The sequence below is a fragment of the Equus caballus genome, chromosome 8 (genome assembly GCF_041296265.1).
Source record: "Equus caballus isolate H_3958 breed thoroughbred chromosome 8, TB-T2T, whole genome shotgun sequence".
Classification (NCBI taxonomy): Eukaryota; Metazoa; Chordata; class Mammalia; order Perissodactyla; family Equidae; genus Equus; species Equus caballus.
The window spans coordinates 27546218-27690396 of NC_091691.1; the positions used below are offsets into that span (position 1 = coordinate 27546218).

The following is a 144179-nucleotide window of genomic DNA, read 5'->3' on the forward strand; positions in this document are numbered from 1 at the left end:
TTTGTTTAGACTCTCAGCACACTTCATCTTTGTAAGATGAGTGCGAGCCATGGGGGTCTCCACAGTGAGACTCCTGACTCATGTCACTTATTCTGCACGATAAATACAGCATTCCAGTACCCTGCAGCAAAACATAGGCAGGTCCTCTGAAGGCTTTTGTATGAAAACATTAGCTTGCTTTTTTTGAGGGGAGCGGCTGGGAGGAGATGGCATTGATATAGAAGACTGATCAGCATTAGAATACAATATTTATCTAATAGTCTGAGGTTTCTCTTTAGAAGAGACATTTCCATTAGCAAAATTGCATCCATATCAGATTGTCTTAGATTCATACACCGCTGTTAGAATCAACTTCTGCTAAGAGTGAACCATACAGTGAATAGCAAATATGATATATGCAAATAATTTCCCATTATAAGTAAAGATTATTTTCTGTTTCCATGAGCTATGTCAAGCACAATAAAAATGATTAACTCTGGTGGGAAGAAAAAGGTGGCAACTGGGAAGCTGAAGGAGGACGTTTGTGTTTGGTGTTTGGCTTCATCAAATTATGCGCCTTTTTATCTTCCATGGTAATGGTATTGTACTTAGAAGCTTTGCATATTCTAATTTATTTCCCCAGAGAGCAAAGGATTTTCCTTGTGCTGAACCAGCTTCCTAAGGCCTGTGGATAGTCCTGAGTCTGGGTTTTGAATGTTTGCTGCAGATGGGGTGTCGGTCTGTAATGAAATCCTGCTTGTCCTCGCCTGCAGCCCGCGCGCCTCTCCGTCCGTCCCACAGCGGGCACTCACACTCGCCAGCCAGGCCACGCCACTTGGCTTCGCTCGTGCAGAATGAACAGTGCGGTGTCCTTGCAGCTCCAGCCTCTCTTGTTCAAGAGCCCGAGATCAAGCAAAGCTGCAGTGAAACCCACGTGTTGTGTCCTCTAGAACGTTTACACTCCACCAACACAGTCATGAGCACCAACACTGATGTGGACCCTGGAATGGGGGTGAATTACTCGGTTTTAAAGTGTTACATAGATATGGTTCAGATGATGGTCTCAAAAATGATCAAAGGCAAACCAAGTGGTGTAGTAGTTAAGTTTGCGCACTCTGCTTTGTGGCCCGGGGCTCTCAAGTTTGGATCCCTGGGTGCGGACCTACATGCCACTCCTCAAGCCAGGCTGTGGCAGCATCCCACATACAAAATAGAGGAAGATTGACAACAGATGTTAGCTCAGGGCCACTCTTCCTCACCAAAAAAAAAAGATTAAGCCTGTACTCTTGCTAGGGAAGCTACTGGACAAAGTTCTCTACCAAAATGAGGGAGTAAACCAAGAAAGAGAAAGACAGAAAGTGGGGGATCCAGCAGGAGATCCCCAGGGTGATGGTGAAGGAAGACCCCAGGGCTCCTGTGCCGAGGCACAGAGAGGGCACCCAGGCCAGACGGGGGCAGATCAGCAGATGCAGGAGGCTCTTTCCAGAACATATGGTTACACCTGCTGTGGTCAGTTTCCTGCTCTATGAAATGGGCGTGACTTAATCTGGCAAGGAGTTGTGAGGAGTGAATACATTACTATTGCCCCCTCCCCACTTTCTCTAAGAAAGAATTCCATTTTACCTGGGTTAAACAACAAAACTTCAACTGAGCAATCTAAAAGATCAAATTGGCTTACTGGAAGGATTCATGAACTGGACAGCATCCCACGGGCAGATAGAGGGAGCTCCGTGGAGCCGCAGAAAGGAAATGTTAATAAAGGCAGAGAGGAAGAAGAAAAAAGGAAATGGTTAGCCAAGAATGCACCGTTTTAGGCAAAGTTGCCTCCTGAGGGGGTTGGGGAGGGGAAGGGAAGGAGTGTATGGTGGATCGCCTCCCAGTGCTGACCAGGGAACTCCAGGTTGGCTGGTCAAAGGTCACATTCCTCGGGAAGGCTGAGACTATATTCAGGTCAGGTCATAAGTTTTGGTGGAGCTTAGCATAAGTGACTCCATTTTGCTCTTGTTGTCTTCTTTGTAGCACAAGGAAAATTCCAATAACAAACTCTCTTCTCAAAGCAGAAAAGTAGGAATTACTTTTCAAGCAGCACTGTGAGTTAATGGATAAGACACACTTTTTTTTTTTTGAAAGATTTTAGTTTTTCCTTTTTCTCCCCAAAGCCCCCCAGTACATAGTTGTGCATTCTTCGTTGTGGGTTCTTCTAGTTGTGGCATGTGGGACGCTGCCTCAGCGTGGTCTGATGAGCAGTGCCATGTCCGCGTCCAGGATTCGAACTAACGAAACACTGGGCCGCCTGCAGCGGAACGCGCAAACTTAACCACTCGGCCACGGGGCCAGCCCCAAGACACACTTTTTAAATTGCTTTATTTTAGTGAACTCATCATATACGTAAGAATAACTCTAACTCATATCCATGTTCTTAAATAAAACAATTTCACTTGCTTGTAATTGGTTCAAAGGTTAACATTCGTGTAAAGTGGGATATCCAGCAGGGGGTATTACAAAGGAAGGTGCCCTCTATTTCTCTTTATTAAAAGGCCATGGCAGAAACAAATTATCCCATTTCAAAAGGACCTCAGAAAACGTCTTTCCTGTAGCTTCAGATGATTTAAATTGATCTCCTGTAGTTTGTCCTACTTTTATATTCTTAGCCACAGACAAAAGCGTGCCTCTTGATCGTCAGGCAAACCGCTTTGAGGACCCAGGGTTCCGTCATGTTGCTCTTCTTGGGGTTTACCCCAGGCATTATTTTATCTTTCCTTTGTAATCCCATTATGGAGAAAAGAAATGTCCCATGTCTGTGATCTAAGCTCCAGCGCCAGGCTGCAAGCCTTGTCTGCTCAAGCCATCAGACATACCATGTCTGTAAGGAGACACACCTGCCGTGGCAGATATGAAAGCACACACACATGCAATTCTGTGTATGTGTTTAATTATATTATGCAAAAGACATCATTGCTTTGAGGAAGTCACATTTGGAAGCGAGGAGGGAAGGAAGACTGTGCAAATTGCCCTATGGTTCTCATCTGATAAGCGTGATTTTTATTTTTAGCAAAATTTCCCAGAACATCTTCAGATAAGTCCTTATCAGGTAAAGGGGATCAGAGATGAATTAAGACACAGCCAGGAATTTCTCTTGTTCTAGGAGAAGGACGCGGCGTGCATAGAAACAGCCCTGTCTAAAGCAGACACAGGCAACGTGGACGATGACCCTTTGGCAGGGGTGGGAGCCTTGGGTTTCCCACAGGTTGTGAAGAGGTCCTGGGTGTTTGGGGGAGGTGAATTTTGAATTGGGCCGTGAAGGACGTTTGTGTCAAGCGGGAAGGAAAGTCATTCTTGGTAACAGACACACAGTGAGCAAAAACACTGCCTCGGAGAGATGACATACGTTTCACCTGGAGTATTTAAAATCAGGCATCGAGGCATCCTTCAGAACTGGGGAGAAGAGAGAGTTTTTCTGAGCTGCCCTTAGAGGCCAAAGAGAACTGAATTCAGAATGGATGCAAGTGAGGGATCAGTCCTAGTCTAGACTGGTGTTTCAACCATAACTCATTCATTCAGAACTCAGGAAATAACTTGTGAGGACGATCTTACAGACACTTACCAGTGTGTGTTCAGGTCGAGGTGAGCAGCTTGAAAGCATTCACAGAAAATTATAAACGGCATGGACAGGTCAAAAACAGTGTTGAGAGGATGATGTTAGAAGCAGAACGAGATGAGGGCATAGTGACATATATTTAGAAAAAAATACGTATTCATAAAATATCATAACGAATTTTACAAGGAAATATAGATGTTTCTGGACAAATATCAAAACATGTTAGGGTGGTACCTACGAGTAGAAAATGAATAAGAGTGGAATTGAAGACTGAATATTAAAAAGAAATAATTAAAAAAGAAATGGACCTTTCATAAGCCAGTGATTACAACATAATACAATTCCAGTAGTGTGGTCAACTCAACTCCGTACTCTGAGGACAAGGACATTTTTCATGTAATGAAAAGTACATTTATTTTTAAATAAAATTTCGCATACCAACGAGTGGAAACACATTTCGGAGTCTCCAGTTGTGCGTCCTGCTTATAGGGTCAAGGTTCTAAACCGGGCCCAGAAACTCACAGGTCCTGAAGAACTTAGTAGAGAGTATGAGTGAACTGTTTCTTTGTTTTTGTTTTTGTTTAATAAATTAATTTATTTAAACTAAAGAAAAAAAGAATAGAGAACGTGATGAGACCTGAAGTCACAAACCCAACTGTCCACAAGAGCCAGGGGCAGGTAATCCAAATGAGGGAAGCTGACTCCCATAAGGCAATAGCCGATTGCTACTATGTGGGAATGTGGACTCAGTTATCACATCTTCAGTTATTTTATTGAGAGCTAATTATCCTGTATTTAATGTAAAATTTAATGTAAATTTAATGTAATTTAATGTAAAATTTTAAGACACTGAAAAGAACGAAAAAATAATTTTTGAGAGCTAAATCCAGTCTCTGGGTCACACTTGCAGCCTTATTCAAACCATGTTCACCAGCCTCGCTTGTCTCCTGCATTTGACATTCCACACATCACTCAAATATTTGACACATTTCCAATGGGCACACACAACTTTTAACAAAATCCCCATTCTAACGTAACCCCAAACCTAAGGTGACCAGCCACAGTTTTCCATTGAAAATATTTTTTTAAAAAGTTCTTATTGTCAACTTAAATATATACACTTTTTGAGATATAGATAAAGTCAAATATATATTTTGATAATTTACTTGGGTCTACATATGTATTTAAAGCCACATACGTAAAATAACACATTCGTTTATATGCTTGCACTCACATTCCACGAATTCAATTAACATTCCTCATAAGCATCTTTGACATCAATGTCTTCATCATCACCTTGGGACTCGTCGAGCTCAGTGTCTCTAAGGGCATCACTTTCATGTCTGAGTCATCTGAGAATGGCTGAGACATGCGTTGGTGAGAATGTGGTCGAGGTCACGGGGCCCACTGACAGTCCGTTAGGGCCGTCGTCATTGCTTCTTTGTGCCTGTAGCTGCATATCCGTGATGCAGCTAATCCCTGGACAGCATTTTCATGGGATTTTGAAATTCCATGTTCATAGCAAATCTGCGCAGCTTGAAATTGTGAGGTTGAACCCTCAGAGAATCTGTAATGACAAAGTCTGTATTGAATGACTTTGTCTCTCTCCTTTTTATCATTTGGTTCAGTTGACCTCATAAATTTCCAAATCCAGTAACAACCAAGCTGGATTTAGGATGAAGCGTCTTCCCCAGACTGCTTCCTTGCTCAAAACAATGTCATTGTGACAATACCTCATAGCGCTGGGGGCTTTTCTCAGGGAGGATTCCTGGGGAGCACACACCCTCTCACTGGACACCACACACTTATATGTGTTCACATCACAACTGAGAAATCTGGGCTGAGCAACCTCTCTTTTCCCTTTCGATACAGGCATGGTGGGGTTGACTCCCATGATTCCCTGGGTCTTTGAATGTCACTCAAACAAGACTTAGAGGTAGAAAATCCGGATTGTTGGCAGATTCATCTCCAGGGTGAGGAAAAGGCCACTCGCTCATGGGTGCCATATGGCCTGGGATGGAATTCACTAAGACACTTTTACGAGCACATGCCTGATCTACTGTGACAAGTGCTGTGCTGCCAGAAGGCACATTGGTGCTTCCCATTAAAGAACAGGTCTGGGGGAAGCTGAGTTTCCTGGGGACCTCTGAAGGTCACTTAGCCATTTAATTTTCCCCCGAATGCAGGCGTGCCCAAATCATTTCTAACTTTCTGGTGTCCACAAGGGGAAGATTGTGTCTCCTCTGAATTCTGTTTGTTGGTTTCTTTCTTTCTTCCCTCACCACCCAGTGACTGGGAATCTGTCACACCTAAGATGTTAATGGTGTGCGTGTTGTTTGGTGGCTAGAGATAAAATAGCAGGTGCAGAAATACCTTTCGATAAACTTTGATGTAAGGTTTATACTTAAATTATTAAGTGAATTGACGCAAAAGCCCCTGTGTATTCATTCTCTTCTTTTCCTATATCCCAAATCACCTACCACGTTAAATTGAATTCTGGAAGTTTCTACAACAGATTCCTGGTTCCTGTATGACTTTTGTGTTGACTATGTATACTTCTGCCTATATTCCTCGGTATTGTGGAGATCTTAAGTCCTCACTTCCTGCCAAAGCCCCTCTTGGAATCTATCCATCCAGATGGTTCTCCTGTGTTAATGCAGCGGGGGACCTTTAAATAATGAAATCCAGCAAAGACACTATGGGAAAGGGTCCCAAGGTTCAAGGATAATGAGGGAGCTGATTTTCCTCATGCAAAGACAAAAGTGACATCTTTTTAAAACTGTTAATTCAATCTGAAGGGAGAAATAATTACCCCCTCTGCTCATCAAGTTGAAATATCCACAGAGAGGAAAACGGACTTCACCCACATTAACTCTGTGGGTCAGAGCCAAAAGCTGCCTCAGCCAACAAAGCCTCCTTCAAGGGCACAGCTCGCTAGATCAAAGCATGTTCTTGAGAGAATAGAGCGTGAAGTTTCATGGGTGACTCCAGTTAGAATCAGATCGGGACTTTCTATTTTTAATGAGTCTCTCATGTTTTGTCGTATAAGCAGGCCCACAGCTGGAAGCTAGGTGAAGCAGGAATGTGGCATCTGCAATGCTTTTCCAAGTTCTCATTGATTCAAACCTGTGTCTGTGGTTGGCCGCAGTTCTCCTGGGGTTGATCTTGGTGGCCATTCAAACTGTCAGATCCTACAACACAGCACAAGTTCATCTTTCCTCTCTGCCCTGGGCATTCAGATACTGACACCTTCTTTTCATTTGTGCCCATAGATAATGCCTAACGCTTAAAAACACAAAGCCTAATTGATCAAATGCAAAGTTAAAAAGTGCCTCCCTACACAATGGGAAACAGCCCTGCCTGGGAATGGTTTTCTCACACGCATTGGCCACTGCAGCGACATCGCTTTATACTATTGTGTACACACATGCAAAGGCTCCTTTAGAAGGTTTCTGCTTCCTGTAACTGGAATATAATTCAAGTCAGGAGCATAAGAGGGGGTCAATATTATTTTATTTTTCCAAATGCTAGAAATCAAGCTTCCTTTTTTGATGATAGAAGTTTTAGCGTGATTGACAGTCATTTGGCTCATGGGAAAAGCAGGATAAACAAGAAATGTAAAGAGACTGCACATTGGTTTTAAGGAAGCTTTCTGGCAGCATCTGGTGCGCCCTATTTTGTATGTATCAAGTCTGAAAATAATGAACAAGTTGCTGGAAATAAATGCTTAAAGTGATGCTCAAATGGCGGCCGGGTCCCTGAAGACAGCAGTAGGAACTGAGCCTCACTCACCTGGGTGTCCCTCATTCCCAGACTTCATACTCCCTCAATGGTGGCTGAATGAATGATGCACAGACACCAAGATGTATACAGAACCAGATGAAATGATAGAAACATTAGGGTGCATGTGAGAAAGCATCTGGGGGGGCCCTGGGGCCAGGGGTTCCAACCCTGCCTCTCTAACTGACTCCTGGTCTCAGAAACATCATGGAACCCATCTGAGTTTTAGTTAACATTTTACCAAATGAGGGGCTTAACTCTGTGGCTGGGAGGCCCTGGCCTCTTGTAACAGTCATGAGGCCACAGGACAGAGAGAGGCACGTGGGTCTATGTATCTATGTTTAGGGTCTGGAGCTGATGTTGGGGTTCAGACAATCTAGTTCCATTCACGCTCTTTTGCCAAAAATCTGGGCTCACTGGGATGTAGGTGGTTTCGTCTTCTTATTGATCAATTAGCAGCATTCATTAAGCACTGATGGTATACAATTGGCCAGTGGAAGTTGGCCATTCCAGGGGATGATGACAGAAGATTCTCAATGGGGGGCACCCGAATGAGGACAGCAGATCCAGGTTTCATGGAGATCATAGACGAGTGAAGAGAGACACGACTACCCACCCATCCATCCATCCATCCATTCGTTCACACAACAGGCATTAATTGCACATCCGCTCTGTACGCTGGAACAGTGGAAAAGTGTTCCCAGTTCACAGATAGCGATGGCCACAGATTGTCCTCACCTGGGGACACTCCAGTGAGGTGTAGTGAGTTCGAGAGATTTGGGGACTGATCTAGGACAAATATCTGACCACAAGGTGGCAGCAGCAGACAATGGACTTATTTGGCGACATTGACAGCTTCGCAGAAGTCCCTCACCGCCTGAAACCCTCCAGAGGCGGTGCTGCGGGGCCATTACCCAGAAGGCGGGCAGAACAAGGGCATTCTGTGCAGGGGCTTGTGTGTGCAGGCGATGGCTCTCAGCAGCATGGTGGGGGGTTCTGGGTCAGAGAGCTCCCAAGGCCAGCAGCCGCTTGGGGTCTTCATGGCTACAGAGTTTGTCTCATCTATGGATAGCAGATGTCTGGTCCAGCTTTGTGGAATATGCAAAGCAGGCAGGCTCTAAATGGCTAAAAATATGCTATTTAGGCTTTGTTTAAAACAATAGATCATATAAAAATTTGAGTCTGGTGCCAGTGGGTTTTTGAGCTAATGGGTTCCAGGCTGCTGTGAAGAAATAGGCAATCTAGGAGCCAATCTACAGGGACTATCTTTGGCTCATTTATATAACATGAGGGCAACAGATCCTGACTTCATGGAGATCATAAACTGGTGGGGGTGTGGAGACATCCCCTCACCCATCCATTCACATGATCAGCATTGACTGAGCGCCTGCTTCGTCTCTAGCATCGTGCTGGGCAGAGCAGAAACACACGAAGGTGATGTCCTGTGGGAAATTATACTCCATCATGTGGGACAAGCACAGATTTGGGTCTGGTATGGACGCAAGAGTTGAACAATGTGTGACGTAGGTCCCATGTCACTGGCAAAGTGGAGCGAGTGGGAAGAGTGTCATGAAACTTTTTTACAAGGACAGGGAACCAAGTTGATTCCTGAACGAGGAATCAGAGATAGCCTGGTGAACAAGCTGGGAAAAGATTTTGCAAGCTGAGGGATCAGCATTGTCAAGGCTCAGAGGTGGGGCACACTATGTGCTTAGAGGACTGCATGGGAGTTTGGTGCTGAGCTGGATGGAAGGACAGGAGGGGGGAGGCATCACACTGTGCAAGTAGGCAAGGGTCAGCTAGAGCAGGACCCATGGACCACGCTAAGAAATGGAAGCAATGAAGTTGCAAAGCATAAGTGGTAGATGGTTCTCCCTGACCGTGGGGAAGAGAAGGGTGGATGCTAGACACCAGAGAGAGGCAGGTCCCGGAATCCAGGTGACAGATGGTGAGGGCCAGAGGGAAAGTGGCACAGAGACCACGCAGAGAAGAGCTCAGACTGGGAGCTGAGGAGGAGGAGGGACTTAGAGTCTTGCAGAGGAAGTACAAGTCCATTGACGGCCGCTGGGGCACTGAGGATGCGCGCCCGGGGCCAGACATCCCCATGCCCGGCACAGTGCCCCACTCACAGCTGGCACTCAGTGAACACTGCTGCAAGAGTAGGTCACTGAACACAACTCAGAACAAATCCAATATGAGTAGATGGGAGAGAAACTCATTTTAAATTGGTGAATCTGGGCAAGTTTTATGTTACACAAGACATGTGATCTTAAAGGACAGGCAGGGTTAGAACTGACTAAGATGGAGGACAGCTGGGGGAGAAAGGCATTCCAGGAGGAGAAAACAATATAAACCGAAGGAATGGAGGTGCAACGTAATGAACAAGAAATGGTCTGCTGTAGATAGATGGTCCGCGATGCACGGTGTTTTGAAGGTGGGGCTGGAATATTGGACGACAGTGTAGACAGATAACGTGGAAAGAGGGAGAGAATTTAACAGGCTTTGATTGCCTGGTGAAAAACAAGCTAGACCTTCATTCAGCAGGCAATGGGGAGCCATTGAAGGTTTTCGAGCAGGGGAAGCACATGCTCAGAGCTGAGTTTTAGAAATTCTGGTGGCAAGAATAGATTGATGAGACGGTGAGGGGAAGCAACTCAATAATAATCGGAAGCAATCTAAGAGAACGACCAGCCAGCGGCTCATTTGTACCGTGGAGACCAGGGCTGCAGGCAAATGGAATAAAGGAGACTTCTCAGTTCCAACCTGAAAACTTTTCCCAAACATATCGTGGTGAAGAAAAGCAACTGGGAAATATATATATCTCGTAGAAGATGAATTAAATTATAAAAGTATATTTATATATGCATTTGTAGAGAGACAGTTGTGAGGTTTTGCATTTTATAGAATTTTTAGATTTTTCGTGGTTTTAAAAATATATTTTATAGTAGTTTAATATCTTTCTATAGGTGTATTTCTATGTATATTTTTCTCAGGTGACTGCTAAAGGTTGAATATTTGTGTCCCCCAAATTCGTATGTTGAAACCTAACCCTGAGGTGATGGCAGGAGGACCTGGGGCCTTGGGGAGGTGATCAGATCGTGAGGTGGATCCTCAGGATGGGGCTAGTGCCCTTACAGAGAGACCCCAGGGAGCTCCCTCACCCCTTCTGCCCTGTGAGGATGCAGCAAGAAGATGGCTGTGCATGACCCGGAGGGGGCCCCTCAGACTCTGAATCTGCCAGCACCTTGATCTTAGACTTCCAGTCTCCAGAGCTGTGAGAAGTAAATGTTCGTGGTTTAAGACACTCAGTCTGCGGTATTTTTGTTTTAGCAGCTGGAGCTGACTAATACAGTGACCTATGTGCACGTGTGAATACATATGGCTTTGAAAGAAAGTACTCCAGCTGGTGGCATTGGTCCTAAGGGCTCTGTGTGAATGGTGCCCCTGGAGGTGGTCAGTGTCCAATCTTTGCATTGCATGTGGTGGCCCTAATGGGATTATTTCTGGGCAATTAGGGGAGCGGCAGGGGTTGGTGGAAAGGTCAAGGAAAGCTTTAGCATTATCTATAATATTTCAGGGTTTCTTGTGTGTGTCTAACTTACTTTAAAAAGGAGGCGAGAGACAAGTATTACAGAATTTCTCCGAGTCTGTTGACTCTTGTGAAGTGTTTTTACAAACTTATTTAATGGGAGGGCTGCCCGGACCAAGCAGAATGACAGAAGCACAGTTCCTGGATTGTGTTCAGGGCCCTTCCCTTCCACATCTGTCTGTCTGTGCGTCTGCGTGTGTCTGTCCGGATGCCTCTCAGGCCCCAGCTGAGCCTCAGAGGGTCTCCGTCACGGGCGGCGATGCGGGGAGCAGAACGTGTTGTGTAGCTCTTGTCACTTGCTCTTGAACAGCATCTTCCCCTCGCACGTCCCCCCAACCTCCACCCGTGACCATGGATCGAGGTGGGGGCGCCTCCCTGGGGACGCGGGAACTAGGAAGCCCACACGGGGCAGGCTGGGGGACCGGGGTGGCTCTCTCCTCCCCTCGAGGTCAGCCAGGGGCCCGTGCTTGTGGTTCCCCGACCCCACACCTAAACCTGTGTAACTAGCTTCTTTGTAAATAAGCCCTCTTTGATGGAGTCTTATTTGAGTGTGCCATCTGTGGTTTGTTGAAACCCCAACTCACACCTCATATATCAAATTATGCCAGCTCCTACTTTAACTACATAAATGTTTTTTTAAATAAGTCTATGGAAGTTTTCTTTCTGTGATTGTATATAAATATGTAAATAAATTAAACAATAATACAGGCATGTCAGGCAGGTATCAACCAGAAAACAGAACTAAAGGGATATAAATATGAAGAGATTATTGCCAAGAATAGGCGGTGGCTTAGCAAGTGTGAACTCTGCAGGGCAGGCCGTCAGGAAGGGCAGACGACTCTGGGGCTTCGGCTGAAGCTCCTGTCCCACGGGCAGAATTCCTTCTTTTCCCTGGGAAGCTTCGGCTCTGCTTTCTAAGGTTTCAGCTGATTGGATGGGTCCGCCCAGATTACCTAAAGCAATCTCCACGACTTAAAGTCACCTGATTGCAGACTTCTATCGCATCCACCAAAGACCTTCAGAGCCTCATCTAGATTAGCATTTGATTGACTAGCCGGGGAGTGCAGCCTGACCAAGTGCACATCAAAATCCATCACGCCGTGGGATTCAGAGCCATCCCGAATCCCGTGACGGCGGTTTGTGAGTGACAGATCTGGAAACCGTGACCAGCGCAATCAGTTAAGGGAGGTGAAGAAGGAAGAGGACACACCCAAGGTCCCCTAGACTTAGTGTTTGTTTGACATAGTCGGAAATGAAACCAAATCCTAACGATTCTTGGCCCACTGTTCTTTTAAAATGCTGTGTGTTGTTAACGTGGCAACAAGGAGGTGGGCTGGGCGGAAGTCAACGTCACCAACCCAGCAGTGGAAATTCTGCCAAGAGATTACTGAACATGTCCGTAGCATCTTTTTAAATGTGCTTTTCCAAGTTGAGTGGAATCTCAGTTGTTTCGGTCGCTTAAAAACTCCTGCCTAGGAGGAATATTTGTCTTGTTTTCCAAGGACACTTGGAGAAGACTCAGATAATCCAGAAAACCAGCTCAAAGTCATATTACAAGGAAAATGGAGGCAGGTTAAAACTCAGGGCAGCTTCAGGGCACAAGGAAGGCAGCTAAGTCCCTTGGTCTGGCTGGGAAGAGAATCCACGCTCAAAACCTACGGCAGCCGCTGCAAGACCACTGGATCACAGCAGAACTTTCTAGAAGAAGGAGAATTATGATGCCTCCATCCCCACCTACTACTGACACTGCAAGCACAGCCTCTCCTGAGTCTTATGTAAAAAATACCTTCTACCACGAGCTATGTAAAGATAACAAATTAATGGTCTATAGTCTGGACCCACTTGCAGCCTTATTTTCTTGTTCCACACTGTGTTTTTTAACTTTAGTTGCATTAGTATCTAAGATTAAAAAATTGGACATTTTCACATAGAAATCTAGATTTTTAGAGTCTCTTGAAACCGGAAGAACTATTCCCACATGGGGGCCACCGGCTTAGGCTGAGAGGGTCTGTGCCTTCCAATGTGGCACGCTGTATCCACTTCCATAGTCTTCACCTGGAGCCCTCCTTTAAATTTCTGGTCTGAACTTTCTCCATGCGAATCTGAGAACCCAGGAGAAGGAGCAGATATGAAACGGCCTGTTGCTCATCCTTTGATCCCTGACCTGCTCAGCCCTGGCCCATGATCCCAGTATGTTTAGACTCAGAGCCTGGCGGGGGCGCCCCCAGGGCGTGCAAGTTCATGAGTGTGCTCTGCTGGCTTCCTTGTTGGTCACACCCTAGCAGATCCCTGCTTCTTTTAGATCACTTCTGCCTCCAATTTTATCCTTTTCCTTAATAACTCCCTCCCTTCCTTTCTGCTTGGGTGAGCCTAACACAGTTTCTCTGAACGTCTGTAAAGTGAACTCGTCTCTGTCACCTTGTATTTCAAACCAAACCAAAAAACTACACTAATCTTTAATTTATAACAAACCAGTGGTGCATGAATTCCATTAAATCATATGAGACTAAAAGACTTTGTTTTTCTCCCAAGATGTATTTGGTGAAGCCCATTTAATATCACATTTGTTCGGTGAGTTGAGTTAAACCAGCTGGGGGTGTTCAATACACAGCCCTCTCATCCTGCTGCTTCTTCCTAATTCTTAGCTGAGAAAAAGTCTCCTCCACCAAAAAGAAATATTAAGATCAGGTCATTTCTACCCTGAAAAACAGATGGATTTAAAACTTCTCTTCTGTTATTAAGCAACTGCATGCAATCTCCATAATCAGATAGTTCTGTCCACACAACCAGGTGAAGGCAGAGTGATGGGAATTATTATGAAATGTTAGGTATCTTATCAAGAAAAATTCACTTCCCTAAAGGTGCTTCATTTCATGAACACGTTGTCCTGTTTATAAAGAAATAATGTTGTCTGATGAACCACAGCAGGTTGAGGTTGAAGCATTTGAATTAGAATATTTTACTCCGGCTGCTCAGGAAAGAGGAATCTCGGGGGGGTGAATTTCCAGCCAATCAATTCTCTGTGATCACAAACGAGTGTCTCCCCTGCTCCTGAGTGCACCCACTTTCCCTGGGGGCCTGGGGTCCCTATAGATTAATTCCCTGTAATTGTCAGAACAGGATGTAGCATAAAGTTGACCAACAGAGGAAGCCAGAGGTTGCAAAGCCCGAACGCCGTGCTCAGGAGACCCCTGTGTTTACCAAACTCCATTTCTGGCACAAATGCAAGAAGTGAGTGGCAGCTGTCACCTAGCTCTGTGAGATTTCAGGCCCCATGCCCCGTGTTCTGGGCGGCCCGATAAAGTACAGGACATACCACGCAATTTGGGATATTCTTATACTAAAAATAGAGTTGCTAGATAAGATCCAGGAATGACTGCAATTTGGGATAAACTTAGACTAAAAAGTTTGTTGTTTATCTGAAATTCAAATTTAACTAGGTGTCCTGTGTTATTATTTTCTGTGTCTGACAATCCTACTGATGACGTCATAGCTCCTCTGTCCCTGTGCCTCAGCCTGTCCACAGAGGACTTTATTTTAACACAAAAAAAGAAAGAGCAAACCCACATTCCACAAATGCAGCACGTCAAGGCTTTCACTACTGCTGGCGGAGGTTTCCCTCCGTGCGAGGGGTAATAAAAAGCGGCTCCAGAAGCATTTTAAAGCCCCTAAATCTGACATGTGTGGTTTGAAGAGTGCAGGCCCTCAACTTTTCTGCTTGGAGGAATTCATGATTTAATTTTTAACACTTAGAATCATGGTGGCGTGGTTAAGAATATAGTTGAATATGATATTTTGTGTGATTACATGTGCACGCGTGTTGAATATGTGTATGAATGTGTTGCTATATGCATGTTGAATATATGTATATTTGTTCCTGTGTGCACATGTAGAAGTACATACATGTGCATGCATGTATATTTATGTGTATGTACAAATGGACCTGCGTGTATATGTACGTTAATTGCGCTTGTGTATATGAGTGTGTACATGCTTTTGTGTAGTGCGTGTATAATGGTGTGTGTGCATGTTTTTTTGTGTGTGTGTGTGCAAGTTTGTGCGTGTGTGCATGTGTGTGTGGCAGAGAGGTCATGAGTGAGGGTCTAGGGTCAGCCTGCCTTGGGGGGAAATGCCAGCTCTGCCCCTCACCACCCGAGTGACCTACGGCAGCCACTTGGAATGTGTGTGCTTGGGTGGCCTCTCACGCTGAAGTGAAGAATCAGTCTCACAGAGTAACTGAAAAGATTTCCTAAGTTCATATGTCTCATCTAGACAAAGCGGTTAGAGCAGTGCTTGTTCCGTAAATGTTGGTTATTATTATTGCCATCGTTGTTATAAATGGCAACATTAAGTTCAGATGAAATTTTTCCTCCTCGAAACTAGTTAACTTCTTCCTGCTCCAGTTTCTTCATCTACGCATTGGGGAGTGATAGTACCCACTTTATAGGGTTGCTGGGAGGATTAAATGATTAATTCACATAATGTGCTTTGGGGGACAGGGGAAGATATTGCTTAAGAATGGGGACGCTGGAGCCAGATGGCCTAAGTGTGACTTCCACTTTCATCGCCTATTGACAGTGTGACCTTGGCTGATCCACTCAACCTCTCTGAGCCTCAGACTTGCCATATTTGATGTGACGGTATTCAGAGTGCCCATTTCCTGGGGTCGTTGTGAGGGAGATACCTCACCATGTTAAGTACTGGCACAGCGCGTGGTAAGCACCACATGGATGCCTGGATCTCGGATCTCGGGGAAGGGCCTCCAAAGCACTCTGCGTCTCTTCCTTCCCCGGGTCCCGGCCCCTCCTGTTCCTTCTGCTAAGCCATGTACGCAGCCAGAAGATCTTCCTATGGAGTGAAGAGCATACTGTGGGAGGTCTTATCCAACATCTCCCATCTCCTCCTTCAGCACTTCATCCTGAGTCTTCGACGAGCGTTAATCAGCTCCTCCATCCTCATGTGAAGACAGGAAACTGCTCTTCTGTTTATAGGAAAGGAGATCTGCAGCTTTGCCTTGCTCAGTGTTCTGCCTGAGACAGGCTTAAATATTTGACACTGGAGCACGAGATTTGTTGTTTAGAAAGATCACCATTGGGTATTGCCTTGGAAATAAGTTTCTAATCGCGGTCAATACACTCCACCTGGGCCGGGAGGGCAGCACCAGACGCAGATGGTCTGAGTTCAAGCCCTGCTTCCATCACTCACAAGCTGTGCTCTTTGTGCATATTTCTTTACCCCCTTAATCCCATTTCTTTGTGTGCAAAATGCAAATATTAAAATAACTGTATACACCTCAAACAACTTTCGAGATTTAAATGCATTAATAAATACCGAGCGCTTAGTTTGGTGCCTGGGGTACAGGAAACACTCACGAGAACAAAGCAGAACGCCTGGCAGAATGGCTGAGCGTTCAGTGAACATGAGGGACATGCAGACTTGGTTTAGTAAGTGACCAAAACTGGACACGGAAATTTCAATTAAAGTTCCAATATGCTGTAACAAGAATGGATTTACCCTCCCACCAGAAACGACCAAAAACAAAATACATGAGACAACTGTTTTCAAGACACTGGATATCAAGCAAGGAAGGACGCTGACCCCTGAGAGATGAGAAACAGACATTGCGAGTCCTCTGGTTACTCCACTTACCCCCCTAGAGAGTTTCTGGGACACCACACAATGCGGGGAGAGGGGGCATAGCCAGACTCCCTGAGTTGAGGAGACAGAACGGAGGGTCTCAGGAGACTGAGGCAGCTAGGGTTTGCAAGACAGAGTATGAGAGAGGACAAGGCTGCCCACAGAGGGAAGTCTGGAGATCTGAGGCAGGCACCTTCTGGGTATCCAGTCCTGATCAGTACCTGCTTGGAAGGAAATGACTTAAGGCTGGAAAGAACCAGATGAAAAGACAAGAAATAACAGAGCCCAGCAGTCACAGAGTACGGGGAACAGTGCTGTTCCCACCAGCCAGACTGGAAACCCTCATCGTTAAGGAGGCATTGGGTGGAGTACCCAGAGGGTCTTGCCTCATTAACAGGAATTAATCAGCCATAGACTGAGCATCTCTCCAGTCTTGCCATACCAATCTTAAAAGCAAGAGCTAAGAGGATCAAATTGCTTCCAAGTAACTTCAGTGCATCCCAGAACAAAGCTCAAGCATATTTACAGGAATATAAAAATGTCCAGTATCAAGAAGGAAAGTCATAATATCTGCCATCCAACCAGAAATTATCAGGCATACAAAGAATCAGGCAAGTATAACCCATAGGAAGAGAAAAATTCAGGCAATTGAAACTGTCCTAGAACTGACACAAATATTAGAATTGGCAGAAAAGCATAGAATAAAGCAGTTAATGTAAATGTGATCCAAAAATTAAGTAGAGACACAGAAGACATAATTTAAAAAAGACCCAAATCAATCCTTAAGAAATGAATACGTGTGAGAGGAAAAATACACTGGATAGGAACAACTGCAGATTGGACACTGAAGAAGAAAAAATAGTAAACTTGAAGAAACAGCAATTGAAACTATCCAAAATGAAACACACAGAAGGAAAGAAATTTAAAAAAATAAACAGATCATCAGTGAGCCGTGGGACAACATCAAGCAGCCTGATATACATATATTCAGAGTCCCCAAAGGAAAGGAGGAAGAGGGGGCAGAAAAGTAGTTTAAGAAATGATGGTCAAAATAATCCCAGAGATCGTAGAAACTCAACGAACCTGACAGCAATAAGGAAGAATATGGAGGAGAGGGAGGAGGAAGAGGAGGATGAAGAAAAAGAAGGAAAGATATACACTGAAGAAAAGTAACCAAGACACGTCATAATCATAATCAAATTGGTCAAACCAGTGGTAAAGTCTTAAAAGAGCCAGAGGAAAAAAAAAGACTCTTCAGATAAAAACATCAAGTTCCAAGGAACAGAGTTAAGTATGCTAGAAGATGTCCCGTGGGAATTAGTGCAACAAGAAAACAGTGAAGCGACAGCTCTGAGTACTGAAAGGGAAGACAGCCAGCCTAAAATTATATACCCAGCAAAAATGTCTTTCAAAAAACAAAGGTGAAATAAAGACATTTTCAGATATACAAAAGCTGAAATAGTTCCTGAGGATGTCCCTCACACAGAAAGCAAACAATAACAAATAGAAACATGGATTTACACAAAGAGTGAAGAGCACTGGAAATGGATTTAGTTAATTACGTGGGTTGAGAAGAGGAAGTTAACTTCTTGGAAATGGGACTTTGGAAGGAATTTAGAAGTAGCGGTTTTATAAGAGCAGAAATGAGAGCTTGCTCTCTGCTAAGTTGTTGGGAGAGGGGAATCACCTGATTGGCGCCTTCTCACCTGGTCTCCTAGCAACCAGCTCTTCAGCATCCTTGGTAAGGGGAGACGGGCCTGGAGGGAATACTGAGATCCAGGTCTGTGGGGAGACCTTGATGAGAACAGGAAAATGGGGACCATTCTGCTGCCACTGAGTCTTAGCGGCTCCCGTCCAGGCCCATGGGATGTCGATTCTGCCCAGCAGCAGTCACCGAGGTCCCGGGAATGAAACCAGCCTCTCTCCCTGGGAAGTTTTTCTCTTACTTCCGCTCTTCTTCAGGTTTGCCAGCTTTTGAGCACCTTCTCCGTGCCAGGCACTGATGTAAGGACTTTACAATTATTTTTTTTTCCATTTAATTCTCACAATGGACCTATGAAGTCGGTTCTCTCTTTAGCTGCGTTTTCCAGATGCAGAACTGAAAGTTAGTCCCTTGACCAGAGTCACCTGGTTGGTGGGGATGGAGCCTGAGCAGAGCCCGCGCGGTCCACCCACATCCTGGGCTCCGCCTCACTAGGCTCTTGGGTCATGCGAAAGACTCTAGGAGTTGCCACAGCATTTCAGTGATTTGAGACAGAGTAGGGGGTTGTAGGACTGCCGTCACCTGGGTCCCTGGCCCCTGGACGCCTGCCCTAGCTTCCCTGTTTCTTCATGAGAACGCTGGTGACTTCTGGGAGCCTCGGGGCTGTGCTGGAGATAAGGGCCTGCTTCTTCCCTTTGGTCCTGGCCAACTCAGCGGAAGAGAGGCCCCTTCCCATCGGAATCCCTCCGCGGCACCCGCTGCACCTAATCAGATGGCTCTCCCTCCAAGGAGAGGGAAACCTGGGAGGGCTGTGGTGCCAGTTGCGGTTACAATGAATGGGTCTGTCTGTCTTCTCCCCTCTCACTAGGCCTCCGGAGTGGTCTCTGTCCACTTGCCCAGTACCATCTCGGTCCACTCTGCTGGTATGAGTTGTTTCTTTTATGATTGTTTCCATGCAGAGAAAAGACTATCTGCGGCTACTTGATTTTAAATTAATAATCAAAATAGTAAAGTAAAATTCCAAATCCCAAGATTTTCCTTAAACCTTTAAATTTAGCTTACAAATCCCAATATCCTATTTACAAAACTAATACATTTTAACATTTATTTTAAGGAAGCTCTTTAAAAGCCCAGTGAATTAAATTTCTTTTTATAGTTTAAACTGTACTCGCAAATTTAATATATCTACTTTCTTCTTAAGCATTCAAAGGTCCTTTGACAAACAAAACTGTCTTGTATATTTAAATAAGCTAATATAACTAATAAATGGACAAGTTTTCTTTAACATTCCAATTTAATTTCAGTATTTAGATAGATTTCTTATCCTTTTCAACTTAAAATTGAAAGTCAAAAATTGATTTCAAATTGTATTTTGGCTAGGAAAAATGGTGAATCTGTAATATGATGTGGTGAATTAGCTTAACAATTATAAACACTTTAAATAAAAAAATTCTTCAAATACTCTTTAACAGAAAAATAAAATATGCAGGTTTGATACAATTCACCATCTCTGGTATTGATTCTAAGCTTTCTTGGGTTTAAAGATCTACTAAGTATATTATTTTAATATTTCCAAAACTTGAGGATTAGAATCCCAAGCAGATTGGAATTTATTCTCCCAAAATTGTTGAAGTTCCCTCCTCAGTGGGACACGGTTATTTATAGATTAGAGACTTCTGGCTGTGGTGGGGCATCTGGCATAGCAGGTGCACGGTCTAGTTTTCCTCACCACCTGGATGGCCTCGTCATGCCTTGTTAAGTGTCCTCATGTCGGTTAATAGAGAGGACCCTGCTTCTAAGAGGAGGGATCGCCCAGCCCGAGGCTCTGGACACCAGTCCTGTAGCGGCCGGTTCTGACCACGGGTTCAGGCCTCCCGCTCAGGGCACTTCAGCCCTTGATCAGATTAATCCGTTTGCTACTCAGTTTGGTTCTGCATCACTCCTGGGTGCTTACTTCCTGGCAGGGCCACTGCTCTCCCAGATGTTTCGATGAGCACACACCGGGACTCTGCACACTTCTCACGTCTCTGCCTGCCCCTTTAGTCTTGGCTGCTCAGGTCATCCCAATGACGCTCACCTTCCGGGCTTCCATCCTCAACACTCAGTTGACTAAATCTGCTCTGCCACTGTCCCCCCGGCCATCAGGTGAACATTTTCAGTCCTGTTTGGCCACTGTTGATAGCTTCCTGCATGAAATTGGGCTTCTGTTAATCCAGACTCTCTAGGTAATACATAAAGATATAAATATAAATGTATGTATATATATATGCCATATATGACTTAAAATAGTTAAGGCCTTGAACATGTAGTATCAGATTCATTAAATTTCTTTAGAGAAATTAAATGGCATTTTGAAATAGCCATTCTTTTCTAATTAGTTAATAGACCCTAATAACAGACAGAAGACATAAAGATTACAATCGCTATAAACCTTATTACTGTACTTATATTTCAGCATATTCTAAAACACCAGACAATTGGTGTAATTACTTTAGTCACACACACACAGCCATATGATTAATAGAATAAATGAAATTCATACACGGATGCGCATGTACAAATACTGTCTACTTATTCAAATAAAAATATCCTATTATATTTTTCCTTTTGAATCAAATTTTTCCTTTGAATGTAATTAACTCATTGCCTTTCACAAAGTCAATTTCTTTCAATTAACCATAAGCCATTACTATGAGAGTGTTTTGTTTTTTAATTCTCAAGATTTTCACCACTGGACCAGTGAGAGCCTTTAATTAAAGTTCTCTTTTCCTTTAGAATTCCTTTTATGTTGAAAAAATATTCTTGCTTTCTGACAACATCAGCGAGTTGCAGGCCCCTCCTGACGTTATTTTTGCCCCAGGGCTCAGAATCAGCCAGTCTGCAATGAGTGCTGGAGTCCTTTATCCACGTTAGTGTTGGAGGCGAGAATCTACAATCCAGTGGGCATTGTGGTTGGCAAATGGGCTGCTGTCATTCTTGGGCTACTTTTATGCGTTGATTTAGGCTAAACGTAGACCCTGATAATTCAAATTTAACGTACTTATTTTTATACACAATTCTTCTTTGTTTCCTGAGGTTTTCTTAACCACTAGGACTTTCTAGGACTTCCTGGACCCTCCTCTTGCTCCTGTGTGGTTCCACCACCTCCACTTCCCATTTACATGAGTCTGCTCCCTAAGGTTTTGCTGAATTGTGGGTTGGCTGGTTGGTTGGTTATTTTTTGTCTTGGCTGACTGGTCTTCTCAATGCATACACTCTCTCTCTCGGCAGCTCGCCTATTCTTATGATTTTTTCATCTACTGTCTCTATGCTGATGGCTGCCAATTATGGACCCCCGCCAAAACTTTCCTCTGAGAGTCAGGCGATTATCACCAAGTATATTGTAGACCTGGAATTTTAAAATAAGACTTTCAACAGGTAGCAATGTTTTGCTTCGTGTAGGCAAAATATCAACCTAAAATACGCTTGTTTATTCAAGCTGTTGTATTTCCAAAGAAGAAATGGGACAGGAAGGAAGACCCATTGAAGACCTAAGTTCAGCCTGGTTTTGAAGAGTCACCTACTTCATGCATGCTTAAGTAGAGAGAAGAAGAAATAAAGAAAAAGAGAAACAGTAGGAAGAAGGAAGAATGGAATGAAGGAAGAAAGAAGGAAGGGAGGAAAAATTGGTGAAGGGAAGAGGGAGGAAAGAAGGAAAACCCTAGTGAATGATTTGCCAAGACTCCATTTTAATGCCGTTTGCAATGAGCAAAGTGGACACTGAAGTTATAGGTGTTTGGTGGCAAAGGAAGCTGCAAATCAAGATTCAGACTTTATGATGGAAGTGTTCTTGGGCTAATTACTTAAACCATATAATTGTCAGCTTTCTCTTCTGAAAATGATGATGCTAACCTATGCAAACTTATAAAACAAATATGAATAAACCTAGCAAAATGCTTGATACTTAGCCCTAAATCCACCTTTGTCAAAATATTGAAAGAACGAATGCATCAATGACATACACCTGCGAAGTGAATGTTAGTGCGCTGGATCTGCTTTACAGCTGGGTGTTCTCTGCCTCATTCCATGGCTCACACGGCTGTTAAGAAAGATTGGTGATGAGATGTAATTAAATGTGAATTGCATTTTTGATAGTTCATATTATTTATGATTAGCTCAAAATAGTCTATTTAACCTGAGTGTACTTTATCCCCATAGATATTATGAACGTAAAATTTTTCTTTTATGCATGCTGACAAGGCTAAATATTGTTAAATAGTTTTAAAAAATCAGTGTTTATCCACAAAGTTAAATCATTTTCATTTTTCCTTCACAGCCACATAAATAATAGTTTGGGTACTAATAGCTGATTGAAATTAGAATTAGAAATATTCCCATGATTAGACCCTTTGATCTTTCTTTGCACCCTCCAGCTCGCTCAAGTGTCTAATTGAAGGACAAGTAATAGGTAGAACTGCTTTGCCCAGTGGGCAGTGAATACATGGAACTCGTTGTCTTTAAGGTCTGTGCTGCTAACGTTTGAAATTGCCCAAGGAGGGGCTTAGACACATGAATGAGGGCATGCAAGGTTGCTTTACGTGCATTTCGGAAAGACTTGTTTAAAAAGGTTTGTTTCTACCATGTTCCACTGGAGAGCCCTTAGCATCATCTTGTGAGTAAAGTCTGAGGCTGTCTTGCACATGGCCAGTTCATAGAGGTCCGTGATGCGTGTGGCATTTCTAGAATGACAGAAGTGAATGCCATATTTAAGTTTCAATTAGTAACCAGTGTCAATCATCTTGGACACCTCTGGGCAGAGAAAGTTTCTACCTTCTTTCTGAGGGTAGTGAAACGTCACCTCTTTGTGAAGGAGAAAAAAATGAGTCCCCAGTGGGGTCTTTGTATTTTCAGCAGAGGGACTTTTTACATAGTCCTTCTTCTTGCTCTTGACATTGGCCACATGGAAGAGAGATGAGTGCAGAGCTTCTGAGACTCCATTCTGCCTTTGCATTTCCTGGTGGTTCCTCCCTCATCAGTGGACGTGTAGCAATTCAATGTGAAGCGTGTGACAGGTGTCCTCTCTCCTTCAGTGGCTCAGACAGGGACAGATGGTAGAGACACCTGTGGCTCTGAGAGGGAATGTAGGGCAGGGGAATATGGGCACAGTATGGGTAGTACACACCTGGGAGGGGGCAATGTCAAAACTGGTAGATAAAAGAAAAGGTCAAAAAAATATGTTTTCTCTCTTCGAAACCATAATAGAAAATAAAGTAAGAATTAGTGAGAAAGTACCAATCTAGACAAAATTTTATTTTTATTACCTTCTCCTTTTTGGAAAGCTTTCTCTCAATATAATATTAAAGTTAAGACTTAGAAATATTTACGTTTATTTATTTAAATAAGAATCCTATTACCTAAAATGTTGAAAAGTGGAAAAAACCTGAAAAAATCTATATATAAAAGGCACGTGATTTGGAGTCTATTTCCAGTGTTGACTTAAGATTTTTTTTGAGGAAGTTAGTTGAACTCTCTGAATCTCTTTTTCCTCAGGTATTTAATAAAGATAATTCCTCAACAGAGTCTTAGGTAGATCAGATAAGTCATATATGCGAAGTATCTGTGAAATAAACACTTCATAATACATTTCAGCCAATATTGCTATTATCAATGTTAAAAATATTGAAGGCATATGGTTGGTGACTCAGGGGCTGGGGCCGCTAGTTTTGACTTTGCAGTGTATCAATTGCCATCTGGTGGCAGCACATCGTAGTGTCGCTTCCTGTTCTCCCAGGATGACACAGTTCCTTGAGAGGTTAAATTCCAAGACTACACACATAAAAGAGAAATTGATCTATTTTTATATAACTCCAAAGTTAAATTCATTAAAAGGAAGCTCTGGGTATTGAAGTGACACGTCTAAACTTACCTTGTCCTTCCCCAAGCCTCTGTGCATTCTCCTGGCATCTCAAAACCTGGGCTAGATTAACTTTAGTCTAAACACATGTGCCTTCTCTCTTGACTGGTGGACACGGGGCCTTGTATATAGGTGATGCTCAGTGCAGAGTTGTCGAGTGAATAAAGGAATGACTGTCATACCATTAATAATAGCACTAGCTGTTTTTTATCGAACACTTTGTGTATGTTCTGATATTGAGTGAAGACTGTCTCAAGAATTTTGGAGAGTTTAACAAAACAGACCCTGCTCAGGCGATAATAGAGTAGCTACTGAGATTAAGGAACTGGTAAGTAATGACAAGTTAAAAGGAGATTACGAAGCATTATCATATATAGCATGTCTTTTAGAGGTTCTTAATTGAATTAAAAGGAAGAATGGCTATTAAACAGTTGATAAAAGTGACAAGTGATTTAACGCAGCGCTTTAGGAGCAAAGACGCAACCTATGCGGCATATTTGTGTAATCTGATATAAGGAAAAACAAATGGTTCCAAATACATCCTGCATCTGTGTAAGTTGCTGGGTTCAGATATAACTGCATTATGGAGCCCCTGGAGAGCAGCCTCCTGGGGCTGGTGGAGGGAGGGCGTCGCTGTTGATTTGCTGTTGTTTCGTGCGTTGAGGTGGATTCACAAGCATGTAGTGTGAAGCGGGAACTGACGCACCTAAACAAAATGAGAAGGAGCAAATTCACAGCCTTATACAAACGGGACTCGCCAGACCCAAGAAGCAACACCGCCCTCCTAGTGTTTTACGGCTGTTGAATAAGACCATAGCCCAAGTCGACAGGGAACCCGCTGCGGGCACTGTCTTCGTTCAGGGTGGAAAGTGAGAGAAGATGCCTAATCAGGGTGCTCTAGTATGCCGCACTGTGTGAAGTGTCAAAAGCTGAGCCAATAGAATCAGGATCAAAATATGTCATGCCATGTTCCTTATGGATATTCGATATGGATACGGATATTGACCCACCATAGAAGAGCCCCAAATGCTAATCAGGAGACCGAGTTATCTTTAGGGCTGTCAATGTGGTGGATGATGAAGGCAGGGGTTGACATTCCTACCTGTCCGCTCATCCGTGAATCCCCCATTTTCCTTGCCTTGAATTTGGTTGAAGTACAACACGTCCATCCACAGCATGTGGATTCTGATTGGCCACAGATAATCATGGCCACCTACATCCCCTTTATCAGAATCTTGTTTCCTTGGCCTCTCTTGCAGCCAGGGGAGGAATATCTACTGGGGAAACTCTAAGATGAAAGCCACTTTGTCACCTACTTCCTTCCTGCTTGGGACACAGGGAAATGCTTGGAGCTTCTTGAGCAAGTTTATCAGCATGAAGTGACGGCCAAGATGATGAAAAGTCAACACACAGAGGATACAAAGAGAGAAGATGGACAGTGGCTGAGTCCCATGAGACATCACAGAGAGTGTCACAGAACCACAAAACTCCAGATCTTCTGTGGAGGAACAATTCATGTCTTTTTGACTGAAGCCACTATTGGCTGGGTATTTATCTGACGAGAGCTGATGCATTATAAATAACACAGGCAATATTTTCACTCTCATTTGATTTTAATCATGCCAGTAATGTTTAACAATTGGCAAAAATGAAAAAGGAGAAAAAGAAAACCACAATTAACTGTAATCTCATCATGTGTAAGTATTTCTTCCTTTCAATCCTCTTTATTTACAATTCATGTTTCACTAATCCCCCTCCCACGAAGAAGCAGAAATATACTTAGTCTTTGGTCTGTCTCCCGACTTTCCCAAGTCTCCAACGCCAAACTCAGAAAAAGAAAATCCACTTAACTCAACAGCCTAACTTCTAAAATCCTCTTCTAATGGATGTCCTCCTGCATGGGGCTAATGTTCCGGCAGTTTCTAGCATGGAGGGGGCCCCCCGTAGCTGTTTGCAGATTCCATAATTGGTGTATGGGAAAGTCAGTCTTTCTCAGGAGCCAGGCTGGAGTCTGGTATTTATACTCACAGAAAGTCACTTGTTGGCTTATCTCTTGAGCTTCTGGCACAATCTCTTCAGAGGGTTGGCATACTAAAGGGACCACGGTTTAACAGCCAGATAATCCAGTCACAATGACAGGCAGACCTTCGGAAAGACGAAAATCTCCCAGAACTAGGACTTAGTTCTGAAAAGCTTTTCAGAGACCTACTGGCTACACAAAGAAGGCAGCCTCGTGCCGATAAGAGCGAGCTTTCCAGGCAGCGCCCCTGGTAATTAAGTGGCCTTGTCAGAAAGCTGAGATATACACTGATGCAATTGGGAATATTTGATTTTAAAAAAGATATAAACACATAAAGGAGAAGAAAAAAGGATTTCAAAGAATTGCCTTTAAAACTCTTTCAGAGTCAATCAAACTTAAAATAGGGTGCTACCAGAAGACACCCAGTCCTTTATTTTGAGGCGCCGTTATGAAAATGTGGCTGGGCTTGACAAATCTTAAAATATGCTTTTGTACACTTTTTAACATTTATATATGTGCATTTTTGAATCTTTACTATGTGAGTCTGCATTTGGTAAGGTTGGAGGCTGCTTATTTAGCAAACGTAACAATGGACATTTAAGGCAATTGGAATAGAAAGACTATTTGGTCAAGATGGGTCCATGTGGATGGTAGAAACGGTTTTGTCGCTAGACTAGACTTGGGCAGCCACATGGAAGGTTACTATAAATGCACCATCTTCTAAAAACAAATCATCCTTGTAAAGTCAGCCATTAGCTGATTAATTTATTGCAAGTAAGAGGGACCTTATCCACAGCCTTTATTGTTACCCGTCCTGATTAATAAACAGAAAACAATAATTCCACATTATTCTGGAGGATTTCTTGCATCTAGAGAGCTATCATGGTCATTTATGTTGACTTACTTAGGTTTTGGGAAAAAGCACTCTGGCGTAGCGAGGCATCGCAGCCTGCAGAACCCTGCAGTGAGGGTGCGCGGAGTGACAAAGGAGCTACACTACCTGCGTTCAAATCCTAGCTCTGCCACTTCACAGGCGAGCACACCTGCGCGACGTCATTGACCTCTGTGTGCCTCATTTTCCTGTTCTGTAACATGCGGATGGTGTTAGAGCCACTGCACATGATAAATAAGTTAGTGAATATGAAAAATTTGGAAGAGTGGTCAGCACATCGTAGAAGTGCTGCTTTTGTGTGAGCTCTCAGTACCCCCCGAGGACCAAGCTTGTATAAGTCAAGGGCCAAAGAAAGGGTAAAGCGCTTCTCTTTTCCACTTGCCTCCTACCTTCCATGAGGCAATGAACAGAGGGCTGACTCTGTGGGACAGGAAAGGGGAGAAAAAAGAGAAACTACAAGGAGATCAATAAAAAATAGTAACATCTCAGAATGATATTTTAGCCACAAAATAATGTGAAAAAATTCCAAGGGAATTTTCATTCTCTCTGCTTACATTACTGTACCTTAAATGAACTTTGATGTGATAAGTTACTCACATGGCTTGTTTTTCCATATATGAAAAGAAGCAAACAAATTTGCCCCTCGACTACCTAGGGTGTCCGGAGGCTATGGGCAACTCCTGCCCTCCTGCTTCCCTCCCTCTGTCCCTCCCTCCTTCCTTCCTTTCTCTTTCTTTCTCTCTTTTTGTCTTCCTCCCCGCCTCCTGCCTTCCTCCTTTCCATCTTTCTACTATTATTATTCGATATTCATCAAGAACCAGCAGTGCTGTTTTGAATGAACAAAAATAGATTCCTCCAAATGGCTTTTCTCCCCTGAGAGATGATGGATTGCTTTTCTCCCCTCAACGCAAACCAGAAATGGAAACAGATGAAGCAAGTCTTCAGCGGTGTCAGGCGAAGGAGCCTGGCTTGTGGGGAGTCTGTGTCTGGTGGTATTTGGAGAACGAGGAGAGGCAGGAGAGGCTGTGGTCCACTTCTGGTCCCCACCTGGATGAGCGGATGGGGGTCTGCTCTCTCCAGGCCTGAGGGAGAAAGGGCTTTCTCCTCTACTAGCATCCTGACTGCCCTATCTGCCTTTTCACTGGTTTTGCACATTCTTCCCAAAATATCCACAGTTTGACTTTCAGGGGCACACCACAAGCCAAGTCAGTGGATGCAGGAAATGTCTTATCAAAAATCGTGGCACTTTCGCAGTCCTTTGTGGATCTGTGCAGAGCAACAATGTGCACGTTCCCAGCTGAGGTCCAACAAGGCGATGCTCCGCCTTCTTGTTTCAGCTCATGCTGTAAACAAATGTCCTTTTAGCAGTCTATTTTGTGCCACATTTTTTGCATTTTTGTGCTTTCTGTTTGTGACTACCCGTTTAAAATGGACTCCAAGCCCAGTGCAGAAGGGCTGCCTAGGGTTCCTGAGCGCAGGAAGGCTGTGATGAGCCTTACCGAGAAATTCGCTGAAGAAGCTTCTTCAAGCGAGACTGCTGGGCCAGTTCTGGTTGTAACGTTGGCTGTGAGATCAACGTTCATGAATTAACAATATGTATGTTAAATAAAGTGTCAAACAAAAATGGTTATGTAGTGATTGGTTGGTGAAAATATGACAAGAGGCTCCCAGGAACCTATATCTATATTTCCTCTATATTGTGAAAGCAATTCAATATTTGCCGTGACTGTATGTTCACAGTGACTACCTCTGATAACGAGTATTGACTTCCGCTTGGGAAATGGTGGGCTAGACTATTCCTCTTTCTCCATCTTTGCTGATTTTTTCATTCAAAGAAATAGAAAGTCATTTCTGGGTTAACATTTGTCTCCAGCTTCTCTGGTGGATCCGCTCTTTTCAATACGTTGACTTTTATTTCAGAGCTGGCTTAATTAACACCATAACAAGGAAGTTACAGAAGGGAATGGTATTTCCAGGTTTGTGCATATGGTACCCGGCCTTGTTCTTGGCCGCTTGTGATATTTATTGTTCTTGGTCTGTTGGCATTTTTATGATGCTGAGATTCAAATTTTATAGCTGTTTTACCAGGCTAATTTTCCATGCCACATTTTGCCAGCCCATCCTAGACACCCAACAAGTCACCTCTGAGTCACTTGCTGCTGTAAATTGCGTACTCCCATCATCCAGAAAGCCTCTGGCACTCTGTGCTCTCCCTCAGTCTGGAAACAGGTCAGAGAGGAGAAAAGTGCAGCATAAGAAGTCCCCTCAAACTTTTTCTCATATGATTACTAGGAGACGGGGAGATCCTCCTTTCCTTTAATATTTCTGACTATTGCCACAGATGTAAAGAGTACCTAGAAAATGAATAAATGTTGAATTATGAATTATGCACCAGGTCCCCACCGTAATAAGTCACCATGGCCAAATTAATATTCTCTCCTCTCCTGATAAAGATCCTTTGTGAAATCTCATTGCCGTGTGGCTCAGATTGGGTAGGAAATTTTCAGTTACAGAAGCAGCAGACGGACTGTGACATTTAGTTCTAGAATATGTCTCTTGATTTGAAGACTTGGAACCGCGTCTTCTTCCATGACCCCAACCACAGTGAGCTCATATATTTTTAAACCACACTCCAGTTTGAAGCTTGACTGTCACTGTGCAGAAGAAGCGGGTTGGGCTCCTCCCTTTGAACGTCTCTAATTCCATTCTCTTGGTCTGTGAATCCTTAAAGTGGAGAATTGCAAGCAGTGAGCATTCTCTTTCTGTGTCTGGATAGGTGAACGCTGAACCTCAAATATTCTAAAGCTGGGGGACCAAGCATCAGGTGTACTTGAGACTGGGATTTTCCCCAGGACGTGTGGCTTAAAGCTAGGAAAGTCCCAGACAAATTGGCAGGAGTTGAACCCTTAATGCAGTGAGATTATTTGCAGATTGCTTGTGCTCTGCCTTCTTTTGGATGTTTTCCTAATAGAAGCTGTAAAAGAATTCTAGAACATGGAGAGAAGGCCACAGAAGATCACTGAAATATGAGCCCTTTCGTCTTGGAATGCACTCAGGCTGATGCATCAAAGAAGACTTTGGTGTCCCCATTGTCCATCTCTCTCCCTGGACACAGTGGCTGAGGAACACAACACCATCATCCCCTCATCCAACACTAAAGGTCCCTCTACTTCTGAGGCTTCAAATAGACTTAATAAGAAATACAAAAGTGGGGTTAAAATTCTCATCTATGTTCTTTTTTTTTCTTAAGATTGGCACCTAAGCTCACATCTGTTGCCAATATTCTTTTCTTCTTCTTCTTCTTCTCCCCAAAGCCCCCCAGTACATAGTTGTATATTCTAGTTGTAGGTCCTTCTGGTTGTGCTATGTGGGACGCCACCTCAGCATGGCCTGATGAGTGGTGCCATGTCCACACCCAGGATCTGAACTGGCAAAACCCTGGGCCACTGAAGTAGAGTGCACGAACTTGACCACTCGGCCATGGGCCGGCCCCTTATCTATGTTCTAGTTTTTTGTTTGTTTTTGTTTTTTGAATTGTGTTTATTTAGTGTTTGTATACAAAAAAGAAGCCAAGGAGGACATCAGGGCTCACAGCTGGGGCCTGTCCTCACTGGTCTGATGTCCCGTTCAGGCTCCAGCCACGCTCTCCGAGAAGAGAAAGGTCTGGTCAAGAGTTTCTATCTGAGGAGTTATTGCTTCAAGACCCAACACCTTCGAAGCCTGTTCTCTTTAGTGGCCACATTTGAACAGACCCACATTGACACAATCTTATTAATATTCTTTTATATATATATATATTTTTTTTTTTTTTGAGGAAGATTAGCCCTGAGCTAACTGCTGCCAATCCTCCTCTTTTTGCTAAGGAAGACTGGCCCTGATCTAACATCCATGCCCATCTTCCTCTACTTTATGTGTGGGATGCCTACCCCAGCATGGCATGCCAAGCGGTGCCATGTCCGCACCCGGGATCCGAACTGGTGAACCCCGGGCCACCGAAGTGGAACGTGTGCACTTAACTGCTGGGCCACCGGGCTGGCCTCTAATATTCTTATTCACATACATTGTTTTTATGTAGTAGATGGTCTTGAACGTATTCCAGGTAGTTTTGTTATGTATCATATATTTTATCCAAACTTCTTTGAATTATTTAGTTAGAATAAAAAAGGCAGTAATCATGCCATTTACCTCTCCTCATTCTCCCATGCAGTAGGATCTTAAATTATTCCAATATTTTGCATCAACAACAGAAATAAATAGTTGTATGTGAAATTTAGGTCATGTTGAGATTTTCTGACCCAATAAAAAAGTGTTGGTTGTCTAAGGAAATCTTCTAGAGAATTATAATATGTCAAAATACAGTAAAAGCATGGCATTTGAGATTGAATCCAGAGCAAGCATCTGAAAGCGGTTGTAAATTATTATATTTATGACTAAATATATGCTTAAATATACACACTCCTATGTGCTCTTAAGAGCTGACATACTCCAAATCCAATTTTGAGAAACTCTTTAGAGAACAAAGTCATAGTTTAGCAAGGAAGGTTTGGAAGGAGATCAAGAAATTAAAAACAATAATAATAATGTTAATAATATGAGTTCAATTGGGTCACAGGAGAAGATGGGGGAGGGGGAACTTCCTCCTGCGCCCCAATCTTGACATGATAGGATTCATCAGCCCAGTTATGACACACCTGGATTTTATGCTTAGTGTTTATCGAGGTCAGGAGAATTGGAGCATCTAAAGTGAGATGAGTAAAGAAATGTTCACTGTCAGTGAATGTCAGCATGTAGGACGACCTTCCGTTTTCCACGAGTTATATTGCCTTGACCTTCATGGCTCAGGAGTCAAGACCTGAAGGGTCATAGTTTTCTACTTGTGTCTATTTATTGAACTTCTTACACATGTAGCTGAAATAAAACAAAACCTTCTCTCCACCACCCCCTGACAAATGGAAGCTTTAGGCCTATTTATGCTCAGGTCACATCTCACAAATCCTTCTTGAATTGACTGGGAGTGGGGTCCAGGCATGGGGGAATTTTTCAGCTAGATAAATAACTCTATTCCAGATAATTCTAACATATACCCAGGGCTGAACACCACTTCCAAAGGGAAACCCCTGAGTGTTGACATGACTTGATTGAGAAAATAATAGTGGCTTCTTTTCTTGGCAGAAGGTTGATCCTGCGAGAATGGAAGATGTGTTTTTATTCCCCTCTCAAGGAAAATGCTCACACGGTAGGTCTCTCCTCTAGAAGTCTACACTTTCCTTGCCTCAGAGAATAGATAAGAAGGTTTGGCTTTCAGAAGTCTGAGTTCTTGGTGATAGGTAACCGGATTTTCCCAGAGAGGTTCTTGGTGTGCAATTGAGGGCGGTGGCCCATTTTGAGGGCTTCCAAGGCAAATGACCCAATTTGGAGGAGGATGGAGAAGTTGTGGTTTGGGTGAACAACTGTCCCAGTTTACCCAGAGCTGAGGTGTTCCTGGAAAATGGAACTTTCCAACTTTCTGTGCTAAAAACGAGTCCTGGGCAAACTGGGTGGTCACCCTATCTTGTAACTCAAGGACAGTATCCTGATGGGCTAGAATATCAAGAGGAGGCAGTTTGGAACCTTTCCACGTGGGGTGGGCATCCATCTCCAGCTCTACCTTGGCTCAAAGGGAGGGAGCTCATATCTCTGAGCAGACTCAATGAACCTAAGTCAGGGGCACCCAGGAGTAGCAGTCATGATGGACTGAGGACCAGAGGATTTCCTCAATTCTAGATTGAGAAAGCTCCAGGAATCTAGAAAGCTCCATAACAGATAGAGGAAAAGTCCTAAAAATGACCAAGATTGACTTACTACTAAACCAGATGGATGGAGCAGAGCCAGACTAGATAGCACTAAGAAAAACAATGTGATAGGTGTTGCGCTTTACTACATGATATGCTCATTTTCTTAAACTCCTGCCTAGGTTGAAATGGGGAAAGGAGAAATACAAAGCTCTACAAAGACTACTTAGAGAAAGAAATAGGGGGGACAGGGGAAAGCCTCAACCAGCCTAATTCCTTCTGCCTCTGTTAAACAGTCCTGGGAACAAGCACAAAAGGCTTAGATGCTTGTTTCAGAAAATGCCTGCTCCTGAAGTATGAGACTGTGAACCAGCTAGACAGCTTGCTTGTCCAGACTGCTTCAAGACCTCCCGCTGCTGTGTCCGCCAGGCCAACACTGTTACGGCACAGGATCAGAGGGCTCTCTCCGGGAGCCATGATCAGCTTCAGCTTGGTTCTTAGTGGGGCCCAAGTTGGAGTTAGCAATGAGCTTACTTTCCTCTGAAAAGCTTCCAAATGCCTCAACATAACAAGGCCCAGAACAGAGGGGTTCCCCCCTCTGGATTAAGCAACACTAGGGTTCTGGAGAGTTCCACAACAAACTTGAATTCCCGTCAAACCAAGAATTCAAATCTAACACTTATGCTCCTGGCTGAAGAGGGAAATTTTTCTATCTAGAAAATATAAGGACTAAGCCATTTTTGCCCACACCCTGTTTTTAATAACTAAATCTCTGGTACCATGATAAGTCCAAGAGTCAGGCATGTGCTCGGAAACCCAGCATCACAATGACAGGAGCCTTGAGCTGGGAGCAGAGGTAGGCTTGGGGTACCCTCCGAAGGGCCCCAGAGAAGTTTCAGGGACCCCTGGTCTCCAGGGAACCCCATGCTCTGTGACAAGAGAAGTGTTACAAGCAGGCAAAGGAATTCTGCTGAGATGAGACAACTCTCAGCACAATCGAAGCTGGAGTATGAATGCAAAAGGTCAGAATGTCGGATCCGGAGGGACAAGTGTGTTTGATGACGCAACAGCCTTCTATCAGGGACTTTGCTCCAATGTGCCATCTGCTAAGCTGAGAGACAGCACTGCTGGACTAGAGGGCAAAGAGCTGGATGTGGAGAGTGGACAAATAGTGCAGGGTGATGCTGGGCAGGAACGCACGTGGGAGGGGAGAGACAGAATCAGTGGTCAGTGGTGCTGGAAAGGAGGAAGGATGTAAGACGCAGACCTGTTTAGCTCCAGAAGCAATCTTGAGTATCTGATCTATGTTCAACGTTCCATGATGTGTCCAGCTCACTGAAACATACAGAGGTTTGCACTCCCCAGGGAAGATACCCAAGCATGTCCCCGGATAGCCCCATGTCCCTGTCAGATAGGACTGCAGAAAGGACCCATGATGGACAGATTGTGGGACTCAGGCAAAGAGTGGGGAATGATGGCTTTATAATCATAGGCTGATGCTGGGGCTGTGACATGGACATCCACGTCCAGTCTAAACTGACCTTTCCCCTCGGCAGCCCCAGAAAAGACCAGAGGCTCTGAGATTGCTATGTGTGAGGTGAGGAGGGAAACTTTCCTCAAAAGGCACAGCCGGGGACAGTGAAACCTGGCGGCAAGGCCGCGCAATGGTCCGGCCCTTGTGTCTATGGCCCAGCATCACGGCGGGCTGATGTTGTCTAAGCTGCCAGCCAAACGGCAGCAGGTGGGCCGAGAGCCCTGTGTGTGCCCTGGGCCATTCCCCACCAGCTCCCTGCCTCGCAAGACCTTCCTCAGCATCTCCCAACCTGGTGTCAAACTCTGAAGACTCTGCCCTAACTTCCCCACCAGGACCATCTAGACAAGGTCCCCCTGACTGCAGCAAGTCCAGCCTCCTAACTGTGCTTGATCAACACATTTTTATGTCGGCCCTTCTGGTGTGTTGACATCGATAAACAAGGAAAGCTTTCTCTGCTTCAAAGCCTTGAAGATGCTTGAGAGGACGCAGCTGCCAGCCCACAGAGAGATTTTGAAAGAGCACGGATAACAGCTATCCCAAGAGAAGGAGGAGGAGCAGGCGGGCTCCCGGCATTTTTGATATCTGGATCTCAATGGGGATGAGCCTGGAAGTCTATGAATACAGGCGAAATCAGTAAAATCAAGCGATGGGAAATAATCACCGCTGATTTTCCTCTCCATTTGGCTGGAGCTTGGGAAGAAAAAGAACGCCATTGGCTTCAACTGCATCATGCACACACTTCTTGGAATCTCTTGTTTCACTTTTGCTTCAAAAGAAGCTACAAAAATTAACCTCCATTTCTAAATAACATGACAAGGGCATTTGTAAAGACGAATTTACTGGGAATTATATGAGCATGTTGAAATTATTTTTCTTCTTGTAGTCAGGATCTGAGTTATCTTCTATTCGTATGCAAATGTCAGATTCCTGAGCTTACTTTATTTTCTACAAGGCTGAAACAGTATGTATTTCCTAAAGTTTAGAGGAGAGGAGTCCTGATATGTTAGCAAAGCCATTCTGATACCAGGTTTAGCAAACGCATTTCTGACTCCAAATGTGCATAGAGCCAAGATGCTTCATTTTAATATTCAGATATGATAAATTATCCTATTTTTCACAAGAGTATAATGATTCATTGATTTTTAAAATTAGCATTGAATTTTAGAAAGAAGCATTTGCCTCTTGCAAGCAAAGCCGATGGGTAGAAATACCGACTGTCTTTAATTATCTGCAGGCTCCTATCTGGATCATGACTTTTGGGTGTGAGTCCTTTCTGAGTTACTTCGTGTTTCCCCGGCCATCTGTCTCGCTGATTTCTTCCATTTTAACTGCATTCTAAGTCCTTTCTGGAGAGCAGCTTATAATTAAAATGATTGCTAATTGTGTGTTTTTAATTAGCTGCTGCCTAATGAGAAATTACATAACAATTTGGTCCCTGCAGGGAGATGAGTGACCAGAGAATAATTGTTATTTAGGGACAGTGTTCTTATGTTTAACTTTCGCCCTGCAGACAAGGGCTCAAACAATTACAGCTTATTTAGAACACGGCAGAGTATAAACAGGAGAAAAAAATAGGGGCGTAAGGTTTTCCTGCTGCATAGTCTTTCACATTCAGAAATGGCCAGAAAAATCAAAGAGGAGTCTGATATTTCTACTTAGGAACAACCCAAACTCAGCCTGGCCAGTCGACAGCATCTAGTAATCCTTCAGAACGAGATCCCCCATGGACGCCCAGCGACGGTGTCAGCAAACCAAGCCTCAAAGCAATGATCACATTGGTAGGCAATGGTTTGACCCTGTTGGTTTTCAGGACAGTTATTAACACAGCAAAAAATGTGCTTTGTTCCGCTTCATCTTTTCTTTCCCAGCCAGCCCCCATTCTCATTAGCTGGGGTCCTTCCTACAAGATGATAAATGAGAAGAGAATCCATTTGAAATGAACATTATCAAGACATGTGTGCTTAGTGACTTGCCTACAAATGACATGTCTGTGTGTGCAAGGAATGCATTATAGCAGTCATTTTAATTTAGTCTGATCAGTGCAAGGATTCATCCCTTACATACCAAAGCAGAAGGCGACCCCAGCTGGAAATGACAATGCTCCTGAGATCATCATCGTGTGCCCAGCCCCCAGAGGCCACTATCTTCTTAGCTTGCCTACAGATGCTTTTGTTAAGAAACAACACAAAACTTCTTTCAGTTATGCTGTTATTTTAATTACTTGCTTGTGAAGATACTACAGGCCAGGGTTTATCAACATCAGAATCACCTGGAAGCCTTTTGAAACCAGGAACTGCTGGGCTCCACCCCCAGTGTTTCTGATTTGGTGGGTCTGGGACCTGAGAATCTGTCCTTCAAACAAGATGCCCTTGGTCCAAGGACCCCTCTGAAAACCACTGCTACAGTTTATGAAGCATGTTTCTGAAAACTGAATAATTCTTTCTGGAAGATATGGAAAGTGCAAGCCTTGTTTTGTTTTTTCCTGTGGCTAGGCTACCACTTCTGCCCTGATTGCAAAGGCTGTCTGCAGCCCAGTCTGTTTGCATGGGATTTCAACAAGAGGAGAAAAAAGCCTGGAAGCCTGGGCTTTTTCTCAAAGGACTTGAGACTTAGAAATGGCAGAGGCATTGAGGAGGAGGGGCTGGAGCCAACATAAGAAGGAAAGAGACGAAGGGACATTTAATTATGGAAATCATTCTCACCCCCCTCTTTTTTTTTTGCAGGGGAAGATTCCCCCTAAGCTAACATCTATTGCCAATCTTCCTCCTTTTACTTCTTTAGCACATAGTTGTGTATAGTTGTAAGTTCTGGTTCTTCTACATCAGCTGCCATCACAGCACGGCTACTGACAGACAAGTGGTGTAGTTCCATGCCTGGGAACCAAACCCAGGCCACCGAAATGGAGTGCGTCAAACTTTAAGTGCTAGGCCATCAGGGCTGGCTCTCATACTCACTCCTTTGATGAGTGATTTGAAAAATACATAGACAGAATGTAGGAGCATGTCAGCCTAGGCTTTGGAATCAAATTGTCCCAGGATCCTGGCTCCTTGACTCAGCTGGCCCCGTAAACTTGGTCAAGATCCTTAAAAAATGTAAGCCTTTGTTCTTTGTCTATAAATTGGAAACACCAATGCTACCTATATTGCAGAGGTACTGTGGGGGTCAAACGAATCACTTTGCTTAGCATATAGGAAGAGCTCAATAAGTGTTAGGTAGCATCCTCCTCCTCAAACTTCTAGGGGAAAATACAGGTGAATGTGTGTATCATCTTGGGAGTTCGGAAGACTTTCCAATGCTAGCGAGGGGAAGTTTTGCTGTTAAAAAGTAGAAGTCTATTCTAGAGTGGAAAGAAAATTAATTTGTGGATAAGATTTTACTTACTTGTAAAATAAACTATTTATTTAACAATTATTTATTAATGAAATAATTATGCTAATGAGTGAATAGATCTACAAAGAGATATGTTTTCTGAAAAAAATAAAGCAGAAACGAGGTTGTTTGAGCAGTTATAACGTGGAAAAAAGGCCCACACACAGGGCTAGATTTTCTAGAGAGAAAGTACAAAGAAGATGAGGTTCTAGGAGTGGCTTTGAAGAGAAATCCCAACATTCGGTGGCTCAGTACAAGAAGCCTGCGGTTAAGACCGTATTTCATGACCTAACAGTTAGGAGAGAAATCGGGAAGGTAAAAAATCAATCACCAACCCATTATTCAAGGCTCCCAAAGTATGGGCTCCAAGCTCCCTTCTCCCTTCATATGTTTCTAACTCACCTGGATTTAAAAAATAGTTCACTCATCAGGTCTCAAGTGCCTTCAATATTCTGACCTCTGCACTTCATTTTGTCCCAAACCTTCCTTCTAACTTGAACATTCAATAGTGTGCCTCCATTTGCTCATCTTCAAAATGCAAATATAATATCATCCCTTAAGGTTGTTGAATAAAGTATTCGAACATACCTGGTTTGCAGTAAAGATGACATAAATGCTTACTGCTATTACTATTATATTATTATTATTATTACCCTCTCAATGATCCACTTCAACCATCAACTTCCTCATCAGCCTTCTTGCGGCAGCCCCAGCCGAGTGGTCATCTCCTCCCTTGACATGATGGGGAGCGTTGACCAGGACAATCTATTGGATTGAAGCAGAGACAGTGTATTGTTGTATAGAATGAGCATATGAAAGATGTTTGGTTATTATTTTTGTAAAAATATAACTGTAGAGAGGGTATTTTGCATTTTGTTTTAAACTGAGAAGTGTTACATCATGGGAATGCAAAAAAAAAAAACACGTCATACAGGAAGACATCAAGAGAAGTAACAGTGATCAGAGGCCACAGCAGCGTGTGGTCTGTGAGCTCTTTTTTAGGGACAGTTTGAGAGAGAGTTTTGGAGTCGTTTTCAGAGATGATAAAAATTAAAGATTTTGGTGAACAGTGACATTGCTTGATGGCATCCTGGGGCTGCCACCTGCTCGTCAGTTCTCTAGACCACTGAGGGTGACCCCATACTGCTCCCCACATCTGCCTGCATATCTGTATGTGTAGATGCCTTTGGCTGTAAGTGGTGACATTTGGGAAGTGCTTTTGAATTGTAAAAGCCCAACCCTTTCTTGATGGGCCCCACATATATAATGGGACAGTTTTAAATTATCCCATTGGTTGCCTAGTTGTTCAATTCTTTGGCTTCCTAGGGGAGCCAGTATAGAGTTTTATTGCCTCCGCCCCTGTATTAGATAATAAAAGAAGAGGAGCCTTTAATGACCACATTAGATTGAGTTAAAGCAGATTGATTTCTCCATGTGTATTAGCTCTTGTTAACCAAAGACAGAATGTCTACACTCAACAGATGACCCCCTTTCCACAGCTGAGCTCCAGGAGCTCAGAACAGGCTTATATGGATTCGGTCAGTGGTCAGTAAACTGTGGCCTGAAGGCCAAAGCCAATCCACCACCTATTTTTGTATGACCCAGGAACTAAGAATGACTTTTACATTACTAAATGGTAGAAATTAAATCAAAGGAAGATATTATTTTTTGACATTTGAAAATAATGTGACATTGAAATTCAGTGTTCATAAATAAAGATATACTGGAACACAGCCACGCTCGGTTGTTTGTGTATCATCTGTAACAGCAGGGTTGAGCAAGTGCAACAGAAACCTAAAATGTTTACTATGTAGCTCTTTGCAGAAAAGTCTGCCAACTTCTGGATTAGGGAAATTGCTTCAGAAACATCATTTCCTTTCATTTTGCAGAATAATTTCCTCCTTCCATTCATTTATTTATTGATCAATTCAACAAAAAGGGAAGGGCCCCTGGTTTGTTCCTGACACTGTGCTCACCCTGTGGCTCCAAGAATAGAGAGTACTGATCCTCGATGATGACAGAGTCAGTCCAGATCCGGAAGAATGAGCAGCCCAGGCACAGGATTGCTTGCCTCCCCACTGTTGTTCAGATGCTCCCCTCAGCTCACACGCTCCGCTGAGCAGCCGCAGCACCGGTGTTAACCATAACTGGTCCTCCACATGAAACTAGCACTTTTTTGAGCACTTGGAGAATATAAAAAGTGAATAATCAGTCGCTTCCTACTGGAACGGGTAGTCAGCTGGACAGTCCAGTGTTGCAAAATGGAGATAAGTGAACACAACAGCATTGGGCAATCAGGTCTTTCTAGAGAGTATTAAAAGTCTTTAAATTGTACCTGAGCCATTAAGCGTTCACAAAATTACAGTGTCATTAGCTGGTTAGGAAATGCTTGTGGTCTCCTGAAGGTGGCGTGATCTCTTCCTTCCTACACCCGGACTAGAAACCCTTACTTCTTTGTTTGGGCCATTTCTGCTCATTACAGGCATCATTTACCTAAGAATTTCCCCCTGACCAACGCATTCTGCGTTAAGACCCCCTCCTTGAGGCCTCGTAGCACTGCAGCCGTTTCTCTATAAGACACACATCACTCTCTTGGAATTGCCTCTTTGCTATATTTTTCTGTGGTTGATTCTGTGTTCTTTGAGGAAAGAGTTGATGTTCTCTTCATCTCTGGATTTCCAGTTCTTAGTACAATGTCTGGGACGTAATAGGTGGTCAAACATTGTTGATGAATGAACGTGAGAAGAGGTCACACGTCCAGAGGTTTTCGGGGACAGACATGTCGTATATTTAGCAGTCTGGGCACAGAGGCCAGAGTCGGGGGGGACTGTTGAGAGGAGGCAGCAACTCTTCAGCTCCAGCTGGTCGCTGCCATGAGGGCAGGAGGGACCAGTAGGATCAAACTTTCCTATCTTTCAAGCAGAAAATTTGCCCTTGTATGCCATATGTTTTACTAATATAGGAAACTAATTCAAAGATTCAAGAAAGAAGCACAGAGCAGGCCCTCAGGTGAAATGAAACTCTTCTGTGAGGTGTGTCTGGCCAGTAAGAAGCCATATGCCACCTCTGCTTCAAACGGTAGTTGAGCTCTGGATAACTGGAGAATTGGGTGGCATTCTGGATGCCGCAGGACTCACAGTTTACTGCTGGGTCCTCCAACTTCCTTCTCAAAATTTATGACAGACACCCAAAGTTGAGTCTCTCAACACTCATTCTGAATTACCTTCACACTTGGTTTAATCCTGTGGAAGACTGGCAAGATAGAAACTTCATTCTCCACAGTTCCTGGCAGCTTGGCGTGACCGTGGGCCATAATTCTGGCCTTTGCAATGCAGAATGGCAGCATGCTGGAGTTTCTGAGAGGCTGCTGGCTTTTCTGATATAGAGATTCTGTCTTCGAGTCCCCTCCTCCTTCTTCCTGCTTGGACATCACAGCTTTGAAACATCCTTGGACCACGAGGAAAAAGCCTGTGTCCCTGTTGGCTCAGGGCACAGCTGTACCAGGTCCAGACAGCCTGGCTCCAGACCTGTTGTTACATGAGAAAAATGTGCCATGTTGGTTTACACCAAGGTTATTTGGATTCCCTATGCAAATGCACTCCTAACTGATCCATCATGGGTCACCATATCTCTTCAAAATCTGAACTTGATGTCACTCGGAAGTCTTCCATCAATGCGAGGCTTTTGTTCAGAGAAACCCAAAACAGAATGATAAAGTCTTTTTAGTTTCAAAAGCCATCACTCTCCCATCACTTTTTCATCCGTCTTGGGCACTCCTGTTTTACGCAGACACATTTCTAAAGGAGCTCATCTCTGGAATTGTCCCAAAAGCTGACTCTGCTCTTACACAGGTCTCTTAGTGAAGAGCTTCTGAGGTGCAGGGTGCTTGGGAAATTAGTCTGTCCTGGAACTGATGATAATATATGGGATGGCCATGGCACTGCGAAGTTTGGATCACTAGGAATCCTGTTCTGGTCACTACCTCCAGAAGAGCATAGAGCAGGGAGATGCACCCTGTGTCTTATCCCATTGCAACATCAGCTTACATCTTGGGACAGTAGCACTGGTCAATATGAGATCCATTTGAAGAGTACAAGAAGCAGGATTATGCTGCTTGCCTGTTTAGGGCTTTTCTCGAGCCCCTGTAGCCTGTGGGTTGAAGCACAGAGGTGACCAAATGTGTGGACTGCTTGTCCGTGCAGCGCTTACTTTTACATGAGACAGACATGTCCTGTGTACCTCAGTCCCCAGAATTCCCCATGCCCTAACCCTGCCTTCTTTATACATAAATGATACTTGCTTAGCTCAAAGGCATTTGCTTTGGCAGTGCGGGGTCCGTTGTCCTGTCCACTTCTCCAGCGTTATCCCTGCTATTCCTCACTCATCTCTCGTGGAGACTGAGCTTCATCTACAGCACTTACTTTTTCTAAATATTCCCTGCTTTTCACAGGTCAGACACTTTGCATGCGTGTTCCCTTACATGTAGAAAATCTTGTGTTCTCGTCTCACCCTAGCCACCTCCACTCATCCTTCCAACCCTCCCTGAATCTCTTGAACTGAAGTTGTTGCCTCTAACCACCTCTACCATCTCTGTTCATGCCTCTGTGACACAAGAGTATAATTTATTGCACAGGAGTACTGTGCACATGACTGCCTGAGTAAGGAGCTCTTTGAGGCCTGGTTCATCCCCAGTATCTCTCAGAGAGGGGAAGTGACAAAGCTAAGGGTACTTGTTTGTGGATTGTTGAAATTATGGATGGATGGATGGATGGAGAGATGAATGAATAGATGGAGAGATGAATGGATGGATGGATGGAGAGTTGGATGGATAAATGGATGAAAGAAGAAATAAATTAAAAGCTCATAGTAGATGCTAAAATACTTTTTGAATTGATATTTGTCATAAATAAGTTGACATTTAGCAAAAGACAGGGGACCTAATAACTTAGGTGACAACATTTTAGCAGGAGCACAAACTAATGACTAGCATCAGAGGGACTCAAATGTCAAATGGACCATTTAATCCGATCCAGCCACTGTACCCTTTTTAGTCCACCGGAACTTTTCCAGCGGTCACTCCCTGGTCTGGTTCCAGGCAACTGAGAAGACTTGGAAGGATGTCACATACAAAATACTCAGCTGCCTGACTGGAGTGCAGCTAAGGAAGCGCCTGAGCTATTTCTAAAATAAAGGAAATGCTAATGACCCTCCAACTGACGGCAATGGACTCCCGTCATTTTTCTTCCTGAGCTAATGGAAAGGAGGATCTCACTGTAAGCCGTCTTCTTGACTGCTCTTGCCCTCATCCATCTGCAGGGACATTAAAATTCTGGCTATGCTGAATTTCTAAAGGCCAGTATGTGTATTTGGCTTAATGGTGTGACACCAACCAAGGAAAACAAGGCCATAAAAATAAAGAGAGACACTGCTGTCCTAACTCATGTCCTGAGGGTCAGAATAAATGGACTAGGAAAGAAAAGGGAGTAATTAGGATAATATGGACCCCAGCTTGGTCTTCCCTGTCTTGATGAGACTGGTTTGCAGTGGGTGACAAACTGAGCGAGTACCCTGAGTCTGCGTGGATGACAACACTTATTCCACCTGAAGGATAATAATAATTAATAATAGTAATAATAATAGCAAATACAAAGACAGCATTTACTCCACTCCTGAGACTGTTATACGTGTTGTTTCCCATTTGTTAATTCATTTAATCCTCGCAATGGTCCAACTTGGTAGAAAATATAATGATCATCCTCATTTTACAGGTTGAGAAACTGAAATCCTGAAAGGCTAAGTAACTTGCCCAAGGTCACCTGCTAGCAAGTTCTTGGAACCACCTCACCAGATTACCTGCCAGGGGCTACTCTCTCCATAGTACCAGCGAGACTTCTATCTACGGGGCAGCACCGAATTGTCAACACAGTTATCTTCTCCATCTCTTTAATCCATATGTGCAAATAGAAAGTTCACGTAGGTTCCTGTTAAACATGATTCTTTGTATCACTTTATTTCACTTTCTTCAGAAATACCATTAAAATTATAGTAAAGTCATTTTATAAAGAAAGTGGGAGGTGACATAAACTCACAAGGAAAAAGCAAAGAAAGAGAATATGACACAGATCTAATTTGGAAGTTGCAAAATGCACGGACAGCTGGTAACTGACTTAGGCAACCAAAGGTGGCTGAAATGTAACTTGACGTTGGGGGCAACCAAGAAGAAATGAAGTTCACTCTGCAGAGACCTGAAAAGGCTTAGTGTTGGGGTACCATGACCAACTGAGAACGGAGGCATGGCTGCAGCTGGAAACATGAGGATTCCCTGGGGGTCTCTAGAATCTCAAGATAATACCTGCCCCCCAACCCCACCCCGACCACCAGCCAGAGGCTCAAAGTCACTCTGCGGAGACAGCAAACCATGAGTGAATTCAGACCCCAGGCTTGTCTGATGGAGGGGGCCTCACAATGTAAAAAAGAATTAGGGGAAAGTCAACTTGCTCCCCAATGAGGACACCTCAGTGCCCTCTCGGGGCTCTGCTCCAGAATGCAAGCAGCCAGGCTCACTGCTCTCTCGGTGCCTCCCTGCAGACTGGATGTATTTCCAGGGAGACTGACAAGCCTGATAAAGCCAACAAACACTGACAGTGATCTTGAAATGGGTCAGCCTGGCCAGATCACCCTCCAGAAAGCCACCTGACTGGCAAATTCTGTCCACAGACCTTTCTGGGCAGGTTTTCAGTTCCTTGTCTTTAAATATGAAAGGGCAGCAAAGAGCCCCTGAACACTGAAGAAGATCTCTAACTGGGAAGAAAAAATACAGCACAAAAGTAACAACCTAGAGGAAAAGAGAGCAGGCAGGAGCAAGAGATAGTCAAGAAAACCTTCTTTAATATTTTTAGAGTAAAATTCAGGTGTGTAGAGGGCAGAGATAGGGCACATGGCTGGCTCTCATTCAGGTGTCCCCCACTAGCTGGGGACAGATGAGAGAGAAGCTGGACTGGAAGCAGGCAAACGAGTGAGGAGGCAGCTGGCAAGATGGTCTGGGAAGACAGTGACACCAGTGCAAGACCCAACACCTGGAGAAGAGAGAACGGTTTCACCCCGCATTTCTGAGTCAGTCAGTGGTGAGTGACTGGGTGGGGGGTGGGCAAAGAGGAAGGATTCCTGGGCAGGATTCATACCCAGGTCTGGCTGACTCTAGCTTCTGGGTGTCTGTGTCACCAAATCTAGAAAAATAGGGATGATCCACCTAGTTGGAGCAGTGTGAGAATTGCATGGGATTTTGTGGAAGTTCTTCATAAATGACAAAACACTACACAAATGAGAGTTTTTATGGTTACTAATAAACCAGTGGGAGAATGTCAAATGCATTAATCCACCCGTTGTCTCAGTCTAACAGAAACAAAAAGCACATTTTAGTTTTATTTTTTCACACTTAACTAGTTTTACCTAATTAAACTATTATTTTGATGTTATTTCTTCACTCAACCAGCAGGTTTTGAGTAATTACAACTGCCAGTTTCTCTAGTTGATAAAAAGGTACCAAATTGAACCAGAGATGATTCATTACCTAAAGGCATCCCTGACCCTTGGGTGCTAATCAGAGAAGAGGGACCAGGGAGAGCTTCCTTCATCACCCCCATCACCATACATTGAAGGCGGAAGAGGGGGTGTGGGTATTAGCAGCTTGCTTACAGATGCTGGGAGTATCTTGTCTGAGGATAGAAAGAAGCAGATTGGAGAGACTAAGAAGCAGAATGCAGGTCACATCCCCTGCCCTGGTCCCTCTCTGACATGTGGTTTCATGAGCCTAGGCTGTCTTTGGTTGGAGCTTTTCCATTCGGGTTTCTGTCACTTGCAACCAAAGAAGTCTGACTCTTAACGTACAATTTCATGAAAGAGATGCCACTTGAACTGTGCCTTAAAGGGCTGAGAAGAGAAGAGAAATGTCATTCCAGATGGGAGGAAGGACGTGTGTAAAGAGACTAGTAGTCCAGAGAGAACCTGGCACAGATGGGACAAACAAGAGTGTGGCATTGGTGGAGACAACGTGAATTGTCAGGGTGCAGAACCCAGGTCGGGGGGAGTCGAGTCAGCGAGCAAAGACTTTGATTTCATAGTCTCGGCTGCTGGATGCAGAACCCTGTGTCTCATCTCCTCCAGGCTGCCATGCGGACAAATAGACAACATGGTGTCCTCTAGAAAGGGCCGTGAGTGGGTTCGGTGTGGGGTCACATGCTGATCTCCTGGGAGGGAAGTGAAACAAAGGCAGAGAAAGCTGCTCCAGGGAGACACCTCCTCTCTGGTCCAGTGGCTGAAGGTCATGTGTGAGTGACCTGAACAAGACATTTAAGTCCCAAATGCATCCCCTAAGTGGATTTCAGGAAATTAAAATGTCCGCAAGGAGAGAAAATGATCATTTTTCTAATGACTTATAAGTAACCCAAACATTACCTTTCACCTCTTCTGCTGTTTCACATGAACTGCTCTTGGCTGTGGTCAGAGAGGTCGAAGTTACAAAAAGGAAAAAGACACGCACACACACAGATTGCACTGGCTCTGGAAGCCTTAGGAATCAAGCTGTTTGCATACAGACAACCAAAGCGTGTAATGATATAAGGACATTTCTGCCACAAATGCTGATCCTTCACTGAGATTAATCTCGTTAAGTGTGCTTGATTTAAATGTGCCTCTTGCCTTCTTTCCTGGCAAAGAAAATTCCTAGAGAATGGCCAGGAGAAGCATATTAGTGTTAATAGAACAGTATACTTCATTGTCATCTGCTAACCTCAAAAAAGGGAGCTGTCTAGTGACAATGACCTCCCTCAGTCAGGTGGAGAGGGGTCTCCAAGGAATGAGCACAGTTGGTTGAGGAGAGGACCTCAGATTCAGGCCAGAGAGACATAGGCTTGCTTGCTTTCTTGTCAAAACACCCTTTGCAGCCCAACACGCCATATTTTCAGCAGGAGGGTGGCCTGGGGTGGTTGATATCTGGGCTCTTTGCCTGCCCAGCATCATTTCCTCTTCCTCTGCAGCATCCCTCCCCCCAGGTTCCCTAACAAGAGAGACAGGGACTGCAATGAGGAAGGGAACGTGTGTCCCATCCAAAGGGGACAGCTGCTACTCAGTGGGCATGGGCTTCCAATGGTGCTGCAGTCTTGATTTCCCAAAGAAGAGATCCTGAAATTGAAGCCAACACACAGGAAAGCAGAGCCAAGAGGTAGAGAGAAAGAGAGACTCCAATCTTTACGTGAGTCCCTTGATCAAGCTGTGCCTAAACCAACGCTCAAAATTTTTCAGTCATTTGAGCCGGTTAACACCCGCATTTTTTTTCCTTTTGATTAAGCTGACTTGAGTTGGACTTCTGTCACTAGCAAAACAAAGGGGATCGAAGTCAGCAAAGCTAACCCTGACATCAATAATATGAGCCTAAGTGTTCAGCAAGTTGAAGACCAAGACATCAATGGGCTGGTGCCAAGCACGGACAGGAAGTCTTCATGGAAGAGGCAGCATTGGTCTGGATGGGGCATGATCATAGAGAGAGGAGGGCCATCCAAGGAGAGAGAGTAGTAAGAGCTAAAGCAGGGAGGTTAGGAAATGCTGCTTAGGGGATGGCCACACATCATGTTTTGCTGGGGACAGCCCCAATATGTGTCTGCTGTCTGTCAACTTAAAAAGAAAATTTGCCTGTCATTTTGTCTCAAAATGAGTTTATTTGGGAATAGACAAAATAATCCTAATTTGAGATGTGCGTGCTATGGCAAACCATAAGCAAATCTGGAAAAGAAAGGAGAGGAGCTGCTTTTATAGAGAAAAAGGGTAGGGTAGGGAGGGGCTGTTCTAAACAAAAATCCATTGAGGGAAAATAACAGTTCAGGGAGGCAATGGCTTCTCATTGGCTGAGCTGAGGCATTTCTCATTGGTTGAGCTGAGGCATTTCTCATTGGGTGAGCTGCGGTGTTTCTCATTGGCTGAGCTGCAGCATTTCCCATTGGCTGGGCTATTTTCAGGCGTGGAGAGAAGTCTCCCTTCAATAGTGGAGTAATTTTACTTCCTGTGGGAGATGCAAACTCTGTTTTTTCCTGTTTGGTGTATTTGATAATGTGTGAGAGCTCCCCCTACTGGTCCTCCTGACTCTAATTTAGTTAAGGTTTCTTATTTAATTTTCACATGTCCTAAGATGGTACCAGTAGAACCCCTCTCACTCTCAACGGTGTCCTGGATTGGCTGATCAATGATATGATCCCTCTTTGCTTAGGGAACCTGAAAGAACCCAGGTTCTTGACACCCTAATTCCCAGCTGTCCCATATATAGTGTTCAGCTCTCTCCACATGGTCACCAGTGCTGTGGTCCTCAGCCCCATCCAGGAAAGCAAAATTGAGAAAGAGAGAGGGAGGGAGGGGGGGAGGGAGGGAGAAGAACCCTTAGAGAGGGCCAGGAATGAGCTCACTTTGGACCTAGATGAGGGAAATTTGCCTTCCTGAAAATAGTAGTGCTTGGAGGGCATGCTGCTGATGGAGAGGATGACTCAGTTGTGGGTTACAGGCTTGCCAAAAGGCCGCCTCTTTAAGCTAATTATTGTCTACCAATAAATGACAGGCACTAAAATAATTTTTAAAACCCTCAATTCAAGGACACATGTCAAAAATGGGGCAATCAACATTCTGAAAGGTCCATTAGTGCAGGAGGCTTAGGAAAAATCTTTTATTATGAATTCCTAATCATATTAGGCATTTCCGAAGCAGAGTTAGGAGAGCAGGAGTTGTGTGTTGGCTAATGGTTAAACAGTGCTTCCTACATAAAGTGTGTCCCAAGAGACCAGGGTTGGAGCTAAGGAGAGTGTCTGGTGTTGCAAAATATATGCTTTTCTCAAGCTGCTGGGGTGTGTATGTGTGTGTGTGGCAGAGAGAGAGAGAGAACCATTATTTGTCTCTGCATGTGACTGTATGTCATTTTGTGCACGTGCTGTTTCCTTCCTAAGGAAATAGTGTACTGTGCAGGATAAATGCGTAAAAGTCATTTTTTGCTGTAATGATGATATTATATTACAGCCTAGTGAGTCCTAAGAATCTCCAGAAACTAGGTTCTAAGCGTTGGGAAGTGCTCCTCAGAATTTGGGAATATTTGCAGGTACCCAACATGCTGCATAATTGAAATGATTTATTTTTTTTTTCATTTATTTTTTAAAGGAGCTTTTTTTTTTTTTTTTTAAAGATTTTATTTTTTCCCTTTTTCTCCCCAAAGCCCCCCGGTACATAGTTGTATATTCTTTGTTGTGGGTCCTTCTAGTTGTGGCATGTGGGACGCTGCCTCAGCGTGGTCTGATGAGCAGTGCCTTGTCTGCACCCAGGATTCGAACCAATGAAACACTGGGCCGCCTGCAGCGGAACGCGCAAACTTAACCACTCGGCCACGGGGCCAGCCCCGTGAAATGATTTATTTTTTTCTCCTCTTTTTCTTCCTATGCCCTGGTTCTTCAAATAGCTCCTGATTTTCCATGGTCAGACCACCCTCAACACACAGGGACTCCAAATGTCCTCCAGGGTGGGAACATGACCCGGGTCAAGGCAATCAGTGTATGCCATCAAATGGGCAACTGTGATTGGCTCAGTGTGGTCATGTGACCTGCCAAGCGCTCAAGGCTTGTGGGAAGTAAAGCATCCATGCACGCCCACAGGCCTTGCAGGAGCCCATAGATTCCACGTGGTGATTTCAACCTGCCCTGGGCATTTGCTGTGGCCCCATGCTGTAGAGCCTCGCCTGCCTTGGGCTTGTCAGATTTGGGCGGGAGCCCATTCCTGACGTAGAAGGGAGTAAAGGCACAAACACTGATACGTACAGCCCTGTTTTCTCAGGAAGACTTCATTAATTGCACCAACATTTCTGGCATTGATTTTCCATATTTAGGTTCAGCCCATGAGCTAGAGATTCCTCTCCAGGCAACCTCTTGCCAAGTGCAACCTGGGAGGCAGAGTCTCGAGCAATCATGCCACAGAATCAAGTAGTTCACTCCAATCTGTGCTGGTCTAAGGTGACACCTGCAGGTGTTCCTGTCGGATGGATTCATTAAAGCTGGAAGAGAGAGGAGGTGCAGTCTCTCTTGTTAAAGCCTCAGTTTTGGATCTCCCTGATATTGCAGACAGCCCAGTGGCCTGAGTGAGCTGATGTCCCTCGCAATGACCCTTAAAGGGACCTCATAATCCAGGGAGAGCCTGAGGCTGTTTCCCCCTGAGGGCAAGGCAGAGGGCTTCTCCCGCCTTGCTTCAGCCGGACCACAGCCCTCAAATGTCCTTGGACACTCAGACAGGAAATAGCTTCTGCCCGTGGCAAGCCAGCAGCTTTGAGAGGTCTCGCTGGCTGACTGGAAAAATAAGGGACACACAAAATGAGGGCTTCAAAATCTAGGTGACACCAGTGTGGTGTTCTCCTACCTGGGCAGTCTTAGAGAGCCTGGGACCGTGACAATAAAGAAAAGGGGAAAGGAGAAAATGACTGGACCTGGAATGTGTCTAGACTGTAGAATGTTCCAGTTCCAGGGACCAAATTCCTTGGATATTCTGTTTCCTAGGTCTGCCATGGCTCAAGTCTTGGTGAGCCATGACATCAATTTAAGGGATCTCATCTATCAGTTTTTAAATACATGGAACAGAAGGAAAAAAAAAAAACAACCAGGATATATTTTTGGAACAAAAGTACATATTGTTTTTAATGAAATTTTCATTTAAATTATATATGTATGTATTTGTGTGTATGTGTGTGTGTGTGTGGTGAGACCCCAGGTAAAACGCGTTTCTCATTGTGGATCGTGAAAAACACGTTGGAAAAGCACAAGAGTAACCTGCTGCCCCTAACCCAATCTTGCTCATCCTTTAGGACCTAGATAAAGTTTCACCATGCCCAGCAGGCTCCTTTTCTGCTCCAGCTCATATTTTCTCCTCCCATCTCTGAACACTCTGAACCAGCCAATTTAAAGCCCAATTTTATATTTCCCTGTACTGAGCTTTATTACTCTGCATAAATCCTCCATCAATCATTCAATCAACAAGTGTTTCCTCTCCCACATGAATTGTTACTCCTTGCAGCAGCAACGCTGACATGACATAGAGTCCTGTCGCAGAAACCCAAGCAGAATAACCTCAGGCCAGGCTGGGAGATAAAGGAGTGGGGCAGAATGTACCCTTGTGGTATAGACACAATGTGCATATGACACATGAGGGAATAGTTGTCATTTCCACAAAGGAATCTGCTCCCTTCCGTTTTGCTTGAAACACATGGGCCACTCTGTTTTTTATTTTCTCACTTGGGTAGGGACATTGCACGAGAAATATTTCATTCTTCTCTTACCTCTGCTGTAAGAAAATAACAGCTCAAGTGCAATGATAAATGGCACTGATGCTCAGCTCCTATGACAGGGGACAATGAGGAGAGATGGGGACCGCAATGAGGTGGAGAATGCATGACAATTGCTGCTCACTGGGCTTGGAGTGCCAATGGTGTCACAGCATCGACTTTTCCAAGGGAAACCAAAATATCTGTAGGCCACCAGGATCTCTTATGTGCCCTATGGGACACATGGGAGATAGCTCCTGCTGGGGACATTCATGATGGATACTAATTGAGGGGACGGGACTATGCTCAAGGACAGCCCTGGGGTGAAGGCAGCCTCTAGGTGTCTGCCTGGGAGGAAGTGTCCTGTTACTGGAACGTGAGTGTGTGCATAAGGTGCACTAACCTACATTTTGCTATATGATATCTTGCTTCTTAAAACCACACAAGAAAAGCGGACTCATGTTGATGAGAGACTGTACGAAGCCTCATTAGCATCTGGCTGTTTGTCTGGAACAGATAATTATCCCCGCACTTGTTTTCGTCGTGGACGGTGCTGACGTTCCGCTGGCAGGTGGCAGTTGCTCAATCTCCTTCCTCCCTAGATGTGTGAGCTCTTTTTAAGGTTGAAAGAACAGTTATTCCCCCCTCTTGCCCAGCTCTATTTTAAGCAAGTTCTGAAGGATACCTCACTCCCTTACCCTCCGCAAGTAACAGAGACCTCAGCCCCATCCACCCCCCGCCCATTGGGAAATCCAGCCACTTACATCCAAGCTTCTCAGGCTGTATAACCGCCACAGCATTCTCAAAGACTGGTCCACGCATCCCCCTTTGGGGGCAGAAGCATTTCCCCGAGGTGGGAGGGGGACTTTGTGATGGAAAAGTGTCCATCCTCCAAGGTGCATTGCACTGGGCTTTTCAGTCCCTAGTCTGCTGCCCAGTGGGTGGGGGCATCCTCCTTCTCAGATGCTGCCTTTGTTTCTCACCCGTGATGGCCTCTGTCATTACACATCAAGCCCTGGGGTATAACATAAGCCAGAGGTGAGATGCTGTTTTCCAGACAGAATTACAGAGGAGAGAGCTACTACTTTGGTGAATGTCCTCTAAGTTCATCATGGGCTCCTCCTGGAAGATAAAGCTGGGCGTCGGAGCTGCACTCCAGGTAGCAGCTGGCAGGACCACTAATGTGGGAGGCTGGTTGGGATCATAACTGTGAAATATGGCCCAAGAGGAGGGAAGGTACAAGACGGTGAATGGATGTTGAAACCAGATGCTGCCGCTCTTGCTGATCAGAGAAGCAGCCGTTGGGACATACGTTACTCCTGAAGCAATGGTGCCTTGGCTCCATTTTTCTCACCTTCTGTGTTCTTGGGGATTATGGCATCAGTCCACGCTGGGATCTGAGGAGTGAAAATCTCTTTAGGGCCAAAGTTGGTTACCTGAGGATCAATATCCCATCTGCTCATTGCTCACTTGTCACTTGGTTCATGGTATCTTCTTTTATTAATTCAATGGACATTATATTTTAAATTATAAAGTCATATATATTCATTGTGAAAAGATAAAACTAAAAAAAAATCACCTGAGAATATACTATTTTAAAGATAGAAGATTTATGTTTTAATTAATCACACCTCATTCTATTTCTTCACACACACACACACACACTAGCAAAAGTCACTTTGACCTGTGATGTTTAATGAATTAGCTAACTCTTCTATTGCTCATCTTTAGGAAAGCTCACTGTCTTCACTCTGAATTTCCCTGAGTGCTAAGGGAATTAAATTTCATTTTGTTGATTCACTCCATGAAAGTTGTTTGGGGGCCCGATCTGAGACAGGTGCCGTTCCGGGCCCATAGGCATAGGAAGCAGGTAGATGGGGCCATGCCTCATGAGTCTTTCACTACAGAGGAGCATTCCCAGTCATTTCCAACTCTGCGTCCTACTGGATTCTCAGTTTCTCTTGCTTCTAATTTCCCCTGTTGTTTCCTCTCCACTGACGCTCACACAGGACACAGCCCCTTTTCCTTGATCTCTGTACCAGTGATGAACTTATTGCTTCTTAGCTCGAAATTCACCTCTTTTGCTTGGTCCGTGTGATGGTGAATTTTATGCGTCAACCGGACTGACCTGGGGGACGACCAGAGAGCCGGTAAATGTTGTTTCTGGGTGTCTGTGAGGGTGTTTCTGGAAGAGGCTAGCATTTGCTTCAGTAGACTGAGTGAAGAGGTCGGCCCTCACTGCTGTGGGCGGCATCAGCCAATCCACTGAGGGCCTGGATTGAACAAAAAGTCAAAGGAAGGGGGAATTCTCTTTCTCTCTTCTTGAGCTGGGACATCCATCTTCTCCCGCCCTCAGACATCGGAGCTCCTGGTTCTCTGGCCTTTGGCCTTGGACTAAAACTACCTGCTTCCCTGGGTTTCCAGCTTGCACGCTGCAGATTATGGGGCTTCTCAGCCTCCATAACCGCACAAGCCAGTTCCTACAATAAATCTCCTCTTATATCTCCTCTTGGTTCTGTTTCTCTGGAGAACCCTGTATGATACAGTCTGTGAAAATCCATCTGGGCCGTTAATATTTTTGTTTGTTTATCAGCTGACGCTGAAGCTTTGCCAGTAGAGGGCACTGGAGAGACATTGCAGAAGAAAATGTATGTTGCTTCTTGGTTCCAGAACACTCTTCAGCAGGCTGTTGCAGTGTGGGGTGACTTCTCCAGCACCCAACTCCTTCAGCTCAGGTGGCTTCTCCAGCACCTGGCCCCTGCACTGCATGCAGCTTCTCAAGCATCCTGCTCCTGCAGGACAGGCAGCTTCTCTGGTGTCCATTTTGTGCAGTGCATGGTGGCACTTGCTCTGTGAAAGGGTGTCATTTGCATTGTTCTATTTGGATTATTTTCCTTTAATGTTTTATTGCTTTTTCTTTGTTTGGGGAAAGAGATGACCTTAGAGCTTGAATTGGAGAACACTGTGTATCCCGTTTATGCTTTGACTATGAACGTAGACTTAAATACATAATCACTCTAACGTACTTAAAGAGAAAATGTAGACAATTATCAAAGGAAAACTGCCTTGCTTTACAGCTTATGGTAATTATCAGGTACTAATTGTGGTACTTAGGAATACATCCCCAAAGGCTCCAATTAACATTTATGGCCCCTCTGTGTTTACATGCAGTAGTTCACCCTGGAAAGATATTCCAGGAATGAAATATACAGATGGAACCCTGGGCTTTATATATCTATGTCTGCTTTCCACTGAATCTGGAATGTCCAGCATTGTGTCAGACACATAGTAGACACTCAATAGATGTTTGTTGGATTAACCTAATTGTTATTATCCATGCTTTCCTGTAGTTCCTTTTTTTCTTCTAATCAACAGCAGGGCAGGAGTGGATGGTCTTGGAAAGGTGAGCAGAGGCTGGGTCACACAGGGCCCGGGAGGCAGTGTGGAGGAGCGTGGCCTGTACACTAAAAGCAAACTGTGAGCCACAGACAGGTTTCTAGCAAGGGAGAGATGCGATCCTATTGTGTTCCTAAAGTTCCTTTTTTGGCAAATGTAGGAGAATTAACTAATGAAGCAGGAATGGATTCAGGTCCCAGGAGCTTGGATGAGACATAGAATGAAATAGATGGATTCGAAAGGTATTGTCAAGGTAGAAGCAGCAGGTTGTGTCTGGATTCGGAGGAAGGGGAAGGACAGCGTTGTGGATGATTCCAAGGTGCTGGCTTGAGTGCCAGATGGAGACGGGTGCGTGTGCCACCACAGGAAGCCCTGGAGGACAAGGAAATGAAGGGAACCTATGACAAGATGCTCTCAGATGATCGCTCATCCTGATGTGTGGTGACTCCCCTCAGAGACATGCACTAAAAACAACATTTATTCGTTTAAAGAGCATTTCTGAAACTTACTATGTCCAGGGAACTCCCCTTGCCATTTTTCGGGGGATGCTAAAGCATGAAACTTCCCTTTAATAAAGGAATCCAAAGTCAGGATGACACAGATAGCATTTATACAGTAAGGGAAATGATTATTCTCATGAGAATGGATAAGAAAACTATAGGAGAGAGACAGAGAGAGAGGCACAGGAGGAGGGGGAGGAAACTTCCAGTGAAGGGCATCAGGATCAGGGAAGCCTTCTGAGAAGCTCTTATGTGGGGAACAAAGCAGGAATGGAGGAGCATAGAGCAACTGCCCTTGATCTTCACTATTTCCTTCTGCAAAATGAAAAAAAAGTTCTCAGGTTGTCTAAATTCAGTATGATTGGCTCGCTGGGGTGATGGATTGCATGATTAACTTTGCCTCCTGGATCATCCAGAAATTGTTCAGATGTTACTGTTCAGTTTTCCACTTTCTACCTGGGAAAACTCTCTCCCTGGCCTGGGTTAAAGAAGAAAGATTTTGTCCCATCTTTTTATCCTGGTTGAACTGACTGGAGCTAGATCAGTGAGCTCAGAGTCAGTGGTTTAATTATCCTGAGTTCTTGAGTAAAATCAACCTCCTTTGGCGAACTTAGTTTATATCTTTAAAGTAAGCAAAGCTGTTAGTTTGTTTTCCAAACACACTATCTAGCAAATATAGTTTTCAATGACAACACTCAGTCTCGTGGTTAAAAATCAACAGTTGTTATAAGCATTAAATAAACCTCAATATTATAAGAAAATTGTTTACCTTTCTTAATAGAAACAAACTCAAATTTAGGATGGTGTGATACAGAATAAGAATAAATCTGATTTAAATGTTAAGGTGAAGGTGGAAGGTAAATATTTACTAGCCATTCCTTTTACGTATCAAAACATTCATGTCAACAGCCTCTTAATGTTCCTCTCAAAGTTGTTAGAAAATTCTGTGGCTTTGTCTTTAATTTTAATCAGGGTTGAGTTAAGAAATTTGCAGTTGACATAACAATTATTGTTCTGTTTATATTTTGTTCCTGATCAACCTCTCTAATCAAACACTTTCATCATCTACTTTGTAAAATTGTGACATGTTTGCTTGCTTTTCCCTACAAGCAATTTATCTAAAAATTATTGTATATCCAGGCAACTCATATTACCAGGAGACATATTATCTGCTTCCCACTTCTGATATGAGCTATAGATCATGGATTTTGAGACAGAAGCAATGTTGCTACTCCCTAATGGCCAGGAGTGCAAACTAAAAACATCAGAGTGAAGACAGGAACCCCACATGCTGGGGTGGTTTGCCTAACATAAATAATAAGACCTGAGATATACAGACAGTTGTAGGTAGCCTTTGGGTTATTTCCTGTATGTGTTTGATTTTCATTTATTAAATCATGCATGTGTCAAACAGTAATAGAAGTTCTAGTGACTTCTTGATCAAACTAGTTTTTCTGAGATTTCATTCATTTTCTCCCTTGTTGCTTCTTCTGTTCTAATTGTCAAAGAAATGCTTGTTTTTTTCTGGATGCATAAGCATGGCATTGGAATCTCATCGTTTTTTTTCTCTGAGTTTTCTTCTGTTTTTTGTTTTTCTACTGAAATATTTGTTTTGTCTACATGAACCTGACAACCTGGGTGGCAATGCATTCAGAATTTATATTTTTGTTGTTTTTGTGGCTTGATATACCCTGACTTCAAGTACACTATAAGAAGTTATGCTAATGTCATTTGTTCTATATTGCACCTTGCTTTTTAGTCACCAACATTCTATGAGCTACTGTACTGGCATTTGTTTTCATAATGATGCATATAAGGGACAGGCTCAATTTACCAGCAGACTTGTGGTATTTCTTCTGCTGTATTCCAGTATTCATTCTCTGATGCCACTATATTTCCTTTAACTATATGATTTTATAACTTTTCAGCACTAGTTGGCTATTAATTCAAATCCAGAAGTGTTTCCTTATATATATTATACAGCACATTGTATTTACATGAGAAACTTTATATATTTTTCCTACAAAACCATTTTAAAATCATTTCTCATCCATGATGTAAAGTACTTGGGTTTTCCCCAATAAATATTTTCTTAGAAAAATGGAAGTGTATTTTATACTCTGTTATGTTTTATAGATTAGGAAATAAACTACTGCTGGATTGTTCTGCAAGGCATACTAAATGAATAAAAGGAAACTAGCATTTACTAAGCACAAAATTTTTGTACACTGTTTAGTTAACACTCAGATAGGATTGCCAGGTAAAATACAGGGTACCTAGTTTAATTTGAATTTCATATAAACAGCAACTACCATTTTTAGTATAAGTATATCCCAAATATTGCATGGGTTATTCTTATAGTAAAGTTATTCATTTCTTATTTGAAATTCAAAATGAACTGCGTGTCCTGTATTTCATTTGCTAAATCTAGTAACCTATCCTCAACCCGTATGTCCACAACTTGCACGACTTTCTTTTCACTCCCCTTCTGCATCCATTTTCCCCTCTAAAGAAGCGATTTCTTTGGGAGAGGTTGGAAAACCTGAAATAGCTTCCAAAGTAGAGACTCAGAAGCTTAAAAATTAAAATAATGTTATTCATAGTCTTTCCTCTTATGTGTTTTCCTCTGAAAATACAGCAAAATGAAGACTATCTTCACTTTATATAGTATCAGATTATCATTTTATAAATTAGAACAATAGAATGCTCACACTGGAAGCAATCTTGGTAGTCACCTTACCCAACAACTTTGATGGATGGAGCCCACGTGCCCAAGATCCCACTGACAGCAGGGTCTGGACTACTAGTGAGGCCTCTTGGCCATCTCCAGTAAGGGGGAGATTTCTATCACAGCGGTTTTTGCCAATGATTCATGGACAGTGTGTGAAATGTTTTAGGTGGGTGACACACTGACAAAAGAGAAAGCTACACAGTGTCAACTTAAAAAGCAAATTTACCTATTTCATTTCAAAATGACTTTATTTGGGAATGGCCAAAAGAATTACAATTCAGGATGCACACGCTATGGCAAGCCACAAGCAAATCCAGCAGACCAAGGTGGGGAGCTGCTTTTGTAGAGAAAAAGGGGGAATAGGCAGGGGCTGTTCTAAAGGAAAGTCCATTGGAGAAAGTAGCAGTTCAGGCCGGCAACAGCTTCTCTTTGGCTGAGCTGCAGTGTTTCTCATTGGCTGAGCTGTGGGATTTCTCATTGGCTGAGCTGCAGTGTTTCTCATTGGCTGAGCTGTGGGATTTCTCATTGGCTGAGCTGCAGTGTTTCTGATTGGCTGGGCTGTTGCCGGGTCGGGAGAGAAATCTTCCCTCCATAGTAGAGTAGTTTTACTTCCCGTCCAAGATGCAAGCGTCCCTCTTCGACTTTGGTGGAACTGCTGATGTGTAATAGGGTGAGAGCTCCCCCTACAGGCCTTCCTGACTCCAATTTAGTTAAGGTTTCTTTTATTAATTTTGATGATAGACTGAGGCCCTGCAGGGTGTGGGGCTGAGAGAAGGAAGGGTGGGATGCAGGCAGGATGGAGTGGGAGAGGCTTGTTGAGGAACACCCTATATTTTTCATGGGGCTCCTAGACCCTTGTGGAGGGTTCCCCATGCCCTCCACCCATTCTTCCATTTCTCTTGGGGCAAAAAAGAAAAAAAAAAAAAAAAACCCAAAAAAATCCCCCAAAATGAAAAAAGGCGGTCTCTGGGAACAGACTTCTCTTTAATATCTGCTTTCCTTTCAAAGAGAAGCCAAAAGGCATTTTATGTCACAGACACATCCTTCAACCTTTGGGATATAATTTTGATAAATATTATTCCTCTTTTTCACATTAACAGAAAATGTCACCTCTGTCTTCTAATCTCCAATGCAAACCTAACATTTTAGCTTTATATTTCCCATGCTTGCACAACCCAGCATTTAAATTCCGTTCAGCTCCAGTTTGAGTCGATATTGGGCTAGACTATAGCTCATGATTTGTGAGCAAATATAATGCTGTGGACCAGGAGAGCTAACATTTAAAGAAAGAAAGGGGATCTCTTTTGGAATGTGAATAACCATCACCGTACTTATTAATTCTCCAAATGCAAGCTCTCACACTTAAAGTCTTCTCAAAGTTGGACCCAGCTGGGGAGTGAGTGATTCATCCTATTGCACTCATGCTCGCTCCAGACTAAAATGGTGTCTATAATTTAAGGATAATTACAATTGGACACAGCACTAAGCAGCTTGCAAGAACGCAGAGTGCATTACAGAAGAGGCACTTCCAAAGTCCTGAGGGCTTTCTGAATTGATGGAATGGTTTTTGTTTTTTGGAAATAAATTAAAACCAAGGAGAATGTTGGTGACACAGACGGATCCGTGCATTTCTGAAAGCACTTGGAGATTTCAAACTAGTTTCCCAGCGCATCCCCTGCCAACGTTATTACTAGAAGTCTCTCTTCTCATTGATCTCGATGGAGGACCGTACTCCCCAAGGACACGTGTTCCCAATCATCAGTGTTTTTGTTAAAAACGTTTCCTCTTTTTTAAGAGCTCTGGATAGAAAAATGCCTTCCTACCAGGCCTTTGTCTTAGTCTGTTGCATTAAAACTCAAAATCCCAGGACATTCTGTGAAGAAACAATACGCACCATAAAGAAACAGACCTGTTACTGATTTGTCTTCCCAGAGCAGATTTGCATAGAAATTTCAATCTGCTAATGAAAAAAATCGAATTCCTGATGCTACTGCTCCATTTCAGGAGCAGTCACCGAGCTTCTAAACAACATCTTTCATAGTTGATCTCAAGTGTCCTCTTAAGTTCATGAAAAGTTGATGAAACTGCTTGGCTTGTGTCAATATACCAAAATTTCCACTTAAGTGCACTCTAAAGACCACATGAGTAAGGGAAGAGGTGGGATTTGTGTGTTTTGTTTAAGGGTGAACACTGGATATTTCAAAATCCAGTGTTTTTTTAAATAAGACCAAATATGTGAAATAATCTGAAGAATTTAGGGAAGAAACCAAAGATTGACCTTTTGGAATCATTTGATTTTTCCTTTTTGGGTTTGTTTGGTGCAGGACAGTCAGGGTGGGGTGGAGGTGAATCTGGGTGCAGGGATGTCATCTGTCCCCGGAGCACGTGAGAATTTTGTTCTCCATCCCGGAGCCACCTCTCCATGCCACGCTCAAGGGGAAGCCCATGAGGTTTCAGAATCCGAGGCAAATGAACGATGGCCCCCTGGAATTGGTTTCCCCAGTTCCCTCCCTTCAGGTCACTGAGGATATTCTGTGTCCCTGTGCCAAATGTGACAGCTTCTGTCAAATGGCCTTATCCTTGTAGCTACCATTTCCTGGTTCTAGAAACCACTGCCTCTCTTTCCTCTTGAGGCGCAGGAGATAAACAGGCTCTCCACTCTCACTAGCCCTGTGATTTATGTTTATTTGGTTGTATTAAATGCTGCCCCTGCCTTTTAAAGAGTCCCTTTGTTTAATTGTCTTCAAATGACCCAGTTTGAGTGTACATCTGCTTCCTACGAGGACCCTAACTGATAATACCTTAGGGAAAGCTTCTTTTATACTTCGTGCATTTCTATGACACAGGAGAAGCCCAAGGCTCTGGCCAGCACAGCTCCCACCACCCAGCCCTGGAAGGAGGATGGGCTCAGCTGACGGCAGCTCTGGGACACCTGCAGGAAGACCCCAGTAACTCTCCTGCTCATGTTTTCCCCTGATTCCAGAGTGTCCTTTGTTTGCATTTCATTTGTTACAAAAGCTCAGGCAGCCTCGCTTTCCTCCAGTGCCCAAACTAATACGTCTTCCTCCAAGTGTGATTTTCAAGTTCGATTTCCAGCCAAGTTTTAATTGTGCTTGGCTGTTGGCAAGTCCTCATGGCTGCTGGCCAGATATCAGTGGCTTGCAGCATGGGCTTCTTCGCTGGGCAGCTCAGGACATGGCAGCCTGTTTTTCTCAGAGTAAGTGAGAGAACAGATCTTCTTCATTCGAGTCTTGAGATGACTGAAACCCTGGACACAACTTGGTTACAGACTTGTCAAAGATCTCGAGCCACAGGCAACCAATTAAGTTGTCCCAGAGAAATGATGCAAAAATAAATGGTTCTTGTCTTAAGCCATTATAATGTGAGGTAATTTTCTCCCGTCTTTACTAAAGTACAATTGACAAAAGTTGTATATATTTAAGTATACAAATTGATGTTTGAAATACACGTACTTTGCGAAATAATCACCATAATCAAGTTAACAAGTCCATTTACCTCACATAGTTACCATTTTCTTCCTTCCTTCCTTCCTCCCTTCCTTCCTTCCTCCCTTCCTTCCTTCCTTTCTTTCTTTCCTTGTGGTGAGAACGCTTACTCTGAGCAAATTTCGAGAGTGCAGTGCAGTGTTGTTAGGCGCAGTCACGCTGCTGTAGGTTAGATCTGTGGGACTGAATCATCTTGCGTAACTGAAACTTTGTGCACTTTGACCAGCATCCCCCCATCTCTCCTTCCCCTCGGACCCTGGCAACCACTGTTCCCCTCTCTGCTTCTATGAAATGATAAAAGCATTAATATTTTGGAACATGAAAGTGGGGTGCTGCCACAACAAAAGCCTACGAGTTTAGGGGTGGCTTGGAACCGAGCAGTGGGCAGCGGCCGGGAGGACTGTGAGGGTGTGTTAGAGAAAGCTTAGGTTGCTTGAATAGACGCTGTGGAAGTCTGGTTCTGGACTCTGAGGACAGTGGCAGTGAGGGTTCAAGAGTAAGTGATGAATGTGTTATTAAAAACTGGAAGAGGGACATTCTTGGTATGGAGTGGCAGAGACTCAGCAATGCGATCATCTGCGGGAATACAGATGTGGGAAATTTGAATACATGTTTAATTAACTTGGTGATTTATTTAAGGAGATTCCTGAGCAAAGTGTTGAAGGTGCTGTTAATATAATGTGTGAGGAAAGAGGCTAACTGAGGGAGGGGTTCTCAAAAAAAGGGAGACAAGACTCACTGGTTTTGAAAATTCTCAGCCTCTCCTGATGGCAACAACACTAAAATTAAGAAATGTGTCCAGCCCCGTGGCCAAGTGGTTAAGTTCGCGCGCTCCGCTGCAGGCGGCCCAGTGTTTCGTTAGTTCGAATCCTGGGCACAGTCATGGCTCTGCTCATCAAACCACGCTGAGGCAGCGTCCCACATGCCACAACTAGAAGGACCCACAACGAAGAATATACAACTATTTACCGGGGGGCTTTGGGGAGAAAAAGGAAAAAAAAATAAAATCTTAAAAAAAAAAAAAAAAGAAATGGTTCCCGAGCAAAGAAGAAACCCATGACACCATCAGGAAAATGTTGTCTTGAGATGAAAGTGAGGGTTTGACTGTAAGACATTTGTTAAGATCTTAGAAAGTTCAAAGGTGATCCTTTAGAGAGATCTAGAATCTGCCTCTTAATCAAACAATAGGGTCTCCGTAAAGCTTACAAAATTATCTCTTATATTAAAGAAGTTTGCAGTTGTGGCTTTTATTTAATGAAGTGAACCTTAGTGTGATGTACTGGAGGTCCACAAAGAGACTGAGAGAATTATGTCAGCAGCAACACTGTCATCTTGAACTTAAAGAAATATAGACAACAAAATGAAATAAAGCATTTGGATCCCCCAGATTTTACAGGTAGGGAGCAAGCTGAGAAAACAACTCAGCTGCGAATATATGGTTGGGTTGTTTTTTCATGCATTCTCCACTCAGAGATGGAATTGAAAGCCATGAGAATTATTCCCAGGCCTTGAGTCCCGATCAAGAAACTTTCACTATTTGCCTGGCTGTGTTGGAGAGTTGCCATGGACCAGGGACTCCTCATGGATCTCATTTTCCTTCCTTTTGAACAAGAGTGTCTACAATCACCATCCAAAATCTGTTTAAACTTTGTATGGTGGTTTGTGGTGAGGAGCCAGTAACTTATCTGTTTAGTTTCAAAAGTCTAAAAATTGAGAGGAACTGTACACAGATGGCCACATTTAGGGAACTACACCAGAGGAGCTGCGTCCTCTTGTGGGCCTGACTTAGATGGCGAGATTCTGGACTTTGAGCTGATGATGTAACTCTGTAATGAGATGAGACTTTGGGGGTAATTTTTTGTGAAGCTTTAATAACTGGTAAAGTAGCCAAGGTCTTAGCATCGTATGAAGAGAGAAGTATTTGACATCTGCAATGCCAATTGAAAAATTTAAGAACTGGCAGATGTACTTTCGTGTGCGTTGTATTTCCCTTTGGGGGAGTGGGGAATGAAGTTGCAGTCATGGAAAGTTACTCTGCCAGTTTTGGTTGTGTTTAGTATTATTAGTGTTTTTAAGAATGCTAATCCACTGCTTGACTTCCCATCTTCCCTTCTGTGCCTCTGGACCTCTCAGAAATCCCCTATCTGATAGCCCAAGATTATCACTATCCTAAAATACTGACACACATTTGAGTCTGTTCTCGTTAACTAAAAATCTCATCCAGTAAGAATTACCTAACCCAGATCACAGTGATTACAAACTAGAATCTTTACTGTATAAAGATAGGATTTTCTAAAACCTGAAAAAGATTTTATGAAAGCCATTTGACCTACTTCAGTAAACAAGCTTTGTTTACTGTCAATTAATAGCTACTCTTAATTAGCATACCATCTTGCATATTCACTAAAGTCAGCATGATCTTCTCAGAACCACTTTGTCAACCTTTGTGGACATTCAGGAAGAACCAAATATTTTTTAAGAAATATTTACTTCCTAGAGATCTTATATTTGAGCAGCACTTGTAACTGTAGGGGAGGAAGAGCACTCTAGGTCCTTTTGGCCAGGCTATGAGTTAAATTGACATGAAACAGAATAACAGGAGAAAATCAAAGCTTTATAACATGTGTCTGTGGGACACCGACACACTCAGGAAAACTGAACGACTGGCCAAAATGGCCGAGCTGCCAGCTTAAATACCATCTTCAGCTAAAGACAAAGGAGGATGTTGCAGATAGCGGTTTGGGACTTCAAACAGGAGGCAGACAATTCACATGGAAATGGAAAGTAAATGTTTGGTAGACAGACCTTTGATAAAAGTGGGCTTAGCAAGGACCCTCCCAGTCTACTGGATACCCAGAGTTATCTATGGTGATGGCCTTTATTTTAAATTTCTTTTACACAGTTAGGGGGAAGGTCAAAGTTTCTTTCAGAGTCTTTCGTTCTTAAAAATAATCAAGCCAAAGAGACACATTTTGAGGTGGCCAATTCTGTTCCCTCACATAACTCTTCTATGAACTTTCGCGTCTCCTTTCCAATCTGATCTTCAAGACAACTCTGTGAGATAACCTCGGCAAGTGACATCATCCTTGTTTCCGAGTGGGTGAAATCTCTCTGGAATGCAGACATCATAGTGGAGGTATGGCCGCCCCGTCCAGGCTCACGTGGAGCTCCCACCTGGGTCAGAAGGGGCGGTTTTTCTGTTCATGCTCTAAACCCCCAAAAGGTGTCCAGACTCACCACCTTTGCTCATGGTGTTTGTCTGTGTCTGAGACCATTGGATGGAGAGACATGCACAGGTGAAGGGCTGTGGGCAGGGGGTCCCCACTCAAGGGATGTCAGCACCGAGTTGTCTACGTGCTACAGCGGAGCAAGGGCTGACCCTCCTGCCCCCGGAGCAGTCCCCAGCCCCTCTCATCTCTTTCCCCTCTAGTGTCAGCCACCCCTCTTCCTTCTGACCACTCCTTGCTCCAGCCCACTCTTTTCCAGTCTTTGGGATCAGGAAAGCCCCTTCACAGGCAGGCATCTGGAATTTTCTGTCTCAAAAATGTATGTCTTTTTGAAGCTTTCTTCCTCTCCCACATGTACTGTGGGAGAGAAAGATGCCATACAGGATACATGCAAGGGAGAGAGAAAAGGAAACATTCCTAAAAATATACAGATTCATATTTGAAATATGATCCTACTTCATATCCTAGAACCTCATGTGAGTATGACTATGTGTCAACTAAGGCTCTTGGTTCTGACCAAGATGGCTTTAATGTGTCACCTTAACTAAAGTTTATACTGGCTCCCCCTGCCTCCAGCCAGGACCTCTCTCTCAAAGCTCTTACAGAATCCAGGTGGCCTAACCACAGAGGCCCCTCCCTTCCCTTTTCTTAGAGCATTTACTTTGGAAAACTTGTCATTGTGCATTCTTTCTCTGCCCCTTTGAAATGTAAATCTTTTAAAAAGTCTCTTGCCAGATTTACAAGCCTGAATGCTTTTCTCAGAGACAGGGGAGCTAGCCCTTTGACTTGTAATCACCAAGGATGGTGCCTGTCTCCCTCCCAGTCTCTGTGGGAGGGAAGGAGCCTAACCTGGGTGGGAGGCTTTCTCTGAGCTGTGCATCACCTCCTGTCATGAAGATGTGAGGAAGTTTACTTCTCCTTTGGGTAACGCCAATCAGCAAACACAGATGGTCTGGTGTTCCCTCTCATCCTCACACTTAAAAATCCCCCAGCCTTTGTTTCAGTGCAGTTGAGCTCATACTGAATTCCAGACTGTCTCCTCTATTGCAATAGCCTTGAATAAAGTCTTCCTTATCTGCTTAAATTTGGTGCAATTTCTGCTTGATGATTGCAAGCAACAGAAACGGGCTCTGGCCACTGAATAAAAGGAACATGATTAGAAGGATGTGTAGACACAGTCATGTGGAAAGATGGTAGAAGACCAGTGCTGGGGATGGCAGGGACCAGCAATGCTCCAGAGGGTGAGGAAAGAGGAAAAGGAAACCTGGCATATTCTGTCCAGGTGACCACCACAAAGACCATGTCAGCCACCTCTGCCTCTGCCATCACTCTGCTGTGATGACCCCATGAAAAATGACCCCCAAGTGACCACTCTGGCCTCGAGTCACTCACTAAAGATTCAGAGTCCCAGGACTATGGGATTTGGTCAAATGTAGGTCACTTGCCCACCCCTGGCTCTGGTAGGGGCAGAAATGGGAAGAATCTGCCCCATGGTTTCTGTGGGGGAGGTACCCACTGGGAGCCAGCACCAGGAGTCACTCTCCCTCTCCCACCAGGACCACACACAGTGAGGGAGAGGTTGAACCTGGGGGATTTAGTGTGTGTGCCTGTCGGCTGTTTGCTTTATGGCCCAGCCAATTTCTCAACCTTGGAAGACCTGTTCATTGCCTACCTCGCCACCATGATCCCTTTTATTTGCATCCTCGCAAACCCAAATTTGTGTAGGGAGCCGGCAGAGCTCCTCCGGAGGGTGACACAGAGTTGGCTCAAACAACATGTGTGTGTCAGACACTCTGCGAGCCCCTTTGGGTCCCCTCAGTCTCACCTGCATCTGGGGACTTCAGCTGCTCATTCCTCTCCATTTGAATGACCTGCACAGAGTGGGCTTGGACTGACATCATCAGCGTCAACCCATATGCTTCTCCTGACCATGCCATGTGGGCACAACTTGGCACACCTTTCAGAAGGACCATGAGATGTGGCTCCTGTCCCCTGCCCCAGGTGTCCTGAGATGTGAGATGTTGCAGGAGTGAGGACCGCTCAACACCCACACGTGCACACTCAGGGGTACTGGGGTCCACGTGCATGGGGTGAAACTTTGACCAATAGGAGGTGGGAGCTAGGGGTAAATTCTTTTTCCTTTTTCCCTCAGCAGGGACCACTCCAAGACCTCCTCCTTCCCACATCGTCTCAGAAGCCAGGCCTGCAAAGTGGAGCAATCAGTCTTGCTAGATGCCGGGCCACAACCAGCTTGGCAAAGACCTCCCCCCACCCCTCACTCCTTTTCCCCTCTCTCTTGCCTCCCTGGGTTTGCATGGCCTAATAAAGAAAGCCTGCTCAGACACCAATGTGGTCACACCCCCTCCATCATTGGTGGGCCTGTGGCCCAGTTGGTCTAGTTAGACTTCAGGAAGTGTCTCCTGGGGAGAGTCTCCCTTCCAAAATAGAAACCCAAACTCCACAGGCAGGTTTGCTGCCCTTTTGCCCTTCTCCCTTCCATCTGCCTGGAACACAGATATGATACCGGGAGGTGCAGCAGCCATTTTGCCACCAAGACATGACCAGCCAACCTGCTAATGATGGGTCAGAAAATGGAAGAATCTTGGGTTCTTGTGACAGAATTGAGCCAATACACAAATCCTGGGCTCCCTACCTCAACACTCCTTGTTATGTGAGTCAAATAAACCCTTATTTGTTTAAGCTAACTCTAATAAGCTGTTTCGTTAATTCTGCCAAATCCGACCTAATACACTAGACCTGACTCTTTCTCATCTCTGTGAATGTTTTAGTCCCTCCCAAATGCACACTAGCTTCCTTCGTCAGAGATGGAGAAGGTGTCGAGAGGCAGTTTCTCCTGGGCTCCTGAGTTCTCACCATTGAAGGGCACACGTGGGAGATGAAGATGAGGACCCCTTTCCCAGCCATGTCAGGATTTTCATTTTCAGTGCCTGGCTCCCTCCAGCTCATGTTAATGACTCATCTTCCCGTCGCCTCCTCCACCCTCCCACCGCACAGGCTAATTCAGAGCACCAACCCCCACAGCAAACTGCATTGTCTCGTCCTATCTGTTTGCCAGTGAGGAGCCTAACGGGGTCACATAGGTAGTATAATTGCTATCTCATGCCCCTGAGCCACCAAATAAATTGAGTTTGATCGGATTCTCACTTCACAAAGCAGGCTCAGTAAGGTGACCCAAAATAATCATGTCCGTTTTTGTTCAAGAGTGCTTCCACATTTTGGTTTGTTTGTGTAATTAAAGATGCGTCTCTGGACATTTTGGTAGAACCTGGAACCTTTAACTTAGAAGCCTTTGCTCCACTCTGCAGTGTTGGAGAAAATATCTTTAAAGTGGTCAAGACTAAGGAGTTCTTATTCTGTATCTGTAAAAGTAGAAGCTGTCAAAGATCCTGAATTCCTAAAACTTGACCCAAAGGAGAGGACAAGGTCTCAAGAGCAAGACACACAATTGCTGTAGGTTTATCAGCCATCTCTTTGAACGTCTTGAATTCTGTTATGATCCAGTTCATGTTTGTGATGAAGCTTGCGGTAAATGTGTACATGAATTGAATAAAAACAGTGCAATCGAAGTCATGGTTGAGGAGTTCAAACACATATTTAAAATTGCTTAGACGCTTCCGTCAGAGCATATACCTCTTTTTCTTATGGAAAAACCAATTGCAATGGGTCCCACTTACAAAGCCACCAGTAAAGTATAATTTCTTCACCTGATTAAGTCAGTCAAGTCTTGAGTGGCATCTCCAGGGCTCATGAACGGCGTCATCTGGCCATATTGATCAGAAGCTGGCCAGCCTGACGGAGTTTAATGCTGATGAAATTATTCTACTGAGTCTGATCTCTGAGGACGGAAGTGGATGCTGTGCAGACAGGCTGTATCCGACTTTCCCGTGATGACTCAGTCTACTTGCAAGAGCGTGAAGTTGGCACCGGCACTAGGAACCAGCCAGATGTCAAAGGCTCTGCTGGTTTAATTCTCTGTCATTCCAACCATCTTGGTTTTAGGATGTTGTCTAGATGTGCAAAAATTTTGCAAATACAGTGAAAGTGGCTACAGTGTATAAAACCACCTCTCACTAAGGTCTTACAGAAAAACAATTCCTCTCCGTCTCAGAGAGGGAAATACAAAAATCACAGATGTTGGGATTCAGACAGACCTGGGTTCCTAGTCTTGCTCTGTCAACGTCCAGCTGTGTGCTCTTGAGCAAGTGACTAAACCTGTCTGGGCCTTGGTTATATTATCTGTAAAATGGGACAAATAATAGCCTCTGGTAGGGGTACTATGCTGGATTAAATGAGACGTTTCATTTAAAGGGCCCAGTGCATACCAGCTGCTCCTTCATTCTCCTCAGCTCCCTCCAAGTTATCATCACCAAATTAGATTTGCTGCTGGGGAAATACAGTGCTTTACTTCCTAAAGGTCAAATAAATTAAAGTAAACAGATTAAACTTTTAGAATTTGCAGGTGTTTGGAGATTGTCTGGGGCTAGACGCTTACTTTACAGATACAGGAAAAAGAGAGCCGATGAGGACAGATGACCTGCTTGAAGTCACAGCCAGTCAGCAGCAAAGCCTGGCTGAGCGTGCAGGTCCAAACAGTCCTGCGCCCGAGCATTTGGCTCAGTCACAGGAAACTCACTGGCACGGCTCAAAGGACATTTAATATTGAGTATCTCATATAACAAGAGGACAGCTCCAAGGCTGATTAAGTGTGTAGCCCAGTGACATCATCAAAACTCAGGCTTCCCCCATCTTTTGGTCATACCATCCCATACATCAACCTTGTCATCAGACCAACTCCCTCGCCATGCCAAGTTCAGGGTGCTGCAGCCCCTCTGACCGTGCCCACAGGAGGAAGACCCGTCCAGGCGTGATTAGCGTCAGGTAGAACAGACCGGCTACTCTTGAGGCATGAAGGGAACTTTGAGGGTTTGGAATGTACTATGCGCAGTGTAAAGGGCCAGTGAAAGAGGAGTTGCTTATTTCTGCTTCCAGCCCACTTTCCATTTAAGGCCATATTTTGTCCAAAATTTTAAAAATACAAGTGAGATATCAGGAGGTCTACACTAAACAAAAGAAAGCTTGAGCATCTGTATTAATATCAGGCTAAGTAGACTTCAGAGCAAGAGATATTATCAGGATAATGAGGGAGATCATGGCAAAGGGGTCAATTCTGGGAGGAGACACAATCCTAAAGTGCATGCATCCAATGACAGGGACTGACCTCTGGGCGTCAGGAGGTTGACTGCCATTTAACTGAAAAACTCAGCTCTAAACACTTTATCCAAGAGGGTGCCTGTTCTTTCCCCCAAGCCTCTGTGATCCTGCCAGCGGTCCAGAGGGGATACTGACAATTGGGACAATGCAATGTTTGCACTTTTCTCTCTGTTAGTACTTGCTCAGTAACAAATGCACGCAGAAGGAAATGAACAAGCACCCGTGTAATCTATGTTCAACAAATATAAGGAAAATAACTCCTTGCAAAATTGACAAACAAAACATCTCCACTTAGTGTATCTGCAGCAACACCAAGGACTATTACCTGGGGACAAATAGCCAAAGCTGTCCACCCATCACTGCCCCTCTGGACTCTGCCTTCACCTAAAGCTGACACAGACACCGTGGAGGTGGGGCTATTTGCAAATGCTGTGGCTCTCTCTCCTTTCAAGCAGTTAGCAGGGTTGCACTTCCACAATCCTTTTGAATTTAAGCATGGTCATACGATTTGTGCTGGCTCAAGAAATGCAAGTGGAAATGGTGTGGGTCCCTTCTGGGTGGAAACTCTAATGCCCAGCGCATGCTCTGTCACATTCTCTTCTCCCTCTGCCACAGCAATGTCCCATGTCACAGCTGCTCCATCTGCCTGGGTTCCAGAGAGGGTGACAATGACACAGAGCAGAGCACTCAGCTGACGGGCGATGGACATGTAGCATGAGGGAGAGAGAAGCTTCTTTTAAGCCACTGATACCTTGGGGTTCTTTCTTATCACAGAGTGGCCAAGCCTGTCCTAGGTAATAAAGACAGCAAGTTGTAACAAGGAGTCTGTTTTCTGTTGCTGCCATAACAAATCCTTACAAGTTTAGGCACTTACAGCCACACAGCTGTATTATGTGACAGCTTTGTAAGCTCAGAAGCCCAGTGGGCTCAGCTGGTTGAGTCTCACAAGGCTCATTACTGAGCAATGGGCTTGCTCTGCTTTCTGCGATCCGAACCAATTAATCATGAGTTAGAGATCGAGAAAGGAAGCTTTTATTTGATTAGTGGGCATAATTGGAAGATGGGAGACAAATGTCTCAAAAAAATTGTCTTAAAGAATTATGGAATCTTGAGGCAGTTATATAGGGAAAATGGGCAGTAAGGAGGGCCTTCAGTCATGATGGTCTCCAGGGTCCCTCATTGTTCTTTTCTTCCGTCGGTGATGATGAATATCCCATAGGTGTTCCTTCTTCCTAGAGGTCTTCTTATTCCTTGGGAAAACTTGTTAGTATTGTTAAGAACAAAGCTCTCAGAGCACATCAGCAGGGGTATGTGCACAGGATCAGGGCCAGAAAATCATGAAAGCATGTAGTGATTTATAAGGATTACATGCTGGAAGGCTTTTAACTAGGAAAGGGTCATTTAGTGTGACAAGATGGCCTCATTTATGTTCATTTACAGGTGAAATCAAGATGTCGGCAGGACTGTGTTCCTTTCTGGAGCCTCTGGGGAAGAATGCATTTCCTTGCTCATTCAGATTGTGGGAAACATTCAGTTCCCCGTGGTTTTAGGACTGAGGTCTCCACTTTCCTGTTGAAGCTCCCAGAGGCTTCTGCATTCCTTGGCTTGTGGTCCCCTTCCTCCATCTTCAGAGCCAGCAACTGTGGGTCAAGTCTTCACACCTAGAATCCTTCCCACCTCTTCTTCTGTCCTGGCATCACTCTCGCTCACTCTCTGCCTTCCTCTCCCTTTTATAAGTGCTCACATGATTACTTTGGACTCGCCTGGACAGCCCAGGATAATCTCCCTACTTTAAGGTCACAAATCCTAATTCCCCGTGCAGAGTTCCCTTTGCCATGAGAGGCACCCTATTCTCTGGTTGCAGGGATTAGCATGTGCGTGTCTTGGGGGAGGGGGAGCTTTGTTCTGCCTGCTGCACTTGGGGTTAACTAGTTTCTTCTTGGTAGGATCTCCTTTTTGTTTGCCACCCCAAATTTTGGGTTCTGTGTATGACATATACTAAATAAATATAATCAATTGATTGAAAGATAATTAAGCCAGTTGCGATAAAGCACTATGATTGTGCTGGAATGAGGAGGCACATCAAATGCAGCTGTGTGAGAGGAAAGAGTGAATTTACAAGAAGTGGTGTTTTGTATAAATTAGGATTGGATACTGTGATAATGTGATATGATAAGAAATATATATTTTGGTCTTTGTCCCCAGTTCCTGATACAGAGCTCCTAAATCTCTTGGAACTTCCTGGGTGAAAGGAGCATCTTCTGTTCTCATGAGGAGACTCCTGGTGAGCTCCTGGATGGTGGCTGGTCACCAGAAAGACCAAGCCGTGATTAGCAGCTTTGAACTTTCAGCCTCAGAGAAGGGAGAGGGGTTGGAAATTGACTTGATAACCTATCATGTGTACATGATGAAGCCTCTATAAAAATCTCTAAAATACGAGGTTCAGAGAGCCTCCAGGTTGGTGAACACATGGCGGTGCTGGGAGGGTGGTGCACCGGGGGAGGGTGTGGAAGCTCCTCACCCCTCCCCACACAGCTTGCCCTACGCATCCCTTCCATCTGGCTGTGGTGAGTTATATCCTGTTATAACATACTGATAATCTAGTAAGTAAACTGTTTTCCTGAGTTCTGTGAGTCATTAAAGGAAATTCCATGGAGGGGTTGTGAGAACCTCCAATTTATAGCCGGTTGGCCAGAAGCACAGGTGATAAGCTGAACATGTGATTGATGTGTTGAAGTGGGGGCGATCTTGTGAGACTGAGCCCTTCATCTGTGGGATCTGATGCTAACTCCAGGTGGATAGTGTCAGAACCGAGTGGAATTGTAGGACACCCCCTTGGTGTCCACAGAGAATTAGACAATCTCTTGGTGGGAAAAACAATCACAGGTTTGTTGGACAAAGGAGTGAGTGTGAGGGTAAAGAAAAACACAGAAGAAAGTTTTTCCCAACTCCAATGCTGTATCTTTGAGGAAGTATGTATGGAGGCAGACTGGTGACATGGTTTGAAATGTGGCCTCTACAGCCAAAATGCCCAAGTTAGAATTCCATGTCTTCTAATTACTGGTTTTTATAAACTAAACTCTTCTGTGTCTACATTTCTCCACCTTCAAAAAGGATTAGGGAAGATGGTAAGCTGACAGGGTTGTCTAGAAGATTCAGTGGATTAATACTTGTAAAACCAGCTCTTAAGAAGGGGCATCTGTGTGTTAACTCAGTGTAATGTGTGCAAATTGAAGAAAGGCAACGTCTTTCTTCCCTTATGCATTAACTTAATTTGTAACAAAATCTGAGCTCTATTATGTGAATTTGACACTAAAGGCATGGTTTTCTGATCTTGAACCCAGACTGGAAGGTGGTGAGGGGACAATCCAGGCTGCTGACGGTCTGCCAAGACTTGTTCCTCAAGCAGTGACCAAGAGGGAACAGGCTAAGGAACAAGAGTGGGCACTTGGGCGTCCGTCCTAAAAGTTGATTGCACAGATAAAAGTAACCTGCATCTTATCAAAGGAAGCAGGGCTACAGTGACCCCTCTGGGGACAGTGATGTCCACAGAGGCTGAGAGCAAACCACTCTGGGTGCTTTCCTGCACTTTTCAGTAGAAGTGATAAATCACTGTTTCTCCTTTGTTCAAGGCAGAAAAATCTAGTTGGCGAGAGGTGACACAGAGGGGTGACATAGGAAGGGAGAGTCAGCACAGGTCATCAAGATACCCTGTACAAGTGACAGGAATGATTTCCAGGTAGTTCTTCACACAAATGATCCTGGTGCAGGGATTACAGATGTGGGCTCTGAGGACAGACCACCTCTATCCAAATCCCAGCCCCACCAGGCACTCCCAGTGTCACCCTGGGCAGCTTAATGAACCTCCTTAAATCTGGGTTCCTTGCCTGTAAAATGGGGGTACTAGGAGCACACGCACAGAAGTGTGTATGAGGACCACCTGACTTAACCCAAACCTTACATTTAGAACAGTGTCCTACTTGATGCAAGTGCTCAGTAAATATTGTCACTATTATTATTACCGCTACGTGGTTTATGCTCGGCATTTCTCAATCTAGATTCCCTTGTCAACTAATGAGGCACAAACTGCAAGAGAAGCAAAAAGTTTATTTGGGGTCTCAAGAATTGCAATTTGGGAAATACAGATTTGAGTAGAAACTCAAATGTGCTTTGATTACAAGAGAGGGGCTCAGAGTTTCACGGGAAAAAGCAAGGACGATGAGGCGAGTTGTGTCAAGGAGGAGTTCATCGGCGCTTGATGAGGTGAGGCTCGGTCTGCGCTTGATAGATTGGCTTGAGAGTCATCAGGAAAAGGCTAGACTTGTACTTCATTGTTTCATCAGTGAAGTCCAGTCCTGCCCTCACAGACAGGATATTCATGTCCTTACTGATTCTTGGAACGTTGGCAGTCTGGTCCAGCTTGGAAGATAAAGAAAACAAGAAGTGCAAGGCAATTTGTCTGAAATAGCTGTTCTGGTTCTATTTTAATGTGTCTCCACTCATGTCATCTTTCATACCTTCATTGCTAAAACGGGTCATGACACTACGCAAACGCACAAGATTCATTCATTTGACAACTGTTTACTTGAGTGTACACACTGTTGACGTTGAGAATTCAGGGGACAGCAACTAGGATGCCACCCACACTGAGCTTACATTTTAGATGGGAGGAGGAGGCAGACAGAGGAGTCGAAGACAGACTATAAGCAAATAACTAAATACATAAACATGATAATAGACAGTGAATTTCCCATTCAACAAATGCCAGTAAATAGTGGTTACGTTCTCTGTGTCTAAATTCCCTCACTTTAAAAAGGAATAATGAAAATAGCAGCCTGTGGGGGTTGTCGTGAGGGTTAAACGGATTAATAGATGTAAAACTAGGTCATGAGAAGGATGGACAGACTGGGGGGATAAAGCGGTCTTCAGCCACACAGGAGGGAGCCGGGTAGCGATGGGGAGAGAGGAAGCAGATGGTGCATCTCCCAGCCACTTCCACTATGTGACATTGGCCAGACTGAGAGCTCCCTGATTATTTCCTCATTGTATTTTGATTCGGGATCTGCATTTGGCTTTCCAGCTGGGAAGGTGATACTCAGTGTAGAAGGGACAGAAATGACAAGTGTGGGGGCTGCAATTCACAAAACTGCAAAAAGAATGTAGATCGGGGGTGGGAGTGAAGTGCACACATTTTCCGGCTTTTTAAAAATTGTATTTTCTGACAGGAGGAGGGAGGGTCAAGCAGGCCTGAGTCCCTCAGCCAGGAACCATTTCCTACTGATCTGGAGAGGCTAAAATATTTAATATGATTAAAAACATTCTCTAGTCCTTTGGGCTGCAAAAAATAATCGCCACTGTAAGACGCCACAGGCGACCCAGTCCACGCTAAGACCTCTCCCCTTGGTCTGGTCTACAGAAGCCACACGAAGTGGAGAACTGGGGAATTAGCATAATTAACCTCTTCCCATAATTCACTAGAACTGTAGGATGTAATATTTAACAGTTAACCTTTTTTGGTTGGAAGAGTTTTCTCAGCTGCATTCTACTCCAGGCTGTCAAGTAGAATTACTTTTTCTCCCATCTCAACTGTCCAGACCCCTTGCTGAGGAAACCACAATTTCCAAGTGCTGGTGTGGCCTCACAGAATTGCCGTATGCTTTTACACGCGCGCGCACATACTCACACGCACACACACCCACACACACACAGAGTTTTTTACCTTGTTCTAATTCCAGGCATCCCAAGATCTCAGAGACCTCCCCCTCCCCCGCAGTGACGCGGTGAACCAGATCAGAACTTTCCAGGGCTAGCCTGCAGAGAGCTAAGGCGGATATAGAGTTTTGGGGCAGAGGAGCGAATTCCTGAGGGAGCTGCAGGCGCTCTTCCGCTCTTTTTCACTCTTTTTCTTGCGCATCTTCTTCCAGCCTAGAGGGATTCTCCCTTGCACGAGGTCAAGGGCGGAGCACAGGTGGGCTGGGCGGGGCTGGGTCCTTGGAGGGGCCGGTGGTGGAGGACAGGTGGGCTGGGCAGGGCCTGGGACCTGAGCAGGATCGCGGCGTAGGTGAGCTGGGCGGGGACTGAGACCCTGGGTAGGGCCGCGGGCGGAGCACAAGTAAGGCGGGCGGGGCTGAGACCTGGGCGGGGTTAGGGGTGGAGCACAGATTGGGTGAGCGGGGCTGGGACCTGGGCGGGGCCGGGGGCCGAGCACAGACAAGCTGGGCCGGGGGTCGGCGGCGGCCGCGGCTGCTGAAGGAAAGTTGCCGGGATCTGAGCGCCAGCAACCGCCTGAGCCGGAGCCGCCGGATGAGGACCGCTCTGCAGGGAAGGGCGCGACCTTCGGAGACGCAGCTGGACCGCCCGACTGGACTGCGCAGGGTCGCCCCGGAGCGTGGAGCAGCCGGCGGGGGCCGCGGGCTGGCGGCGTGACTCAGGGTGCGCTCCAAATACGCAGCCCCGGGGCGGGGCGGGGCGGGGCGCCCTGCCTGGTTTAGGTAAGGCGGGAGCCGGCATCTGTCGCACTGGCCGTCGGACGGGGGTAGCTCGAACTTGGGGTTTCTTGGGGAAACCTGGGGAGGGCGCTGAGGCCACCAGCAGCGCTCCTGGGGGGCGCAGAGCGGCCCTTCCCTGGATGGGCAGACCCTGGAGCAGCCATGTGTGGGACTGGGGCAAATTTGCCCGTTCCAGGATCTTCAGAACCCCTACCTGAAGCCATCTGAAGCAACCGGAATCACACCACGTTCTGCTCCCAGAAGTGAGGAGGGGGCGTGGTTGAGGGAAAGCCTTTACTGTCCCCGACTCCCGGTTTCCGTGGGATCCACCCCCACCCCCACTGAACACGTGGCACTTAGGATCCAGAAAGTGGGGGCCGGTTATGTGAACCCCTTTCCGCAAAGCATAGAATCACGTCCTGACCCCGAATCCAGACCCTCAGCCTGTCAAACTGGCACTGGGGAGCCAGGCGGAGAGCCCGGCGTTTCGCACCCTTCCCCCAGCCCCAGGGCCTGGAGCTGATCTGGGGTCGTCGAGGGAGGCGCATTCACAGCAGCTAACAGCGAACTCCAGCCTGGCAGAAACCTGGGGCTCTCCACCCGGACTCCCCAGATTCAGTGCGATGGGATTTGGGATTGCAGCTACGTAGAGGTTGTGGGGCTCAGAGACGCTGGTGTCTGGGGCGAGTGGGTGCGAGTCTCTAACGGAACTGGGCTTCCCAGGAGTCGGGTATCTGAGGCTTCTCACCTCAGGCCCCTCTCCACGACCGGGATGCACGGCCTCGGGGAGGGGCGAGATTTAATGGGCACATTGGGCACATAGCAGTGCCCGGAGCGTTCCAGAGGAGGCCAGCTGGAGTGAGGACCATTGCTGTCTTATTCTGCGCACGTGGGACTGGGGTCGCCGCGCGGACTCCGCGGGAGGGGCGGGAGAGATGGCCTCGGAGCCCCAGGAGCCGCTGGCATCTGGCGCCTTTCTCATCCACACAGGCGCGGGTGGCCCAGGGCAGGCGAGGAGCCGGGCCTCAGCTCCGCAGGTACAGAAGAAAGGCCCGCCCGGAAGAGGCCTCTGCGCAGCTTGTGAGCAGCCGCATCTTCCAGGTGGGTTTCTCTCCCTTCTGGAGCAGACCTGTGTGGACAGCTCAGGAGACTCCTGGGTTCTCGGTCTCTCAGCTTCTTGCATTAGCATAAAGTTTCCTCCTTCTTGCATTAACGTAAAGAGCAAGTTTCCATCCCCTGTGGGCCCCATGGGGATCCCGGAATTAATTTGTGACCAAGTCAGGCTGACTTTGCCCAAACCTCCTGCTCCTGGGACTTTAGCAGATGCCAGCCCTGAGCCCCCAGGGCTGAGAGGTCTAAGTGAGCAGAGACTTGGACTCGGGTCAGATTCCCTAAGGATGGGGGGAGCGGCGTGAGAGTTAAAAAGGGGCATTTTGGGTTAAAAGAAAGAAAAGCTGAGAATAACACCCATTATTTTTCTTTGATGAGATAGACTGTTAGCTTGTTAAGACCAGAGAAAGTCTCCGTTAATAGGGTGGCACAGAAGTGGCATACGGATAGAAAACTGACTGCAAGAAAATTATTCAGCAGAGGGGTATCATGTCTTAATTAAAAAACAAGCAATATTTTTCAACATATCGTGCTGGGGCCATTGGACATCAAAGGCGAAATAAATGAACTTTGTCCTAAACTTCACACCTCATACAAAAATGAACTCCGTGTGGATCAAAGGTGGAGATGTAAAATGTAAAATAATGCAACTTCTAGCAGGAAACGGAACATCTTGGGGCCTAGGACTCAGTGAGCAGTTCTTAAACCTGATGCTGAGAACACAGTGCGTCAAAGAAAAAATAAGATACATTGGACTTCATCAAGATTAAAAATGTTTGATCTGCAAAAGACCCTGTTAAAGATGAAAAGATAAGTTATAGACTGAAAGAAAATATTTGCCAAAAACCATATCTGAAAGAAAAAAAAGCAAAGTTCAACAACAGTAAAAACTTGGACCAAAGACAAGAAATTGCACTGACGACAAATATGGATGGCAAGTAAGGAGATGAAAATGACGTTTAACGTCACTAGCCATTAGGGAAATGCAAACTAAGACCGAGATGAGATGAGAAATAACTACACACCTATTAGAATAGATAAAATTTATATACACACACACACACACTGCCAAACATCGGTGAGGATGTGGGGAAACTGGATCTCTCATACATTGTTGGTGGGAATGTAAAATTCCTAATCTGGAAAATAGTTTGACTATTTTATTATAATTTACATTTATATTGTTTAAAAACACATTTACCACGCAAGCCAGCAATTGCACTCCTGGGCGTTTTTCAGAGATAGATGAAAACTTACATCCACACTAAAACCTATACATGAATATTCATAGCAGCTTTATTTGTAACAACCAAAAACTGAAAACAACTCACGTGTCCTTTAAGTGGTGAATGGTTGATGTGTATGACATCCATGCCATGGGTCACTACTCAGCCGTAAAAGGACTATTGATACAGCAACTTACATAGGTCTCAAGGGCATCGTGCTGAGGGAAAAAAGCCAACCCCAAAACGTCACACATACATGCTTCCGTGTATGTCACATTTCATGAACCGGTAAATGTATAGAGCTGAAGAGATTATTGATCACCAGGAATTAGGGCTGGTGGGGAATTGCTGGATTCCAGAAGGCCATGGGGTTTCCCTTGAAGCTCTGTCAGTGGCCTCTCCAGAGCCAGCATCTCTTGGCACCGGGAGGCCGGGAGATCTTTACCCGCATGCTCCGCTCTCTGATGCACATCGTGGGCTCCTGCTCTCTTTTGGAAACTCTGAACTGAGTTCTCTGCACGGCTCAGAACAAGGGTAGCGACGGGAACCCCATTTTAGCGGGGCTCATGGAGGTTCTCTAAGGACACCCCTCATGCGTGGGGTGGTGAAGGCAATCTCAGAATATTGGACCCCATTCAGCTTCATTTCTCATTCAGTACCTGGACAACAGTTATACCACCTACTGGTGGGACAAAGATGATGCTACTCTACTGAATTTTGAGATTAAACGGAGGGACGACGGCTTGTCGGGGCATGAGGTGTTTATCAAAACACGTCGCTGTGGCTTCATGACATGTTCCTAAATTCTGAAATCACATTTTGTGGTCAGCTGGTTCTAGGACAAAAAGAGGACCTACCACTGATGTGTACGACTTTGCATATGAGCTTTCAGACAAAATTTGTCTCACATTTTGCTTGAGGTATGGCGGGACAGAAGTAGAAGCCTGGAATTCCCAGGGGAGTTTGCCACAATCATCGAGAGAGGACAAGGCCTTAATGTTCCTGTAAATCAATCTATAGGAGGTGTAATAAACCTATCTATAATTAAAGAAAACTTATTTAAGATTAGTACTTCCTTTATTTCCTTTTCTGCATGTGAAACTCCCGGAGAAGTTAAAGGTTTACTCAGGAGATCCAACCTGGACGTTTTACCCTCAGGTCTGGCTGGCTGTGTGCCCACTGATGTCATGTGGAGAATGTTCTTAAGCTGCTCCAGGGGTCTCCGGAATGCTGCCCAGCACTGCGCTCCATCTCACAGGTCCCAGCACAAGGTGTGGGGTGTCTGCCACGGTCTCATTGCTCCTAAGCCCCCTGGTAGAGAGTTAGGAGATGTAAGTATGCACACTCACCCCTGTATCCACGTGCACACACCTGTCTGTCTGTCTATCCATCTATCCATTAAAAACAGGATTCATGTTGATAGCCCTGATTCCAATAAATCACCAAGCTTCATCCTGACCTTCCGCTTGTCCTTACTTTTCATTTCTTTTTCTGACAGCGAGCAGCCTGGCTCTCACGTCCTCTTATATGTTTACTTATTTGCTCAATCCTACTGTAAGTTGTTTCTCAATTGCTAATTGTCATTAGCCTTCTAGTATCTATCCAGTCAAAATACCGTTTCCAAGGTGACTTCCTAGATCTCTTCTTTCTCATTTCTGATCGTGTGACTGTGTGATTCATTGTAATATAGTCAGTCTCATTACTACCATTTATATTCCATTTTGGGTTCCCCCACACCCTGGTTTTTAAAAATCATTTCCTTATTTTAGACTACCTGAAACACTGCTGTGGCTCAGAGTCAAGCTGTACGGAGGGTTTCTTCTTTGCTCGGGAACCATTTCTTTTTTTTTTGTTTGTTTTAAGATTTTATTTTTTTTTCCTTTTTCTCCCCAAAGCCCCCCAGTACATAGTTGTATATTCTTCGTTGTGGGTCCTTCTAGTTGTGGCATGTGGGACGCTGCCTCAGCGTGGTTTGATGAGCAGTGCCATGTCCGTGCCCAGGATTCGAACCAACGAAACACTGGGCCGCCTGCAGCGGAGCGCACAGACTTAACCACTCAGCCACGGGGCCAGCCCCATGGTCCCCATTTTTTGATGAGCAAACTGAGGCTCCGGAATGTGAAGTGGCTTTCACAAAGAAACCAAGTCAGGGAAGTTGGGTTTGAACCGAGCTCTTTTCATCCCAGCCTGACTTCTCACTTCCTTGCTGTGCTCAGAAAGGCAGCGACACAAGGCATTTAAGCTGAAACGCCCACCAGCAGAAGAAGGAAGACGCACACGTTCCTATATTCATACAAGGAAATACTAATCAACCATGAAAATTAATTAGTGCTGCATGTTTCAGCGTGGATAAATCTTTAAAACACAAGATTGAATACAAAAATTAAAAAGCAAGTTGCCCAAGCATATCTAGAACAAGATATCATTATATACGCTTAAAACATGCAAAGCAATTGCATACATTTCTATGAATATGCACTTGTGTGGTGAAAGCATAAAATAGCAAATATCCTTGGCAATCGTACATATAAATGTCAGGATAGTGGTGATCTCGGGGAGGGCAGGGGTGCATGGAACCACCTGGTGGGGGTTCCTAGGGAGCTTCAGCACATCTGTGTGTTGTGTTTTTTAAGCTGGGTGGTGGGTGTAACAACGGGTGTTAAGTTACTTTCTGCACTGCTTAGCTGCCTGATGTATTTGATAATTATAATTTTCAAGTGATCGCCACACAGTGGTCCTGCTGGTTCATTTTTTGTAGACTATGAGACAAGAAGCTTTTCTTGAAGTGGTTGGAGACAGATAGATGAATTAACACGTGCTTTGGCTCAGCTTAGCGTATAATGCACATTAAATAGTTAGTCCCCTGGGCTGAATCCTGCATCAGTGGCCCACACCAGTTGGTTAGGTCTTTCTTAGAGGTAAAGTAGAGGGAGTCTGTTATGGACATTTGTTTCTGATTGAATTAGGCTCAGAATGTTGTACATAACTGTGTTCACTATTCTCAAGTCAAAAGAACCAGAATCCAAACTATATACCCACACAGTTCCAGACATAAAACCCAAGAAGAACAACAATATTGAGGCTGGGAATAAAAGAGTGTCATTCCTTCATTCATTCAACAAATATTTCCTAGTGCCAAGTGTGTGCTAGGACTTCTACAAGGCGCCGAAGCTACAGTGGGAAACAATAGAAATGTGGTCCTCGCCCTGGTGGAAGCATACACTCATCAAGGAAAGCATCCCTTCCCTCCAAAAAACAAGTAAACAAAACTATAGAGATAATAATTACAAACATTAATTAAACCATTGCAAAATACACACATATATTTGCAAAGTATGATTTGCTTGCAATTAAATAACAACAGACATCAGTTTTCACTTATTAAGTATTTATTGGGCACCCGCGATGTGCTAGCTGCTGTCCTGAACACTGAGCTTGCAGCAGAGATCCCAGGACTGTCACTCATTGGCCAGATTTGAGTCAGAAGCTCGTCCCAGAACCAATTCCTGTAAGCCAGAGGATGTGATATTCTGATTGGCCAAACCTGGTCACGTGTCCACCCATTTGGGCTTCAGTCAAACCACGTGGACTGAATCAAGTCAGGGCAGTTTCTCAGAGAGTAAATAGGGGCTTTTCCATGAACAGGTGGGGGTTATTACTAGATGTTAGTGATGAGATGCTACTGAAATTTTCTCCAAGCTCTTCCTCATTCCCTGAAGTTCACCCAGCCTTTCCTTTTGCCTCGGTTATTATGGAAACACCATCTGCACCGGAACTCATTGCTCTACTGTGCTTGCCGTGTTTGGCCCCTGGCTGGCTGGTTTGCGGGCACAGCGTGCCATGACGCCTGGACTCATAGGAGAAGTCAATGGCCCCCTTTGCTGGGGAGGTTTCTTTTGATGTCATGGTTAATCATACACACACCTGTGACTCGGTCCATCTCTGAGGCAGACAGAGCCATCTGCTGCAGTGCACACAGATGAGACTGAAGCCAGTGCACTGTCCATTTTTAATGTCCCTGGCCTGCCAATCAGGTTGCATCTAATTGATGAGGACAGCCTCTGCGACCCCTGCTGGTCTCTTTACAAATCTGAGCTCGTGGATTGACTTTGAGTCTCCCAGAAGATGACAAACCCTGTCATCCAGGCAAAACATTCCTTTCTCTCTAAATCTGCGTTGGTTTTCTATTCATGCCATAACAAATGACCACAAATTTAGTGCCTTAAAACAGCAGGGATTTATGACCTCACAGTTTGTAGGTCAGAAGTCCAAGACAAGCCTCAGCGCACTGAGACCCAGGTGTGGATGGCTGCGTCCTTTCTGGAGGCGCTGTGGGAGAAACAGTTTCCTTGCTCGTTCAGGTTGTTTCCTGTGGGTGTGGGCTGAGTTCCTGTTTCCTGGCTGTCCTGCCAGCTTCCAGAGAGTTCCCTCACTTCTTGGCTCATCGTCCACTTCCTCCATCTTAAAAGCCTACAATGGCAGGTAGGGTCCCTCTCATGCTTCCAGTCTCTTCTGCCTCTTCTTCTGCATTGCATCTCTCTGTCTGACTCTTTTGCCTTCCTCTTCCACTTTTAAGGGCTCATGTGATTATATTGGGCCCACAGGGATAGTCAGAATAATCTCCCATCTTAAGGTCCCTAACCTTAATTCCGTGTGCAAAGCTCTTTTTGCATGCGATGTAATGTATTCACCGCTTTCCGGGAGTAGGGGATGGGCGTCTCTGGGAGACATTGCCTATCACAAAAGCTGATCAAAATGCTGAAGTGTTGTGGATGGCTAGGGTTGGGGGAGAAATTTGAGGTCATGGAGATCACCCTTTGACATGACCTCCTGACCTCTTGCGTGCCTACTGGGAGCCTGCTGCTAACAGAGCAGATGTATTTCTATCCCCTCTCCCATAGGCAGCAGAAAGAGCCCACCCTGGTCAAGAGAGGCTGGCAGCCTGACTCCTCTCTGAGCTCCTTCCCACCTGGGTGTGAGTGAGGGGCAGTGCCGCCTGCTGGTTAGGACCGCCCGGGGTGTAATTCAGCACAGCACTCTCTATCTCGCTCTCCCACTTTGGATGAGTCACCTGACTTCTCGGCCTCAGTTTCCTCTCCTGCAGCTTGGGCAGACTCATTTTTAAGGCTCATTTCTAGGCATGTGCATAGCAGAACCAAGGCTGACCAAGTCCTTCTTTCAAGGTGTTTACGCTGTGGGGGAAGGTCAGGACATAAGCACAACCGTGCAGAAGTCCGCCAGCTAGTTTCCAGTGGTGGAAAGCAATTTGAATAAAATGAGCCCCGTTGTAAGTGATGGAGTTATTAGCAGGGCTTGGGTGGTGAGCAGAGCTTGTCAGAAAACGTGATCTAGGAGGGAAAGCTTTCTCGGGAGAGGAGGCAGACATCTGAAACCAGCCACGAGAATTCTAGGAAGAGCATCACAGGTGAAGACACCAAGGGTGATGGCGCCGGGGCAGGAGCATTTTACGAGAGCTCTGTGTGAGCAGGGGTATGAAGGAGCCTCAGAGCACAGAAAGGGACGAATGAAGCCTGCCCACGAGAAGCGGCTGTACCCGGAGAGGGGCCAGCGGTCTAAGTCGGATTGTGTTTTCTTGTTTCATAAATGCTGAAAGAAACGGACCCTGTATGAAGGCAGAAGTGAAGTCTGGATTCTGGAGCCCTGGACATGAAGACAGGGCTAGTTTCTGAGGCCTGAAAGAATTTCTCAGATTGCCAAGAAACCCTTTTTTGCTCACTTTGCAGGTTTTTACTTAAAAAAATAACAACAGCCGAAAGCCAGTTGTCTGTCTAGTGGATCTGTTAAAGTTTTGCAGGTACCTCATTTATAGGTAGCTGGTTCCATTTGTTTCTTCCACTTTTTATAGGTTTATAGTTACTGGGCCGTGATTTGTGCAGTAAGCAATTCTAAAAACATTCATAAAGAGCCTTGTATTCATAAAGGCATATAAAGTACGGTTTGTGATTTGATTCTAACTAGAGGGGTATTGTTTGGCGACAATTTCATTGGATTTCTTCTGTAAATGGAGTATACCTTTATCTCTATTAATTCCATTAAAAAAAAAAGCCAAACCTTTACTTCTGTTGTTTTTTAGGTTGACTGCTGCTCACTGTCATTTAGACAGATGACTTCAAAGATAACTTAATGAGAGAAGGGAAAAAGATAATGTATTACACGCTGTTATAATTTATAATCCACAGTTGTGAAATTTGATGTCTAAATCATGCAAATTTGCGTGGTTTTTGAGCCACAGAGTCTAAATCCACAAAGCTCTTTGCAAGGAATTATTCCCACCCTCTTTTTTGTTCCCTTTATACGTTATTCAAAACAGTAGAACTTCTGGGCCGGCCCGGTGGCACACTGGTTAAGTTCCCACGCTCCGCTTCACCGGCCTGGGGTTCGCCGGTTCAGATCCTGAGCTCGGACCTACACACTGCTTGTCAAGCCATGCTGTGGTAGGCGTTCCACATACAAAGTAGAGGAAGATGGGCACAGATGTTAGCTCAGGGCCCGTCTTCCTCAGCAAAAAGAGGAGGATTGGTGGTAGATGTTAGCTCAGGGCTAATCTTCCTCAAAAAAAAAAAAAAATCACTAGGACTTCTCTTACTGTGTCTGCCACTTTGCTTATGCACTTCTTGGAAACAATTGCTGACTGGTAGTTTCTACATCCCCAGCACAGAACTGTCAGCTTGTTAGAGCTCATTAAGTGTTTGTTGAACTGGATGAAATTTGAAATACCATATTAAAAGTCTTGCATCAACCTCCAAGGTCCTTAGCAGTGATTTTGGTTCTTACCATGGCAATGTACTTGCTTTTCATACTTAATAAATATATTAGAGCTTTCCCTCTAAATGGAAATCAAAACATTTATACAGTACTTGTGCTCCGCTGGGCTTGGCTAAAGGAACTTTCTGCCTGCCCTTGGCGTTGGGCGTCAGGATCAAGGTTAGGAGCCATTTCTCTGGAGGAAAGAGAAGTTTTACGGAGCCAGCAAAGGGACTGTTTTGAATTGCTTGGAATCTGAAGTAAGGCTTTTTTGAATATTTGAAATTTGGTTTGGGTGTAAAGTAGAAAGGCCATTTTATTCTATGCATATTTGAGAAAGATTTGATTGTGAATAGATGAGTCATGGCAGAATATGAGGAAAATTCAAAGCCAATGCTCATAAACTCAAGTACTTCCCCACAACATTGCTCACCTTCCTGGCCTTTCAGAACCCTCCACCCCCTGCTCCTGTGTTCCAGCCACGGGGCCCTTCTATGGGTTCCGTGAATCACCACGCTTCTTCCCACCTCAAGACATTTTGTGGTGGTTCTTCTCTTTGCCTAGAATGTTATTTTCTGGGATGGCAGCATGGCTGGCTTCTTCTCATCAGTGAATTCTAAGCTCGAACATCACCTCTCTCTAAAGAGCCTTCTACTTCCATCCCAAAGAGACTGCAGCCCGGGCACTCTCTCTCATTATCCAGCTTTATTTTCTTCACAGAATCCGTCACTCCCGGAAATACTTATTTGCTTCTTTATTTAGTGTCAGTGACCCTCGCTAGAGTGTCAGCTTCGTGCAGGAAGGGACTGTGCCTGAATTATCCAGCTGAGGGCTAAGAACCGTGCTTAACATGTAAGTACTCGGTAAATATCTGTGGGATAAATACCCCTACAACATCTGGATCCAACAATTAGCTCATGTGCCTGGTACCTTGTGCTAGAAAGCAATAAAATACGATTAGATAAATCCTATCAAATTTGAGGTTCTTCAAGTCAGAACCCCCATTCCTTGTCCTACCCACGTGACTCATTTTTTTCCTAATCGTTCCTCAGCAGTTTTGGGGTTGCAGAGCAGATTTTAGCGGTGGGACGGATCAATTTGGCGGTGCCTCCATTTGGCAGGTGGAGGATACATAGGGTCCTGCTTTGGATTTCCCCATTAGGGACTTTCCTTTAGGATTGGCGTGAGAAATTGTTACCAAGAAAAGAAAAGGTATTATTAAGACCCTCTAACTCCCTGAAATTCCTCTCTCTGGAATATCTTCTTCCTTAAAATCTGAAACCCCAGGATCCTTCACTTCATCAGGGGAGACGAGGCAAATTAACATGGAGCCATAGTCGCAGTTCAGCCGGTCCATCGTGAAGGCAATGAGGGCTGGGACTCGTCTGCGATTATCTTCCGTGACTTTAGATCCTGTCTTCTCATTCTGCTTACCAGCGAATAGATCTTGGACACAGCACAATGTCTTTGGCCTCAGTTTCTATGTCTTCCTATACCAAGGTTTGGTGGAACGAGTTTTGAGACACTAAAAGCAGGTCACTTTCTTCTTTTGGTGGGGTCACTAGCAGGTTACGTGAAAGACACATGGCAGAGGGCGTGATGTGAACCTGAGCCAAGCAGAGCCTCCTGTGAAAGGCTTTCCAACACTCTGGGCATGAGAGCACTGGTAACGGGCCTTTTATACCTGAAGGATGCTGCTCACGAATGGCATGTTGATCTGGATCCACAATGGTGCTGATCTAAAGCCGCGGTTCTCAGGATGGGCTCCAGGGACCCATGGAGTCCTTAAGACTCTTTCAGCAGCAGCAGTAGCAACAGGGGCAGCAGCAAGTTGTTATTTGCTTTTTCGCTTTCATTCTTTCTCGTGTGTACAGTGGAATCTTCCAGAAGCTACAAGATGTGTGATATTACAACAGATCGAATGCAGAAACTGATGTGAGAATCCAGCTGTCTTTTATTAAGCCAGGCATTGGAGATTTGCCAAAATGCAAAACTATGCCTCTCTTCTCATAGGTTTGTTTGTTTGTTTTGGTGAGGAAGATTGGCCCTGAGCTAACATCTGAGCCAGTCTTCCTCTGCTTTGTATGTGAGATGCTGCCACAGCATGGCTTGATGAATGGTGTGTAGGTCCATGCCCAGGATCTGAACCCACAAACCCTGGGCCGCTAAAGCAGAATGAGCGCACTTAACCACTATGCCACTGGGTAGCCCCAAAGTTTTATTTTTGGTTTTCAAAAAATAGTTATTTTTCATAAAACTTAGTTACATTATCTCATGGGTTTATTAATGTTATTTTTTAATGATTTAATAAATATTTTAATTTTCAAAAAAATCTGAAATAACTTTTAAAATTTGAATTCCATGAGGAACGGGAAATTCTCCTGAATTCTTTTTAGGGTTTGTGTGGTGCACACTTCAGTTCAGCTCATCTTCAAATAGGTTTTTCTTCCTTACCTAGAAACAGAAGGCAGCTGGTCTCAAAGGTAATGGTAGGTTGGCAATGCCTGGAATTTGTCAGTTCTGGGAGTCCTGGATGTTTCTTACCTGGGTTCAACCTGAAACCAGGGAGAGGTAGGCTGTCTCACTAAGGAGGTTTTCTGGGGTCTTCACCCAAGGCTTCCTAATGCAGCTGCTACTGCTACCCCTTCCCTTTTTTTTTGTCTGGCCTAGACTTACGGCTGCTACCAGTATTTTGAAATTTTAATTGGTTAACTTGTACCACTTTGTGCTCACTAGCCAGGTATAATTACGGGGTGGAATGGAAGGAGAAAGGAGAACATTTATGGCTAATTGAAAAAATGAGATTGGGCAGATATTCTCAATGCTTTCTACAGCATAAAGGCAATAACTCAATTTTGTGGCTTTGGGTTGTAGAAAAAAAGTCTTAAGGAGTTGGATTCCATTTTGCAGCAGGGCTGGGTTGCAGAGCTGAAATCCATAGGCTCAGATAGAGCATTTCCATCACTGAAGGTTAATAAAGCCCCTAATAGGATTTGTGACCACAAGAACCTCAGACCGACACGCAGCAGCAGGATTCTGTTTATTTGCCATTTGTATGTAAATTTCACATATAATGGATATTGTGTCAGAAATTTTATTGCAATTAGATAGAACACAATGCACTATGATATCTGAGCTAAGATACAAAAAAGACAGGCTGTGTGTGTATGTACATATGAAAAATCCAGCTCATTCTTGATTTCTATGAGAAGCTCAATCTCAGATCCTGAATCTGTGATTACAGCGGTTGAGCTTGGCTGAGAGCGCAGCCGTCGCTCAAAGGCTGGGATATGGGGAATAAATTTCCAGTTGAGAGGCAACATGTTAGCTTTGCCTTATTAATAGCTCTGAGAATGCAGTGACAACGTGTGCCTTACCAGTGACGCCTCCAATGACTGTAAAAAGTGCTGTATGTGGCTGAAGGATAGATATTTTTGGAATTAATTATAGCTACACATAGAACAGAGAAACATTGTTCTTTTCTGTTTTTATTCTAAAGAAAATGAGCTGACATGAAAGCAAAAGGTCAGGATTCAAGTATGTGGTTGTCAATTAGTTACATAATTAATTAGTTACATAGTTAATTACATAATTAATGTCAGGAGATGAAGGAGCAGCTAGCGGCTGCCCACTCTTAACGGAGCTGACATCAGGCTCTATACTACGCTGTTAGTGGGTTTTACTTGCCGTAGCTGCACTGTTCATAGTAATGTTGGTGGAGGAAGAGAAAGTGATACACACTCGCTTTTACTGAGACCAACATATAAATTAAAGCACTTTCTCTGTGACTGTATTTTAATCTCTTCTTCCTCCTCCCTCTGTAAGCTACCAGATTGTGAATTGCCTTAGAGTCAGTTTTAGTGCTGCTGGATGTAAGAGATATCTGATCTCTTTTAATTTCAGATGGTGAAATCTCAGAGTGTTGGGATATCTTAACTCAACACAATGCTAATTTCTGTTAGAAATGCTTTCACCCCAAGTAACAGAAAACTCCAGTAGCTTAAACTACTTGAGACAGGGCTTTGCTTTGCTTACTTAGCAAGGTGTCTGGATCTCGGCAGCGTCACTTTAGTTTTTCAAAACTAGAAGGTCTGAAGTCTGTGTGATTGGCTCTGACTCCTGCACGGCCACAGGATGGCCACTGTAGTTCCAAGCATCACGGCCATATTCAAGGCAGGAGGTAGTGTGGAAGAAGCCAACACCGGTGATGTTTGTCCCATTTATCAGGAAAGTGAAGCAGCCCCCGGAGCCCCCAGCAGGTGCTGGTTTTGTCTCATTGATCTGGGCTGTTTCACACAGGCACCTGGAAAAAGGAGCGTTTGCTTTTCTAACTGCCACTGGGGCGCACTCCCTGGATAATTAAGCGAACACTTACTGGGAATATAGCACCTGCTATACACCAGTGCTGAGGGTGGAGATACAGTGATGATCAAGACAAACATGGTCCTTGATGTTATAGAAATTGTAGGTTTATGAGGGAAGCAGATGTCAAAGAACCAATTAAATGATTAAGTGTTTAATTAGTTTGTTATTAAATACTCGGTAATGTGAAAGAGGTAGACCAGAACTATATGGAAACATAGGCGGCTTCTCTGAGGGAGCGACACTTGAACTGAGTGTTAGAGGATGAACAAAAGTAAATTGAGCAGAGAGGTTGAAATGTGATCATTTTCAAAGGAAGGACAGCGTGAACAGAAAGAACTGTGCGGCCAACGAGTGATGAAGCCAAAGTGTAGGGAAGAAGTGTCTGTTTCCCAGAGTATAGAATGTTAGCATCATTTCAGAAACACCCAACATGGCCATGCTTATATGCTTTGCTGTCCAAAGTTATGAGGAGCCCTAGGGAAGGATCATTACACATTGATATTAAAATTCTCATTTTGGGGACACACTAATCACCTTTATTGACTTTTGTCTTCTTCACTTGACTACTGCCCAATGTTTGTTGTGAAGATTGAATCCTGCTGGATCTTCATCGTCTAAAGTTTTGCTTGGATCCCAAGAGTTCTCCACTATCACTTGGACTGACCTCAGAAAATCTTGCTATTGACTCTCCCCATTTATATCTGACAATTGGCTGGAGTCTGACTGATGAAGACATCAAAAATGTTGACATGATTGGTGAAGATAGATGCCGCCTTTTCCCACAGGACTAATTCGTTAGAGATGAGTTTAGCAGTGGATATTGTCTTACACTGACAACTTTCCATCTTTGTGTAATCCCATAACATGAGAAAATCAGACACCAAATATATGGATATTGAAGATCCTACAGAAATATAAATAAAAAGTCCAATGTGTAATATGTGTGTCTGAGAGTTGTGAGCTCATTGATGTTTTTTTATGTAGTTGTAGATATTTTATTTTTTGTAGTGAATGCTGTGAATACCACCAGGCCTTAACTATTTTTTTCCTGAAACTACCTCATAAGGGTGAAGAAATTTATTAGGTTTCTAAGACATGGAATATCTGGGATTAAATGGCATATTTTCATATTTTGGTAAATAAATCTGCATATTTCAGCCAATATATTTTCAATAACTAACTTTCAGAAAATATCTGTTGCTGTTCAAAATATGACCTATTATAACTTCCACTGCTAAAGCAGGGTACAACATTTTCCTCCCCTGATCACCTCCATCCAATTTTCATGTATGGTGACATTTCAAACAAATTTCTTCAACTGGCAAGTAGGAATAATAATACTACCTATACCATGGGGCTATAAGGAGGATTAAATGGAAAACATTTAGGATAATGCTTCACACATAACAAGTGCTCAATAAAATTGGGTGCTTTTATTTTTGAGTGGAATCATTATGGCATTATTTCTATGTGGAAGATGCTGTGGAGGGTGGGGGGCATGCAGATTTGGTTGGGGGACAAAATGAAGAACTTTGTCTTGGCCACGTTGATTGCTTTCCAACTAGTAGATATTCAAGTAGAGAAGTTTCTTAGGCAGTTTAATACATAATTCTTTTTTGTCTTTCTAGCTTTCATTGCTAAGTTTTTTTTATCTACTGTACTCATGGGAAGGTGAACCATGGAAAATGAAGAGTAGTCAAAACAGACAACCACTCCTCGAGACTTAGTCTTGTATTTGATCTAGAATGCATCTTTCAATTTTCAGATGCCTTATATACAGTCACCAGCAAAGAGTAAACCCTTGTTGAGAGCTAGAAGAATGAATACATTAACATAATGTAAAATAGCATTTCCAACATTGGCTGTTTCAAAATTCTGCTTGGTGTACTTCTTCCTGCCATCCATTTCCTGAGGTAGACAGCGACAGGCTTGACTCAGCTACTGAGTAACCACATATAAAAACCAACACTGCAGATACTTTTTCTCACTTTAGTGCAAAAGTACCTAGTTATAAGGGTAAAGGAGAAAGATTTGGGATGTGCTCAGAGAGTGAGGTTCTTTTTTACTCAGTCTAGATAAAATAAACCACGAGTTGGAAAAAAAAGGTGGTGGGTAGGCCTCTGCTTTCACTCTGATCAACATCACCAAGGAGCTGGGCAGAAACTGAGTTGGTACCCTGATGGCGGCGTTTTGGTCACATCCAAACAACCTGCCATCCATTGCAACCAACATGATACCTGCCCCTGGTCCAGCTTGGAGGGACACCCATCTGGGCTCTGAGACTCTGCACAGCATCCTCTCCCCATCACAGGCAAGTTCAAGGCTCCCTGGACATCCTCAGGGCTTAAGACCCAAGCCTTGGGTTAATGGGTTAATGGAGGTTTGGAGGCAAAAACCTTTTCCTGTAACCAATGAGGCACCAGACTGTGCGACTTGAGACCTCTTATCAAATATGGCCTGGACAGTGGGGGGACATCAACCAGAGTGGTGCCCTGTGGCTCTGACTTGCATATGGGGCACAAACATGAACTCGTTTGATTTCTGTTGAGTCGTAGGTGATGAAGCCATGCTGAGATTTATTATGGATCATGGGAGATATCCTATAGCAGGTTGCTAATAATGATAAACTAATAATAACAATTAAAAAACAACAATAAAAGTCAACAACCACAAAATGTATCAGACATGTTGAAGGCTCAGGCCTTGAGGAGAGGGTTAGTGTGTGACTTTCCTTGGCATCTGCGATGTCTGCCTGTCTGCACTGCATTTCTCATAGGTGCTGTCTCAGCTTGTATTTCATTCCTGGGGAAGGGAGCTGGGCCTCAGAATGTCTGCTGAAGGCAGCTGTAGGAGGACAGAGCTGGGACAGGGGGTTGGTTCTGCAATTTTCCACTTTCTCTCCCAACTTGCCAAGTAGATGTCTCTGGAATCTTGGAGTTGCCAATGCAGCAAGGTTATCCTCTTGAACCTGACTTTGCAGTGGTCCAGGGAAGCTCCTGGAAGGAAGATGTGCCCTATTCTGCAGGCAGGCATTAGAACAGAAACATTAGTGATGGGATCAGGGGCGTGGGGGAGGGACCAGTACTCCTAGGTGAGAGAGATGCGGGAAAAGCACGCGAGCTCTGAGTCCCCTGCCTCAGTGCCTTGTATGAAGTGAGAGGGAGGTTGGGAACAGGAACCAGTGAAGCTTTAGACCATAAAACCAAGGCACATACTTAGCCACATCCTGGAGGGGTAGTTGGTGGAGGCTGATTCCAGAAGGCTAAGAAATAGTAGAAGAGTTAGACTCTGACTTGTGAGCTTTGCAGCATTGCTAGAAAAGCATCCCTGGGTTGACAAGGGCCAGCAATCCCAAGCAAGGAAGAAATTCTGGGAGGTCAGTTGACCTTTGCCCTTCTTCTGTGAAACAGCTCTGTCTTTACCTCTGAGGACTGCAGTCTTGACCGTGCACCAGCCTGGCTGTACTGTTGTTAACACATTCAAACATCTCTGTATCAGTTGGTTAGTAGCCCCCTCTCCAAGTTGCTTGAATGGCTCCAAATAGCTCCTTCTAGCTCAGGCATCTTCCGGGGACCTCCTGGGCTTCCCCAGAGCCAGCAACTAAAGATTACAGGCTAGCACAGCAAGTGGTCTCCAGACCCCACTCCAGCCTGAGTCAGCTCTAAGGACACCTCTGTCACTCACTCAGCCGTGCTAGCTGGTACCAAGAGAGAAATTCTCTATGATGGGGGCAGAGTTGCAGAATGAAAAGTGCCTCGATTTTGGAGGCGGAAGACTTGGTTTTGAATCCTGGCTCTGCCATTTGTCAGCTCTGTGACTTCCAGCTGGTTACTCAGCTCGGTGAGTCTCAGTGTTCTCATCTGTAAATTGGGGATAATAATAATTCTGACCAAGTCACTGCTTTGATGACCAAATGAAGCTGGTGAGACATTAAAACAGAAATAAAGTAATGCATTGGGAGGGACTCTGCCTATCTAGATACAAGCTCTGGAACATTCTCAGTTGCCTTTTGGCAGCAAAATGGAATGGCCAGAAGGAGGAGCAGAACATGATGCTGCTATTTCTGGTTCACGTACATTGATTCCTAGAACACGATGGTGACAAGAAAGAAAGACTGGAGGGGGTAGAAGGAACTACTGTAGTAGAAGGGCCGTGATTTATCAAGACATATCATATGCAAGAACTGGAGGTGAACGTGTTAGAGTCTGCTTAAAGACCTACAGGGGAAAAACTCTAGAATTGATACCTTAGAAGGGTGAAACATCCCTTTGAAAAGTTTAATTAAATAGGTAGGTATTTGTACTTCCTGTCTCCAACACAAGGACACTGATGTATGACATGAAACAAATTTAAGAGTGGCCAGGGAAACACTCCAGTCCAAAAATCTCTCTCCCACCGCTATTCAGAGTACTTTAAATTCCACCACTAGACATTTATTTATTTGAGTCTTGGAGGTGTTTTGACCTTGAAAAATCTTTTCTTTGATTTCAAAAAAAATCTTCCAGGAATCATTTACATGTTTGTACCTGGAGACTTGGCCCCAGCTGTTGGAGTGTGGATTTGATTAGTTTATTTTTCTCAGGCAAGCTTGGCTTCCAAACTCACGAGGCAGGAGGAGGAGTAGGTGTTTGGTGCAATGTCTACTCTGTGCGGGCAGCCCGTTTCATTCCTGCACACACGAATTTTCTGCATTGTGCATTCCTTTTGACATATCTTGTGCAAAAGGGTGCCCAGAGCCCCACTAGGCATTTCTCGTTGGTCCACAGGCCTCTAGGAAGCAGAGGGGGGTCGGGCACCTTCACGGCCAAGCACATGTTGACCCTCGGCAGCGTTTGTTCACGTCCTTGGAAATCCAAGCACAGCCTTTTGGTATTGCTTATGTTTAGTTAAGGCATAGCGAGCGGTGGGGCGCTCCGCTGCCGTGCAATATGTCACAGAGCAGACATATCTGGGGAGTAGCAATGTGAGGATTGTTGTAAGAGCAGGGGAAGCGTGAAACAACAGCCCAGGCTCTGAGCTCTCCTTGTGCCTTTTCCCACTGGTGGAAACATCTTACTTCTTGGAATCTCCCTCAGGGAGTGAGTGCACCATGGATTGACGGGCTGTGCATGGTTCTCCGGAGGTCTGCGTGCTCCCACTGTCTCCTTCTCACAGTGTGGTCGCTGCAGCTGCCTCCTCCTCGGTCCCCTGGGTGGGACAATCCCCTGGGCTTGCACAGTCCCTACAGCCTCTCGTGCCCCTCCCACCTCATGGGGACCATTCCCCATCTCCAGGTGAGGAACAGGCCCTGCAGATTCTGGCCACTCCTTCCCAGACACGTCTCCTTTCCGTCCCACGGGGACCCCTGAAGCAGAAAGTGATCTGGTTCCCAACACACTGATTAAACAGAAAATTAACACAAAATGCTAGGGCTCCTACTTCAGGGAGCTTGTAAAATAAAGGGGCGCTTAATTTTCAAGGGAAAGCCACTCCCTGCCACCCTCCCCGCATCTCCCAGGGGAAAGGGGAGACATTAAGATTGGCTCCCACCAGTGATCAGCTCTCACCTGCCATTTCACCATCTATTTAGAACCGAGATCTTTTTATGGATACCTTTTCCAATTAGCATAAGGAAGGCAGTCACAGGAGGACAGAAATGGCTGTGAAAGTCAGCGATGAAACCAATGGGAATTCCCACGAGAAATTGAAAGTAGCAGCATTTAGAGAACTCCTTCAAACCCTCACCTGCACCGGCCACGACCCAGACACACGGAGAAGGAAAGCGCCGACGTCCTCCAGGTGGTGGGACGTGCCTGCAAGACCTAATAGCAAAATAATGAATGATAGTGCTTTTATGAAATGGTGCTTCTCAATTTAGTAGGTAATGTATTCCTTTTCACTCATCCACATAGCAGCCTCTGAATGGCTCCATTACGAGGATGCGCTGCTCTATGAGGCTTTTATTCTTTTATATGCAAATGACCTCATTCGATTGAAGGTGGCAAACGTTACTTGAGTTCACATTTGTCATGGAGGTGATTTTGATAACAATGTTTTTAAAATTTATTATATTGTTATTCGTATTGTGTTTTGCAGTGCAGAGTTGAGAACTGAACTGGAAACCTTGGAAATGGTTCAAAAGGCGAGAGTGAGATGTACATTTCTATGTGCAAAGCTGGGGTGGCGTGGACTCTGGAGTAAATGGCCCATCTTGCAGGTGCAACACCTGGGCACCGGCTCCTTATTAAGACTGAAAATATCTCAGGACTTCAGAACAGTAAGCTGGGGAGCTTTGCATTTCTGGTTGGCATCCTTTCTTCTTTGTCTTAAAGGTCTGTCTTGGAGTTTATGGGGTTGAATTTACCCGGAAGCAGAAAAAAAGTCATTGATAGTAGCTCTGCACCAAAGTGTCCAACGGGCAAAGCAGGTTGTCACCCTGGTTGCAAAAGCCATCGACAGAATCCTCTTGCCCTTACTGTCTGCCTCTTCTATTGAGCACACATCTTCCTGTGGCTGCTAAAGTGGACAGGCCACTCTGGACAAGGCCCTCCCCTATGTGAAAATTGCTGTCAGCTCACAGTGCATTCACTTTGTGGTTTGGTAATCATCACCATATATTTTGTTACAATCTCTTATCTTTTCTTCTTCTCTAGACCAAAAACACTTTTAAATTCACAGCGTTGGAAACAAGGTGATGCTTAAATCATTATTGTATGAATGAATGAATGAATGAATGAGCAAGGAATTGCATGACGGGCTAGAGGGTGCCTTTTCCAGTGGTGTTAAACAGGGGTGCTATATTCTTGGAAGACTGGAGCAAACGTCATGCAGAACTGTCTTGTGCCTCCTTTCCAAGTTTTATTTCAAAGGGAAAAAGTGACCAAGCAATCGGGTGCGTCCTATTTCGAGATCCATATCCAGGTCGGCATCCATTACAGCTATTGAAAGAGACTGTAAGTCTGCCACCTCATTTAAACGGTGGTATTTCTGGACATCTCTGTTTGCTGCTAAACACTTTCAAAACTCAAGTGAAAACTACATGGACAAGAGCCCTTAGTTCTGGAGCTTGCTTTCAACGCCAGGAGATAAGACACTTGATTATAGTGGCTGAAACAATAGGGGATTGTTCTCTCATAAAAAGAAGCCCAGAAGTAGGCAGTTCCATGATTGGTTAATTCTGCAGCACAATAATGTCACCCAGAGGCTTTCTCTGTCTTTCCATTTAGCCACATCAGTAAGCTGTCTCCCTCATGATCTCAAGATGGCTGCAGAGCCTCCAGTCATCACAAATACACACAGCTCTATCAGCAAGAGGATAATTTGTCCTCACTCATCTTGTTTTAACCATGAAAGAAAATCTTTCTCACAATATGGAAATTACCTTCAAAAATAAACTCACAATTCTATTTGGTTATCTTATTTGACAATTTGTTGCCTGGGCCATAATGTTGTAACTGACATCGGTATTCCTGCACAGAGTAAATACTTGTAAAATTTTAAAAAATACATATTTTGTTGGACTATATGATTGATCAAGTGGTAGTGTTTCTAAAAAGATAGAATAATGTAAATCATGGTCATCATTTTGGTTTGAGAGGATGAATCTCTTTAGATGGGATAAAAGTTTACATGAGGAAAAAAACGTTTAACCAAAGTAACATAAGTATGAGACACTCTCACATTTCACTATCTTCTTCATATGACTTCTTCTTATTACTTATTTGAACCCAACTGGACTGTAAGAGGACATTTTTTTTGAATTATATTTTATGCCTGGCTAATATCCGTGTAAAACCCATTTGAAAATGTGAATAAATGATCAGCTTCTTTCATTGGTTGTCATTGGATCATATTATCAAGTGAGAAGTGAAATGAATGAATGAATGTATTTGGCTGCAAACCCTATGGATATAAACATATTCCCAACAAAGCATCACACGAAACTTGCCGTCTCTGCCTTCTGTCAACCTTGGGTGCAATACAATCTTAACAATATAATGTGCAAAGTGCCTGAAAAAATTGTTTAAAGTGTTGTAAGGGTGAGAATATATGGGGATTTTCTGTTCTTTTTTAAAAAGTCTATATCCTAAAATTTCTCTGAAAAAAATAAAATCTAATTAAAAAAGTGTTATAAAGAAAGACGATGGATTCTGTTTTAAAAGACAGAAAAAGCTCTTAATTGGAAATATTTTTACAAACTCTCATTGTGAAGAAACATGAATGGTGCAAGTGGAAGCCACGCGGTAAAGTATAATGTTGCCGAAGTTGAAGAGATTGGAGAAAACATTCAAGGTTCAGAGTGTTCTGACAGGTGACATGAGGCCTGGTAGGAAACGCGAGCCACCTACGGGACTTGTCGTCGGAGACCTCATGCCACCAGATAGTGTAGACAGGGGCTTGTATCTTGAAAGATTTATGTCTGTGTCATTGGGAAGCAATTCTCAAAGGAAATAAACTGCCTCTTCTCATGTGGCCGGAAACCATCCTACAGAGCCTGCCTTGACCTAAAAATTAGAACCGAGGCTGAGTGAAAAGCCCATTGTTCCACCCTGGAAAGAAAAGTTTGTGCTTCTTTATCGTCTGTGAGAAGAGCAGAACCCTAAGACAGATTCTGTAAAGATCCAACTCACTTTGTTCTGTTAAAGTCCCAACTCAATGTACAATTGAGATCAAGGCCGAATTCTCCCTGGGGAGGGGACTCTCTTGTTTGGAAATCTAAAACCAATATTTCAGGAGTCTCTATTTGCATAGGCTTATTAATCCAGAAAATATTCTAAGCAATTGAACAGAGGCTAGGATCATACTGCTGATTAACTTGCTGGTGGAGATGGATAGTCTTTGAACACAGAGCTTCTGGGGAGAGCGGGCCTGGGAGGAGGGCTGCTCTGAGGGGACCAATCAGTCACTTATTAGGGTGGGTGTAATTTTCAGGAGCAATTACACAGACACTGCTAAGTTTAACATTAAGGATGAGAATCAGCAGTCTTCGTGAAGAGTTTGGATGCAATTCAGGCAATGAAATGAACAGAAACAAGAGCACTGTGATGAGAACGGGCTTGATCTAACATACCTATGACAGATCCCATGGCGGGGGAATCCAGATTTAGAACATTAATGCCGTCAAACTCACAGATGTCTTGTGAAGATCAAATGAGTTATCCAGAGAAATCAGCCCCTTGCACGTCAAAGGCACTCAATAGATGCTGGTTTTATTCTTTTCTGCATCCTCTCTTCACCCTTTACCTTTTCTCCCACCTACCAGACAGAGACGCGTGCATATGGTGTGCTTCCAGCTCCTCCTTAACCTCCCGGTCTCTGGGATATTCGAAGTGATCTCACCTGGAGAAGGACCGCGCTCATCCTGCCACCTGAGGCGTTTTCTCTGGGGGGGCTTACTGTGCTCTGGAGAACGAATGTGGCCAGCTCTGTAATGTTGGGCTCTGCTACTCTCCGGCAGGTAATGTCTACAAAGGAGTCATGTTCTACACATATTTAGCATACACAAATTTAATTTTAAGCATTTTGGAAAAGAGAGAGACGGAAATAGTAATTTAAATACACTGCAGATGATTCTACCCACTGTTCCACTCAAGAGGCACCTGTGGCGGGATGCGTGTGGGGTGGGGGAAGGGAAGTGGTCCTTCGCAGCTTAGCCTCAGTTTGCCCAGGAAGCTCGCAGCCCAGGCATCTCCTCATGAGCGTGATTCTGGTGTTCCAGAAACTAGTCCTCAAAAGGAAGTGTCCTTTCCTAGCAAAAGCTATGTATTCGGTGCTTTATGTCTGGTTTAAGGGCTAAAAGGTAATTTCTAATAATAGACACTTTTTTACCTTATGCACACGAGCACTAAACTCTCATATAAGATTCAACTCCATTCTACTATCTTTAGTGAGACTTGCTAAGAATTTAACACATTTTTAAAAATCCAGGGGAAAATACTTTTTAACAGAAGCTGGTGTATATTGGAGCCTTAGGTTTTCCAGGGTGGGTGGTTGGTCAACAGGAAGCTTACCAAGTTTCCGGAGATGGGAGTCAAGCCACGGATCCAGTCGTGGACAGGTGTGACTCTGAAAGAGGCAGGCATGCCAAGCAAAACCATCCACTGCTAAGAAAGCAAAGCAAACCCGGAAGCAATCAGAACGAAAACGGGAGTTACTTTCCAGCATGCTCCAGGTTCCTAGGTGTGCCTCGCGTCATCTTAGAAGCTAAGATTTGTCCTAAGTAGAATTGTTTTTATTTTACTTTTAAAATTATGAATTGCTTCAATCATATTTAAGTGTGCACACAGCCATCCCACAGCCACCCATTTATCTAACATCTAGCTTTGTCATAGATTAACATTCTGCCATTCTGGGTTCAGAATTTTTTTTTAAGAAGGCAGAAAACATTGCAGATATGATTAACTGTTGGTTCCCTTCATGGAAGGAACTAAGCCTTCTGTTGCTGTGTGAAGGCCCATTCTGGACTCATGCTGGGAAATCATTCACTGTTTTCAGATTCATTTTTTGCTTCCCCTTCTTGTAGCACTAAGAGCTAGGGAGAGGTATTAAGGCCATTCCCCCTGTTGTTGGCCACCCAAGTCAATTCACAAAAGCCCCCTATAGCAAGAGAATAAACCCCATCATCTCTTTATTCCGGCTGTTTTAATTTTATTCCCTTTATTGCTGTGACATCAGGCGGAACAGATGAGACAATGAAGATTCACAAACATTTGGTTCAGGAGATTGTTAGATAAATGAGCCAAAGGTGGCCCCTGTATTTTGGCTCTCCGTTGCTTGCTTCTTTACAGCCGGCTGAGACTCCTCAGCTACGAAGCCTGCTGGCACCCACATCAAACGTGCACATCCAGTTGTTTTAAATATAACCGAGTAAACAGATCATTAGCCATGTACAGCCTGCCTGCTTGGCACAACTCACCATGCGGTCAACATCTGCTAGCCTTAGATAAGAGCAGCTCTGTAGCCACGAAAGACCCCAGGCCACTGCCACCCTGAGGAGCTGTCTGACACAGCTGCTGAGAGACCTCACCTAGATGTGTGAGCTCCTCTCCACTTCCTCTCTCCTCCAGGATTTCCTTGCCCTCCTCACCTTCTGGGTGGTGGCCCCTGCCCCATAGCCTCTGGAAGGGGCCATGCTGTGAGGGACGTCCCCTAAATGCCATCCTGTCCAAGCAGCGTCTACGTAAACTCGTTGCGTGCTACTGCCACCTTGAGGTTATATGTTTTACTTGCCCAGATCCCTCAAATGCACTGCAGAGATAGATGGATGCTGAGTTACTGAGCACAAGGCTCATTATGGTCTCCTTTTATGAACAATTCAGGTCCGTCTTCTGGTGAGTTCATCCTTTGTCCACTGCACACCGTCCTCCCAAACTTGTCTGTTAATCTTGTGCCTACTTGAGGCTAGCTAGACGCCCCAGGCTCCAGGCCTAATGACTTCCTTCAAACATGACCAAGTGATATAGTGGCATTGGTGGGAAGTGATGATCTTGTGGCTCAGACAGACCTGAGCCTCATTCTACACTTGGTAACCCATCAACACTGTTTGGGCTCAAACCACCCTGGAGGTGATAGGAGTGCAGACACTCCATAGCTTTCTACTCGTCCTTGTGTCCCACTGACCAAGAGTTGACCTGCAAAAGTGACTGACAACGTTGTTTTTCCTCATTAGGTCAAACGCATCATCCCTCCTCCAGTACGATCCACCTCCTTGTCACTACTGCTCGACCACATCTCTATTGCCATTGCTCTCCGCTTGTAACCACGAGTCAGCAGAGGAATGCTGGTTACAGGATGATTCCAGAGCTTCTTCAGGGCCAGTGCTGTTGGTCAGTGTTATTGTTGGCACAGGGTTTGAAGGAAACTTTTTCTTTGGGTTCAAGCTACTGGCTTCTCACTCTCAACATTTTTACCAGGAAAGAGCTAGATAATTACTTTAATAAAATCCAGTCTTGATCTCTCTCAGAAGAACTTAACATTACCTGTCCATTTAAAAGGATGTCCCAATGCTAATGGTAAATAACATTAACCTGAAACGAGCTGAGCTCCTTCTGACCTTAGGGTCTTCTGGGCTGGGGAGCAGACATGGGCGGACCTTGGTCAGCTGCAAAGATGGTGGAGCATTTGACCCAGGTTTTCTTTGACTGGGTCCAGAATGTCATGCGTCTCCTGGGTAAAGTCATGTACCTCTTCAGTTTTTTGATGGGGGTAGCTCAGAAATTACACTTGGCATAGATGATGATACTGTCCTTGTTCCAAGTTGATGTTGTAACTTATTGTAAACGCCCTTAAACACAATGAACCCCCCAGCATCAGGGGCTGTGTCCTGCTTGCATTCTTGCTGTCTAGCACAGCGCCTGGCGTAAGCAAGATGTTCAGGGCCCACTATTGAATTACCAACAGTCTATTTTTCAGAATTAAATGCAGTCTAAGTATATATCAGTCGCCCTCGTGTTTTATGGCCTGCAGCAACACTGGGTGATTTTGCTCTTGCTCTAATGTCTCCCTGTAAAAAGTAGTCACTTGCCCTGAGCGCGGCTCAGAATATATCACTCATTAAATTGAGTTCCAGACAAGACTGCAAGGCTATTAGCCTGATGCTCCAAAGTAGCGGGAAGCCTCAAGGGCATATTGTAATTATTCATTTGCTAAATAACACAGAAACACAAAGGCTTAATTACAGTATTTTGCTGCAAAAAAGAATTGCAGTGATTTTCACGTCAGAATATCTCATTAATGAGATTTGCTTAACTGTTATTGGCAATATTCTGAAAGGCCCTTTCGTTTTAAATCATTTTCTAAATTGCTAATGTCATTTGTGGGAGAGGAGAGCTCCCTAAAATCTCTTGCGGAGGTGAAATGTTAGTGATTCAGAAAATTCTCAATGTTAGTTTCTTCCTGAGTGGCAAGACCTGATGGTGCGAAAGAAATGCCTTTTTGACATCTCTCTGTGTCTCCACATCGTCATTATTCAAGTTATTACAAGCATGAAAAATCTAAATGTAAAAAAATGAGTTTAAGTGTGACAATTCTTTCACCAAGAGTTCACAAAGGCGAGTACACTGATGGTCAAGTGTGTGCCTTTGTGTAATTAACATCTCCGGGCCCAGTCTCCTCATCTATAATGTAACTAGGTTCATTCATCGATTCAGCAAATATTTCTTGAATGCTCCAGGCTCTCTTCCAGGCACGAGGAATGCAGTAGTAAATAGGCCTAGGCTAGCTCCTGACTTCCAGGAGTTTATATTCTAGCAGAAAAAAACCGACAATAAGCTTATAACTGAATCTACCATACCTGATATACTTCAAGCTGGGAATAGTTTTTTTAGGCAAATGAAATGTGATAATTCAATGGCGAGATACTTGGGAGTTCCCACATTCGTCCCCAGCACTTATTCATCTTATACCTGGAAATTTGGGCTCTTTGACCCCCTTCTTCCGTTTCTCCCATCCCCCACTCCCCCAATCTGTTCTCTGTTTCTGAGTTTGGTTTTTTTAGATCCACATCTAAGTGGAGTTATTCAGCCACGAGAAAGGAGGAAATCCATTCATTTGCGACTACTTGGATGAACTCTTTGTGGTTGCTGTTGTGTCCCTTTCTTCTCATTTACTGATGAAGTCAAGTCAGGTGTTCTGGTGTGAGGTAGGAGCTGTACCACCTTCCCAAGGTTTTTTCATGAAAACTGCTGACTATTTAAACTTAATAATGTCAAATTTCTGATAAATGGGTTTATTAACAACTTCCTTAAAAATGAATGTGTTTCATTGTTTCAACTGAAAAAGGGGGAATGTAAGGGAACAGGATCTAGCACATTTGCACTGATTTATTTCTGCTCTGTGAATTAAGAGCGTAAAGCACCTTGCTTGATAATCCCTTGACAGACTAATAAATGAGAAGCAGATTTTTAAAACGGAGAGTTGATATGGTTAGAAAGCTATTAACTTTCTCCCACTCCAGTATCATGGAACAAGTAAGCCACGGGGGTACCTGTCTTTCAAAATAATTAAACTTCCAAATTAGGTTTTTGGTTTAAGAAAGATCTGATTTAATCATTTTATTAAGCTGAAGTCTGTAACTGTGAATGGTTGGAGGTCTGGTTCCTGGTTTTTTTGTTTCGTTTTTCTCCTGTATTTCTGGGAACTTGAAAGCATGCATCCAGAAATTACTATGTGCTGAGCAAGTGTCTCCTGCTATACAGAGTTTTTTGATCTGCACAACACTCAAATGAGGTAGGTAGTATTATTACTCCCATTTACAGGAAGGGAAACTGAGGCAGTAATAGTTGAAGTTACCAGTAGCCCTGGGGTTTGAATCTGTGTTCTCATGTTATTCACTGTGCTGTCCTGGTAAATAAATACATAAGCAGATAGGAAGATAGAGAATGGATGTTTGACTAAACCTCAGGCAGCAAAGGCCAGAATCTTTGGTGGAGGGGATGAGTGGAGTGGCCCTTAATGTTCCAGATCAACTCCTCAGGTCACGACTCTGGGATCCCAGGAACAAACTCCATGGAGGCTCGGGCACCTCTGGCTGTCCTTGGTGCTTCCCTCTTGAAGCTCTTTTTAGGGAGAACTTTTCGTATTTGCTCTCTTGCTTACCCAAGGAGAATCTCTGCAGGGGTGCTGGTGACAGTGTGACAGTGTATGTCTCAGGTATCAGTCATGGGGATTGTACTACTTTCAGAACAGATGGATCCAGCTGCCCAAGGAATATTTTTAGGATTCTGGCTCTCTCTCTATATATATCTCTGAGCTCTGCCCACTTCTGTGTTGGCTTCCTTTTAAGGCAATTTCCCCATAGGTTGAGACCTAACCATCAGCATCTGTGGGTTATCTTCCACCAGCTAAGCATCCAGGAGAGAATATATAAACAATTCTAGTAAATAGCCCCATGGATGTCACTTCACGTTCATTGGCCAGGGTTAGGCCATGCCTCCTCCGTCACTGACCACCCCTGAAAAATTCAGAATTGTTTACAATTGTTCACAGTTGTGTGGGATGTTCTCTTTTCTAAAATAAAGTACCCCGCCCTCATTATATAAGTCGACAGGTATTTATTTACGGTCCAGTAAGCGTCAGTCACCAATAGACCTTCGGTTATGACACTATTAAGGAAACAACTCCACTTGTTTAACGCTTTCTACTCTTCACAACACGCCGGTATGTATTGTCTTCTGTGATGTGGATAGATGGATGTGCCAATTCCCTATTGTGCTGTAACAAATTACCACAAAATTAGTGGCTTAAAACAATGCAAATTTATTATTTTACAGTTTTATAGGAAAGAATCCAATATGGGTCTCATTGGCCTAAAATCAAGGTGTTGGCAGGGCTCTATTCCTTCTAGACGCTCTAGGGGCGAACCCCTTCCTTGTTCTTTCCACCTTCTGGAGGCTGCCTATATTTTTTTTCTTCCTCCATCTTCAAAGCCAGCAATAGTGGGTCTCGTCCTTCTCACACCGCATCACTCCAGCTTCCTCTGTCTGCCCTCTCTTCCACACTGGAAAACCTGTGATTACACTGAGATGACCTGGACAATCTAGGATAGTCTCCCCATCTCAAGGTCATCTGCTTAGCAACCTCAGTTCCATCTGAAGCCTTCATTCCCTTTTCCATGTAACCCAGCATGTTCACAGTCCCAGGGTTACGACGGGCATATCTGGGAGGGCCATCATTCTGCCTATCAGAGTGGGCAGGAACTTTACACAAGACGCCCCAGGGAAGCATGATGACTGTAAAAGGCCACAGGAGTCGGGGACAGACTTGCAATGGCACTGCTGCCCCTGTTTCGTCTCTGCTCTATTTTCCCTTCAAAGTGATGAGAATTTTTTGGTTTCATTTTATGTCATTTTTTAGTAGAAATACTCCAATTGCAACTCTTAAATGAAACAGCTGTCTGGAGGTTGAGGAATTTATGCAAAAGTGAAAGACACATTATTCCTTCTTTTATTTCCATTCGGGAATTGTGTTGGTGTGCAGGTCCCAGGAATTCAGTATCATTTACCGTGCCTTCCAGCTGTGAGCTTTCATCCATGTTTCCCATAAGATTTTCTGTGTAGTCAGTGAAACCAAATTTGCTTTGGGAAACATTTTGCAGCAGCAGTTGGTAGCCAAGACGGGGGTGGCTTCCTAAGTCCTCAGCATTAAAATACAATTTATTTTATCTTTCAATCGCCATTTCTGGAAGGCACAGGCAAGTATAAATCCCAATTTGCTGGTTAGAGCTGAGGACACACCGTGACAGAGTTAGACTCCTGTGTAATGGATTGCATAGATGGATCTAAATGCAAATATCTTTGTTTCTCCTCTATTCTCTGGATATGAGCCATCACACCAAGGCTTTTTATGAGCTGTATCTTAAGAGCATCTTCAATGGTTATTAAAGTTTGGAGAGCAAGAAGTAGAGAGAAGTCGTAAACAAGAGATCCCAGTTAATGGCGTTTTGAGAATGAGCTATGGTGGTGCGTCTTATTGGGGGATGAGCTCTTCTCTGGATTTACTAGTTATTTATAAGACAGAGAAACAGAATGATTTGTGTCCTTTGACAACTTTTAAGTGTATATTTTCCTCTGAGAGTCTTTTTTTTGCTTTTGTAAGTCAGTCTGCCGTTACAATTGCAGTCAATTTCTCTAAATGCTCCTTTTCTTGGAGACTGAATTAAACGAGAAAGACACAATTTTGTCCAACATTCTTGAAATCAAATGGAAGGCCCTCCTTCTATGCTAGTCAGGTGTCAATCTGAATATTTTCCTTGCAGTTCTGTCTGGAAGGAAAAAGCTACCATTTGTAGCTGGCAAACACCTGCATGGCTGAGCCATGTTAAATATTTTTACTGTTTCTCTATCTAGAGGTGAGGTTGAATGATACCAAAGCATCAGCGGGTGACAGTAGATTCTTCTTCAGTTTTCCTCTCCCCTCCCCTGGTTCTTCTGAATTTGGGAAACTTTTTCAAATGGCCTGTCTCTGGAAGGCCCATGTAGCATCCTCTTTTAACACTGAGAGTAAACGTGGCTGCCGAAGCCCCTGGGACATGAACCGAGGGTGGAGTTCGTTCTATAGAAGATTGACTGTGAATGTCTGAGGGCAGAATTGAGTCCTTACATCTCTAAGTGCAAGAGCTGTCATGAAATCTTTTGGCTGGGCCAAATACTATCTTACAGTTAACTAGGTCAGGGACCATGAATATAAACCCCACTACAGGACATTTCAACAGTAAGAGTTCAGATGACTTCTGTTTCATAGAAAGCATGAGGATGGTTTTACAGTCATAATTGTCTCTGCATTTTCTGCTTCATAGCATAACTATAATTCAGACATTCCCTTCCCCGCGCACTTCGGGGTGTGGTGAGCTCTGCAAACAGCAGTCATCAATGTCACCTTTGGCCAGGGTCCCTGAGTGGACCTGCATCATTTCACTCTTCCCTCAAGCCAGAGAGTAATAATATACTCCTTTGTGCCTTAAGTTGGGTGGAAATCATCTAAACTCTTAATACTGGGAAGGCACCACGGGTGGATTTTATGCATTAGACTCCTGGGCTGGTCAGCTGTTAGACACCATGTGGCTTGGCTGAAGGATTCCATGGCGGATCTCGCAATTATACATGCAGCTGGTCACATATGTTGAAATACGTACCCACAAGGGGAGAAAACTACCCTGTGGAATTTTTAGAGCATGCACTATCTGGTCTGCACTTGTATAATTCCATTTAATCCTCACAAACACCTGTTGAAGTTGGCATTATCCTTATTTTCATTTTACAGATGTGGAAACTGAAACTTAGAAAGCTGAGTAACATTGCCAAGTCCACACGGCGATTGGGTATTGGCAGATAGCATTAGAACCCAAGTCTGACTTCAGACTCATGCTTTCTGCCACATCCATGTGCTTCCCCCAGGAGGTGAGACTCTCCAGGGCAGGGGATATATGTATATATATGTAACTGGGTCCAGCCTACTCTCTTGCCGTAAACAATGAGAAAAATAAACAGCACGAGTTATTAGGAAAATGTCAGTTAAAACCACAACGAGATACCATTATGCATCTACTGGGTTGCCTAAAATTAACAGACCAACCCTACCAAGTGTTGGCCAGCATATAGAAGTTGGAACTCTCATACGCTGCTTGTGGGAGTGTAAAATGGCACAACCACTTTGTAAAATGGTTTGGTAGTTTCTTAAAATTTTAAACTAATGGAATCCCACAACGTCAAGGACATTCTTCTACTTTATGAAGGATCTATGTAAAAAACTTAAAAAAACTCAACTATCTTAATATGCCCTCCATTACAAGACCAAAGAAGAAAACCAAAGCCCAGAAATTCATGGAAGGGTGCAAGAGTGCTTCTACAAGCGATGAGAAGACAGTCAAGGATCAAAGAATATCTGGGGGACAACAACGCCAGGAAAGAGAGAGTATAAAGGTCCCAGTAGGGCGTAGTTATGGACTCCATTGAATCTTCCCTAATAACTCAGAGAGCTGATGGACTCCTACTAGTTACCCTGTATCCAGGAGTAGTTCTGACCCACTGGCCCTGCCTCTGAGCCTGAAGTCCACAGAGGAATCAGTTGGAAAGACCTGCACCAATTTGGCAAAACCTTCCAAACATAATTAGTGCTCATGCTACAGTAAGAGGAGCCGCACCAGAGTCTCCAGCCAGTCAAGCACTGTCAAACGTCTCTCTCTCCCTTCCTCTCAAGGGTAGACTTTCATCCAAAGGTGGAAGACAAGTTTGAAGGGATGAATTCATACTTACTCCGCCACACATCAGATGTTTCTAATTAGCTGTCTAAAAGGCATACAACAATATTTGGAGGACACTTCAAGACACCGATGAAAATGTAAACAGCAGCCATTGGAGGAGATGAAAGAGGTAGCTGTCATCACAACATCTTAATGGGCCAAATAGCAGTTTGATAAATGTGCCCAAGAAAACCATTCTGTCCGCCTGTTCTGGGGCGGGAGGAGGAGAGAGAGAAGCAGAGATAAAAGACTCCAGGACTCAAATATCAGCAACTGAGTGGCCATTTTCACTTGGAAAGATTGTTGCTTCTCCTTGATTAATTGTTACCCTTTTCTTAGAACTTTCTGGCACTCTGAGTTATTGACTTGGCTTCACTGCCATTGTGAGAGCAACATTTAAGAGTTTTCCTTTTAGCTGAACTATTTGCCTGAGAGAATACCTTCCCATTTTAGTAAATTAAAATAGTTCTTCGTTAAATATTGTATTTATTTTACCCAAAATGGCCTCAGAGAGAAAGATGGTCTCTCTCAGGAATTCGATCAGAGGCATGTAGACTGCAGTGGAAAAACCAGGTCATCACTGAAAGCAGGGCACTGGAGCGAGGCCGGAATTCTTCCTGCTTAGGTTCTGCAAGGGGGCTTACTTTTGGCCTCATTATTATACCTTTTGGTTTCATCAGTGCGTCCAGCATATGGCCAATAAATTCTGAGCTTTCTTTACATTAGTTATGACTGGGTTCTGTTCTTCTCAGGGTAACGGTTTCTGTCTGGATCAGAGTCAAAACTCTATTTGGACCTCCAGTCAGCATAACACACAAAAGCAAAACCCGACCCATGCACTTTAACAAGAAGCACATTCAAACCCAAAATGCCCCGTTAGTTGTGTTGAATTTTACCAAATACATCAGCAGCTGATCAAGACTAACTGAAACGGAAAGAATGTAAGATTCCCAAAGCCAAATAAAATTTATTTCAGTAGGAAGCATAAAGTCCTGGAAAAAAATTGTTTTGCTGATAAAGAAAAAAGAAGGTGAATAAATTCTTATCTTCCTTAGCTAAATAATTCTGCCGCATTCTCCTCAGATGGCCCGGGCTGGGCTAAGTGAGACAGAGAATCTTTGCCATAAGTCGGAATTGTTCTATCACTTTGCTATCTGTTTGGCTCATTTTTTTTTTTCTGAGAAGCTTTAAAAATTAGGATACTATTGCTTTTGAGTTTGAAATTCATTCAGGCACCACTAAGTGAAAATAAAGTATATAGCATTTTAAAAAGAGGACTATGAGTTTGAGTCTGATTTCAACCCCGGTGGAAGGTAAGGTGTTCAGGCCGTGAAGACAGAGGTGGTCATTTGTACGGTGTAGATGCGAGTGTGTCGAATAGAACTGATATAGAACCAGAATTAGAGTGACAGTTGCGGAGCCTGATTATAAATGCCCAGCCATCCTCCTCCGAAACACCTTCCACGCTCCACATCTAGTAAGTTCCTATCCACCCGCAAATGTGAAATTATGTGATGAGGAAGATCGGTTTTATGATGTTCCACACGAATTATTTCTCACCCGAGTTGCCCAAGCCTCAACACGATATATGAAATTAAAGTAAAGTTTTAGATTCCTTTCTGCAGAATTACGTGTTAGAGAAAGTCAAGCTTTAAGTAGCAGGGCTTCCTGGGAGATGGACGTTCCAACTTGTATTCAGCCTTCTGAACTGAGCTGTTTTAGTACTCCTTGAAAAAGCCTTTTCTTTTGTTCTTTTTTCTTATTTTCTTATTGTTATAAATTATTTTTTTCTTACTTTTTTGCACCTTTTGGCATCATTTTCTTTCCCCAAATATTAACTAAAGCACATTGCGGATATAATCACAAAATGTGCAGAATAGATGACAATGTATTAGCAACTGATGCCAACTAAGAACCAGTGCTGAGTTTTACAATTTTTATTCCCGTAGATGCACAGTAGCAATATCAAGACAAGCATAATCCATGTCTCACATGATACCGTGAAGCCCAAGAGCAGCCCCGACCAACAGAACTTTCTGCCATGATGGTCGTGTTCTATATCTCACAGCTGAACATGGGAGCTATTGTTTATCTTTTAGCGAGAGGGACTTAACTTACGATTCTCTGACCCAGTTGCTCCCCGCGCCGGCTTTCGATTGCTGTGGTATGTTGATCTCCGTTACGGTGGGCAACTCTTGTTGCCATCATGAAGCAGCATGAAAGGCGTCAGTCCAAAGCCCCAGACCCTTCGAACGGTGCCTGGAAGTGATGGAGAGGGCATCCTGCCCTGTAATCTGGGCCGAGGGCTGGGATGTGGATGTGCGAGGCGTGTTTAACACCCCGACAGCCACAGCCTCTGTGAAGCTGCCTGATGGGAACACCGCCTGTTGCTATGCTCTGTCCTTGTCTCTGCTGTTAACCATTCTGTGATGTGCTGAGTGAGGATATTCTTATCCCTCTGAAAGAGGGTGAAACCAGGCTGAGATGTAGCGACGCACTTGAGGCTGCGCAGGTGGTTTCTGATGAAATCCCATGTAACCCGGGAGATAGTTGTGCAGTGAGGACTCCTGTGACTACAAATGACGGAAACCCGACTCTCAGTGGCTTGATTAATAACAATAATTAGAGGGTCATGGAACTAAAAAGCCTAGTCACCCAAATGAGTTGAAAACTGTCCACACAAAAACCTGCACACAGATGTTTATAGCAGCTTTATTCATAATTGCCAAAACTTGGAAGCAATCAAGACGTCCTTCAGTAGGTGGGTGGATAAATAAAACATGGTCCATCCAGACAATGGAATACTATTCAGTGCTAAAAAGAAATGAACTATCAAGTCGTGAGAAGACATAGAGGAGCCTTAAATACATGTCACTAAGTGAAAGAAGCTGATCTGAAAAGGCTACATAGTGTATGATTCCAACCACATGACATTTTGGAAAAGGCAAAACTATGGAGACCATAAGAAGGCGAGTGGACGCCAGGGCTTAGGGGGGAGGAATGAGCAGGTGGAGCACAGAGGGTTTTTAGGACAGCGAAACTGCTCTGTGTGATATTATGATGGTAGATACATGTCATTGTACATTTGCCAAAACTCATAGAACATACGAGAGTGAACCCTGTGGCCTTTGAGTGACAACGATGTGTCAGTGTAAGTTCATCAGTTGTAACAAATGTACCATCTGGCACGAGATGTTGATAATGGGGGAGGCTGTGCATGTGTGGGGGCGGGAGGTATATGGGAAATCTCTGTACTGTCTGCTCAATTTTGTTGTTAACGTAAAACTTCTCTAAAAGTAAAATCTATTAAAAAAATGAAAACGAGGCGTACTGGGTCCAGAATCTCAAATGTTTACATCAGGACCAACTTTCTCACCATCTCTTGGCTCTGCCTCTTTCCGTGTGGGCTTCATCTCTGGCAGACTTTCATCATGACCCAACCTCTGGCAGCTCCAGGCTCAGCTCCCTAGAGCTCTAGGTCCCAGAAGGAGAGAGAGGTGCTCTCTACCTACAATTCCTAAACGTTTCTTTTAACGTCTTGCACGTGATGCTCTGCCCCCATAGGCTCTCACAGGCATCTCTGCCCAGGTGGGTGGTCTGCTCTGATGAGCTGGGCAGAGGCCATGTGCCCCCTCCTGCACTTGGGGAGTGGGGTCAGCCCCACCCACACTATGTGGAAGAGAGCAGGGCTAGGGTTGGAAGTAGTGGGGAGCCAGCTCACGTACCCAGCGCATGTGCCTGACCCGTGATTTGTAAACGGCAATACTTTTAGGGTAGCACAGTTTCATGGCCTGTACCTGCCTCCAGGCCGGAAGAATCTGTCTCCAGGTGCTCAGGAACTGTTTGCTTATTGTGAATGAGGCTAAACAGAGACTTGAGCTGTGTAGGAAGATCACAGCAGTGAGTTTCTATAGGAATCTGGACAGATGCCTTGAAAGGAGGACCTGTCAATTATGTTGTCCATTTGGAGGTGGTGCTTGTAATTAAAAACATGGTCTAGTGACAATTTGATCAGTAAGTGACTAGTTTGTAATTTCTAAATTATTTTCAAAATGTCATCTTGGAAAGAAATAAAAACTTATGCCTTAGCAGAAAACCTATTGGCAAGTTCCCTCCTGCAATCACTGTGACTTCTCAAGGACCGGTGTATTTTAATTATCGCTGTGTAGGGAGATGGACGTTTCACTATGGTATAGGGAAGTCTTCTGGTCAGATGGCTGGGAAAATAATTAGAAGGACAATGAATACAAATTTCATTTAAATGAGGCTATTGAGTAGAAGCTTGACATTTCACTATTTAGCATTATTAGTTATATGTGTAACAAACCATTGCACTAAAAACAGAATGGTGATAAATCAGCTAGTGTAATTTAAAACATTCCATTTACTCTGAGTGTAGTTTGCAGCTCCCCTCTCTCGCTAATCAGTCTGTTAAGCATTATAGGCATTCTTGGCTCGTGGCGTTTAATCACATCTTGAATGTGATTATCAGCATGTATTAGCCATAAGTGGCACGACTTTCCAACAGAGAAATGACTGAGATTAGGCCATCTGTGTGCAATATCTTTTAACTCTGATGTAAACACCAGCCTGGCTGATCCCGGGGTAGAGGAGCTCAGAGGGTTGAGGGTTCGGATGAGTTCAGGCAGATTTTAGTTGCTGAGTTGATTCTCTTCGGAGAAAGAGGAGTCCTAGGGAGGCATTCATTGCTGCAGAAGCGCAACGCTGTCAGGGCGGCTTGGCTTTGAGGTCCTGTCCTGATGCTCTGTGTCCTTTGCTGCTGAGAAGGCGTTAGCACAGGCACCTGACTGATTCCGGAGGAGACTGGATGGCAGAGCACAGGCTCCTTAGTGGATTCCTGGGAAGGTGCGTGCCGTCCTCGGCTTTAAACTCCCCAAAATGTCTGGTTAACGTTTGAAGACTTTCACCTGCACCTCTCCCTGCCCTGACTATTTGGGGTTGAGATTTCTTCTATTCTGCATGAACAGAGACAAATATGTTATTTGGAATTAATTAATATCTCTAATATGTTTGGAATATAATTCCATTATAATGGAATTGAGCCATCTAGATCCTCTGTGCTTTACTTTTATTTGTCCCCCAGCATGGGAACCGCAATGACAAAGAGTTTGGGATGGGAGCAGGAGGGCTGGCCACACAAAGATGTAGGAAATCAGAGTCATCTTGTCCTGTACCTGGATACCTCTGAGGCTCAGATCAAAATACCAGATGACAGAGTGGTCTAAGGAGGAATTCAGGGTCAGGATTTTCTGGGATGTTTTGGGGACATTTGCTTTTTTTCTCCGTTTCCGTTTGAAGCTGGAATTCATAGATTAGTTTGGGCTGGAGGGTTGTAAATACCTGAGATATCACTCTGCCCGAAGGTGGACAAGGATGCTCCTGAAACGTTAGAGCACAGACACAGCAATTTTCATCTATTCTCCATTAGTGGATTTCTGGAACACTGGAGAAGGACTCCCTCAGAGGGAAGGTGTGACAAGTCTCATGGCCCTGTCAGAACTGTTGCAAATGGAAGGAGCTTGTGCCCGCTAGGTGTCGACACCCTGCTTTTGACTGGTGGGTCCCTCGGAGTGTATGCAGATTCTCTGTTTGATTCTGTGGCAGCAGAACAGTAAGCCCCAAACTGGACGCAGTTCTAGTCCAGAGGTGACGTGGTATAGCAGAATGAACTCTGAAGTCAGAATAGCTTGGGATCTTGGTTCAACAACTTATTGACTGTCATACCTTGGGCATGTCCCTTAACTTTTGTAATCCTGTTTCAAATTTTGTGTCATTTGACAGTGATAGTAACTTCCTCAGTAATATCCTTTTGGGATATTATTGAAAAATGCATCTGACCCAGTTCCTTGGACGGTACTCAAGGTAGTGACTTAAAACACTAAGTGTCAGGGCCATGGTCAGAGTATAAACTGCACCTGACTGGGGAAGCCTGCACTTCTCTCAGCTCTCGTTCTTTCAGTGGTTGAAATGCATCTTGCTTATAATTTACTCTAATGGTCAATCAGAAGGTCTTAGATCTCTGCACCCAAAGAAGGACCAAATTTGAGAATGCCCTCTGGAAAATGCAGTCAATGCTTAGATTGTGCAATATTTACCAAACGGACTCGGACCACTGATGGACGGGATCTCCTGGGTTTTCGTGCTGGGGGATCCGCAGGGCAGCCCTTCCCCGTCCCCCGCCTCCTACATGTCTCATTCCACCTACAGCTTTGTGTAGGGGGGTGTGTGTGTGTGTGCATGTATATGTGCATATGCGTGTGTGTGTAGGGGTGTGTATGTATGTGTGCATATGTGCATGTGCGTGTGTGCGTGTAGGTTGCTTGGACATGAAAAGCCATTGCTATCTCAGTACCTTTGTTCTTGCTGTTCCATGTCTCAGACCTTGAGATCTCAACTCAGATATCACACCCTCAGAGAAGCTTCCCTTACTACTCTATCTAAACTATTCTTCTCTCCTTGACGTCTTTGTCTTTGCGTTGTCTCTGTATCAGCAAAATAGACTAGTTTATGCTCAGGTGTCAAACAACCTTAAAATCTCAGTGGCTTTTTTGTTTTTTTTAAAGATTTTATTTTTCCTTTTTCTCCCCAAAGGCCCCTGGCACATAGTTGCATATTTTTTTTAGTTGTGGGTCCTTCTAGTTGTGGCATGTGAGGTGTTGCCTCAGCATGGCCTGATGAGTGGTGCCGTGTCTGCCCCCAGGATCCGAACCAGCGAAACCCTCGGCCGTGGAAGCGGATCATGCTAACTTAACCACTCGGCCACGGGGCCGGCCCCTCAGTGGCTTTATATGACACAGATTTATTTGTCATTCACACCATCGGGCTGTCTCAGGTCAGCCACATGACTCTGATGGCCATCGTTGCCCAGGAGGCTGAAGGGGTAGCCACCATTATGGATGTCACCAATCTTGGGAGGGTCTTGTACTGACAATGAAATGCTCCTGTCTGCACTTGAGACCCATCACTTCTGCTCATGAAGCAGTCAGAGAACCGACTACAGGGGACCCCACCACAGGGGCAGGAATCGCACTCCTGTCGTGTGCTGAGAAGGCTGGCAGCTCGAGACTATCACCTCACCATCTACTAATTCTCTCCTTTATTTCTCCTTTGTGCATTGCTTGTCTCCTCCCAGTAGACTGTAAGGAGCAGGGGCCATCCTTGCCTTGTTCACCACTGTCTATTCAGTGCCCAGAACAGTCTGCTGTTCAGCATTGACTGTGTGTCAACTGGATGTGTGTCTGCCCAAGGTACATGCTTATGCAGGACTGACGTTGGTGATTGTGTGTCTTCAGTGTCTTGTTTCCTCATAGGTGTGCTGACCTAGAGTTTCTAGGACAGTTCTAACTTCAAACATTATGCTCCTTTAATAAGATGACACCTAATAGGCCATGTGTTCTGATTCTGTATTCAGAGAGCATGGTCTCCAGACTCTAATCCCCTCATTAGAGTGAGTCGGTCAGCCTAGATCAGAAATAGGACACATCTTTGCTTTGGACTCAACAGAGTTTTCAAAGACACTGGCTCCCGGGGCTCTGACCTTGGATGTTCAGGGCTGAAGTAGAAATTGACTCTTTGTTGAGGTGTTGGGCCTGAGACCGGCACCCCCAGGAGGCTGTGTTCATTTCCTGGTGCACTCTTGACCCTCCCCTGTGGTGACAAGTGGGGAGGAAAATTGGGGCATGCTCACAACGGTAAAGGTCTGTCTCCCCGGTGGCCATCAAATGGCCCATGGTCCCTCATTAGTGTAGTGTGGGCGGAGTCAGGCCAGCTCAGCCATCAGAAGGGACGTGACCTTTCATTCTGAGGCCCATTAGTGGTCTTTGTCCTCCAGGGCCTGGCCTGGCACTGACTCCCATCCAGATTTTGTCATTACTTGGAGTGCTTGTCATGTCTGAAAATGCACTACTGATGCTGTCTCTGAAAACCATCTTTCCCAGCTCTGTTGATGTGTTCCGGAACACAGAGGGAACTCATTTCCCTTCCCTGGGACCCAGAAAAACAACCACTCAAATAATGAACATGGAGGCCATTTCTTTTGTTTTCATGTCGTCTAACTGGACCCATGAGCAAGTCTTAAGGCACAAGAGAGAAACACGTCACTTTTTATCACTATTTGCCATCACCTCATGCATGCATTTACTCATAATTGCTCAGTTAGAATAACTTTTCCCTCATCAAACTACTGCTGGTGAGGATATGGGCACAATTCCACAGAAAATGTTTCAGGACTGCTTGAATTGATCTAATCGGCAAAGGAGAAGTAAAAGAAATTATATCCACACAGTTCTTTCTAATTGCATGGTTAGATTGAAGTACTTTAGAATACTTATCCTAGGCCAGCAGTTTGCAACTTGGGAGCATTTTGTCCCCAAGAGGACATTGGGCAATGTGTGGATACCTTATTGGTTGTCACACTGGGATGTTACTGGCATTCAGTGGATAGAAGCCAGGAAAGCTGCTGAGCACCCTACAATGCCCAGGACAGTGGCCTTTACAACAAATAGTTATCCCGTCTACAATGTCAGTAGTGCCCGGGTTGGGAAACTCCATCCTGTAAGAATGAGTTTGAGACTTTTGTAATTAACACAATGAGCCCAGCAGGAGATGTGACAGAATTATTGGATTTTTGTTAATTAGAGACAGAGTGTTTCATTTCTTCTGAAGCAGAGCTCGTCACTTAGGACTATTTACACACTTTGGGTTTACAAGAGCCAGCAAATCCTTTCCATTGAATTTCTGCCCAGATGAGAAGTGTTGCCAAGACCTCAGGTTAATTGAACATTTTGAGAATTCTGATTTGATTTTGACTCAAATGGTATTCAGATTGCTATTCCACTGGTGGGCTAATGGTTGCTCCCTCACTCAATCCTCAGGGTTCCTGGGGCTGGAGGCACTGGTTACGTTTGTCTTTGTAGCTCTTGCTCTTAGAGGATGCACAGGACATGTCCTCTGTGTGAACTAGTTTTTAAATAGTTCACTTGTGCTCTTTCTCCTGAATATATGTGTGTATGTATGCATGCACATGTATATGTATCTGTGCATGCATGTATGCATCATGTGTGCACACATGCACGTGTATGCATGCACATGTGTGCATGCATGTGTGCCTATGCCTGTATGCATGCATGTGTATATACATGTATGTGTGTGCATGCATTTGTGTATGTGTATGAATCCATGTGTATGCATGTATGTGTGTGTTATGTATATATATTTTTCTTTTGGTCTTGTATTTAATTTCTGTCTTTGCTCTAGTGACATTTAAGTCATCGCTGGTTATTACTGGTATTTCTATGGTGTCATGTGCTTTGGTTTTCTTGGAGAAAGCTGGGACCCCTGTGGCTTGTGACCCGCCGTGGGAAAGGTCACCTTCACTCTCCTTGGCAGTGTTCAGTCAACTGTAACAAGACCTGACTTCAGAGCCTTCGAATTCCACTGCTGCCTTGCTGATGGACATCCAGTCGAAGTCACTTTGCCTAGGCTGTGATGACTGTTCCCGTATTGTCACCTTCAGCGGCTCACTCTAATTTTTGAGACTGACAAATATTTCTTGAGCACTAATTGCCTCACAACACCATGGGGGATTTGGCAATGGACTTGGTCTAGTCTTTGCTCTCAAGAAGTTGAACACGCAGCCTCAGTAGACTCTCAGATCTCCAGCACCAGAGAGTGAGCTGACTCAAGGACAGGGCCCAGGTCTTACAGCCGCCCTCTGTGCTGGGGCTGGGTACTCTTTAGGTGCTTAATAAATGCTCCAGGAGAATATTGTTGCGCCAGAAGCATGGAGACCAATGAAAGGCAGGGACAAACCTCATCCTTGGCTACTAGAGATTTCAGGATCCTGGCTTTGCCCTTGTAAACCTCTCCCAGACAAAGGAAATCTCTGACTCTGTTAAGGGACAGTGGGCATTAACTTGTCTGCCAAGAGTCTGAAATCCAAAGAAGAAGATTTGGGCAGATGACTGATGGGCAGTAAGACCAAGACAGGGACAGGGATGTGGGCAGTGGTGAGTTCCTAGGCCAGGACTAGAAATTTGAGCTGACAGGAAGATGAAAGGAAAACATGTGGCGGTGACTTTACTCTGACGTTCACAGCCGAGCTATTCGTTCACGCACTTGTTCTTGATATGTTTATGGAGTGCCTCCCATGTACCAACCACTATTGGAGGAACAGCGGCAGGCATAATAGATACAGTTTCTGCCCTCAGGACATTCTCCATCAGGGGTGGGGCACAGAATAAAAGTGGTAAATAAGTAAAATATATAGTATGTTAGATGTTAAGTTCTCTGCAAAAAAAACCCAAAACAAAACAGGGATGGAGGATGGGGAGTACCAGCCCGGATGAGGGAATTTTAGGTGAAGCCTTCAGGGAAGACCTCACTTAGAAGGGGCCATTTCAGTGAAGAGCTCCTTATCAGGTGTATGATTTGCGAAATTTTTCTCCCATTCTGTGGCTTGTACTAGTAGACTTTTATATATGTTTTCTGGGTAGAACTGACAAGGGGTTACTGATAGTTTGATGTGAGCTGCTAAGGAAAGGGAAGGGTCAAAGATGGCCAAAGTTTTAGGCTGGAAGGATGGAGGGGCCGTTAACTGAGATGCAGATTATAGGAAGAGCACATGGTGGGTGGAGGTGGTGGAGAGGGGATTTCAGTCTTGGGCATTTTAAGTTTGAAATGCAGGTTAGACACGTAAATGGAGATGTAGAAGAGACAACTGGATATAGGTTTTTGGAGCTCATGGGAAATTTCTAGGCTGCAGGGATGAATTCCATGATTCTTGAACCTTTTAGCTCCATCTCTTTGTCCCCCTCCACTGAATACCCCAAAGCAATGGCAGTGAGATGCTCGTGCTCATTTATCTGAGCACGCTTTTGACCCTGCCTTCTCCAGCCAGCCCATCTTGGGCCTAGTTGTTGCCATCTCAGCTATGAATGAAGCCTGTGCCATCTAATTGTTAGAGTTTCCTGAATGGAAACCTCAGTGTCAGCCTTTGTGCATGAAGATGTTGCTCCTGAGATGCCAGGGCAAGTCAGGAGCGGGAATGCATTGTTACTCATCTCAGATGCAGCTGCTAGTTGGTCCCCTGGTGACCAGTGTAGTCTGCAGATAGCTGAAGTTTTGGTTGTCCTCCAAGGCCTCTGTGGAGAAGCTGGCTAACCAGCATGCACAGGGCATGGAACTGGTAGTCTGGCCTCCTTTGTGGCTGTTCTTATCTGGAGAAGCCAGTCTGCCCTCTAGGCAATGAAGGCACCGTGGTAACTGAGGCTCTTCCTAATGCCTAATGCTTCACGTGGAAGCAGAAACGTTTTGCGAAGTCGAGGGCTCTGTGTGAGGGTCCTCCTCTTTCCTGCCCTCATTGTTTGTGCTACCATGTTTGAGATAGGTTCTCAATAAAAGGGAAATCCATGAATCAGTGACGGGGAGTTACAATCAGGTCTGAGTCCTCAGAGCAGGGTGTGGACCCTGGCTCCCCTAAGCCTTGATTTCCTCATGTCAATGAGGCTGTTCACCAACCATCCTGGTGCTTAACCTTCTGGGCAAATGGTGCAATTGCGCTGCTGGCTCCCTTGTGGTCAGATGAGGATGTGACTGCACTGACCAATGAGATTGTAGCAGAACTGGTGTGCATCACTTCCGGGTCAGGGCTTCCCTGGCCACCGTGGAGAACCTCCAGGGCTCCTCTTACCTTTGGGCCAGACCAAGTGTTATAGGTGTGCACAGGGGAACCATTTGTGCAAAACCCGGGTGAAGGAACACACACATTTGTTCATTTTCAGGTGCATTGAACATCTGTGCCAGATTAATAAAGAAACTGATAATAATACCATTGATCTGCAGGGAGAGGTAAGTGATCTAGGGTACATCAGAGGGAGGGGAATTTTCACTCTATAACATTGTATACTTTATGAACTTTTAATCATATGAGAAAATATTATTTATTCAAAGTTGCATTAAATTAAATCAAAATGCAGATTTCCCAGTTCCTGGCTCAGACAGACCCAAAAACATCCACCCCAGGGGCAAAGAGTTAAAGACTAATGCACATCCTTTGTGGTTATCATCAGGATCTGTCACATTCTTTCTTAAGTCAATGAGCACAGGTTTATCTTTTCACGTTAGGGGACTTAGAAACAGCATATGCTTACAAGAGATATTTAAGTTATTATGCATGATAAGATCTTTCATTTTGGATAATCAAGGGGAAAATAAGAGAGGGACAACTCGGAAAGGCTCATATAGAGAACCAGTATAAGACGATTTCTGTGCTTCCATTTCCTGGAAGGGTTTGGGATGTTGTCAAGGAGAAAGAGAGACAGAAGAAAACCCATGTGATGGGGTCAGTTGTCTTAGCTGTTCCCAGATTTGTCGTGGTGATTTCCACAGAATGAAGTGAGCGGAAAGTTAGGACGAGCTGTGAGTATGAGAAATGGTGGTGTATTTGGCAGCTGGGAAAACCGAAGCCCCCAGACATTGGCTCCTTATCAAGATTTACTGTTTCTGGCTCTGGAGAAGCGTGGGCTAAGCAGAAACAAGGTCACTCCAACCAACCTGCGAGGATGATTCCGCCTTACTACAAAAAAGGAGAAGAAAAAGAAGCCAAAATAATGTTCCTGTCATTGCAAAAGAGGGGTAGTGGTTTGGTTTAAATATTCTGAGATGAATTTGGCATCAGATAGGGAAGTTCTCAGCATTTCTGATGAAAGTACGATGTTGAGATTCAAACAACAGCTGCGCAATCCACCGAACCACAGAGAACTACGATGGTAGCTTTCTGTTTTTAAATACAGCATTTCTAGTTTACAGGAAACTGCAGACTAGAGTATATCAGACACTCATGTTTGAATGACCTGTATCGTATCTTCATATTTCACTTCTTCATATTTCACTAAATCTTCACATTTCTTCACAAAATCTTCATATTTCACTAAATATTCTGTGGTTTCTTTAAAGAAATAAGACATAACAGAGGCAGTTGAAGCCTTAATGTACCGTTCTCTGATTGCATTCTCTTCTCTCCTTCCCTGGAATTACTGTATTTCTAAATAGAAAGCTGTCATCCCAACTCTCTATGTGTGTATGTGTGAATATATGTGTATTATCCAAAACACCAGAAGGAAGGAGATTGGGGCCGAGGTCAGCCGTCCACACCTCCTGCATGAGTTTTACCTGTCAATGGCATCACTTGGCGAAGCATGACCTTACATCTGGCTGACCCTACTCTCCTCCCGGGGACTGCCCAGGCATCCTACACTGTAAGACATAGAGGGTTGAGGACCTGAGATGCCCTGACTGTGGAAAGTGCTGGCTTCAGCATCAGCATCTTGGCCTCATTCATCCCTAATGTTTCCTACTGACTCCCACCCCATGTCTTTATCTGGTATATGTGCTATGATATTTTCTCTAAGTTTGTTGTTTGCCTTTTTCTTTTCTTTCTTTCTTTTTTTTAAAGATTGGCATGTGAGCTTACATCTGTTGGCAATCTTCTTTTTCTTCTTTTTTTTTTTTTTTTCTTCTTCTCCCCAAAGCCTCCCAGTACATAGTTGTATATTCTAGTTGTGGGTCCTTCTGGTTGTGCTGCCGTTTTGTTTTCTTGGTGGTATTTTTCAAAGACCAGAAGTTTTAAATTTTGATGAAGTCCAAGACATCATTTTTTGTGATTCTTACATTTAGCATTTTATCTAAGAAACATTTTCCATAGTCACGTTTGCCAACGATTTGTCATGTATTTTCTTCTAGAAATGTTTTAACTTTACAAGATTGTATGTAGCTATGTGATACATTGTGTGTTACCTTTTACCTATGGTGTAAGTTAAGGACAGCATTCACTGTTTGCTTGTTAATACAGATATCCAGTTGATGCAGCAGCATTTATTGAAAAAGCTTCCTTTTCTCTGTTGAATTGTCTCGGTACCTTTGTCAGAGATTAAGACCATACATATGTGAGTCTATTTCTGAATGCTGTTGATGAATATATTAACCTTTTTCCAATTATATCTTGAGTGTTGTTACTTTAGAGTAAGCCTTGAAATCAGGCAAGCTACGTCCTCCAACTTTGTTCTTTTAAAAAAAAAATGTTTTGGTTATTCTAGGTTGTTTGAATTTCCATGCAAATTGTAGAATCAGCTTGTCAATTTTGACCAACAGTCTGCTGGAATGTCGATGTGGATTACTTTGAATTTATAGATCAATAAAGGAGAATTAACATCTTAATGACACTGAGGTCTTCCATCTGTGAACATGGTACATCTTTTTACTTATATAGGTTTTCTTTCATTTCTCTCAGCAATGTTTTGCAGTGTCCAAATCTTGAATGTTTCTGTTAGATTTATTCCTAGGTATTTTATGTTTTAGACCTACTGTAATTTTCTGTTAATTTCATTTTCCAATTGGCTGCTGAAAGTATGTCTAACTGATTATTATTTTTCATTTTGTTTTGTTTTGTTTTATTGAGGTTATAACAGTTTATAACATTGTGAAATTTCAGTTGTACATTATTATTTGTCAGTTGTCATATATATGTGCCCTTTTACCCCTTATGCCCACCCCCCAACACCCTTCCTCTCTGGTAACTACTAATCTGTTCTCTTTGTCCATGTATTTATTTATCTTCCACATATAAGTGAAATCATATGCTGTTTGTCTTTCTCTGTCTGGCTTATTTCACCTAACTTAATCCTCTGAAGTTCCATCCATGTTGTTGCAAATAGGACGATTTTGTCTTTTTTATGACTGAGTAGTATTCCATTGTATATATATATACCACATCTTCTTTATCCTTTCATCAGTCGATGGGCACTTGGGTTGCTTGCACGTCTTGGCTATTGTGAATAATTCTGCAATGAACATAGGGGTGCATAAGTCTTTTGAATTGTTGATTTCAAGTTCTTTAGATAAATACCTAGTAGTAGGATAGCTGGGTTGTATGGTATTTCTATTTTTATTTTTTTCAGAAACCTCCATTCTGTTTTCCACAGTAGCTAAGTTTGCATTCCCACCAGCAGTGTATGAGGGTTCACTTTTCTCCACGTCCTCCCCAACATTTGTTATTTTTTGTCTTGGTAATTGTAGCCATTCTAACAAGTGTAAGGCAATATCTCATTGTAGTTTTGATTTGCATTTCCCTGATGATTAGTGATGTTGAACGGCTTTTCACGTGCCTGTTGGCCATCTGTCTATCTTCTTTGGACAAATGTCTGTTCACGTCCTCTGCCCATTTTTTGATCAGGTTGTTTGCTTTTTTGTTGTTGAGGTGTGTGAGTTTTTTATATATTTTAGAGATTAACTCCTTGTTGGATGTATGATTTACAAATATTTTCTCCCACTTGGTGGGTTGTCCTTTTGTTTTGTTCCTGATTTCCTTTGCCTTGCAGAAGCTTTTTAGTCTGATGAAGTCCCATTTGTTTATTTTTTCTTTTGTTCCCCTTGTCTTAGTAGACATAGTATGCAAAAAGATCCTTCTAAGACTGAGGTCAAAAAGTGTACTGTCTATATTTTCTTCTAAGAGTTTTATGGTTTCATATCTTACCTTCAAGTCTTTAATCCATTTTGAGTTGATTTTTGTGTATGGTGAAAGATAATGGTCTACTTTCATTCTTTTGCATATGTCTGCCCCGTTTTCCCAACACCATTTGTTGTAGAGGCTTTCCTTTCTCCATTGTGTGTTCTTAGCTCCTTTGTCGAAGATTAGCTGTCCATAGATGTGCAGTTTTATTTCTGGGCTTTCAATTCTGTTCCATTGATCTGTGTGTCTGTTTGTATACCAGTACCATGCTGTTTTGATTACTGTAGCTTTGTAGTCTATTTTGAAGTCAGGGATTGTGATGCTTCCAGCTTAGTTCTTCTTTCTCAGGATTGCTTTAGCTATTCGAGGTCTTTTGTTGCCCCATATGAATTTTAAGATTCTTTGTTCTATTTCTGTGAAGAATGTCGTTGGGATTCTGATTGGGATTGCATTGAGTCTGTAGATTGCTTTAGGTAGTATGAACATTTTAACTATATTTATTCTTCCAATCTATGTGCATGGAGTATCTTTCCATTTCTTTATGTCATCATCGATTTCTTTCAATAATGTCTTATAGCTTTCATTGTATAGGTCTTTCACTTCCTTGGTTAAATTTATTCCTAGATATTTTGTTCTTTTTTGATGGAATTGCATTCTTGAGTTCTCTTTCTGTTAGTTTGTTATTAGAGAATAGAAATATGACTGATTTTTGTAAGATTATTTTATACCCTGCAACTTTACTGTAGTTGTTGATTATTTCTAATAGTTTTTTGATGGGTTCTCTAAGGTTTTCTATATATAAAATCATGTTGTCTGAAAACAGCAAGAGTTTCATTTCTTCCTTGCCAATTTGGATAACTTTTATTTCTTCTTTTAAACAAGAGATCCTCATTTCTTTCTTTCTTTCCTTTTTTTTTTTTTTTTTTAAAGATTGGCACCTGGGCTAACAACTGTTGCCAATCTTCTTTTCTTGTTTTTCCTGCTTTTTCTCCCCAAATTCCTCCCGTATATAGTTGTATATTTTTTCAGTTGTGGATCCTTCTAGTTGTGGCATGTGGGATGCCACCTCAGCATGGCTTGATGAGCAATGCCATGTCCATGCCCAGGATCCAAACTGGCGAAACCCTGGGCCACCAAACTGGAGTGTTCAAACTTAACCACTCGGCCACAGGGCCCACCCCTTTTTATTCCTTTTCTTCCCTAATTGCTCTGGTCAAAACCTTCAGTACTATGTTGAATAGGAGTGATGAAAGTGGGCACCTTATCTTGTTCCTGTTCTCAGAGGGATGACTTTCAGTCTTTCCCCATTGAGTACGATTTTGGCTGTGGGTTTGTCATATATGGCCTTTATTATGTTGAAGTACTTTCCTTCTATACCCATTTTATTGAGAATTTTTATCATAAATGGATGTTGGATCTTGTCAAATGCTTTCTCTGCGTCTATTGAGAAGATCATGTGGTTTTTATTCCTCATTTTGATAATGTGGTGTAGCACATTGATTGATTTGAGGATGTTGAACCATCCCTGTGTCCCTGGAATACATTCCACTTGATCATGGTATATGATCCTTTTAATGTGTTGCTGTGTTCAGTTTGCCAATATTTTGTTGAGGATTTTTGCATCTATGTTCATCAGTGATATTGGCCTGTAATTTTCCTTCTTTGTGTTGTCCTTGTCTGGCTTTTGGTTCAGGGTGATGTTGGCCTCATAAAATGTGTTAGGAAGTGTTCCTTCTTCTTCAATTTTTTGGAATAGTTTGAGAAGGATAGGTATTAAATCTTCTTTGAATGTTTGGTAGAATTCTCCAGAGAAGCCATCTGGTTCTGGACTTCTATTTGTTTGGGAGGTTTCTTTTATTATTGTTTCAACCTCTTTACTTGTGATTGGTCTATTCAGATTCTCTATTTCTTCTTGGTTCAGTTTTGGGAGATTGTATGAATCTAAGAATTTATCCATTTCTTCTAGATTGTCCAACTGATTATTTTTTAAGCTTGTATCCACAACCTTGCAAACATGTATATATTTTTAAATTTTAGTAACTGTTTGGTAGATTATCTGAGATTTTCTATCACCTGTAAATAGGGACAATTTCACTTCTTTCTGACCTCCAGGACTATTTTCCTTATTTTATTTTATTTTGCTATTTTTTTTTTTTTTTTTTTTTGCAGTGGTTAAGATCTCTAGAACAATGTTGAAATAAAAGTAGTACAAGTGAATATCCTTGCCATTTCTGATTCAGGGCAAACAACTCAGTCTTTCATCATGAGTGCAGTGCTTACTAGGATTTCACATAACTGTCCATTGCCCATTTGGGGGGCCCCATCCCATCCCTATTTTCTTAAGGCATTTCTCATGGATGGAACTAGGTGTAGGGCCATTTCTAAGAAACCAAGAGAAAGGTCACCGTGGAATTCAGGCAGACTTGTCAAATTTCCCGTATTCCCATGAACCATCCCTGGCTCTGGAAAATTTCCACTCTTGGCTGATAAAGCAGATCATTCTAACTGATGATTATAAGGTCCTGCTCTCTCTCTGAGGGGGAGAAGAGATTGCAGATGGAAGCAGTAAATTGTACCATAAGCTGCCCAGGCAGTAGGAAACCTAATGGGACAGAACATAGTCTAATCTCAGGGGGGACATGCCTCCACACTGTGATTTGATGTCCATATCAGAGTTGTCATTCCAGTCTTTCTTGTGAGCCTATTTAATATTTACATTTCAGAGGCAGCCATGTAAAGCCAGCATAATTTCTTTTGGGTAGTGAATGTGGACGGGGTACGATCAGGCTGTCCTTGTTGCCAAAATCAAGCTGGCTCTGACCTACTGTTCTTTTGACATGCCAAGTTTTGAAGATACAGGGTTCCAGAGCATTGGCCTCCACATACGGCTGCATCAGTTTTTATCTTTATGATAATGTGCTGAAAAACCACTGCAAGGAGTAGAGACATGTATATAGCAAAAGGATGCTGCAATTCATTCAGAAGAGAGAGACTTTCCAGGGAGGAGTCATCATTCTGAATTTCCAAATTGGATGGGGAAGGAAAACTCAACTAAGCGAGGACGCTGGTCAGCTATGACCATTGATTTCTGTGGTGATCATTTTTTCTCCCACATTATAAGCTCCTGAGGGCATAACCATAGTCAAATGTTTATAAAGCTCTCACGGTGCTCAGCACATGGCATCAGACACCCTCAGTCTGAGTCTTCAAATAAGATTTCCTGAGACCCAGGCGTGTACTGGAGATGAGTGAACCGGTGGGGTGTAAGAGAAATGAAGGAATACAGAGACTGGTGAGCTAAAGAACACCTCCCTGTTTAAATACAGAGGCCCCAGTACTGATTGTTTCCATGTAACAATCATGGAAGCAGTTAGGGAATGGGAGTCCAGGATGGCCAGAAGTGCCAGTTTTTCTAAAACAAGCCAAAATTAATTGGCTATTTTTAAAAAATTTCTTTCTTTATTTCCAAAATTAGTTCAGGCAAACAAACAAACAAAGAGAGTATTTGCAACCTTTGTGGGTGGTTGGTTATCGGTCAATAATAACCCTTTGGAGAGCATGGACTATGTGTTTTTGTTGTCATGTTTTCGTCTCCGCAGCTGCCAGAGCTGCTCCACAATGCTTAGTATGTGGGACCGCCTGTGTTTAGGTGTCCTCGTGGGGTGGCTGGCTCTGCTCTTGCAGCATTAGTAAATGTGCCACATGGCCCTATCATAGTACTTTTAATATCCTGTATAGGTGGGACCTGGTCTGCCTGAGACAGTGGGGTCTGTCATCCTCACTGACCAAGACGTTGAAACAGGGCATCTGAGCTGACCCACGGTCAACTAGAAGAAAGATGTAAACAGTTGTGAATCCAGGAAAGTGTGGGACGGCCCCAGGATGTCATTTCAGGCAATGCTGGCAGATGTGAGCTGCCTCCTCCCTGCCCAGCACCTCACACAGCTCAACTTTGAGGATGGTCCTAGCAAACTCATGAGAGGAAGTCAATATCCTGAGATAGAGTGACAGATTCTGGAGACTGGACTTCCCTGATATTGGACCTCAATGGTTCTTCCAATTGTAAAGCCCTCTGTGAACGCACATTCTGATGAACTTCTGCAGCCTCCATCAGTAGTTCTCAGCCCGGATATTCTGCCTCCAGGGGCCATTTAGCAATGTCTGGAGACGTTTTTTTGTATTCTCTCTAAGGGTGCGGGGTGTTGCTATTGGCATCTAGCGGGCAGAGGCCAGGCCACGTCAACATCCGACACTGCACAGGACAGCCCTTCACAGCAGGGAACCATCTGGCCCCAGGTGTCAATGGTACTGAGGTGGACAGAGCCGCTCCAGTGATCCCAAGACCACAATATGTTGTGGTTACTCTGGCTAATTTGCATACAGTGGCCTCAGCAAGTGTTTATTCAGGTTTTTAACCAGAACTAGGTAAGACAATCAACTAAATCTTTTGATAAGAGAGATATAGTCACTTTTTGGATCATTGTGTGTATCCTCTGACTGGAATTAGTCTGTGGACCTCCAATTTGTGCGTGCTGCTTTCTGCATTGTTCCTCACACGAAGGATGATATACTTGAAGAAGCTTCTCCCTCCGTAGTGTCAAGATGTTTTTACTGAGCCCAGCACTCCTCCTGTCCTCTGGGAGGGTGGACACTGGCGGCCTGGTTTTGGGCTCAGTGGTTGTGTCGGCGCCCACCTGGTCAACGTTATGGGGGCTCGTCTTTCAGTCACTCCAGCTAAGCTTGGACCACTTTTTTAGCAGGATGGCTACAAGCACGGACCCTGAAACCAGACTAACTGGCTTCAAATACCAGCTCTACTACCTACTACATTTCTCACATTGGAGAAGCTACTTGATGCTGGCGTATCAGTTTTCACGACTGCAAAATGAAATCGGGATTGTACCTAGTTCTCATGTTGGTTGCAACAATTAAACTAATTAATCCACATAGGTGCTTGAACGCGGTTTACAAGTACTCGGTATAAGCTTTGTATTCGTCATCAGTGTTACTTTCTGAAGACAGGGTCTTGAACAGGGGAACTGGATTGCGAATTATCAAGTCACATCTTACTACCTGTATTTTGTTGAATTTCTCAACACTGCTGGGCAGAACCTCAGGCATCTTCCAGTGTGAAGTGCCTGAGGGGAAAAAGAACTATTTACGTACTCTCCTAGTTTAGCAGAGATAAGGACTAACCTTGCAGAGTGCTGTAAGGAAGGTCATGTCCCTCTGGACGCAAGCTAGATTCTGGGGGGGAAAGTAGGGTATTTCTTCCTTTTTCTACCAATTCTACCATCTTCTGAAAAGTGTAGGCTTAGGACATCATTTTAGGGAAAAGTTCTTTTTAAAAAATGGCTCTGAAAAACCAGCTAACAATTTTAATCCTTTAACTAAGTTTTCTACAACCCAAGGAGTTTTATAACCTGTGCCTGGGAAGCATGATAAAGAAGGACACAGTGCGTCTCTGCCTCGGTTTGCTGGGCAGCCAGCACATCCATGCATATAGTAATGGAGAGGCATTAACAGCTGGGACATCAGAGGTTGAGAAGTCTGTTACTCTTGTTTTCCTCTTTGAGACTGAACTCTACTCGATGATGGACGAGTGTCTTCCTGCTTAGAATGAGTCTTGGGAAGGCTTCTTGTCTCTACAGAGAAGCTTCAGGTGCCAACCCCGAGACCAATGAGAGGCTCCAGTCTCCTTTTAATATTCTCTACAGGTGACTCCGAAGATGATAAAAGAAATAACATTTCTGGGTGGTAGGCACTTAACGAGGCAATTCCCATACATGACCAGTGACCCTTACAAATAAGGCTCAAAGAGAGTGTGTTAGGCCCATTTATGGAAAAACCATAAATCAAAATAAATCACAAGTGATGAGAGTTTACTGAGCGATTACAAAAGCCATTGATGCCTCTGCTGTTTTTCATTCTTTCTATTGAGGAAGAAGGGATGAAGAACAGAGTCAGAGAGAAGATGCCCTTGCATCCTCAGATCCTAACGACATCATCAGACAGAATGAGCGAGATCTGCACTGGCCACTGCCTTCCTGGGGGGTTCCAGCAGGAAGGCACGCGAGGATGGGAAATGGTACATCACAGTCATTGGGTATAGTTTGAGCCAGCTCACTGTGTTTAATTAAACATCATTTCTGTATGTAGCATGTGGATGTATACAAACCCAAACAGAGATGTCTGTAGGGGAAACAACAGCTTTTACTTAATACTTAGCAGGCACATTGCCAGCAGGAGCTGCTGCAAGCTCAGTCATTTCATTCCTGGCTGTTTCTATGTGCTAAAGGCAGAAGGAGGCAGGCTAGGAAGCAGATACTCCCGCGGGGGCTGCTGAAGACTGGATGGAGATATCTGGTCCAGTTGTTACTTTGGCTGCTGTGTGTCTTTAAGCAGGAGAGGCGGAAGGGTGGATATGCTGGAGGAGAAGCGGAAGGAGAGGCATGTGGGACCACAGTTAGGAGAATTGTAGCTGGATTCGTGAAAACCTAGTTTCAAATCCCTGATTTGCCTCTTACTGGCTATAAGCACTGGGCTAGACTTTCAATACTCCCATCTGATTATGAGGGTGGTGCTGCCTGGCTCAGAGGGCACATCAAAGTGCCTGGTGCTCAGTAAACAGGATAAGTTGTACAAGGAGCCATGTCATGGACAATGGAGCCCCAAGCTGACACGCCTGCCTCACCGCATGTGATGTGTGTTCCGGGTTCTCGGGCAGGTGAGGCCTGCAGGTGTGTTTTATTTGGCCCATCCAACAGATTTACATCTTGTGCATTCATTTTCAAGATTGAAGTTTAGGAATTTTACTTGACGTTGAGTTTTCTGACTTGAGATATTTGAGGATCTAGCAACTCTGAGCCCATTGACTTCCTGTCATTGGCCTGCAAGCAGATGGAGCCGTGAGATTCTAGTTTGACGCTAATGGCCACCGTGTGGTGTGTGCTCTGTGAAGGACGTCTTTCTCTCCAAATTGCTCTCAACATTTGGACGTCTCAGTGAGCAATGCCTGACTTCCTGCGAGTGATGTTAATTTTGACCATCGTTCTGTAACTGAGAAGGCCAACTGCTTACATTTGGTGCAGAGCTTTCTAATTCTGTCACTTGTTCAAACTCCTCCTGGAGAGCGTTGTTTCCATGTTCTGGCTGTGGTGTCTGTCACACCGGGCGCAGAGCTGAGCAGCAGGCCTTTGGGCTCCGGTGAGAGCAGCGCAGGCGGCCAGTTGATAAGGCCACTTTGCATTCTTGCAGGGTGCTAGACTTCCCAAGTGCTGGCTTACGCATCCTGCTGTTGGAGTCTCACCTGTGAGGAGGGAAGGAAGAGATGCTCATCCTTTAACCCGAAGGCTCTGCAATGGTTGATAGAGCCCATACCTTGATCCTTCTTCAAACACTTTGTTCCCTTCCCACCGGGACACTACTCTTCCTCTCAGTTCTTTTTAAAAATGTTCTGGGGTCAAACCACACTAGAAGATAACTCAAGTAATGAGCTGTATTAGTTTCCTCTTGCTGCCGTAACAAATTACCACAAACTTGGTGGCTTAAGGCAAATCAAATTTATGATCAGACAGTTCTGCGTCTCAGGAGTCCAGCAGGGCCCTCGCTGGCTAAAATCAAGGTGTGCACGGGGCTGTGCTCTTTCCGGACACTCCAGGGGAGAGTCCATTTTCTTGCCTTTTCCAGCTCCTCGAGGCTGCCTGCATTCCCGGTCTGGTGACCCCTTGCCTCTTCAAAGCCAGCAGTGGCTGGTCCAGTCCTTCTCCAGGATATCACTCTGGCTCTGACATGCCTGTCTCCCGCTTTCACTTATAAGGACCCTTGTGGTGACACTGGGCCCACCCAGGTGATCCAGGATAATCTCCCCATCTCAAGGTCCTTAATTTAATCTCATCTGCCAAGCCACTATACCCTATAGGGTAACGGTGTCACAGGCTCTGAGGGTTAGGGTGTGGACATCTTTGGGGGGCAATTACTATTCTGTTTATCACATGAACTTAAACAAATGTCATTACTGGTGAACTACTCAGAGGCTTTAATACGCAAAATGCATGTGATGATCCTTAAAGATGAGAGCGGTTAGTGTCCCCACAGCCATAGTTCTCATGCGCTGTCCCCTTTAAAATGCACCTCGTGTCCCATCACACTCAGAACACACCCCGACTTCCTTCCTATAGTCTGCATGGCCCATCAGGACCAGTCCCCTGCCTCCTTCTTCAATGTTATGTTGAGTCAACCTCCCTGTCCCAGACCAAGTGACAGAAGACACTGGCTTTCTGCCTCTTTCTTCTGAGCACCCCAAGCTCATTTCAGCCTCAAGCCATTGAGTTAGCTGTTTCCTCTGAGATCCTCTTCCCCGAGATCCTTTCATGGCAGACTTGTCTTCCAATTCAGGTCTCAGCTAAGGCTTCATCTTCCCAGAGAGGCTGCGTTGGGCCCTTCCGGAGTGGCCCTCACCCTGGGAGAGGCTGTGTTTGAGGACAAACTCCATGGGGCGTAGAGCTGGAGCCCTGAGCTTATTTTCACTGAGTGGCACTGAGCTGCATCTCCGCCACTCTAAGCCCCTGGATCAGAGTTGAATCTTTACTGGAGAACCAAATGCTCGGGTTCATGTTTCACCTAGCACTTAATTTGGGATCAATATGAAGTAGACTTTTTAGTTATTTCATATGTGTTTATTTATTTGTTCATCACTTGGAGAATGAGTACCTTCTATGGCCAGAGTCAGCCAGCTAGCAGGTTTCGATGGAACTGTACGTCCTAGGACTCGTGTCCTGGTCTCTAGCTTGACGAGTAAACTGTGGTCCAAGAACCACAGGAACATCCCATGAGGGAGGCGGTTGCTTTTTCTTTGTTTTGTTTCAAAGCCTTTTCATTTCAAAATGAATCTTGCCCCCCCATGACGTATGCTTTGGGAGTTTACATGAGACTATCAGTGAAAGATCCTTATAAATCATAAAATAGTGCCACACAAGTGGGAAATGTTGTGATTTGTTTTACAAGCTGCATTGGAGTGTGCGAGGCTGTCTTAGTGTCGGTTTCCCCCAAAGCAGATCCTGCGACAAGGATTTAGGTGCAAACAGTGTTTGAGGGAGGTGATCCCAGGAGTCCTGGTAAGGAAATGGCAGTGAGACCAAGAGAGGACAGAGGTCAAGGTGTGACCTGAGGTCCTAAGGAGTAGTTACAATGCAGGCACAGTCCCACGGGGTCGCTCTGGGGGCCTGCATCAAGTGTTGCTTAATGCAGGGAATATTTTCTGAGAAATGCATCCTCAGGTGGTGTCATCGTTATGTGAACATCATAGAGTGTGCTTACACACACCTAGTGGTATAGCCCACTACACACCTAGGCTCTGTGGTACTAATCTTTTGAGATTACGGGGCCCATTGTTGACAAAACCTTGTTATGGGGTGCATGGCTGAACAGAACTCAACTCTGGATAGCCCACCAATGGTGAGAAACTGGGGTTTGGTTCACCAGTTCTCATTCCTTATTGGGTGATGGTCAGCTGCAAATTGGGCTCTCGGACCTAGATACTTGGAAAGAGTTTGGGGTACAAAATATTAGAGACCAAGACCTGTGAAAGGAGGGACTTGGGGCAGGATTGGTCATGGTCAGAGGAAGAAATCATTCTCTAATGCAGAATGGACAACTTCGGCCAATCGGCAGGTGGGTCCTGTTGGTCAGTGTCTAGCATCAGTCCAAAATCGGCCTTTATACCACCCTGTCTCACTGGGCACCAGATCCACTGCCTGGAGAGTGTGGTCCTGGCAGGTGGCTCTCCACAACTGAGGCAGACAAGGGGGGTCCAGCCGGGGGCTGACTGCTGGTGGCGCTCCTTCTCCCCCGATGGCAGCAAGTGCTTCCTTGTAGGGATCTGGGGTCCCCCAGGGTTTTGACTTGAATATCTGGATGGGTACTCCCACGTGACAGTTGCTGTTATGCTTGTATTTTAGTGTGGAAAACATGCCCAAAGAAGAGACAAGACCTCTCTAAGGCCACATGCCCCTTGGGAGCAGAGACAGAGCTCCTGAGTCCTCAGCCAGCACAACTTCAGCTAAGGCACTTAGCGTTTGTCTCTGTCATCTTACAAGTTGTTCTCAGGAAGCATTTGAAGTACTGACCCCCTTTTTTGTATGTTAAAATCTAAGGTATTTGTCTTAGAAGTAAACCCCAATCTTCTCTAAGACATCTTCTCTAGATGCTATTGTGTCTCCTCCTAGAAGAATGAGTTCTGTTTCTGCCCCACCGTAATGAAATTGGTTTTGCTCAATCATCTGAGAGTTGTTTGAAGTGTCCACTTCTCGGGCCATGGGAAGCCGAGGGTGGGAGCCTGTGTGAGGCGTGGAGCAGCCTGGCCACTGGTGGAATCTCTGGGCAGAGACAAGGGGTTCTGTCTGGAGCTGTCGCCCCTCCGTAAGGACCAGTTCCTTGGAATACAGAGAGAGGCTTGCCCCATTTCCAGTTTTTCAAATCTTCAGGAATGTTAAAAAAAATTAAGAAACAGCAAAGTTACCAGAATTGTGGTATCATTTAAATGTTTGCATTTAACAAATTAACACCTTTCACACTGTAGGGGAAGAAGAAATATTCCTCTACTTTTCTAGGTTTCTGGCTGGTTTAAGAATTAAATTGACATGAGACAGAATAACAAGAGAAAATCAAACAGGTTTAATAACACGTATACATGGGAAATCCCAGGAAAAGCCAGTAACTCACCAAAATGGCCAAAGCCACCACCTTAAATACCATCTTCAGCTAAAGACAGAGAAGGATGTTGTGGGCAGTGGTTTGGGATTTCCAAGGAGGGGAAGGCCATTCACATGGAGAAGGAAAGCAAATGTTTGGTAAACAAATATTTGCCATGCCCTGCAGAGACAATGGGACATGGGGAGGACATTGATCAAGTGGGCCTTGCTGGGTTCCACCCTGTCTGCCACACCTAAGTAAATAGATCCAGGGAATTCTTTTTGGGTCCTTATGATATGCCAAGCACTGTCCTGGGCACAGGGGAGAGTGTTAAAACACAGAGTGTTTGTTCCTGTGGCCCTTACAGCATGGTCAGTATGTAGCACACTGGTGCAGTGTCTTAGAGAGCGGTGTGCTGTGGTACCTTCACATTTTCTGTTCTGCAGATCCTTCCAGCAATCTCATGGAGCCTGTCGACTTGTCTCCTATCAATGCCTTTAGATGCATAAATTAGAATACACAGCATTGTACAGGAAATGAATTATACTGAGATGTACTTATCAAAACCTGTGAAACAGTGATATATATATATATATATATACATATATATATACTTCTTTATTACTGTATTAGTAACAAGATCTAGTGGCAGGTGTGATAGCTACTATAATTTTGAGGTAGCGGTGAGCATAATTGACATTTTGAATCATCAGCTGTGACTGTACTATGATATGAAAATATCTGTAATTCCTACTGGTGACACAGTCACGGATACTGCTAACACTATTATGGTTTGTTGCCTATATTTATAATAGAATATTTGAAAGAAATGTTACATTTACGTTAGAAGTTAGTAAACGCAAAAATATCATTTTCATTGCACCCAAGATTATGAAGTCTATCTATGGACTCCCAAATATCTTCAGATCAATAACTCTTAGACTGAGAGGAGGTACACCTATGCAAATATGCCCACCATAGGTGTATCCTCCTGGAGTTTTCTTCATGTCTATGGAAATACATGCACACACACACATACACACACACATTTACAAGGTCTCATTGCTTGTTTCTGATACTTTATTTTATCTTTTTTACAAGGATGGGTTTATTCTATACACATTTTTTTGCAACTTACACTCCTCACTTAAAATATATCATAGCCATCCCTCTAGAAGTCAATAGAATAGACTTGAAAGATTCTGTCTGGTTCACACCACTATAATATTTCATAACTTCAATCTACATAATTTATTTAATCTTCCCTTTTATTTGGATGTTCAAACTATTTCCAGTACTTGGTTTATTTTGCTCTTCCTCAAAGAAACATGCAATAAACGACCTTTTACAAAGCTCCCTATTACTCGTGCTAATATTTCTATCACACCTAGAAATCAGATAGCGGGATCAAAAGGCGTGTGGGTGTAATTTCAATGGACTTTGCCTGATTAATTTTCCCATCAGCAGCACACGAGAGTGCAGACTGCTTCTCATCCTTGACTTTGAAACTTCTGCCAACCTGGTGAGTGGGTGAATCTAAAGATCTCATTCATTAGTCATCCAACCGCTCCGGAGAGCAGGGGTCCTTCACGGGGGCATTCACTTTGAAATTCCCAAGCAGGTGGATTTTTCTCCATTAAAGAGAGATGCTTCCCTTTTCCAAAGCATTCATCCCTGGACTCTTAAACGGCAGTTCATGGCGTTTATGAACATATTTATGATGCATTTATCTTGGTATCTGCAGGAAGAAGGCCCCCCAAAAAAAACCAATAGAAAGAAACAAAAAATCATTTAAGATCAAGGTTGCAAAACAGCAGTAGCTCGACCCCAAGACAGCCTTTTAAAGTTATGTGTGGGGACCCAGGAGGTGGGGTGCAGAGAAGGGGCGGCTGTCGCCCTTAATGGCAGGTCAAAGCCATGACTTGGGACCCCGGGGTTGGGGTGCAGAGCAGTGGCAGCTCGAGTCTTCCTATGGTGAGCAGCTGTGGCATCCAGACCCTGGAGAGCAGGATGCAGCAGCCCGTGGGGCCCCTGGGGGAGGACCCACCACTGTGCCAGCTCCAGCCCAGGGGGGACATGCGGCAGCAGGGACCCCAGACAGCTCCCACGGCTGGGTTCAGCATTGGTGAAGACTGTGGAGTCCTCAGCAGCAAGCCTACCAATGTCAGGGGCTGAGGCTTGCTGGGTTCTCCTGGTCTCCTTTTCCCTGCGGGGTGAAGTCCTTCCCAGGGGATCCCTCCTGACGCCCAGCTGCTCTGGACTGGGGGATGAGGTGAGGCAGGGCAGATGCTTCCTGCACTTTTCGATGTGGCCATCCTCGGTTTTTGAGCTCTGTGGGGTTTTTGCTGCCTCTTTCTTGTAGTCTAGAGCTTTCCCAGAGCTATTTTGGGTTGTAATTGTTCATTTACTGTATTTGTTGTTTTTGTGGGGGAGACAAGAGTTGGGACCACCTGGCCTTCCATCTCCCTGACGTCACCCTTGTCCCTTGTGGTTTCTTCAAGGAGTTTTACAGTTTCAGGTCTTCCATTTAAGTCTGTAATCCATTTTGAGTTGATTTTTGTACATAGTGTAAGATAGGGGTCCAGTTTCCTTCTTTTTCATGTAGATATCCACTTTTCCCTACACCATCTGTTAAAGAGTCTTTCCTGTCCCCATTGGGTGCTCCTGGCGCCCTTGTGGAAGATCAGTTGGTGGTATAGGTGTGAGATTATTTCTGGGCTCTCTGTTCTGTTCCATGGGTCTATATGTCTGTTCTTATGCCAGTACTATGCTGTTTTGATTACTATAGCTTTGCAATAAATTTTTATTTTGAAATCAGGAAGTGTGAAGCCTACAGGTTTATTCTTTCTCAAGATAGCTTTTTTGTTTGTTTGTTTAAGGTGGTTAGATTCCATGGGAACGCTGGCCATTTGAATATGCGGCAAATGGCAATGACACGCTCTGAATCGCCAGGTTTGGTAAGTTGGCGTCTATTCATCAGTCAGGCTTCACCTGCCTCCTAATATCTAACACAAGTCCTTAAATTGAAATATCAAGTGAGAGCATGAGATTTTTTTTTTCCTGTCCAATAACAGGATCAGCTCAAATCGAATGACTAAAATTGCTTGCCTGGGGTCCCTCTTTCAAATGGAATTTACAAGAGTTCGTGTCTATGAGCTACACACTTGACAGAAATTGCCAAACTGATGTTGGTACCCTGCTCCCATTTAACTATCCTTCTTCTCATTTTCCATCCCTAGCAGGGGCTGGCACAGCTGGCATCCACCCCATCATAAGCTTTTAGGAAACGGCCACTGGAGCAGAGCAATGAGCAGGGTTATTATGGAACAACGATATTTCAAAACTTCAGTTCCTGTTGAGCCTCTATCCCAGCGGGCGGCATCTTTTAGAAAAGAGCATGTGATTGTCAGCATTGAAGAGGAAGGAGTCACATCTTGGAGACTGCTGAATTAATGGTCCATTTCTCTTATAAAAGTAGACAAGCATCCTATTCCATGGTAGATTCTTTGAATGCGATAGTGAAAGCTTTCTGATTCCCAAGGGTTTGTAGATTGCTGAATAATATGATTCATGTTTACAGAAGAAGAGACACCTGTATCGGCCAATCCATCCTTTTGCCTTTGTAAAATCAGAAAAGCGAATAAGCCAGCAGAAACAAATGGTTTCCTCCTATTTTGTAAAGATTGGGCTTTTCTTTCAATAGTAGTCAGTAGCATCACATTTTTGTGTTTTTCTAAAGAAGGACAGGACTGTTTATTTCCAGTGTTGTTTTGTGTAGGCTTAAGAAGTAAATCCACTCATATACAACTGTGCTGTCCAGGATGATAGCCATCAGTGGTTATTTAAACTTTTTAATTTAAATTTAAATAATTTCAAAATACAGTTTCTCAGTTGCACTAGCTGCATCTCAGATGCTCTGTAGCCACAACTCTGTCTGGCCAAGCACAGACTCTAGAACATTTTCCTCATGGCGGAAAGTTCTATCGGACAGTGTTATTCTAAGACATAGGTAAAGAAATGATGGAGCTGGACTTGATGAGATCCAGGAAAACGAAACCAGCTCTGCAGCAAGCGGAGCAGTTCCATTAATATGTATTTGTGTCCCAAAATATCATGTGTAGGTGTTGGAAAACACATCAGAATATCTTTGGATTATAATAACTTAGCAAAATGTCTGACTTAAACATTAAGCTTAATTAATTGGTTTACTCTCCATCTGAAGGACAAGGTGGTGAATAATTTATCACATACAAAAAAGGTACTTATCATAAATGTCCTCATAATGTTTATTTTTTTAAAATGAGGCATTAGGAGAATTCTCTCTGGATATTTCTGACATGTCAGGTTTCTCCTAACACCCCGTGTTTCCTTGTAGTGAGTTCAAAATAACTCACCAAACTATTTCATGTGGAAGAAGTAGTTGTATAATGTACAATATAGAATTATATGTAATTTTTGTAGAGAAATCTAATTTTCAAAGAACCCCATTCCTTGCTATTTTCTTATCTAAAAGAAAGAAATTAAATTGATTTAGGGGAATGGGAGGGATCAGAGTTCTGCCAAATTTTCTGTAAAGAACATGCTTTCTTTCCATTTCCTTTTTTTTTTTTTTTAACGGTAGGCTATTCCACAAATGTGTCTGGACTATTCATGCTCTTCTAAGATGTGTCTTAGAGGTTGGGTCTTGCCTCACTGGGGCAGGTCCAGGTTTGAGGAGGAGGGCAGTGTGCTTTGTCCTTCCCCCACGCCACCCGCCCTGGACCCCTCAATGTCGTGAGAGACGAGAGGTCGCTGTGCTATTTCATGCTTTATTTTGATGCACCCTCTCGGTTTCAGGCCCTTACTGCCCCCTGACATACAAAATTAATTACACCTGCTCTTTACCTGGAAGGAGCCCCCAGTGCAGCCGAGAGGCCGTCAGAGACAGGCCTGGATGAGGAACGCAGAACCCTACCCGAGATTCCACCACTGGAACCCACGCGGCACCAACCGGTTTAGTTTCTACTCCATATTTCAATAAAGTCTTTATTCCAGGCTTGATTTTTAACAGTTTTATGCTTTCCCTCTGGAGTGTTTCTCTCTGTAGTGCCATCTACTCAAGTTTAAGTTTTAATTAACCAGCTGTCATTTGCTTGTTAGTCCTGCACCAACCTGATGTTTTATGAAATTTTAATTTAACCCAAGCTGGATCAGAAGATTTCTTCAAACAACAAAGGCACGGGATTAACGGAGTGCTGTTGAGATGAAGTAGAGCCGCTCAAGTGCTAACAGATTCAGGGAAGGGAAGGAATGAAAGATGAGCACTTGCGGAATTATTACGGGGCGTCAGAGCTGTGTGTGACGATCAAGGTGAGTTGGTGCGAGCACAGGACCGGAAGCACGGGTGGTAGACCCAAGGTTACACTCGCTTGTTCTCTGCCTTCCTCTGTCCTTCTTTCCTTCTACCTCATGTCTCTTTTTCTCTCTCTCTGCCTCTAAGCATCTCTTAGCTTCTCTCTCTTTCTATAGCTGGTTGACTCTGTTTATCTACGGATCTAACAGTTCATTCCCTTTGTCGCCCCTTCTGTCCCAAGGTCTTGTTCTGACCGAGTGTCCCAGGCTCCGAAGGGCTGGAGCCAGGATGACCATCCTAAGGAGTGAGTGACTGACGGCAGGGACCCCCCTGGGAGCAGGAGGAGGCTGCACGGAGGTGCTGGTCCCTCCCCTGGAATAGGTAACTTGCTCATGAGCAGAAATAACCTTTTCAGCAGACAATATTTCTTTAAGTGCATTCACACTCTCCTTCACAGTTTTTGTGAACTGTACCTAACATTGTACCTTTATATACTTTTTCTTTTTTCTTTAAATTATCCTAAATTTTGCCACATTCCAAGTCTACAATCCATGGAACCATGAGTTTGTGTGTATTACATATTATTTTTTAAGATTCTATTTTTTTGGTTTTGTTTTTTGTTTTTTTTTTGTGGAAAATTAGCCCTGAGCTAACATATGCTGCCAATCCTCCTCTTTTTGCTGAGGAAGACTGGCCCTGAGCTAACATCCATGCCCATCTTCCTCTACTTTATATGTGGGACGCCTACCACAGCATGGCGTGCCAAGCGGTGCCATGTCTGCACGCGGGATCCGAACCAGCAAACCGCGGGCCGCTGAGAAGCGGAACGGCAAACATAACTGCTGCGCCACCAGGCTGGCCCCTGTTACATTTCTTAATACACATTAAAATATTGAAAGTAAAAAAAAAAAGCCAAAACCAAAAACAAAGACAAGTTTTCTATGTACCATCTAAAATAATTTTAAGCATTTCCACTGGTAAAAATTCCACCATTTGGCTAACTTCTTAAAGAGCACTTTTCTTGCTTGTTGTTTGTTTTCATTTTTATTTTTCCTCTAATTCTATTTGGCCAGGTCTACAATTCTGCTGGAATGCAGTCCCTGGCTCTGTCGTGTTGTTTGAACTCCAAATGTACCGTTTCTGCAGGTTTTTAACACATGTTGGAGTTTTCCTTTTGTAATAGAGCCCTTGAAAGATCTGGGGAAAAATGTTGTATTTTCAGCATTGTCTGTCCTCTTTTAAGTTGTTAAAAGAATCCTTAAGTCCAGTCTATTTATTCATTTTAGGAAAATAACAAGAATGGTGAGTTCTGTCGCCACAGGAGTTCACCTGCTCCTATAAAGAGGTCGAGCTTCGATTTGGCTCAATCATGAGATCTTTAAACTGGAATAAAGCCTCATTTAAGTTTCTCTCCTAAGGTGGAGCAGGTCGAGGGGAGCTGTTTCCTTCTCATTCCAGCCTCCTGTTCAGGGTGGAGACTTTCGAAGGCAGCTACTTCTTAAACCAGAGACAATTTTGATATCTGACATATATAAATGGGCAATTTCAAATAGAAAACTTGATTTCCACTTCTCTTGAAAAGTTTAAGCTAGGCTCACATTCCTGCTTGGTGATATCCCCTGGGACTGAATAGCAAGTGACCTGGTTACAGCGCTCCTGTGGTCTCCAGTTGACCTCAGTCCCCACCACTCCCTCTTGTCTCTCGGCATTAAGGCTGAGGGGCACATGTCATTTCTCATCACCTTTACACTGCTTGTTTTCTGATAGCAGTGTTCACAGAGAAGTGGAAAATTGATGCATGCTGGTATCTATAAAAAATGGGCCCAAAATGATAGACCTCATTCTGCCACTCTGTCTTAGAATTCTGTTTCATGCCAGGTCATAAAAATAATGGTGGAAAATTGGAGCACACTCTTCCAGAGAATGTTCAGGGCACCGAGGGCCCTTGAAATCAGACCGCAGGAGAAGCAATTGAAGGACGTGCAAGTGCTTAGCCACATGAGGAGAAAGAAAAACGCCCAGAGGTGAGGAGACAGTGGAGGTCCAGGGGCCTTTTTTTAAGCATAGAAAGGGCCACTGTGGGGAGGATGGAGAAGACGTGTCCCTTCTTTCTGGATCTCTAAAGCGGAAACGAAAAAGAAACCAACTTTAGTTCATTTTAAAGAAACAGACATTTCAGAATCAGGGTCTTATGACGGCTGAATTTTTCAGACATTGGTTCAAATGTGGCTTCACCACTTTCTAGCTGTTTGGTCTTTGGTAAGTCCTGTTAACTCTCGATGCCTTGATTTCTTCTGTGTGGTAAGGAGATGATCGTGGCCCGTTGGAATTGTACCTTATGCAGAGATTACTTTTAAATCAGAGTGTGTAAGGGGAAAACTTCCAATTATCAAAATGAACTTTCGAAGTGCTTTAAATGAAACTTAAATCACAAGGACTTGGGCTCTTTGAAACTCAAAACCCAAGAGTTAATTTTCTTCTTTCTCCTTGCATTTGACTCTTGCGAATTTCCTTGGGTCCTTATAGGTCAAAGTCTAGTTAAAAAGCATGTAGGAGGAGTCACAGATTTTAATTTTTTCTCACATTCTTTTCTTCCCAGTCTGTATAAGTGAATTGTCACATGTAAAATGTGTGAATAATGCAATCCCATTTTGGAGAGACTAACATAAGACTACCGGCAAAAGGATTTCACAGTGCCTGACCTGCAATATGTATGTGTAGGTATTTATAGGTATAACTATATGTTTTAACATCCACTTGATCGGAAGCTTCCTGGGCTCCAGGATTATGTTACGTTAAACAGCGGATTCCTCATTGCTTCGCAGAGTACCTGGAACTTTGTAGGTATTCAATGAAAATAATCGGAAGAAGGAAGAAAAGAAAGAAAGAAGGGAGGAAGGAAGAGAGGGAAGAAGAGAGAGAGAGGGAGGGAGGATCTCATGATGGAATAAGGGGCTGCACGAGTTGTTCCACGCATAGTGTTTGCTGGAACATCTCCTTTGCATCCCTTCTCACTGGAGGTAATCAAAGAAATAGGGAACCTTGAGAGTCAAATGGATTTTCATTGGGTGGAGACTTGGATGTACGTACTTAGATACTATGATCTAAGTTCTTTTTGGTTCTCATAGAATGCGTTTATTTCCCAAATATTCACTGAATAGCTGCTGTGTGCAGTGTAATGCTCGTGGAGCTTAGGGAGCTATAAAAGTGGAATCATGGTTTCTGCTCTGAGTAGCTCAAAGTGTAGATAGTGGATATTAACAGCTAAAATTTATTATTGGCCAAACACTATTACAAGCCCGTTAACAGTATCAGCTTATTTATGCATCAAACAAGACTTGAAGATAGGTAATGCTGCTACCTAAAATGAATAGATGAGAAATCAGAGGGCTTAAGAGGGTAAGGAGCTTCCTCAAGGGCGTCCAGCTGGTCGTGGTGGAGCGGCGTTCCCGCCGAAGCAGCTTGCGCTGAGTCTGCACTCAACCCCTGCGCATTATTACTTTTCATCCTCTGAGGGTGGAGGGCATGGTGGGAGGGGTGTCTTAGGAGCAGTAGCAAAGTTCCCTTCCTACTGCTCCCCTACCTGAGCAGTCAGCTAGTTGATAATGAGCTTTCCTGAATTTTGTAACACACTATTGTTTCCAACCACCGCACCTGAAAGGCACGTGGTCTTCTCACTGCCAAGTTTCTTTGAACGTCTTCACAGGAAGGATGAAAAACCTATTTCCAGAGTAGAAGTCTTTTCATGTCTCTCTTTCTGATGGAGTGGTGGGTTTATGCTTTCCTGGGTTGGTAATTATATCGCTTGTGCATAAATTGTGGCTTCCAGGACCCCAGGAGCCTGTCACACATCATTAGCAGGTACTTAACTGTTTTCATTCCTGAAAAAGAAATAGAAATAAGTGCATGTTGGCACAGAGATAGGGCTCCCCACCTGACTCTGCAATAATTAAGTGTGCAGGGACCGACCTGGTGGCATAGTGGTTAAGTTCATGTGCTCCCCTTCCAGGGCCTGGGGTTCACAAGTTCAGATCTGGGTGTATCTAGCACCACTCGTCAAGCCGCCCTATGGCAGCATCCCACATAAAACAGAGGAAGATGTTAGCTCAGCGACAATCTTCCTCAAGCAAAAGGAGGAAGATTGACAATGGATGTTAGCTCAGGGCCAATCTTCCTCGCAAAAAATAAATAAAAAAATAATTAAGTGTCCAGCCTTCTGGTTTCCCCTGGACTAGGCACTAATGAGATGCTAAAGACCTAATAAAAAGCCGTTA

The 144179-nt window shown here is 44.1% G+C and overlaps 3 long non-coding RNA genes across 4 annotated transcripts in view; all 3 read left to right on the forward strand.

Moving 5' to 3' along the window:
• Positions 1–18314: 18314 nt before the first annotated feature.
• Positions 18315–67165, forward strand: LOC111774547 (uncharacterized). 2 transcript variants are annotated; one of them, XR_011421116.1, is made up of 4 exons: positions 18315–18587; positions 32263–32326; positions 43533–44888; positions 66607–67165. It is a non-coding gene; the product is annotated as an uncharacterized lncRNA (long non-coding RNA). The 2 variants fall into 2 exon arrangements; XR_002809540.2 differs by lacking the exon at positions 66607–67165 and having other exon boundaries at positions 43533–45130.
• An 8685-nt stretch (positions 67166–75850) lies between these two features.
• On the forward strand, positions 75851–90578 carry LOC102150157 (uncharacterized). Its single transcript, XR_290734.4, has 4 exons — positions 75851–76177; positions 77165–77275; positions 79669–79841; positions 90229–90578. It is a non-coding gene; the product is annotated as an uncharacterized lncRNA (long non-coding RNA).
• Positions 90579–139757: 49179 nt separating this feature from the next.
• LOC138925354 (uncharacterized) overlaps positions 139758–144179 on the forward strand; it is a 7973-nt gene continuing 3551 nt past the window's right edge. The window contains exons 1-4 of the long non-coding RNA XR_011441385.1: positions 139758–139922; positions 140147–140286; positions 141784–141929; positions 142505–142622. This is a non-coding gene — a long non-coding RNA (uncharacterized lncRNA). The remainder of the gene's footprint in view (positions 139923–140146; positions 140287–141783; positions 141930–142504; positions 142623–144179) is intronic.